This window comes from Nyctereutes procyonoides, unplaced genomic scaffold (genome assembly GCF_905146905.1).
Source record: "Nyctereutes procyonoides isolate TBG_1078 unplaced genomic scaffold, NYPRO_anot_genome, whole genome shotgun sequence".
In the NCBI taxonomy this organism is placed as follows: domain Eukaryota; kingdom Metazoa; phylum Chordata; class Mammalia; order Carnivora; family Canidae; genus Nyctereutes; species Nyctereutes procyonoides.
The window spans coordinates 10,785,020-10,929,198 of NW_026575049.1; the positions used below are offsets into that span (position 1 = coordinate 10,785,020).

The window sequence follows — 144,179 nt, forward strand, 5'->3', positions numbered from 1 at the left end:
TATTATATTACATTGAAATCATTTCATTTCTTAGACGTGTAGCCAGTGTTTTAGGACCTCAAATAACCATTGCTATTTCACAGGTACACATAAAATTCATTCTGACAAATACCATGGAATGACGATTGACATGTATAACATATATTCCAATACACTTCTAGCAGAGGTTGTATAGGAGAAAGTTACCATTCTTAGACTCTTTTGAAGCTAGGGTTCTGGGTTGATCAAGGATCCACCAATCAGGTACAATCATGTGAGAACTGTTTTTGGAATGGAGTTAAATGGGGTAAGAAATAGAGTGAAGTACCATTTTGGTGTGGATCTGGTTGGATCTGATTGAGGCTGCAGCAGTGCAACTCTGGACCCCGGACCTCAAGCACAACTGATTTAACAGATGGTTCTTCAGTCATGGCAGGAGAAGCTGAACAGTTCTGTGGGCGCTTTGGGGTTGTCTGTGGAAGCTCAGCCTATTTATTCAGCTCCCTGTCCCCCATGATTCTGTAAGCCATCTTAATCCTGCAATCATTCCATTCTGCCTCAAATAGCTAGAGTTGATTCTATGCTCAACAGCAACCAAGACTTCCATTTAAGACATTGCTCATCAGACATGATACTATCAGTGAAAATTACCTTCTTTGCCCATATCACAATTACAGTACATGTAGCTGGCACCGTTTAATGGTCTGATGATACAATAGTTTAATTTCCACCTAACCTTAGAAAATGCAATTATCAGGAGCTAAGCAGTCAAGATGGGATTGTTTCTTGGCTCAGGGTTTTTAAGTGTGATTGGCTTACTGGGAAATCTGCTACAAGGATCCTTCTCTGATTACAACCCCCAGGCACCCTGAAGTCACAACATACCTTGTACCTATGGGATGCTTTCATAGTTGTAGGTGTGCTTTCACATATATTGCCTCAGTGAAGGTTAACAACACTTGGAAAGCAGAAAGAAAAAAAAAAGGTCACATCTTCATTAACAATGAAAGAAGTAAAGCTTCAAGGAAGCCAAGAAATTTGCTTAAGGTATGGTAGGTAAAACATAGAGGCAGGATTAGGACCCAGGGCATCTGTCTGCTAGTCCAGTGCTCTTTCTTGAGTTCTTCTCTGAAGGCTGTAATCCTTAAGTCCCTGTGTATAGACCATTGCAGGGACCATAGCTGCCACCTGATATCCATTCTCTTTTCTTCTTTAGAAATAGAACCCCAAGGGCACCTCGGTGGCGCAGTCTGTTAAACATCGGACTCTTGGTTTTGGCTCAGGTCATGATTTCAGGGTCCTGAGATCAAGCCCTGTGTTGGGCTCCCTGCTCAGTATAGAGCCTGCTTGGGAGTCTGTCTCTCCCTCTCTGCCTCTGCTCCTCCCTCACTCTGTGCTATAAATAAATGAACAAATAAATAAGAAATAGAACCCCAGTTTAGTTGGAGGCAACAGTATACTTAATTATGAGATTACATTTCCCATGCTCCCTAGCTGGGGCCATGTGACTAAGTTATGGTCAATGAAATATAAGCAAAAGGGTCAAATGGCTTGCTTATTGAGAAGGTTGCTAAGAAGAAGCTAACTCAGCTGGGAGGACTCTTTTATCCTTCTGCATTTAAAAAACAAAACATTTGGGATCCCTGGGTGGCGCAGCGGTTTGGCGCCTGCCTTTGGCCCAGGGCGCGATCCTGGAGACCCGGGATCGAATCCCAACGTCGGGCTCCCGGTGCATGGAGCCTGCTTCTGCCTATGTCTCTGCCTCTCTCTCTCTCTCTCTCTCTCTCTCTCTCTCTCTCTGTGTGACTATCATAAATAAATAAAAATTAAAAAAAAAAAAACATTTAATTTTGTTAATGTCTCCAAGATCCTCTCCTTGGTCCTCTTCTAATGGTGTTCATTTCCTCTGAGCCATCTCGTCTCGTGCATATCCTTGCCTTTCATTCTGTACACAGTTGACTCCTGGTCTGGGACCTCCCACCAGGCAATTCTTCTGAGCTCTGAACCAGCATTTCTTTCTTTCAAAATTTGTTATTTATTTATTTATTTGAGAGAGAGAGCAGAGAGCAAGAACACAAGTAGGGGGAGAGGGGCAAAGGGAGAGGGAGATTTAGGCTTCTCGCTGAGCAAGAAGTCCGATGTGGGGCTCAATCCCAGAACCCTGAGATCATGACCTGAGCTGAAGGCAGACGCTTACCTGATTGAGCTACCCAGGCACCCCTGAGCCGGCATTTCTAAACATTGCCTTGGCACCTTCCCTTCAGTATCTTCAGGCACCTCAAATTCAGGTGTCCCAAGCTGAACATCTTTCTCCTCCAATACTTCCTGCTACCTAAGAACTCAATTAGCCATACTGAATCGTAAGACTAGGTGTCACTTGCTAAGGTTGAAGTAGAAAAAAAAAATGGACCTTGGGTCAATGACTTTACGGGGATATGCTACTCATGGACTTCTTACCTCTGGACTTTATTTTAGATGAGAGAAGATAAATATCTATCTTGTTTAAGCTACTGTGATTTGGGGTTTCCAATTATATGCAGCAGATCGTAATCCTAACTGATACACATAATTTTCCCAAATTATTTCTATTTTAAGGTTATGTTCTTTTAAATAAATGCTTTCACCAATGAGCAATCTGAGAATGGAGTGATTATCGCAAGATAATAGCTGTCCCAAGTTACAGAGTCAACATCTGGATATACTGTTAGATCTATGTTATATTTTGAAGAATAAAAGCTAGAGTCTTCTGAACGCATCTTTAAGAATGAAGGCTTAAGTCGAATCAGTGTGTTTTACATAGTATGCACCCCTCAATCTGGGTATAGGAGTACTTAGCAACATAGGTTAACTTGTGTAGAAATTGTGTGGATAGTTACTTAGCACAGTCCATAGAAATACCACAGTCTGCCTGGATTCATGTCTGATATACTGTGTAGAAGCACCCTTTGCTTGACCCCTGGGGCTGCTTACATCTCCAGCTACAGGCTGACTGGTCTTTATGTTCAAGATTTCTGACTCGGATCTCTTATATTGAGGATCAGTCATCCTTCTGAAAGCTAGAAAAGCAAATGAGGTTCTCTTCCTCTTTCATAAGATTCCCTAGACACCACATACAGAGTTTGGTTTAGAGGCTACCTTTGACCAGCATGCCCTCATTCCACACACCTTCATACCAACCTTACAGGGGTTCTTTAAAAAAAAAAAAATTATTTATTTGAGAGAAAGCACAAGTGGGAGGAGGGACTGAGGGAGAGGGAGAGAGAATCTCAAGCATACTCCATGCTGAGTGTGGAACCTGACACAGGGCTCAACCTCATGACCCTGAGATCATGACCTGAGCTGAAATCAAGAGTTGGAGCTTAACTGACTGTGCCACCCAGGAAACCCCTTTCAGGGATTCTTAACCTGTCATGCTAGGCACCCATTTGACAGACTGGTGGATCCCTTTCAGAAATATGTTTTTAAATGAAAGCATTTGAAATTAAACTGATAAGATTGCAAGCCAATTACATTGAAATACAGTTATCAATGTGGTTTTGGGATTAGGGGTATTGTTTTTAATTCTGATATAGTTAACATACAGTGTTATAATATAGTGTACAAAACAGTGAATCAACAATTCCATATATCACCCAGTGCTCACCATGACAAATGCACTCCTTACAATTAACCTATTTCTTGAATTTGGTGTCATAATATATGTGCTTCTTTAAAGCATTACATTTTAAGATATCACAGTGTCTAATCACCACAACCTTAAAGTTGAGAAACAATAAATGGTATTTTGTGATGTCAGTAGCAAATATAAAAAGGAAATATAATATAATGTAAATATAAAAGGAAAATAGCTGTGATTTCTATGAGAGACAGAATCACAGGTATCATCAATAGGTGATACTATTGGGTTTGTGGCCTACATTCATAAGGGAAGGAAATACTGCATTTCACTGGGGATTAGTGAAAATAAGTTTGTGGATTTTTTTCCCATCAGGTATATAGACCCCTCAATTGTAAGCACAGATGCCTTTGGAGTCTATGAATTCCAAGTTAAGAACCCTACTTTAAATCATAAAAGAATCCTTGTGATTTCTGCATTCCATTAGAGACCACATGAGAGGTCTGTTTTGTGATACGATTAATGCCTGACAGGATCAGCCCTGGATTTTAGCACCTTTCACAATTCAAGAACCTTGTGAAAGCCATAATGCATGGATATCTGATTCTAGTCACTGTCATCCAGAAAGGCCTGTGTTGTAAAATGCTAATTCCACTGCCAATGACAAATGACATCAGATTGCAGTTATAGGCCAATGCATGGATTACAGGAAAAATGAACTACCAGCTAGCCCCTTGAGGATCTCTTATTAGAGGATGGAGACCTAGGAAATTGGCCATGTGTTTATTATGTACAGATCATGTTTTGGCCAATCTGCAGATAAAAGACCTCAGTCTCAGGGGCCTTACTTGGGACAGCCTTCTGAACACTAAAATCAAATATGAAACTAAGAAAAATAATAAAAAATCAAATTCCCCTAAAAATTCACCATAAGCATTAAGCTCTAAGCTCTCCCCAAAATCCAATTTAGTGAAAGAAATTTCTACAATAAAGTGGTGCTTGACAAGAACAATTTAGAGAAATAGTTCTGGTGTCTTTGTCTACTATTAAAGAGACATACACAAGTAAAATATGATGACATGCTCATCACAAACAATATGTTTTGCAATTTTTTCAAAACCATAGGAGATTTTAAAAGACAGCCTCACTGTTCATAAAAACGGACTATAACCCAGCCTTGAAGTAATTTCTGAAAACTATATTCAAATCAGTTCAGTGGAATTAAGGAAAATCAAGAGAAATTATTTCTAATTTAAATGATACTTTTTGAGAGAGAGAGAGAGAGAGAGAGCACGCATATGTGTTGATGAGCTCTGTGGAGGGGCAGAGAGAGAGGGAGACAGAGAATCTTAAGAGGGCTCCATGCCTCACGTGGAAAGCATCTCAGGATTTAATCTCACGACCCTGAAATCATGACCTGACCTGAAATCAAGAGATGCTTAACCAACTGTCGCACCCAGGCGCCTCTCATTTAAAAGATACTTTTAAGTGGAGCAAAATTTGAGGGTAAAATTACCTTTTAACAAAATGATGCTTCTGTTGGGACAATTTTTTATCAGAAATTTCTTAATAGATGCAGAGAGCGTAGAAAATTTATAAATGCATCTTGGCAATTCTAAACACACAAATGCATCATATAGTACCCGATTTAGAGTCAGAGAAAGCTATTTTATACATTTGCTCTGCCATATATTTTAGAATTTGAGCTTGGGCAAGTTATTTAGCTTCTCTAATCTTCAATTTCCTCATCCATGGGAGAAATAACTGTACCTCTCTGGGCAGTAGTAAGAATTAAGTAAGTAAATAACTGTAAAACACCTAGAACAGCGCCTAGTATATGTTAAGCAGTATATATTTTACCGTCAAAAAAAATTCTTGTGAGGATTAAATGTGGTATTACCTACGTGGTTCTTGGTCTGATACATACTTAACACTCAACAGATGGTAGTTTGTATTGGAAATAGAAGTAAAAGGTTTAGTATTGGCATTTAATAATATTGGAATTAGTACCGGCATTCAATTAATAGAGTATTGCTATTAGTGTTACAACTGGTATTGGTTGGGATATCGATATTGGATCAGTATATAGTATGGTGTAATCCTGGAATTCATGCCAGGATGAGGAGCCCCTCCTCAAGATGCTGTTGCACTGAGGAGCCCCCTTTCTGCCTTGTCTCAAAAAATATTAGAACTGGGCCATCTTTCTATGAGCATATCCTAGAAATGGATTCCAAACCAACAATTCCGTAGCTATACGATGATGGCCAGAGACTCAGTGCCATTATCTTTGGGTTCAGGCAACAGCGCCATGCAAAAAGTGTTGCTAGACTAGCCAAGGTTGATAGGAAGAACCATCACCATCCAGGGGCAAATCTCTCTTCAAACTCCAGGGTCAGCTGAGCAAGAGCAACAATGCTGAGTGAGCATATTAGGGCTGACAGCAGAGAAAAAGGGCAATAAAACAAGAACAGTTAAAATGTCAGCCTGGGTGACAAGGTAGCCAGGACAGTAACAGTAGCTGTGGGAAAGCCACAGATGTCACCAGGCCCAAGGAATGCAGCTCAGAGAAGGCCCAGAGTGTAGAGTTGTACTGAATCACAGCCTCAGCCCTCCCCATGCCCCACTTAGATACACACACTAACTGCATGACCTGAATAAAGACCGCAGACCCATCAGTGAGCAGAAGCACCAATTAGACTCAAGGAGCAAGGTGCAAGGGAAATGTCACCAGGTGACAGCGCCAACCAAGCCGCACCCAGACCCAGACAGAGAATACCTCCTTACATTTTTAAGAAATACACTTACCCAGGGGCACCTGGGTGGCACAGTTGATTAAGCGTACAACTCTTGGTTTCAGCTCAAGTCATGACCTCAGGGTCATGGGATTGAGCGCCACATAGGGTTCTGTGCTCAGTGAAGAGTCTGCTTGAGATTCTCTCTCCCTCTCTCTCTGCCCCTCTCCTCCACTTTCACTATAAATAAATTAATTAATTAAAATCTTTTTAAAAAAAGAGAGAGAGATACTTACCCATTGCCCAAAGGTTGTCCTGAGCCTGTATCTGCAAAGATATTTGTACAGATCATCCCTGAGTAAGCAATTCCCTAACCTACCCCACCAGGCCCCAGGAAAAAGGTGCATCAGGGAATTGATCAGATTTAAATATCAGCTATTTGTTTGTTTGTTTGTTTGTTTTTTGAAGTAGAGCAGGAAGAGAGACAGCAGTGAGGGAAAAGGAGGTCCTGGTGCACATGAAGTTTGTCTCTAGAACCTCATTTTCTTCTTTCCATTTGCACCTCCCCAATGTCTTGGCATATTTTCTCTTTCATCCCTGCTACCTGGCTGATGAATGTTCCCCCTTCAAGGGCCCCTAGTAAAGGTTTCTTCTCCCCTAAAACTTCCACCACTCAAAATGTAACACATTTTTCCTCTCTTCCCTCCCCTTCCCTCAGTTGAAGTATTGGAGAAGCAATCTGATTAAACTCATCAATTCCAAGTGTAAATGAAAGGTATCCTACTTCAGGGACCCCTCTAGATGAATGTCTGATAGGAACTATGTGAACACTGTGGAGAAAATACCTTGTAGCTGAGAGTCTTTTCCTCAAGCACATCTTTTTTTTTTTTAAGATTGATTGATTTGAGAGAGAGAGAGAGAGAGAGAGAGAGAGAGAGCATGCACATGTGTGGGGAGGAGCTGAAGGAGAGAATCCCAAGCAGACTCCCCACCAAGCAGGGAGCTAGATGCTTGGCTCAGTTCCAAGACCCATGAGATCATGACCCATAAGAGCACAATCCCAGCCAAAACCAAGAGTTGGAGGCTCAGCTGACTGAGCCACCCAGGCACCCCCTCAAGCACATCTTTGAGCAAGTCTTGATAGAAAGTCTTGATAGAAAGTTACTGCTCCTCTTGGGAGTAGGAAGGAATTAGAAAACCTTGGGTTTGCTCCAATGACCTCAGGGAAATTTTGCAGTCAGACTTGGCTGGAGTGTGGAGTGCTCCATGACACAGGTGTTCATTGAGGCCCTCAAGCATATCAGTGCAATGACTACGAAGTGCTGGGAATCAGAACACAGTGGTAACAGAAAACAGGCCATAGTTTTGCTAAAAGCAAAGCTATTCCAACACTCTGCTCTGGGTGTTGACTCTGGCACAATTTACTCAGAATTGGATTCTGGGGTAGCAGAAATGTCCAGATCCAAGCAAGAGGCTGATAGAGAGAGAAAAGGAGAATAAGCTGATTCCTCCATCAGTAGGGAAGGAGGTGAGCCCTTGTCCCTCCTCCCAAGAGAAGAATTCAAGGGTACCTCTTGTCCCTCCTACTTTCAAAACTACTTCTCAGTCCCCTACCTTTCATCAGAAAAACACAGCTATGAAGGCCCTTGAGTAACAGAGTCAAGAGCCTTCAAAGAGACCCTCAGAGCAATTCCTTGCTCATCTTCATTTTATTTTTCCCTTTCTCCGCTTGGTTATACAAAATAATTACAATGACACATTAAAATGAACTACTTACCATTTATGCCTTGTTATCATGCAACACAACAATTATGACTGTCATTAAATATATGTCTAAGTTCATTATAGGTGTTATTTGATGGGAATCTTAAAGTCTGTTCACAGATACTCATCCTTCATACTTTATTGCTCAAGTGGTATGATCATTCACTCACAACTTTAAAAATATTAGGAGAACCATTAATTAAGAGGCCAGGTTTTAGTCCCAACTCTGATTATAATTAGCTGCGTGATTTGGGGCAATTCCCTTAGTCTCTTTGGGTCTCAATTTCCTCAAACATCAAGTGAAGTAATTGAGCTAGAAAGCTCTCTGATTTACCATCCATCTCTAAAAAGTCCACAATGTTGTGATTATACTAATATTGAACTTCCTTTAACATTATTAAAGAGACTTTTTAGAACCTTATACAACCTCAAATATTTTTCATAGAAAGTACTTATGATATCCTGCCATTCACTGAGCATCATATCTGTCCTAAGCACTATCCCAGGCATTTCCCCCACAGGGGCTCATTTCATCTTCATAACAAACCTGTAAGGTATATACTATCGCCCTGATTTTATAGGTAAGAAACCTGAGGCTCAGCCTCCCAGCTCTGTAGAGCTGAAATTCACATAACTGAGGTCTGTAAGATTCCACAGTTTGTGTTGCCCAAGGCATATCATGATGCCTCCCAAATAATTTTGCAAAATGTAAACTGGGTAAGAGATTAGTTTGAATTGGTCCCGAATTTGAAATACACCTTAGAATTTGTGTGTATGTATTTTTTCTCTTCCCTGCTCCCCCCCTTGTTACCTTCTCCTCCTTCTTCAGCTACATTTCCCTATAAATTGGTTTTTTTTTAATCATCTGTTTCTTTCTCATAAAATAAGAATTAAAAGTCAAAAATCGTACAGAAAATGTCCTATAATGATTTATAATCTATAAGCAGAGAAAGAAATCGGTGCAGTGAGGTGCATAGGCTTTGGAACTAACTAGACGAAGTTCAGATACTAGCTCTGCTGAGGAAAGGCCCTGTAACTTGAAGTTGATTACCAAACTTCCCTGGTTATGAGTTTACTCATCTGTTAAATAGATGCAGTAATACCTGCCTCCCCGAGTAATAGTAAGAACTGAAGTTGCTAATGTAAGTGAAGGTAGTTACAACAAGTAAGAATGAATTACTGATTAAGGACCAGGCACCATGCTAAATATTTTTTGTACTATCTAATTAATCCTCACAACTATATATGAACTGCATCCTGTCATATTCATTTTAGAGATGACAAAACCAAGAGAGCAAGATTAAAGAATTTGCCCGAGTTGTGCAAGTGGAGAATGACAAGGCCCCGATTTCAATCTAAGAAGTCTCTCTTCAGGACCTAGACTGAAGTAAGTCTAGTGAAGTAAGGTGCCTGGCAGAGAAGAGAAACTCAGTAAAGATATGTTTCTTTCACCCCTGTAAATGTTTAAAGAGATTTATAATAAGAAATTGGTCAACACATAGTTTGATGGAGTGAATTTAATTTCTAGCCTTAAAAGTCCTAGATTTTGTAGAGAATATTGTATCTGACTGTTGGAAAATATAGAGTGACCTACTTCAGGCAAAGCAGCTTTAAATAAGGTCTGTTTTAAATAGCACACCCTAGAGTATTCACCACAAAAATTGCCAACAATTTATCAAGTGAGCCACCTGTGTGTGTGTGTGGCGGTGGGGGGGGGGGGGATTGAGAGAGAATAAGAGAGGAAGAGCATCTCACCCATTAATTTATTCTTCTGAGATTTGGTAAACAGACGTCTGCTATTGCCTTTGTTTTTAATACTGAATAATTTCATCTGAACTTGACTTTTGAGCTTGAACACAATATGAATCAAGATTAGTCACACTTTAGAGAAAAATATTTAGTGATTTGAGACTCTTAGGAGATTTCTAATTTTTTACTTGATTTTTATCAAATAATACAAATCCCACAGAGAAAAAAAGAAAAAAGGAAGGAAGGAAATAAGGAAGGAAGATAACCTCAAGCCAAGGCAAAAGGATATAGCCACAAACATTCAAGTCAATGGGAGTATATTTCAAAAATAAATTAAAAAGATAAATAAAATATCCAACAAGTGCTTCAAAGATAACAATAAATGAAACACCCTACAGAGATAAGAACACATTTAGTATATACACAAAAATTCAGATATGTATTCTGCAGGTCTGATGATGAGAGAACCAATCTAGTCTTGAAAATTAGAAAAGAAGCAAGTGGTTTCATTGGAAATAAAATATATTACTGAGGAGGAAGTAATCATTGGGAAGAGAGTCTGTGGGAGTGGGGATGTGGACAACAGACAAGCAACGTGACATGATGTCATATGCCATTTCTGGTTAGAAATCATCACTTCTACTGCATTGGAAACTAAGTATTTACTATATGTTGGCTAACTGAATTTAAATTAAAAAAAAGAGAGAGAGAGAGAGAAATCACCAGTTCTGGGCTTTGTTTCAGCCCTGCTGGGTAAGTTCCTATGCGGTTTACAGTAAATTATATAAACTCTTTTAATGCATTAAAAATGATGCTACAACCACAATTAGGCTACATAGTACATCTGAAACTCTTAATTTAAAAATGCAGCTTGAATGAAGTATCAGTAACATGATTTCCCATTTCCCTTTGACTCTGTTTTCAATGCATTTAAGGTGAGTTGAGACTAAACATGCATATTTCAGATATGGTAGTTTGCTTCATGTTTAAGATGAATAAGAAGAGATGTAGATAGAACAGTTTTGCTAATGGGTCATCCTCCATGTTCTAGAAAAAAATGAATAAAAGTTCTAGCAAATGACACAACCCGCATCCTCAAGTTTGTTTCCTTGACTGACACTAGATATGAAAAAATTGAAATGCTAATTACAGTGAGATTCAACAGCAGGAAGGAGGAGAAAGCAACCAAACTGATCACAATTTTATTTTCATTTAAATCAGTTTGTTTTTTTTAAAATAAATTAATTTTTATTGGTGTTCAATTTACCAACATACAGAATAACACCCAGTGCTCATCCCGTCAAGTGTCCCCCTCCGTGCCCGTCACCCATTCACCCCCACCCTCCGCCCTCCTTCCCTTCCACCACCCCTAGTTCATTTCCCAGAGTTAGAAGTCTTTATGTTCTGTCTCCCTTTCTGATATCTCCCACACATTTCTTCTCCCTTCCCTTATATTCCCCTTCACTATTATTCATATTCCCCAAATGAATGAGAACATACACTGTCCTTCTCCAATTGACTTACTTCACTCAGCATAATACACTCCAGTTCCATCCACGTTGAAGCAAATGGTGGGTATTTGTCGTTTCTAATGGCTGAGTAAATCAGTTTGTTAATTGGGTTAGAATCTGCTTGCTGAAAGAAGGAGGAGGACCATAGATTTGCTTATTTTTAGCTTGATGCTACAAAATTCTCCAGTGCTTCTTCCAGTTTGGAGTCAAAAGACGAGTAAATGTATTTTAAAGTAACAAAAAGGGTCAAGTTTCTTTCCCAGTGGCAGCGGCCTTCTCAGGACCTGGGAGTTTGATGTAAAGACATTCGACCCATGTCCTGCTCCTCCTTCTGCACCATGACTCGCTTCCAAGCCTCTGGCCTTTATGGAAGTTTTATCTTCCCCAGTGTTAATATATTGCAGTTGAGCTCTTTATAATCTTAAAACATAAACCACAGCCTCATATATATTAATCTCGAACTATTTATGGCTCACTGTTTTTTTCTTCCATGAATAATGCATAAGAGAAGACAACATATGGAATCGGCCTTTTATTTCTCCACCAGCAAAAACAAAAGTAAAAATGGAAAACACCTATACCATTCTTTACTGATCACCTTCCCATCCAGAATAAGTCAGACAGCTGAGAAGTGGTCCGTGGTATATCCTCTGAGACTTCGATGCTTGCATTTCTCTTAAGACCCATCTCCTTGTTTGCCTTGTGTTGTTATTGTTCTAGTTGTCTTTATTCTCCTCTGTTAAGTCTTGAATTTCTTGAGACCACCGTCTCTGCTTATTCCATCCTTACGTACTCCCCAGGACCAACCTCAATACCTCACAGACAATATAAACTCAACATATTTTGCTATCATTTTTTCTTCTTACAGAAGGAATTACCCTACTATTTAGATGAGGAAATGGAGAAACAGCAAGACTTGCCCAAAGTCTCAGAGTTGGCCTTGCGGTCTTTATCATTCTATTAAATGGACCAATAAAATTATCCCCATCACTAAGTTATTGTATCAGAGAACTTGAAGTGGAGGTTCCCAGATTTGCCCGGCTATACTCTCGTGACTTCAAGCCATTCACTGTAAAAAAGCCACAAACCTCATAGCCTTTGAGGTCACTAAAAGCTTTATCTCCATTTTCACTGGAGTGATCACCACAGGTACGTTCCAGTCTGTTTATTCAGATTTGCCTCAAAACATGTTGTTGTCAGTCATCGCAGTGTGGATGGGGCTGGGCTGCTCCGACCAGTATTTGGTGGCTGGCTTCCCAAAAAGGGCCAGGTAATGCAGGAAGTAGCAGGTGACTCACTTCTAGCGGCCAGCATTCTGAGTCATTCTCCACCAAATTCTTCAGGATAGTGCGAAGCAAAAGACCAAGCTGGAGCATCCCAACCCCAGGGAATTGTGAAATAAGCCACTTTTGGTTTTTCTCTCATCTCCTACTCTTCCCTGTACTCCCTGACCCTATCTGCCTCTCTGGGTGCCAGGCCTGGTCACTACCCCTTCTTGTCTTCCCCTTATTCAGATTCTCTCTCCTGATTCTTCAGGACCGGGTGTGAATCTCAGACAAAGAGTTCTTACTCTTGGTCAAGGCAATCTCTCCCTTGCCAAGAAATATGTTTTCATTTTGCTGCAGCTTGTTGAAGTTAACGCCCTTGCTTTCATTCCCTAATCCAAGGATGGCGAGTGCGTTTCATCTCATGTGTTAAACGCAGCCTATTGGTGGTAGAGCCTGGGATGCCGAAGCCGTTCCCGGGATCAGTGGTGACGACAGCTCTAATAGAGAGAAGGTGGGCCTGGCATGTCTGCCATGTATTTGTCATCCCTGGCCTCACAGGAAGTGCTTTCAAAGGTAGGAACCTCCAGAGAGGCAGGAGGAAAGGAATTACCGCAGCTGACACATGTGACTGGTACAGTTAAGTAGATCAGACTCTAGGGCATTCTGCAAATTATCTGACTTAAGAAGCTTCAGAGTTTATTGTGTGCACTGTCAGTTTAAGCCAGAAACACCATCCAGCAAATACAATGTTCTTACGAGTTTTCAACTCATTTATATTATCGAAAGTATTATTCCATTTGTATATATTTTTTATTGTTTTGGTTTCTTTTAAGATTTTATCTATTTATTCATGAGAGAGGGAGAGACAAAGGCAGAGGGAGAAGCAGGCTCCATGCAGGGAGCCTGACACGGGACTCGATCCCAGGACCTCAGGATCAGACCCTGAACCAAAGGCGGATACTTAACCTCTGAACCACCCAGGCTCCCTATTGTTTTGTTCAAAAGTAAAGTGTGAAACTCTACCTCTCGGTTCTAGTTATAAATGGACTGATTATTTACTGTCTTTTTTTCTCTGTGGAGTCCCATGTGGACCCATTATTTTTTTTTAAGATTTTATTTATTTATTTATTCATGAGAGAGAGAGAGAAAGAAAGAGAGAGGCAGAGACACAGTCAGAGGGAGAAGCAGGCTCCATGCAGGGAGCCTGACACGGGACTCGATCCCGGGTCTCCAGGATCATGCCCTGGGCTAAAGGCGGAGCTAAATCACCAGGGCTGCCCAGGACCCATTATTTTTAATGTCCCTTTCTATAAACAATGTTATCTAATGTTATTGCCTTGCTCCACATACCACTGAGTTGAAAATACTCCAATAGTTGAGTTGATTTACCATGTATTCACAGACACAGGAAATATTTGAGACACAAATGAATCCTCACCTCTACCTTTCAGGTCTGATGTGCTTCTAAGAAAGTACAGCACTCATTACTTGCACTTGACTTCTATTTAATTTGCAGAGGGGCTTGGAGTCACCTCTGACGATGGCAGACATGCAGGTACCACCACCACTGAAGTTCCTATGGCCACCCCTAAGACTTATGCACTTACGTTGAAGAGGGGGCTACTTGAGGGGTGCCTGTCTGGTTCAACTGGTAGAGGATGTGACTCTTGATCCTAGGTTTGCGCCCCATGTTGGGTGTAGAGATTACTTTATAGTAAAATTAGTATTAAAAAAATTAGTATTAGGGATACCTGGGTGGCTCAGTGGTTGAGCAACTGCCTTCGGCCCAAGGCGTGATCCTGGAGTCCCAGGATCGAGTCCCACATCAGGCTCCCTGCATGGAGCCTGCTTCTCCCTCTGCCTGTGTCTCTGCCTCTCTCTCTCTGTGTCTCTCATGAATAAATAAATGATTTTTTTAAATTAGTATTAAAAAAAAGAGGAGGCTACTTCAAAGCTTGTTCCCCTGGAGCCTACCAAAGGGACCATTGCCCGTGGATCAAAGCCATTACTGGCAGCCAGGAGCTCCTTGCCTCCGCTATCACAGCTACCACATAGACCCCAGGTGATCTGAGATGCCCCTAGGGCAGCCTCTGGCAGAGCTATGGCCAGCCCAAGAAAACCTAGAAAGTGGAAAAATGTGTCTTCAGTGCTAGTCTTTCACTGTCATCCAAGAAAGACTCTAAGCTCTGACAGGGTAGAGACTATGACTTTCTTACTCCTTTACCCATCCCTAATATCTAGCAGTGTGTGCTGCCTAACTGGTACTCAAGAAATCATTGTTGAATGTGTAGATGATGTGTGGAAGGATAGATGGACGGACGGAGGGATGGATGGACAGATGCTGTTCCCTCTAGGTGCCTCAAGTTAACATGTTGATGTAAAACAAGCAAATGGCTGCAGATGGCTGCAGTCAAGGGAAACAGTTGATAGTTTGACACAGGAAATAACTATCAAGCAAATGAATTTTTTTTTAGTAACAGAAGCCTTTTTGAGGCAGCACTCAACCTGAAAGTTGTTTTCTTCCTGTCAAGGTTAGGGCAGTATGACACATAGAAGAGGAAAAAAAAAAGAAATTCCTGGGTCATAGCAGACAGCCGTAGAAGTCAGCACTGGAGAATTTTCCTTGGAGAATGGTTTCTCACGCGCCAGGCGAGTAGGAACGGGAATAGGTAGGGCTGTGTCCACACAGTGCCTAAAGGCTCACTGCAGAGTGCTTAAACCCCATTGTCTATCCATGATCTGTCAACCCTGATGATAGAAAGTCACCACTCTACAGTTGACCGGTGTGGAGCTAGGATGGGACTGGCCATACAACATTATGAACCAAAAAGAGCTCAGTAAATAGTGCTGGACTAAGAGATTTCTTCTTTCCTAATTATTTTTAGCTATAGTTTCATCTTGACTGAGTTTAGGACAGAAACAGCTTTATTAAGGTGTAATTTACATACCAGAAAATTCATTTGTTAACAAGGACACATTCCAATGATTTCAAGAAGTTCATACAGCTGTATGAACATTGCTACAATCTAGTTTTAGAACGTTTCTATCACCCTCAAAATTTCTGTCATTGCCGCTTGCAGTCAACGGCCAGTCCCACGCCTAGCCCACGTAATTACTATCTGCTCCTCTGTCTTTGTCAATTTGCCATTTTCAGAAATTTCATGTAAAAAGGATCATGCAAGATAGTCTTTTGTGCCTGTCTTCCTCCACTTTGCACGATGTTTTTGAGGTTTGCCTCAAATGTCATCCATATATCGATAATCAAGGGGTGGGGGTCTATTGCTGGTTAGTATTTCATCGTATGAGACCACATTTTGTTTAATGGGCATTGGATTTTTTCCATTTTTAGCTATGATAAATAATGGTTCTATGAACATTTTTATATGAGTCTTTCCGTGAACATATTTATTTCTCTTGGGTAGATACCTAGGAAAAGAGTTACTGGGTCATACACTACAGTTATGTTTTAATTTTTAAGATCTTGCCAAACATTTGGCCAAAGTGGATGTGCCATTTTACATCCTCACCAGCAGTGCACAGGCGCTCCAATTTCCCCAGAGCTCCCGTCCTTGATAAGTCAGTGTCTTAGATCAGTCATTCTAGTGGAGTTACAGTGGAACCCCATCGTGATTTTTCATTTTCACTTCCCAAACCAAGGATGTTGAGCATCTTCTCCTGTGTTTACTAAGCCATTCAGATAGCTTCTTGGTGAAATGTCTTTCAAACCTTCTGCCCATTTTTTAATTAGATAGTTTGTCTTTTTATTATTATTGAGTTGTAAGTGGGGTTTTTTTTCTGGACACAAGTCCTACATCAGATATATGATTTACAAATATTTTCTCTTAGTGTGTGACTTATCCATTCATTCTCTTAATGACATCTTTTGAAGAGCGAATTATTTAAATTTTGATGAAGTCTAATTTATCAATTTTTTTCTTTTATGGACTGTGCTTTTGGTGGTGCAGCCATACTTTTTGGGTTTTGTTTTACCTCTTAATGTTTTTCTATCCATATATTTTTTTAATTTGTTGCATCTGCGTTTACGCCTAAGTAAAACTAAATCAGTATTTCATAACAAAGTGTTCATCTGATGGTGCTCCTCTTTATTTCATTAAATTACATGTTAAAAAGAGCCCCCACTGGGTTTTTTTTTAAGTGACGTGGACCCGTTTGACAATCTCAATAAATATTATGATACCTCAAAAGCCAGATAATAATAGTAATTTATCAAGGGCTTACTGTGTGCCAGGCACTGTTGTAAGCCCTTTGCTGGTATTAACTCATTGATTCCCGATGGTCTCATGTGGCAAGTACTGTTATTATCACTGCTCTGGAGGGGAGCAAACAGATCCAGAGAGTACTTACTTAGATTGCCCAGAAAGTGGCAGAGCTGGGATTGGAGCTCAGGCAATCTAGCCCCAAAGTCTGAGCTCCCAACTGCTGTTCTCTAACAACTTCCCCTATAGAATGACTCCCCAAGGGGCACCTGGGGGGCTCAGCGGTTGAGCGGCTGCCTTTGGCTCAGGTCATGACCTCGGGGTCCTGGGATTGAGTCCCTCATCGGGCTCCCTGCATGGAGCCTGCTTCTCCCTCTGCCTGTGTCTCTGCCTCTCTCTCTGTGTGTCTCTCATGAATAAATTTAAAAATCCTAAAAAAAAATAAAATAAAATAAAATAAATAAAAAGAATGACTCCCCATGTAAAATCTCCGTGGGAGTATGTGGCGGGCCTGGTGTCACCGCCTACCCTTGTCCCTGCCACAGGGAGGGTTCCTGTTTCTGCGGCCTGAACTTCTCTCTGCACCAATCCTTCCCCTCCCCGTGCTCTGCCATTGCTGATTCAGCCTCTGCCAAGGATAACTTAAGCCAAGCATATCCCAGTGTCATTCTCACTTGAGGCTTAAGAAATACTGGAATTGAGAGCCATGTCGAGTCACTGGGGGACTACAGGCGGGGATCTCCACCCACTGCCCCGCAGTCCTAGGATTGCCTTGGCTCCTCCCTTGGTGAGGCCTGGCGTGGTGAGACCTGGCGTGGCCGTTCCCTGGTGCCCTGAGATAAGCTCACATTCCTCTGCGTGCCCTTTCTGCATGAGGTAGCTCGGGTTGTCCCTGTTACCTGTAACCAGCAAGCCGTCACTAGGACGGGCAGCCGTGTCTGCCCCACCACTCTGTGGGTCTCAAGAACCCTGCCCACGCCTGCTGGCCTCACCAATCCTCACTGGGCCCCAGGGACACTTACCAGATGTGGCTTCACTGAGGCTGTGGTCGTCTTTCCAGGCTTTCCAGGAGACAACTAACTAATGTGATAAGCCAGAGAGTGCTAATGAGAGGGAGAGAGAGAGAGAGAGAGAGAGAGTTGAAGGAAACCCAGTGCTCCCTCCTATTCCCAGGTAGCCTGTGGCTACTGTCACAGGGGATTTCTGCAGACAAGGGCCCTTTTGTTTTCCAAACCAGGTGGCTTTAATAGAAGCCACTTCAGGTCAGGAAAGAGGAGAAGGAATATTTCTGGGCAATAGGGGGCTTTATTGTGCCCCCTCCATCTGCTTTCCCTGGGCTGCAGCTTTGTCCTTCTTAGCAGAGGGCTAGCTGGCGAGCAAAGCGCCACCACTACATTCCACCAGTGGCAGCAGGAGTTCCAGAGCATGACTTCAGAGGCTGCAGCAACTCCAGAAGTGACACTAGCCCTGGGGACAGTAACAAGTGGCGAGGTGCTGTGGTTTGGGGCATGTGGTTTGACATAAAGAGTGTGGACATTGGAGTCAAAAAACTGTATTCAAATTATAGCTGATTGCACGCACGTGCACACACACACACACACACACACACACACAGGCAAGTTTCTGAGCCTGTTTCCTCATCTTTAAAATACAATTGATGACAGTGACAACATTGGAAGGTTGAGGATTGATTTATAAAAAGCCTGGCACATTGTCTGCCCCGTATTATTCAGGTTTACCCTTTACAAAAGCAGCAACACCACGGCTCTTCCTATTGTTTCTCTCTCACACACCCACACACCCACACAGACTCAGAATAATTCATGAAAGGATCATAATTCTGAGTGTAAAATGGAATGGAGACATTTCACAATTATCATTTTGTAATTAGGCGAGTCAGTAGATGCACCCGCGGTGCCAGCTTTCTAGAAAGACATGATCTAGGCCAGACAAAATTTTCCTGTAGTTGAGTTGCAACCTGGAGACTACCTCTTGGATTATGCCACAGATGTTACCAAACAATTTTAAAAACTAGCTCAAATTTCAGAATAGTCAAAATCAATATTATTTTCCTTGCTACTTATTTTCAAGCCATTGAGAGAAAGTGGCTGAAAACTGCACTCTCCAAACGTGAAGGGGCACTTTTATAATTATTCCAATACCATTGTTCTTTCCATCAGACTTCATATTGGAGCTTCATCCCTTCCATCAGTATCAGCCCCCGAATCACATAATTAAGACATCTAAATCTGGAGGAAATTGTTAACAACCCATCAGAGAATCTGCCAATTTAACCTTTAAAAGTGAGTCCAGATGTGAATAAATGATAATAAATTCCTGGTGGCTAACATTTCTTGAGTACTGGCTATGCACAAGGCGATGGGCAAAGGATTTTAGACAGATTGTTGCATTTAATCCTCACAAGTGTGTAAGGTATGTACTATTCTTATTCCAATTTTTAGGTGAAGAAACTGCAAACTTAGGGTGTGGAAATAGCATAGATTCTCACAGCTAATAAGGTAATGAGTCAGAATTGAAACCCAGGCTTTCTGACTCAGAGTCCATGTTCTTCACCCAGAAAGTTTTGTATTACGGTAAAATATACATAACCCCAAATTGGCCAATTTAACCACCTTTAAGTGTACAGTTTTGTGGCATTAAGTACATTTACATTGTTCTGCAGCCATTACCACCATCCGTTTCCAAAATGCTTTCATGGCCCCACACTGAAGCTCGGTACCCATTCAACACTAAGTCCCCAGCATACCCCAGCCCCTGGCAACCACACACTACTTTCTGCCTCTGTGAGTTTGACTACCCTAGGGACCTCATAAAAGTGGAATCACATAGTATTTCTCCTTTTGTGGCTGCCTTATTTCACTCAGTATATAGTACCTTCAAGATCTATTCCATGTTGTCGCAAGCATCGGAGTTTCCTTCCTTTCTAAGGTTAAGTAATATTCCATTGTACATATTACTACATTTTGCTTAGCCATTCTTCCATTGATGGACACTTGGTTTGCTTTCACCTTGGTTATTATGAGTAATGCTGCTATGAACACAGGTATAATGAATATCTGTTCTGGCCCCTGCTTTGAATTCTTTGGGGAATATACCCAATAACCAAGATATTTTAAATACTTTTCTTCTCTTTGCTATTGGCCGGTTATTCTTTGCCTTTTGGTTGTGTGTGTGTGTGTGTGTGTGTGTGGTGTATGTCTCCATGTATGAAGCAATTATAAACGTGTAATTATCTAGACAGATTTTTGTGCCATCTTAAGCAGGAGGAGGCCGGGCTGACTCACATCTTTGGTAAATGTAGGCACATTCAGGCAGGCTGGTGAAACAGACAGAATTTTTCAGGCCAAATATATTTTAAATATAATTTCCTTCCCTTGGCTACCATGATCTTTTGACATGCTTTCTTAGGCATTAAGGACATGACAAGCTCCTGAAGAATTTAGATACAGTTAGGAAAAGGATTCTAGTAAAAAAAAAAATTGTGGTTCTGAGGTCTACTGCAAAGCAGGAAGGAAATGTATAAGCACATTGGTGAAGTTCAAATCTATGTTTAAAAAGGCAAAGGATATAATTTAAAAAGAAAAAAGAAATGGACAGAATCAGCTAGAGCAGGGCACTGAGAGATATGTGCCCTTGGAAGGCTGCTCCTGCCACTGTTAAACACTTCTTTCAGACTAACCAATTTTTATTGGAATCCCACTAAATAATATTTTCTCCAATGTATTTGCCCTAAGCCAAAATAATCTATTCCCCCGATAACATACTCAGGTAGGACTCTGGTTTGTTCTTTTTTTCTTTTCTTTTTCATCTGGGTAAAGAAACTACTAGAATTTCCTTTGGTAGTGTTCCCCCCTTTAAACCATCCTTCATTACCTCATCACTATCTTTATTACCATAGCAGTGTGGCCGAGTGGGAAGACCAAGAGCCCCCCAGAAAGAGAGACCTGGCTCTGCCTCAGACTGACACTGTAGCCCCATATTTTTTTCTTAGTCTCCTTCAATCTGTTTCCTACCCTAAAACCCAACCCAACTTCAATCTGTTTCCTACCCTAAAAACAGAGATTTTAAAAACTCAAAGGATTTTTCAAAGGATCAAATGAGATAACTTCCTAGTATATAGTATAGCCTTAAAACTGAACTTTTTTTGCCTAGATTTGGCGATGAATAAATACTTTTCAATCCATCTTCTGTATTTTCTTCACATAACATAAACATGTGCAGGGGAGGCCCTTACTTTCTCAAGCTTGTATTTATAGATAAAGACGTGTAATGTAAAAGCAATAGGATTTTTGCCATAAAATGCTAATGAAGGCATTGACCGGAAGTGATGTCATTTGTACAGAAGCCGAGAGATAAGGAAAGGCACATTACAAGAGAAAATAATACAAATAGTCATTCACTCAACAAAAGGAAGAGAGACTATTAGAGATTAAGAGAGATTTAATAGGCATAATAATTAAATGTAATGTTTGGACTTGTTTGGATGATGAGTTTAACAAACCAGCAGTAAAAAGCCATCTTTGATACAATCAGGAATTTTTTTGGACTGAAATATTTTTTATTAACTCTGCAGGTTCTGGTTTCTCCTTTCTTTTTTTCATCAAGGTAAAATTGGTATGTGACATTATATTGATTTTAGGTGTACAACATAATAATTCAATATTCGTATGACCCACAATGGAAATATTTTTTATTTTAAAACTTTTTTTTAAAAGAGAGGTAGGGCAGGCTAGGCAGAGGGAGAGAATCTTAGGCAGGCTCCATGCCCAGCCCCGAGCCTGGGGCTCAATCTCACAACCCTGAGATCATGACCTGAGCTGAGATCACAACCTGAGTCAAAACCAAGAGTCGCATGTTAACAGACCCAGGCCCTCCCACAATGGAAATTTTAAATATGGACTGGGTATTATATTTTGTTAAGGAATCTTTTTAAATTTCACCAGGTATGGTAATATCGTTGTGGTTATATTTTTTTTAATGTTCTTATCTGTATACTGAGGTTTTTACAAGGTTTTCCTTAAAAGAGGGGACAGATGAAATAAAAAGTACCAAAAATTAGGCTAAATGTTGAAACTGAATGAGGGGCTCATTAAATTCTATGTATATTTGAAATTTTCTACTGTAATTTTTTTTTTTAACTTTTAAGACCGCTATTCAGAGAATGGATGGGAGGAGGGACAAAAGTGAAAGTACATAAACCAACCAGATGATGGAAACGGAGTGGTCATATTTTAGTGATTTTGGAAGTCAAGTCGATAGGACTTGGTAAAGAATTTGCTGTGCGGAGGAAGGTAAAAAGAAGCACTAGATTTCTATTTTAGGGAGCTGCCACCATCTATTGAGCTGAGGATTCCTGGAGGAAGAGCAGTGACGAGGGAGGTCAAGAAGGAAAGCTTTCCAGGAGGCAATTGGCTCTGTGCATCCAGAGTTCGGCAGAGAATTCTGAGCTGCAGACAGCAATCTGTGAGCTGCTGTCATTTAGGTGGCATATAAAGCCATGGGAAAGACGAGAGCTGCCTAGAAGAGAAGACACAACAAGACAAGGGTCCAGGATCAAGCTCTGGGGGACTCCAACCCTTAAAGGTCAGAAGGAAGAAGAGAGAGCTCCAAGAGAGTAAGAAAAAACAGCCAGAGAGAAAGAGGAATCCCACAAGATGCTGTGACAACTGAGGGAACAGCGTTATGAATGCTGGTTAGTAGTAGTTGAAAGAGTACAGGTATACCTTGTGCCTAACTTGATTGCGCTTCACAGATAACTCTGTTTTCTACAAACAAGGTTCCCCGCAATCCTGGGTCGAGCCAGTCCCCTGGCACCGTTTTTCCAACAGCATTTACCCCCATTGTGTTTCTGTATCAATCACATTTCGGGAATTCTCACAATATTTCATTCAAACTTTCTCGTTTAATAACATATTTGTCATTGGTGATCTCTGATCAGGGATTAGGACTTGCTGAAGGCTCAGATGACAGTTAACATGTTTAGCAATAAAATATTCTTATTAGTTTATTTGAGAGAGAACACGAATAGGGGCAGAGGGAGAGAGACAGACAGACAGACAGACTCCCTGCTGAGTGCAAAGCCAAACGTGCAGGGAGGTGGGGGGCTCTGGATCCCAGGATGCTGAGATCATGACCTGAGCCCAAGTCAGACGTTTAATCCACTGAGTCAGCCAGGCGCCCCAGCAATAAGATATTTTTAAATCAAGGTATATACATTGTTTTTTGGACATAGTGCTCTTGCACACTTCATAGACTATAGAGTATATGTAAACATAACTTTATATGCCCTGGGAAACCAAAAAATTTCAAAATTGACTTGCTTTGTTGTGATACCCACTTTATTGTGGTGGCCTGTTACCAAACTGGCAATATCTCCGGGGTATGCCTGTATTTTAGAACTGTGTTTTTAGTATCTATGGATTAAAATAGGCTTTTTAAGCTTCCTTAATAATCAAGTCATATTTTAAGATACTCATGCTGTAAACTTTATAGCATTGTTTCCACTGCATACGTATCTTCAAGTTGTAAGCTACTAACATAAACTTTAGGACATAACCAGTCCTTAATTGAGGACTGTCCTAAGCAAAGCAAAAGGAGGGCAGCCCAGGTGACTCAGGCCCAGGATGTGATCCTGGAGACCCAGGATCGAGTCCCACGTTGGGCTCCCTGCAGGGAGCCTGCTTCTCCCTCTGCCTGTGTCTCTGCCTTCTCTCTCTCTCTGTCTCTCATGAATAAATAAATAAAATCTTAAAAAAAAAAAAGGAAAAAGTTTAACACTTATTGAATTCTTACTATGTTTGCCCAAAGTTTTATTGCCAGAGGTTGTAGTAGGAACCAACATTTATTGGTAATCTTTTCGATGACGGCAGCTAACATTTATAGAGTGCTTGCTTTGTGGTGGGCACAATTTGTACTGTTGACTCTTTTAATCCTCACAGCAATCCTATAATGTAGGTTCTATTATTGTACTCATTTTACCAATGTGGAAACTGATTTGCCAGAAGTAAATTCTCCAAGATGAATGGAGCTTGTGTTTGAACACTTGCATTTGGGTCTGATTCCAGAGCCAATCCACCTCCTTGATGCTCTATATTACTTTCATTTTTATATCAGCTCTCTTATTTAAAAAATTTTTAAAGCCCTACATTATAGATATGCATTTTACATAGATTACATGCATTTTAAAGATTATTAAAAAGGAATTTGGAAAGGTTAAATAGCTGCTAGAGGTCACAAATCCACTCTGCTCAGCCTGCAGAGTCTAACCAAAATTAGCAAGACCCCCCTAAACTACATTTTATTTCTACTATGTGATGCCAGGCAGTATGGGAGGTACAAAAAAGTTGTAAGAGATAGTCTTGGTTCCCAAAAATCTCAGGATGGAGAGAAGACAAAAGCAATTTAAATAAGGTCATGTCTGATAAGTACCAAATGAGTGGTGCAAACAATAATTATTAGAGAAATTCAGAGAAGCAAGAAAGCACTGGGTCTTAATAATGACTAAGATTTAGATAAGTACAAAAGAGACAGGAGAGATTTTCTGGATGAAGGAACAGCAATAATAAAAGAATAATAGCACAGCGTGGTGCCAAAAGGAGGCAGACAAAGATAACAAATTTCAACTCCGCCCACGTATTTCCATATGGCCTTAGTCCCTTAGCCTTTATAAGCTTTAGCCTTCTCATCTGTGTAATGGGTCATTAAAACCTATCTCTTGGAATTTGGCCATTATAATTGACTTGATTGATTCATACACAGGATTCAAGGTTGACTTGACTAGAAGCCAAGTGCTTACAATGATTAAAGTTTGAGGGGATGTCTAACTTCTGAGCATCTTTGGCATGATTGCATTAGCTGTTTGATTTGGAGACAGCTTGGATTCTGAAAGTACTTATATGTGGCTTTTAAAGAGTTTCTTAATTTAAATTTCTTTTGAAAATTTCATGACAGAGGGTATTTCATGAAGCTGGTTCTTCCAGTGGTTTTCTCCTTTAACACTCATTTACGTGATGGCTCTGGGAATGTCATTTTTTTTTTGTATGGTTTTCCTCAGCCACAGCTTAAGAAAGCAGGAAATTTTAAGTACAATCTGTTCCTTACATCATAGACATTAGCAATGACAAAATTATAGAACTGTTAGATTTATTTAACGTGGCATAGGCAGGTTTGGTGGTCAAGCCTCCAACTGCTAAAATAGAATACAGACAGAATTTGAAATTTATTTTGAGACTAATAAGCAGTTATTACACAGAATGGAAAGCAGGCCAAGCTGCCTCATTTTTCCTTATATATGAATACTTGGTTTCCCCAAAACAGAAATCTAAGAGGCACACAAACTACCCTAAGAGAGTATGAATTCTGAGTTGTTTTCCTATTACAGCAATGGTCTAAAATGCTCTTACCTGGTCTCTCATGTGATAAAGAGCAGTATTTACAAACATAACTGCATTGAGTTTGGAACACAATCTTTGACCAAGAAAACAGAATGAACCTAACTGGGGAGGTAAGCCATGTTTTTTCCTCTTTCACATCAAAAAGCAGCCTCCTTAACCTTCTCCACCCCCAACCCCAGCTATGCAAGATATTGCAAAAGAATAGAACTATATTTATATACTAAACACATATATAGTGGTGTGTGTATATTATACATATATGTACATGTTGCATATACACCATACACATACATAATTTATATATGTATACATATACACACACTCACACATACATGAATACACACAAAAGAGGGCAAAAACAGTAAGAAAGTGCCTTGAAAAGATCAAATCTCAATACTGTTCCTTTGTGAATGAGATAATATAATAATATTTAAGATTAATGATTTTCAGTGCTCTTGATACCATACTTAATTGGAAGTTAAACAGAATGACTCTTGTTAATGTTAATAATCATTAACTATTAATTAGGAAAATTGTAAATATGAGGATTTTTGAAATCCAATTTTGGATTTGCAATAAGACCTTTACTTATGTAGACTTTTTAAAAAAGATTTTATTTACTTATTTTTTTATTTATTTAGAGAGAACTCACACAGGGGGAAGGGCAGAGGGAGAAGGAAAGACAGCATCTCAAGCAGACTCCACCCTGAGCATGGAGCCCCACACGGGGGCTTGATCCCACTACCCAGAGACCATGACCTGAGCTGAAATCAAGAGTTGGACACTTAACCAAGTGAGCCACCTAAGTGCGCCTTATGTGGACTTTTAAAATGAAACTAATGAGCTATAGATACTATCTGAAGTATAACTTTTAAGGAAGCAAATAACAAAAAAATCAGAAATACTGATCAATACAGCATTATATAGCTAAATACAGTTAAATAGGCAAGAGTTATAGGTAAGTACCCTATTAATATACTTCCCCCCATAAGGGAAAGAAGTAATTTTGGGCTTCATCTACTCCCAGGGTCTAAGACATGGCTATTTTCTATGTTTTCTCTTACAACAGTCATATAAGGCAGAGATTGTTATCCCCATGTTATAGATAAGAGAACCAAGGTTCAATATGGTTCAAGAATTTGCCCAACACCATGCCGCTAATAAGTGGTGAAGCTGAACTCTCTCCTGTTCTCCACTATTCCACAGTGCCTTAGGAATAGAAAATTCAACAAATCCATTTTGCTTTGAGAGACAAAGGACTTTATTACTCACAGCAAAAGGAGTAGTATCGTGCTTGCAGCAGCTCTGTATATCCCCTACGTGCCCTGGAGGCAATGACAGTAGACTTAACCTGGATGCCTATACTTGCAGAAGGTTGTGATACAGGAGGAGAACCCTAAGCTTGGGAGCTGTACCACTTTTATAGTGAGCAGAAGCAATTTTGCACTTTGGGCAGGTGTTATCTCATCCTTCAATATTGCTCAATACAGATACAGCCCCGAGGAACCTCTCAACAAATACATTTTGAATACCTGTTATGTGTAAACCACCACACCAAACACCAAACATGAGAAATATACATCTTACGGTTTTTTCTCTTCTGGTACACGCAGGACCAGCTACAGAATTGGAGGAACCCAGCACAAAATGAAAATGCAAGCCTGGGGATCCCTGGGTGGCTCAGCAGTTGAGCGCCTGCACCTTTGACCCAGGGTGTGATCCTGGAGACCTGGGATCACGTCCCACGTTGGGCTCCCTGCATGGAGCCTGCTTCTCCCTCTGCCTGTGTCTCTGCCTCTCTCTCTTTCTGTGTCTCCCATGAATAAATAAAATCTTTTTTAAAAAATGCAAGCATTTTGTTAAAAAAAACTATTAAAAATTTCAAGATGGTGACATTAGAGCCTTAAACTGATCATTGAGCCTTTAATCACAGAGCCCTGTCACATGCCCATGAAGCTGAACCTGAGCACAGCAGGGCAAACACGGCTAAATCCAGTCCAATGCCTGTTCTTGTACAGCCATGAGCTGAGAATGGTTTTCACATTTTTTAAATGGAAGAAGAAAAGGAAGAGGAAGAAGAGGAAAAAGAAGGATGAGAAAGAGGAGAAAAAGAAGGAGAAGGAGAAAAAAGGGAAGGAAGAAGGAGAGGAGGAGATTTGTGACATGTGAAAATTATACGAAATTAAAAATTTAGCGTCTATTAATAAAGCTTTATTCGAATAAAGCCACTCATTCATTAAGCATCCCTTGGCTGGTTTTGCACAACAAAGGTAGAGTTGAGTTGCTGCAGCATAGACCATGTGACCCACAAAGCCTTAAATATTTACCAATTGGCTCTTTACAGAAAAAGAGAATACAAGTGACAAAAGAAAAGAGCAATAGAGTGTTTACGCAAATGCAAAAGAGAGACCACATTAGATTGGAAAGATGGTCTTTCTGGGAGAAAGTAAATGGACCTTATTAGTGGGCAGGAGAGGGAAGGAAACTTCAGGCAGAGGAAATCACCTATTCACACCAGAGCCGTGGGAAAGCACTATATCTGGGCAGGATGAAAAGTCCACTCTGCCTGGAAGGCAGTTTTAAATGAGAAGGAAGAGTAAGATACTCTCCAAGGATTTAAACCTTATTTCAGTAGGGCCACGGAGTAACTTTGAAGAAGACAGAGGGACTTGCTCAGGATGCTTTATGGTAAATCATCTAGCACCAAGGTGTAGAATAGATCACAGCAGGACCAGACGGGAGGCCTCAAGGCAAGGTAGGGAGGGGTGGCTCAAGTCCAGGAGCTGAGAGGCAGCACCAACCCGAACAAGTGTGACCTTAGTGGACATGAATTACTGTATCACAAATGCACCGAATTGACCGATGGTTTGAAAAAAGGCCGAGCTGGAGTGTCAGGCTTGCAGACTGGCTAATTTAAAAGATGGTAATACAATTAAATGAAAAGAAGAAATTAGTTGGTGCCAAAAGTTCAGTCTGCATTCATGACCAGTTGAAGTTGCCAGTGGAATATCCTGGTGAAGATTTTGAGAAGCCAGGAACCTGGGTTCCAAACCCCAAACTGAGTCTGGTGTTAAAACAGGCAGATTCTGGTATTCTCTTCATAAAGATAATACTTTAATGCAAGTGTAATGATTTCTACTTTTTTTTTGAAGATTTTATTTATTTATTCATGAGAGAGAGAGAGAGAGAGAGAGAGAGGCAGAGACCCAAGCAGAGGGAGAAGCAGGCTCCCTGCAGGGAGCCTGATGCAGGACTCAATCCTGGAACCCCAGGATCACACCCTGGGCCGAAGGCAGGCACTAAATCGCTGAACCCCTCGGGCTGTCCGATTTCTACTTTTTTAGGGAGGTTTTTTTTTTTAATTTTTATTTATTTATGATAGTCACACACACACAGAGAAAGAGAGAGAGAGGCAGAGACATAGGCAGAGGGAGAGGAGAAGCAGGCTCCATGCACCGGGAGCCCGACGTGGGATTCGATCCCGGGTCTCCAGAATCGCGCCCTGGGCCAAAGGCAGGCGCTAAACCGCTGCACCACCCAGGGATCCCCAATTTCTACTTTTTTAGAAGAAAAACCTAAGTATTCTTAATTCAAGTAAGTCTTCCCTCAAACTCTAAATAATCTTAGCTCCAATCTTCTAAAACTGACTTCGAAAAAAGTAAAAACTCAATTGCCCAAAGGTCAAAGTGAGCTGGAGTTCTATGAACTCCAGAGTTTCAGGCTTTCAGACTTGGTCAAAGTTCCATGCGATAACTGAAAGAGCAGTAAAGTCTAATTTATTTAAAATTCATTCTTTTGGAATTGATAATAATCCCTACAGACTGGGCTGCCTGGGTGGCTCAGTGGGTTAAGCATCTGCCTTCAGCTCTGGTCACGATCCCAGGATTTTTGGATCAAGCCCCACAGGGGCTTCCCTGCTCAGCAGGGAGTCTCCTTCTGTGCCTCCCTGTCGCTCAGCTTGCGTGGGCACACTGTCTCTCTCAAATACAATTAAAAAAAAATCCCTACAGTTTGCTCTGAAATTTGCCTTTGAAATTTCCCTTAAAAAAAGGGTTTTCTAAGCAAACAGAAATTGCAGGAATATGTAACATTCAATCGTCCTAAATTGTGAGATACCTAGAGAAAACCGAGGATAATCCTAATTCATTCTCCTCTACTCTTTATAACGTGTTTAGTTTTCATTCACTGGTATTCTTTAAGGGAGTAAAATTCATCACACTTTTTAATTAATCTTCCAAGTTCATCAAAATTTATTTCTAGAGCGAAGTTAAGCGGAAGTAAACCAAAGTTAGTTTTCAAGTACTTCCCAGCCCCCACTTTTCTCTGCGTTCCGCTCTCGCTGGATCTCTTTTTCTCATCGAAACTTCTCGCTGCATAAAAGAGCTGATGATGTTTTTTGTACGAAGAGTAGTCGTATTTTAGTCTTTAATAATATTAGCTCCCTCGTGAAGTTCCCGCCCTTTTTGGAACAAGGCATTTTTGGAACAGAAAGTGCTTTCTCTTGCCCAATAGTCTCACCCTAAGGCCACCTAGGAGTAACTAAAGTGCCCGCGTCGGGCCTTTAAATACGCAATTTATTTTATGCAACTGCATAATAAATAGCTGATTTAGGTACAGAGCAACTGCATAATAAATGGTTGATTTAGGTACAGAGTGCCAAGTTGTCTGGGGTCATGGGTTCGGTGGCTGACTTTGCAAAGGGTTCACCACGGGTTAAGACACCAGTGTAGGAGAAACCCCTGGCAAGAGGGAAATCCGCCGTGCCCCGGCCTGCGGGCCTCCGTGCGCGGTCCAGGTGCGGGAACTGCACGCGCTCAGCGCCTCCGCGGCCCCTTCCCCGCACAAAGGAACCCGCGAGCACCCACTGTCGGGTGGCCTTGGTGACTGAGCTCGTTTGCATTAAAGACACCTTTTAAGTTTCGGAGGGCTCCGCGCTCCTGCAAGCCGCGGAGCTCGGGGCGGGCGGCGCGCGCACCTGCGCGGAGCCGGGGGCCCGGCCGAGGGCGGGAGAGGAACCCCGCCCGGGGCTCCGCGGGGGCGCCGCGTGTGTCCGGCCGGCGCGCGAAGCCCCGCCCCCCGGCGCCAGGCCCCGCCCCCGGCCCCGCCCCTTCCCCGCCCGCGGACGGAAGCGAGAGCGCGGCCGAACGCCTGACGTCACGGCGACACCGCCAAACCTCGCCCCGAGTCAGGCGTGTAAAGCAGCCGGAGCGGCGGCGGCGGCGGCAGCGGCAGGAGCGCCGCGGCGCCGGGAGCAGCGACCCGGAGGGAGCGCGAGGCGCGGGGAGCCGGTGACAGCGCGAGAGGTGGGTGGAGCGCGTGCGTGGCCGCGGAGGGGAGCGGCGGCGGCGGCGGGGCGGGGGCCGGGGGCCGGGCGCCGGCGGAGGGCGCGGGCGGGGGGCGGCGCGGGCCGGGCGGGGACCCCGCGCGGGGACCCCGGGGGGCGGCGGCGGGGCGGCGGCAGGTGTTGCGAGGGCCCGGGCCCGGCGGGGACGAGCCGCCGCCGCCGCCGCGGGGGAGCAGCGCGCTTTGCGGAAGGGGTCAAATGTCTGAAATATGGCGGAGGAAGTGAGAGCCCAGGACCCCCCCGCCCGCTCGCGCCCTCCTGCCCGCCGCCGCCGCCGCCGCCCCGGCCCCCGCGCGGGCCCCGGGGAGCGGCTGGAAGTTACAGCGGAAGCCCCGAAGTTGTGGGCAGGGGAGCCCCCGCGTCGCGCAGCCGGGACGCGGGGCGCCTGCGGGGGCTCCAGCCGGGCCGCGGGAAAGTTTGCCCGAGCCGGGGCCGGGGCGCCCCCTCCGCCGCGGGAAGTGGCCGCAGCCGGCAGCGCGGGGAGCCCCACCTAGTCCGGCTCCGCGGGCGCGCCGCGGGCTGTTAAAGGGGCCGCTCCGGGGCCCGCGGGGGCGCCCCTCTCCGCCCCGACGGCCCGGCGCGCAGCCCGGGGACTTGCTCGCCGTCGTCTCCGTGTCGCCATCGCACCGCTGACAGCAGCGGGACTCGTGTTCACGGCTACCCCCCAGCACCAGCACCAGCACCGCCAGCACCAGGCAGCCGCGCCTTTGGGATTTTTTTTTTTTAATTTTTCTTTTTTCTTCTTCTGAAAACAACTGACGGCTTTTTGGAGGAAAGCTCACTCTTGCAAGTTGAAGCACGAGATATGCTTCGTCCTCGCCTACCCCCCCCCCCACTCCAACCTCCGGTCCATCCTCCGCCCCCCCTCCTTTTTTTAGTTTAGCAAAACATTTTTTTTTTTTTTATTTTTGCCCCGCAGCTCTTGTTTGGAAGGAACAGAGGCAGTCCTATATTACAGTAACGGGAAATGACATTTTAAAGGAGCGGAAAGTTGACACTAAATGAACATCATGATTTTAAGTTTTTTTTTTTTTTTAAGGTTTTATTTATTTAATTATCAGAGACAGAGAGACAGAGGGCTCCATGCAGGGAGCCCGGTGCGGGACTCGATTCCAGGACCTGGGGTCACGACCTGGGCTGAAGGCGGGCGCTCAACCGCTGAGCCACTCAGGGATCCCCTGATTTTAATGTTTTGTTTTTATTTTAATGTTTTTAAGATTAATTCAGTCTACCTGGATTTTTGTTTGGATTGTGGGCCCTAACCTGTTATCGAGGGCTCGCTCACAACTTAAAGCTGCTAACTCGCAAGTGTATTTTTTGACTCTTCCTTTTTTCGTAATTCGAATACTGTTTAGGCTTGCTCAACGGAACCCCATCTTAGCAAGAAGTGACTCTTTAAAAAAAAAAAAAGAGAGAGACGTTCATTTAACTTCAAAGCCCCATCACTTCTAAAAGCTGACTCTGGAATCGTATTTGAGTCATGATGGAGTCATGGGACTTTTTAAGGGCCGGAAGGGACGATTTAGGTCATCCAGTCCCCACCCTCATTTTATGGAGGAGGAAACTGAGGCCTAGAAAAGATAAGATAAGTTAGTGGCCTTGCTGACTTTTAGGACACTGTGCAATAGAGAACTAGGAGGAAGAAATAAATATACAGTGTTTTTACAGTGAATTGCATTTTTACGGGATGATCGAACAGAAAATGTTAGTACCTTAGTCAAATAGTGTGGAAGAACCACTTAGGTCACTTCATTGCCAGGTTTTAGGAGAGGAAGTTGATACTCAAGGAGCTTAAATAACTTTAAGGACACAGAGCCCTGAGTGACAGTCTTCTTGGAGCCCATCCTGCTTTTTAAACTCTGCAAAACAAAAAGTTTTCATTTGGATTTGCTTGTTTGACATTCATAATAAGTTGTGAAGCTGCTTTATCTGAGGAAGCCACAAAGTAAATCTTTGATACATCTGTAGCCAGTTTAGTTTTGATATGCCAGGTATCAGAGTATAACTGAAGAGCCCGATAATAACTTGGCTGATTAAAAAATATGATAGCATGAAAACAATTGCTCTGTCTTTTGCATCCTCCCCATGAGCCCTCTTTCTTCACTCCGTGAAAGTCATCTCTTTTTCTGACCCCTGTCACTTCCAGTATTCTGTTACTGTTTTGTTATTGTTACTCATATGATTTTTGTTATCTATTCCACTAAATTGTAAAGCCAAGGACAGGATGTCTTCTTTGTATGCCCCAAAGCGCTGGCATGGTACACTGCACATAGATAATACCAGTTTATTAAATGTAAGCATAAGGAGGGTAAGGACCATTGCAGTCCCCATTGTATTCTTGGTTCCTAGAACCTTACCTGTGCACATAAGTGTCTAGCACTTAGATTTAAGGATTAACTGTAGCAAACATTTGAGAATATCTGAAGGAAAACTTTGTCTTCCTTCAGAAGAAAGAAGAATAGGAAAAAAGAATAATTTCCACACTGGCTTTGGAATCCTGTTAACTTTACAGAATTGATTTTCATTTTGTCTTTAGAACAATCCTTAACTATAGAATTCTGATACTGTCTCATGGCCATAATAAAGGGAAAGTGAGCTCCCATGGTAAGGAGCCGTCACATAAGGAGCATCTTTTGAGATGTAATAAACAATTGATCATAAAACTTGGATCATGTACATAAATATCATATTCATCTTCCAGTATAATTCAGGACTAGTAGGAGGCCTATCCAGAGGTTGATAACATGAACTAATTATACATGTTGTTTCAATATAAAAACTAAGATTTGGATGATAAATTGCTTATGTTCAGTTTTGACTTCTGGAGTGGGTACTTGAATATTAAGAGAGTGAAATTAATCAGTAAAACTAGATCTGGATACAAAGAAAATTTGGCTATTTTACACGGGTGTTTATTTTTTCCCCCCAAATGTGTGATTTTAAATAAAGTTTTATTATTGAATACCAAGAACTCACTGATATGCAGTGTCATTTTCCTACACTTGAAATAATGTGTCCTCTGTATGTATTGATGAAGAGGGTGGATATTGACCAGTACTGTCTAAATTTGACACACCAGGAATAGTTTAGTATTTATGAACTACAGAGTCAAAGTGCTCTATTTTGTTGTGGTAGTGATGTTACATGTTCAGTCTATAGAAAAACTTTGATAAGATTGATCTTAAACTTTGTAAGAGCACATAAGGTTGTGATTAAATAAATGCCTTATTTTTCCCCTCATGTCATTTTTGAAGACTCCATGGTCTTAAAGATTAGACTGAAGTTTTTACTGTTAGTCTTTCCAAGTTGAATTTCTTCTAGAAAAAGTTAAACAGACATTTTGGCTGACCCAATGATCCGTTGTAACATCAAATTTTTCAATAAACAGTACTTATGCTGAAAGCCTAATATTTTTCAGTGTTCTTAGATATTTTACAATACTATTGAAAGGTACTAATTACATTTGGGGACTTAAGTCTTTAATTTATTTGGAAATCTCATGAACATATTGGAAGCAGCTACAAAGAATAGAATAGATTTATCCATTTGCAGGAGAGAGTAGCCTGCGTGTGCGCGCTATTTATTTATTTATTTATTTATTTATTTATTTATTTATTTGTTTATATTAAATTCTGAAACCAATCCCTTTAGTCATAGAATTTCTACTTTATTTTTATTTTTTTTTTAATTTCTACTTTAAAGAAGAAAGGTTATGAGGAACTTTTGTACTACCTTTAAAAAATTAAGACCACTTTTAAAATGTGCCACAAACAAAAATGACACTGTTCCATACTTCCTCACACTGGTGTGTTTATTCCTAGTGTTGGTCAAATTAAGAATATACAGCAACTGATTATTCCATTTCACTAGAAACTTAGAATTTTTGCTCTGCATTAATAGAGGATCAAGAGTTTCATACTGTTTCCAGAGAGCCTTAAAATTTATAAAAGAAAAAAATGAACATTTAGGAAATGTACCATGTTTTAAATAATATTTAAATTATCAAAAGAAAAAAATATTTGCGACATGAACTGAAGAATTTCCATCTGGTTTTTATTATGCAGAATGATATTCTGTGAATATAACTGTGATTAAAATTGATTATACTTGAGTACTAGAAATATGTTCACTTTTAAATTAAGGATCCTAGGGGATCCCTGGGTGGCTCAGTGGTTCAGCACCTGCTTTTGGGCCAGGGCATGATCCTGGAGTCCTGGGATCAAGTCCCACGTCGGGCTCCCTGCATGGAGCCTGCTTCTCCCTCTGCCTGTGTCTCTGCCTCTCTCTCTCTCTCTGTGTCTTTCATGAATAAATAAATAAAATCTTAAAAAAATCAAAACTATAAATAAATAAATCAATTAAGAATCCTAGTCTCTTTAACCATAGAGAGTAATTATCTAATGTTCTATTTTGGATTTTACATTGAGCTGGTTTCTAAAGCTTATTCTTATACTATTTTGTATTTTGTAGTTAAGCTCCTTTATATACTTTATATATTTTAAACATATAACCAATGAGACGTTTAAATTTAAACCAGATTCTGATCTCATGGGATAATTTGCTAGGTAATCTTTTCCAGGGGTGAGGAATTGAATGTTTCTAACTCTTGTGAAAGTAGACTCAATAAAGATGTTAAAGGAAGAGAGTATTTATTTAAAGCAGTTGTAAATAATTTTGATTACATTAAATTATTGGCTTCTTGGAATCATCACTTTCACTACATTATACATTTTGCTGAGTTTTTCATTAGTTGCTTTGAATATTTATTTCAGTAGATATGTAGTTTTAATAAAATAGATTTTTTTTTCTCACATTCAAAATTTAGCATTTCATGAGACCCCTGAGTGGTTCACTGAGCATCTTTGGCTCAGGTCATGATCCTGGGGTCCTGGGATTGAGTTTCCCTCTGCCTGTGTCTCTCATGAATAAATAAATAAAATCTTAAGGAAAAAAAAAAAAAGCCTTAGCATTTTGTTAAATAACTTTATTTTGAAAATATACAGCGAACTGATAGCCCCAGTGGTGGATTACTTCTACTTGTTGCTTGCTTCTTCTTTGCTTTATAGAAAAGAAAAAGATGAAAGAAAATCTGTTTTGTCCATTTAATAGCAGTTTTTGGCAAAAGCTTCTGGAAAGGAAATGGAAAATGTTACGTAAAATCGTAAAATAAAATTCTAGTTATCTGTGTCTTTTAAAACTTATATTTCTAGAGTTTATACATTGGGATATATTTTTCCAAGTCACTTTATTCTAAAACAAATTGGGAGACTTTCTGAAAGTTCTCAGTTAATGGGACTGAGGCTATCAATAAAATAAAAACTGTAAATATAAACTAACAGGCTTTGGGTGTCAAAGTGGTATGCATATTGCATCCAACTCTTACCTTGTGTTTTAAGGATACACTGAGAATAGTACTATTACTATGTAATGCTACCAAATTTATAAGCTGCTACTTTTAAGATTGAGAAGTTATGATAAACTCCTTGATAACAAAACTCAGGAATTCCCTCAGTAATCTTGAATTCTGTACTGTACAGAAAATAAAGAAGATTAGGAATAAAAAAATATGTGGATCTGTTTTTTTTCTCTTGAAATTGTGCTTCTTGAGATACTGCATTGAATATCAGAGTGGCTGAGTTTTTAAATGTTAAAGTGTTTCGAACAAAAAAGTATAAAGAAAAAAATTAATGTCACTTATAATCCCACCAGTACAATGAATTTTTAGGCAAAATTTGTACCTCCTTTTTGAACCTTTCCTACCTCCTTGTTTCCTCAGTGAGAACGATGGCATATACTACTTAGAGTTGTTGAGAATTAAGTTGGGAAAGTATCTGTAAATGATGATAAAAGAGTATACTAATGTATTCTTTCTTGTTCTCTATCAAACTTTTATTTCTCTGTAGCATCACTTCTCCCAGTTGAAGTTATTCATTAAGGCATGAGTAAGGACTAGAAAGAATAATTGTGATTGTGAATAGCTTAACAAATTGTCTAGCTCAGGGTTTTTAAATATGCTCTAAGGAATCCTGGGGATTGCCTGGACATTTTCAGGAGTCTGCAAATACAAAACTATTTTTAAAATAATACTGAGATGTTTTTTGCCTTTTTTCACTGTGTTGACATTTGTACCAATGGTACAAAAGTAGTGGTGAGTAAAACTTCCGGCACCTTAGGGCAGATCAAGTCAGAGCACTACGCTGTATTCCTAGTCATTGTATTCTTTTTTTTGTCATGCACTAAAAAAAAACTTTAAATGCACTTGATGAAGAAGTTTTAAAAAAAGTTTTTTTAAATCAAATCTTGGCTCTTGTACATATTATTTCAACGTAGTATGACAAAATGGAAAATCTGCTTCAAACGCAATTTTATTGCCATATTGAGGGTATAATGGTTGTCTGTAGGAAAAGCATTTGTGTAATCATTGGAGTTGCAAGCTGAACCAGCCACTTTTTTTTACCTTTTTTACTTTTTTCATGAATACCTGAAAAACTATGGCTATTCAGACTCGGGTATTAGGCTGACATTTTCTTAAAAATAAACAAAATCAGCCTGTTCCTTTAAGGAAAAGATCAACACTATTTATGGTCAGTGATAAAGTTCTAGTTTTCAAGTGAAACTGAGAATATTGGAAAATTTGTATCAGCCCCTGTGCCCTTGACAGCTTCCCAATATTTAAAAAAAAATTTTTTTATAGTACTGGTGATGTTAATGAACACCGATTTTTATTTTTATTTAAGATTTTAAAAATTTATTTATTCATGAGAGACAGAGAGGCAGAGAAGACAGGCAGAGAGTGAAGCAGGCTCCCTGTAGGGAGCCAGATGTGGGACTCTATCTGGGTCTCCAGGTTCATGCCCTGGGCAGAAGGCAGATGCTTAACCTCTGAACCACCCAGGTGTCCCAGTGAAGCATAGTTTTTTTCTTTTTTTTAAAGGTATCTTTTTTTTTTAATTTTTATTTATTTATGATAGTCACAGAGAGAGAGAGAGAGAGAGAGAGAAAGAGGGGGGCAGAGACACAGAGGGAGAAGCAGGCTCCATGCACCGGGAGCCCGACGTGGGACTCGATCCGGGGTCTCCAGGATCGCGCCCTGGGCCAAAGGCAGGCGCCAAACCGCTGAGCCACCCAGGGATCTCCTGAAGCATAGTTTTTAAAAAATTATATATAATGTGTCAATTTTGAAGATCTGCATAACTTTATACAAGTATTTCTCTAGTGACCAATGCATAATGTTACAAAATCATGCATGCCTAAGAATTCCTTTCCTAAATTCTGGCTAGACCTATGGATTTTAATGTTAAAGCAGACCTAAAGTTTATTGGTAAGGTTTTCCCTTCCAGTATATTGCAACCAGTTGTCAAGTTTTGGTGTAGAATCAGAGGAGAATATCCGGGGCTCCTGGGTGGCTCAGTCAGTTAAGCATCTGCCTTCTGCTGGGGTCATGATCCCAGAGTCCTGGGATTGAGCCCCACATCAGGCTCCTTGTTCGCAGGGGAGCCTACTCACCCTGTCCCTCTCCCTCTGCTTGCTGCTTCCCCGCCTTGTGCTCTCTCTGTGTCAAATAAATAAAAAATCCACATTTATCTGAAAAGGCTACTAAAATATTCCTTGCTGTGTGCTTGTGATTCACTTTTTTTGTATACTCCTTTTTCCACGCTTTGCTCTCCGTGTTTAATGTCTTTGATGTCTTTAGCTTATATTTTTGTTGGAGGGGAAGATGAGAATAGGAACCATAGATACATGTGAAGCGGTGTTTCCATGTGCTTCATCTTGAAATCTCTTATTAATATATAGTCAGTTTTAAGTTGAAATTTTTTTTAGGGAGCACAAGCAGGAGAGGCAGAGGGAGAAGGAGAGAGAATCTCAAGGAGACCGTGCCAAGTGTGGAGCCCTACACGGAGCTCAGTTTTATGACCTCGAGATCACAACCTAAGCTGAAACCAGGAGTCCGATGCCTAACCAATTGCACCCCGCAGGCACCCCCTAGATTGACTTTATAGTCTTCACCTTGAGCATTCCTTTGAACTTTGGATCACAGTGTAATAAATTAGGTGATTGTTATTTTTTAAGCATATTTCTTGATTTTAGTACTTGTTTTGTACACCTGATAACTCATCTGTACATAGATTGTGTGCCCAAATTTTGACATAACCTTTAAATAATTTTTAATAGTTGGCTTTCATGATTTTAGGATATTTAGTAGCTTTCCTGTGGTAAAGCTATGGGCTTTTCCTATCTGAAGTTTATAATATCTCTTGGACCTGAGTATTTGCTGTGTTGTCTACCTTTAGTTGATATTTTTAAGACAAATTATAGTGTTCTTACCTTCTAGGAGAAAGTGGTTTCTTGTTCTTGCTTGTTTGAGAGCAATTGTAGCAATCCTTGTTAAACAACTATTTTTATAAACCTTCTGTCATAGGACAGTTCCAAATTTTAAAGGATTTTTAGGGCAACCCTCATTCATTTTCAAGTTTCAGATTATGTGAGAAGATAGGTAAGTTATAGTTTAGGTTGTACTTTGTTTCTTGGAAATTTAGTGCCAATTATTCCCCTAGAGATAATAAAATGGGTGTGTTCTGTGAAGAAAGAGTAGTGAGTCTCAGTTCTGTTTGAAGGAACAGTGTTGATGGAAGAGGCAGAGGCATGAAGTGGTTCAGAGGAGTAAGTGTAAAAGCTAACTTTGGAGTAGCTTTGAGGAGTAAGCATTATACAACTCCTGCCTGCATGAGCTAATCCCACAGTGAGGGAGGGAATTTTAATAGGAAGCTTTAATTCTCTCTAAACAATTACCTGGTCGGCTCTTCTGAAGTAGGGAACATACTGAGATCATTTTTTATGTTCAGGATGTCCAAATTTGTCACAAGGTTGCCAGTGGCTCTTGCTTATTCAGTTTTAGTTGCTAGCTGAAAAAATGTAATTTCCTCTATTTAAGATTTTTTTTTACACTTAAGCTTTTTCTTCCAAGGGTCCTGTCACCTTACTCAACAAAGACAGGATGTTCAAGCTTTTAAGGACAGAAGAACATAACATTTTTCTGTTGTTTACATGAAAGTGATGATGCTGATAATAGGCAGTGGAGAGGTGGGAAGGGCAGGATGTAGAGCAGAAGAGAGTAAGGATGATGATTAAGAGGTTCTCTTTCTGATGAGCAAAGCTGTTACTGACTTCACGTTAGAGTTCTGGTTAACAGGAATGATAAACACTTTGAAAAGCATTTGTGATGCTTTAGTGATTGATACATTTGTCTCCCAAGAAAGGGTCCTGGGTAGAAGATAAATGGTGTTATCTATGGAGATTATGGGGTTAAAGTAAAAGTTTCATCACTAAGCAATGTGATTTGAGAACACTTTTACTCCCCAACAGACCCTTATGCGCTTTTCTCTGAACCTTGAGGTACTTAAATTGGACACTTATTTTTCTCATAAATTTTAACTGATTCCTTTGAGCATGAAGGATAAATTTGAGAAATGTGCTAGTTTTCAGTAGTTGCTAGACCTTTGATTCCTCCCTATTAAAGAACCTGGTTTAGTGACAATAATTTTGAACTGAGTGAGTGTCCCAGGCTTCAGTTCTCTCTCTGGTACTGGCTGTAAAACCTTGAACAAGTTGATCTCTTTCTCTCGACCTCTTTACATAAAGCAACTTTGATTAAATGGCTGTTTGGGTCTAAGATCCTGTGTTTCTGTGATACTACTCTTGTTTGGGCTCCTACAGGAGCTTTCTAACATGTTCTTGTCCTCCTCTATTTCAGTCTCCACCTAGATGTTAAAAGTCATCTTTTAAAAATGTAAATCAAATCATATAATAAACTCCAGTCCAAACCCCCACCCCCACCCCAGTGGCTTAAAATAGAAACCAGATCCAGTTCTTGCTTACTTCACAGTTTTATTTCCTCTCCATTGTTCACTAAGCTGCACCCATATTGGACTTCTTTCTGTTCTTTACCTAGCAAGCCCTTTACTGGTCTTTTTTTTTTTTTAATTTTTATTTATTTATGATAGTCACAGAGAGAGAGAGAGAGAGAGAGAGAGGGGCAGAGACACAGGCAGAGGGAGAAGCAGGCTCCATGCACTGGGAGCCCGACGTGGGACTCGATCCCAGGTCTCCAGGATCGCGCCCTGGGCCAAAGGCAGGCGCTAAACCACTGTGCCACCCAGGGATCCCCCACTTTACTGGTCTTTACCTAGCAAGCCCTTTACCTTCTTTTGAGATTTGGTGTTTACAGCTACTCTCCATCATGGTCTTTCCCTGGCTGTCTGCAAGTCTGCCTCAGTATCCTTAGATCTCAGCTCAGATGTACATTTATAGGGAAGTTTCTCCTGATCACCTGATATAAAGGCTTTATTATCTTCATAGCTCTTTTCACAATAATTACATTTGTCCATTTATTCTCTCTTGCCCTCTAAACTATGTTTCAAGAGGGCAGAAATACAATGTACTTGCCACCAGTGTCAAATAGCCCAATAACTGGCACAGTGCTTACCATTTTTTTTTATTTTAATGGAAAGAATACATAAGTTCAGTGGTTTGTCTTTATCAATTAAAGTGTTATGTCTATTTCCTGCTATATTTTTTAGGGCATCTGTCTCTGGAGGACTCATTCATCTGCATGTTTTTGAGAACAATTCTCAGTTACTGTATGTTAGGATTAAGTTGAGTAATTATGCACAAAAGGTTTTTAGCAAAGACATGAAAGTTAATACGAAATTTAAATAGGAGTTCAAAATAATGATTGATACCCAAATGAATGATATAGGTGAGTGCTTTTAGAGTCAGAGGAGTAGTGAAAAGTCTTAGGCTCTAATAGTCCAAGAAGAAATTATAAATGGAGATCTGTACATGATATGAAGGGTTATGTACATTTTAGACTAATAGTGAATCAGAGTGGGCAACTATACAGAAATTAGAAAATGCAAAGTATGTTCAAAGGATTGTTTTGCTATAGTAGATGTTTATGAAATGGATTATAGGCCCATAATGCCTTACTTAGAATTCTTGGTCTCAGGTACTTTAGAATTCAGAACTTTGTGGAAAGATTTTGTTTTGAATTTTAGTAAGAATAATCACACACTTAATATTTATAAAGTGAAATATGAATAGTCACACTAAATGGGATGAATAAAAACTATAAATAGCCTCATGATAGTGCTTAAGTGAAGTTTTGCTATATAAAAAAAAGCGTGAGAAATGGATCTGAAATTGTTGGAAGTTTTGCTATATAAAAAAAAGCGTGAGAAATGGATCTGAAATTGTTGGAAAGGCTGTAGTCTTTATTACTTTTTGTCTTTGGGGAGGACATCATTCTGAAAATGTTACTTTGAAGCAATTAGCTTAGAAACAGTCTTTTCCACCAAATTCTCTTTGACACAGATTCAGAATGGAATGCACTGCTAAGGCTGACTAGTCTATAAGTGCCTGGGAAAACACCTAATTCCTTAGAGTCCAGTTAAATATTTGGAAATAGTGAAGATTCATCTTGTATATTGGGCCTGGACCATCATAGATGGTTTTTAGGGGGATCCCTGGGTGGCTCAGAGGTTGGGTGCTTGCCTTCAGCCCAGGGCATGATCCTGGAGTCCTGGGATCGAGTCCCACGTCAGGCTCCCTGCATGGAGCCTGCTTCTCCCTCTGCCTGTGTCTCTGCCTCTCTCTCTCCGTCTCTCTCATGAATAAATAAATAAAATATTTTTTAAAAATGGTTTTTAAAAATGTTTAATGATCAAGAGCTCTTACTTCAGCCACAGTTTCTTAATAGATTTATTAAGTCTTTTAAGATACTGTGTAGTTTATATCCCAGTTCATAAGGTTTCTAAGAATTCTATAATACATTTCATTTTTAAGTAAGAGTACAATACAAGATTGGAATAGGAATATTGTAGGGCTAACATAGTCTAAAAATCCTTGAAGAAATCACTTATTTTTGACATATAAGGAAGTAAATATCTGAAGATACTTCTTTGAAACCGAAAATTGATTACAGAAAGTGCCTGCCCACTTTTTGTGGTTTCTCCATATGCTCTCCTTATTCTAACAGCCTAATTAACACTCAAACTTTGGTTCTCATTGCTTTTATCATTCATTTGGTATATACTAATCTCCAAGAATGCAAACATGTATATGCTGTTTTGTTGGATACTGACTTCTATTTTATAGAAATCGCCAAGACACACAAGTTCTGAAGCAATTTTTTTTTCTTACTGACCTACTAATTATACAAGTGAAGTATTGTGTGAGAAAGCCAGATACCAGCATTATTTGGGGCTTCGAAGTGTGGTGTGCATTTTATTTTTCTGAATGGCCTTTTTTATGTTCAATAACTGAGAGCATCTTTGAACAAACCGAACATGATAAAGTGTAAAAGGAAGAATTAAATTAGTCAAAAAAATTTCATAAGACAATTAGTTGTATAAGCCAGTGTCCGCATTAAGCAGCTAGCAAAAACTGCTACTTAGATTGAGATACTGGAGAAAATTATGGGAAGTACCTCTGCTTCCACTGTTTTTTGTTGTTGTTGTTGTTGTTGTTGTTAGTTGGTTAATTTTTCTCCTCTCAACTTTTGGCAGGTTTACTAGGGAATTTTCCATTAGGAATGTCCTGGCCTTGAAATTTCATTTAGAATGTAATTTAGTCATGCAAATTATGAACCCACAGTCTAGATCATGGCATTCTTATGGTTTCAGATGCATTTGGGGGCAATCATATTAAGCTTTGTCATTTAATCCTAGTTAGGACGTTAACAGGAAAATGAAATAAAATATTTTTTTGCAGTCATTTATTCCTTCTCTCATGTAAGACACTAATTCTGTTTATTTCTGAACTCAGCCTTATGTTGAAACAGATTGTAAAATTATGTTTTAAAAAATGTTCCCCCATCCTTGTGGAGGGTGGCGTTTTGTAAAATCTGAATATTTATATTAAAAGAAATATTTGTGGTGTTCTTCCATTTATGAAAACAGGTGTGGTTTATTCCGAAGTCTTTACCCATAAATTCTAGTTGACGGGCTAGAGCTAGTACAAGTGCCTCACTTCTGATTTCTTTTACTTCTGTCCTCAAACAGTTCATAAACTGTACTTAGTGTAGTATTTGTTTGAAATAAATAAAAGCAGATATTTTCTCTAATCAGGATATCTCTGGTTGTTGCAGTTATCTCATTCTGCAACCTGTTCAGAAAAAAGTATTGAGACCTTTGATTTTACTGTTAGATTCTGGAATGACAAATCAGCAAACTGGGGAAAGATGATAATGGCTTCATCTAGGAACAGGAAAATAGATGGTTAGCTTTCTTACCCCCAGTAACGGTCATCTCTTTGAAGTGGTTGTATCTCTTTTTCTATGACTTATGGAAGTTAAGACGTTAAGAGCACAGGTTATTTAAATTACTGAAGAATCTGATTTCTAGAGACCTGAGGAACAACAGACACTGAATTTTCTTTACTAAATTGGGGGACAGTTATTTGGAGACAAAATGATAAAGATGATGGTCTCTGAACCCTGACCTTTCTTTACTAGGAATATAGGTTTTAAGATCCTTAGGAACAGGGGTGTGTTATCAGAGTTTTTCAGAGGTGCTTTTAAAACCTTAATGCGCGCGCGCACTCACACACACACACAAAATCCCTACTATGATAGATGTTACTGTGATATCACTTAGCTCTCTCAGGCTTCTGGGTCTTCAGATTTAAATTTAATCGGACTTTGAGACATTCCTTCCCACTATTCCCAGAGGTGACTTTGTTCACCTCTTTGGATATCCCATGCATGTCTCCTTCCTTCCTGTCATGCTAGGGTGTGGCCCATATGGGCCAGACTGCATCTAACAGAAACATAATATTGCCTCAAAGTGTCTTGTATATAGAGGTATGGATGTGTGTGCTCACTTTTATCTTCAGAGAGACTTACTGGTGTTTGAAAAGACACAGGTCTAAATGAGTCTTGGTTAATACGTTTGCTTTGTAGAAAAAAAATGCCAGGTATTAGCTTTCCCAGCCTCCCCTTGCAGGTCAGGCACAAATACTTGAGGTAGATCCAGCAAACAAAGGAATTTTCTAAAATAATCTGAAGAGAAACTTTGCAGAGCTCCAGTAGCATGAATCCTTTAATGTGGAACTGTTTACTTTATTAAGTACTTCCAGAATCAGAATGGGCAAATTTAATAGATTTAGCTTCTAATGTAAAAGTACTTTACCCAGCATGCCCTTCTTTTCAGTTTTATCTATAAAGCTTGATGGAGGGCAGCCCAGATGGCGCAGCGGTTTAGCGCTGCCTTCCGCCCAGGGCCTGATCCTGGAGACCCAGGATTGAGTCCCATGTCAGGCTCCTTGCATGGCGCCTGCTTCTCCCTCTGCCTGTGTCTCTGCTTCTCTCTCTCCTCTCTGTGTATTCTCAGAAATAAATAAATAAAATCTTTTTTTAAAAAAAAAAAAGCTTGATGGAGTTTTGAGGGTATGTTGGGGGCTTACCTTCTTGCCATAGGTTCAACTGATAACACTGTTTAATCATCCTCAGGAATACTTTTAAACGACAGAATCTTTTGGATAAGTGCATAATGAATGAATATGGAGTGAATGAATGAATAGTGTAAAAATGAGCAGCAACAACTGTGCCAGAACCCAAATCATTGTTTTTGGTAGACAGTCTTCAGCATTCAGGCAAACTATTCTCAGTGATTCTTTTTGGGTTGCCCCGGGAAGGGGGGGGGTTACCTATTTTGCAGCTAATCATCTTTGTAAAACTATCAGACAACAATGCTAGTTATTTAAGATCAAAGTATTCTATATCAGAAATTTTCTAATGTTTTTAGAGTTAAAACCCTATTACTCCTTCCCCTAAACCACAGTAGTCATTGATAAATGAGAGCTGTACTCTTTCCCTCTGGGACCAGAGTTGGTCTCAGAATCATTCTCAACACTACTCCAGGTAGCCATTTATATTTTGCATTGGTGTTTGAGCTAAAACCCATTTGCTACCAGTGAATAAATAGTCAAGATCTATCCTTATTTCTTCCAGGCTCTAGTCTATAGGATAGGTATCAACGGAGTTTTTCTATAAAGGGCCAAATTAAAAACTTTTAGCCTTTGAGGACCGGTCTCTGTCAGTGCTGCCAGAGCAACCATAAACGATACGCAGTTGCATGGCAGTGTTCCAACAAAACTTTAATTACAAAAAAATGGCAGTAAATGGGATTTGGCCTGAGGTCTGGAGTTTGCCAGCCCCTCCTCTAGGGCAAGAAACTGGTTTTGATTCATTCAGCAAATAATTGGCTTCTATTTTCCAACTGTGTTAAGTGCTGGTTATGCAGCAATTGACTTTACACTTAGATCCCTCACCATGAGATATTTGTCTTTTTTTTTTTTTTTTAAGAGAGAAAGAGCAAGGAGGGGGGTATGCCAAGGAAGAGGGAGAGAGAAGAGGAAAAAAAAATTTTTTTTTGAAGATTTTATTTATTCATGAGAGACACACAGAGAGGCGGAGACATAGGCTGAGGGAGAACCAGGCTCCCTGCGGGGAGCCCGATAGGGACTCGATCCCAGGACCCCAGGATCATGCCCTGAGCCAAAGGCAGATGCTCAGCCGCTGAGCCATCCAGGCATCCCTAGAAGAGAAAATCTTAAGCAGGCTCCATGCCCAGTGTGGAGGCTGATGTGGGGCTCAATCTCATAACCCTGAGATCATGATCTAATCCAAAATCAAGAGTTAGATGTTTAACTGACTGAGCCACCCAAGCCCCTGAGATATTTACGTTTTAACTGAGTATTTTTTATGCATGTGGACAGATCCAAAGCAGGTTTTTGAGTAATAGTATGGCCCACCCCATAAATCTGCCTCATTTCTCTATAAAAGTGAAATCTTAGGCAAATACCCTAAGTGATGCCATGTTGTGTGGTAGTGGTATTAACTAAAAGTAATCTTAGTATACTTTGGATATCACATGCTGTGATACCAAAGTTAACATTCTGTGACGAAAAATAGAGAGCTTTGATGTATGCATGTGGTATCTGCACTGTTTGTCCATAGGAGGTGCACAGTATTCATACAGTCTTGTAGAAAAAAAATACTGAAATTACTGATTGTCTTAACTATATTTTGTCAGTCTCTTGCCATTTCTTCCTCTATGCAGTATCGTTTCTGATTTTAGTTTTCATCATCTCATTATGGGTTTTTGTTGCAAACTTGCATTTTTTTAAAAGATTTATTTTTTTTAGTGGGGGGCACAGAAAGAAGGAGGAGAGAATCTTAAGCAGACCCCGCTGGGCATGGAGCTGATGCAGGACTGAATCCCACTACCTGAGATCACGTCCTAAACTGAAATCAAGAGTTGATTGCTTAGCTGAGCCACACGGGTGCCCCCCAAACTGATGTATTTTAAAAGTAGGCCATATATTAATCGTATTTTAGTAAATTGCTTAACATTTCTAGATGTACTGTTCTGGCTTCTGTTAGAACTATTTTTGTTCATTTAAAAAGTACCTTTAGTTTTCTCTGTATCCGTATGTTTCTCTTCAAAACTTCCAGTACTGTTGCTTATAAAATGAGACTAGGAAAATGAGACTAGGTTCTTGACCAGTACTCAGATCTGTGTTATGTTGACTGTAGACACTCTTGCTGTTTTTATTTTCCTATTTGTACCGAGATCACTCTTGCTGTTATTTTCCTGTTTGTACCGAGATCCGCTCATACTGTGCTTTCTATAGTCTAATCATATTTTTTTATTTTGCTGCCTTCTGTGCCTTTGCTTTCACTTTCCTTTTCTCTAGTGTATACTTTCCTATTGAAATGCTGTGCCTTTTGTTCATTGCCACCTTCTTCATATATATGTTTCTGACCTCTCTCCAAATTTTCATATTTTTTTGTGTTTCTCATCTTTTCCATATTATCTCATCTTTCCTACAAAATTGTAAGCTTCCTGAAAACAAGTGTATTTTGTTCATCTTTGTAACCTTCATAGTGACTTGAAGGCATATTCAAATACTAATTAGATGAAAAGTATTCCTAATTAAGCAAGGGACAGTGTTTCTTCATGAGAAATGTCCTTAGACTTGTATTCAAATGAGAAAACTCGTGTCAAGATATACTATAAATTGTAAATGCTATACAAATAATGTCTGTTACCCTTAAACAACTTGGCTCTTACATTTATTTAGTGTCCCACACAGTTTGGCTTTTAATTTCTGTATTTTCTTCCAGAGAAGAGTATGATTCTGTTGAGGAAAAAGACCAAAAGCTATGTAGTACCCCAAAGTGTTTGCAAGATGTTTTTTAAGCCTTTGCAGTTTAGTATCTTTAAAATTATGAAACAGAGGAAGCAAATTCCTATTAAGATGTATTCCTCCTAAGATGAGCAATCATCTTGAGTTGCTCAGTACTGAGGATTTCCTGAGACAGAAGACTTACAGTGCTAAAACCAGGACTATGGGTTACCCTGATTCCACTTTATGATGTAGCCATCTCCTTTGCATGTCACTGTGTTCACGCAGTTTTAAGTATAATAAATACCAGGAAACTGGGTGATTGGTTTGGTGGGAGGGAGGGTGTTGGAGGCATTTTGGCTTTTATTTATCAAGTTTCTGACTATTGTTTTGGACATTTTTAAATATTCAAATGAAAATACAAAAGTGCATTTGATTAATTGGTCTATTTAGGAATGTATTTGTGTATGACATATCATTGGTGACCTTATCAAAAGGTGATGCTACTCAACTTTCTAATTTAAAATTGCATAATCTGTCAGATGATTAATGCTTTATTTAAATGTACCTTATTAGGTAAAGTCAAGTCTGAGGTGGCCTGAAATTTTCCTCTTAGCTCCCTATACCATGGTTTTAAGCTTTACTCATAGATTTGCATTGCAGGTACCATGTTTCTAAAGAAATGTCTATCTAGGATAGTCTGTGTCTAGTCCTTTCTTGCTGAAATTAGCTTTTGTATGTGCTCATGTATATAAATCAGAGAAGTCCATGGTTGAAAACTCTAATGACAGGTATATAACCTAAAGTTGCTAAAATACCCCTTGCAAGTTTTTTAAAATATTTATTTATTTGAGAGGGAACACTTGCATACAAGCATTAGTGGAGGGGATAGGGGAGAGGCAGAAACAGACTGCCCGCTGAGGAGGGAGCCCAAATCAGGGCTTGATCCCAGGACCCCCAGATCACAACCTGAGCTGAAAGCACACACTTAACCAACTGAGCCACCCGGGAGCCCCCATCCTTGCAAGTTTCATCAGCAGTTAAGCCATAGTGGCTTCACTATTCTGGGATATACATTATGCCTATGGTATTGTTGGAAAAGAGCTATTAAAAATACTGCTACTCTATACCAAAAAGGACATTAATGACCTGGATCCTTCCCTCTTCCTCCTCTCCTAGTTTTGTTTTGTTTTGAGTTCCTCCCAATTTGTAATGATTAAATTTTAACTGTACCTCTTGGGGCTATGTGGAATAATAATAGCATCCTTAATTTGAATAGTCTTTGGCTAAAATGGGCTCTTCTGGAATGGTTTGCTTGGTGGTTATCCTCTTGTTATTTTTTTTTGTTTTAAGAATGTGAATAGAATCCTTTGATGTTATTTTAGCTTTTTGTGGTTCTTTTTGCCAGCTTATATGATGGGCTGCATTGTTGTAGAAAAATTACTTGTGCCTTTAAAGCAAATGTATCCAATGTTATATTCCTATTTAGAAATGTAAAGATAAATTTGGATTATGAAAAGGCTTTAGGGCAGCTCTGGTGGCTTGGCGGTTTAGCGCCGCCTTGGGCCCAGGGGGTGATCCTGGAGACCCAGGATCGAGTCCTACATCGGGCTCCCCATAAGGAGCCTGCTTCTCCCTCTGCCCCCCCTTTTTCTCTGTGTGTCTCTAATAAATAAATAAAATCTTTAAAATAAAAAAAAAGGCTTTAGAAGACAAGAAAATGGAAAAACTTAGGTTGAAGTTGAAAAAGAATTATGTTCTTTTCACAAAAGGAGGAGAAAATCTATACTTTGTTTATAGTAATTCTGGTTTGATTTTTAGCAGATAAATTTTCATTTAAATTAGATCTTGGGATGCCTGGGTGGCTCATCGGTTGAGCGCCTGCTTTCAGCTGGGGTTGAGATCCTGTAGTTCCAGGATCGAGTCCCACATCGGGCTCCCTGCATGGAGCCTGCTTCTCCCTCTGCCTATGTCTTTGCCCCCTCCCCCTCTCATAAATAAATAAATAAAATCTTTTTTTAAAAAAATGAAAGAATGTGAAGTAAACACTGGCAGTAGTGTCACCATAGCAGTAGTTATTTATTTCCTAAAGAAATGAGAAAATAAGATATGATAGTTACTGCCCTGTTTGCAATAGGCTTCAGATAAAGAGAAAAGGGAGCGAGTCTAAAGAAACTGTGTGGGCAAATGATTTTTATATGTTATGGTTTATTGTACGATACAAATGAGTCACCAAATTTTGCCCTGAGATACTCATTAAGCCTAGAAAAATTTTTGGTTTTGTATAGTATTAATTTTTTTCCATTCATATTTCTGTTTCTCATAAATTGACAAACCTCCATCAAAGCTCATTTGATAAAGCCTTAACAACTAAAACTATAAACCTTAAAATTGAGATTTGTAATCATCTAAATAAATTACATATTTCAAATTAATAAGCCAGGAATATTGAGTGGAACAAATTGCACATGGTACATTTATAATCTTGCTAAACAAATCAGTGTTCTGTTTTATGCCTGAAGCCTTTTGAATACAGAGATTCTTTCTAATCTCTTCAGGAATAAAGACGCTACTACCATGTCCATACTATTGTCAGCTTTTACTCTGCTGGCTTTGAGACCTATTGCCAAAGATAAAAAGTACTTACTGAACCGAGTCTGTTCCTCTTTAGCTCCCAGTCTGGCTTAATGGCCTCACTATCCAGGTTTGATCATTCTGCGTCCAATTTTTCTTTCCTTACCCATCTGGCCAGTCACCGTGTTCTCTTGATTTCATCTGTCACTGTCCTAACCTAGATCACCATCTCTAACCTGTGGTAACCTCTTACTGAATTCTCAGAATTCAGAAAACAAATATTCAATTGCTGTGATCTTTCTAACAGATACATTCATGTCATTTCCCAACTTGAAAACTTTTTGTGTCTCAGTTTTTGTAGAATACAGGTTAAACTCTTTAAGAGGTTCCCTTAGGTCTTCCGTCTGTTCCCCCTCTACCCCCATGTGTTCATAATCCTTTTCCCCAGAGTGCCCACATTTCTCAGTGAACTCCTCTATTTCTTTAAAATATCCATTGGTCTGGTTTAAATATCCACTTAGTGAAGCCTTGCTTGACATATCCTTATAGGGAGAGAATTCTCTTCTGTGTACACATAGCACTTTGTTCTGTAGACTCTGCTTGATTGTGAAGTAACAGCGCAAACACTACATTTTAATGTTCTAAACTAACAGATCTGGGATATTAAGGCCACTAAAATATAGTTATCTTGTTTTGTTTCAAATTTTTTTAAAAGGTTTTATTTTTTTAATCGAGAGAGAGAGACAGAGGCAGAGGGAGAAGCAGGCTCCATGCAGGGAGCCTGATGTGGGACTCCATCCCGGGTCTCCAGGATCACGCCCTGGCTTGTAGGCGGTGCTAAACCGCTGAGCCACCGGGCTGCCCTTGTTTCAAATTTCTAGTGTGCCCTACCTCTTTGTCTTCGTAGTTAAGACTAAAATCTTTCCAATCTGGTCATTGAAATTCAAGTGTATGACAAATTAATATTTTCCTTCATATTTGCCTCCTATATCCCACCACACCTTTTCCTTTTTGGGAAATAATGAGGGTCCTTACAAAGTAATAAAGTAGAGAGAATGCAATTGATTCCAGAGATGCCAAAGTAGAATGGATCAGGCGTGGTACTGGCATGGAGAAGAGAGAAATGTTGATGACAACCCTCCCAGGTATACAAGTTCTGTAGTATACTGTTCATTTGAGGTCCGTCCCGTAGGTGCTTCAAGTTTTGAGCACTATAAATAGATGGAGTTTAAAAATATCAAGTAACATTGCTTACTATGTGTTAGGCATTTTGTTAAACATTTTGCATGGGATAAGTTATTTTATTTGAATTTTAAAAACTTTACATAGATACTGTTACTTTCATTTTTGGATGAGAGAATGAGGCACAGAGAGGTTAAATAACATAACCGGGATCACTTAGCTAATGGTTAGAACTGGCATTCCAGAAAATCAGATTAAAGCCCGTGCTCTTAATTCTTATATTTTCCTATTTTATCATTTTTTCAATTTAAAATATAGTTAAATAAGGCGTGTATGTGTCAGATTCTAAGATATATAGCAAATAGTAAAGTTTATCTCCATACTTCTATCCATGTTTATCTAAATTATGTTTGGAAGACACAGCAGATCTTTGAGTCACTGTGTACATCTATAACACTTATTGCTAGATATGATGAGAAGAAAAAAAATGTGACAGGTTAATTCTTAGGGCATGTCCAAAGAACTCTTGTGAGCAGGAGAGAATTCTACATGAATCCCAATCTATTGGGAGAGATCTGATAGAACTAATAGGTCATTTTGAGCCAGCATGATTTCTTCTTGCTTATTTTCTAAACATGTTGGACTCTCCTTTTTTTTTTGTTACTTAGCTACTAGGCTCATCTCTTGATTTGGCTGAGAAATCTAAGAAACAGATTCTTCTGCATTTGTCATATTACTGGTAAATTGTGCTATAATTTTTCAGAGATACGATCAAGTCCTAAACTGAAAGGTAATAACTTCAGTAATGAAACTAGAAAACATGACCTTAAGTTGCATGTTCTAGTATATGTTGGAGTAAGCTTTATGTACTGGAAATATTAATCCATGAAAAGGGCAGAGGAAGAATTTTTTCCTACTTGAGGTATTATGAATACAGCCAAAGTAGAGAAAATGCTGTGAACAATTTGATGGCCTACAAATTCTACACCTGATTTAGAAATCTAGTTCACAAAGAAGACCTTTCTTAGAATATAAGATTGGAAGCATTTCCCATTTGTCCTCTATGAGAGACACAGACAACTCAGAAAGTAAATATTATTAGTAATGTTCATTTTAATAGCTTTTTATTTTGTAGTTCATTGTTTTATTTTTAAAAGAGAGTATCAGAGGTAGTGTTTGGACCCCCCAAAATAATGTTTAAATCTCCTCAGAATTCTATCATTGTGTCCAATAGATTAGTACCAGGTCCTCTGACATTTTAATTAATTTTATTTGGGAGGGCAATGAGAACATGGTAATCCTCTTCAGCTGCTAAAATACTACTTTGGGAGTTGGAGGCGGAAAGGAGAAATCAAATACCGTCTCTTCCAGAAAGTGTTCAGTGGGAGAAGTAATGTCACTTGACTCCAAGAACCAGTAGTTAAGTTTTTTTACTTAGTCCTTTATTTATAATTTAAGACCACAGAATTTCAAAAATGGATGGTTGGTGGTGGGTGTTGTAGCAAAATAACTTGAGGATAGAATCACTTAAATTACTATTGTTTTGTTGGAAAATTTCTAATTTGACTATAGCTTTTTGGAGACCCTCTGACATATTTTAATGGGAAGGAATTATGCTTTTTAAATATTACCTTCAAGGACTTGATTCTTAACCTTTTTTACATTTATTAATGAGATTGAATAAAAAAAAACAGATTATGAAGTTGAGAGCAGGTGTCTCTGGAACCCAAAAGTTGCTATTTTTAATATTTCTTTCCTGCTTCAGAGCAGTTTCTTTTCCACTGGAATTATATTCCTACAGGGCAGTATAAGAACTAATTTTTTTTTCAAGATTTGTATAGTTCATTTTCAATTGGGATTCTTGACATTTGTCAGTAATTGATATTTATTATTTATTTATTTATTTATATTTATTTATTTACTTATTTATTTATGATAGTCATGCAGAGAGAGAGAGAGAGAGGCAGAGACACAGGCAGAGGGAGAAGCAGGCTCCATGCACCGGGAGCCCGACGTGGGATTCGATCCTGGGTCTCCAGGATCGCGCCCTGGGCCAAAGGCAGGCGCCAAACCGCTGCGCCACCCAGGGATCCCAGTAATTGATATCAACTTAAGTGGCAATTTATATACAGAAGGTGGTACCTTGTTTGTGGTCTTTGACAGACCTAAATAGTTCTTTCCTTTGCTAGAATTGAATTATTAGTCTTTAGTCATTTCTTGATTTAACATTTCTAGACCAAATTGGGGACAAAATACAAAGGGGCTACTGTGCATCTGGTTGGTGATAGTAATAATAACATCTAAAACTTTTAAAGACAATATACATTCTTATTTATTCTGTCCACTAAGTCTGTGAAATTGATATTATCATTGTCTATATTTTACAACTAAGGCACAAGCCTAGAATAAGTGACTACCCTCTGGTAAATTACATAGGTAGTCCATTCTTGGATTCCCTTATCTCCAGAATCCATGTTCTACAACAAGAGAAGACCTTGTATCCATACGCTAATCTTAAATTAGTTCAAAAGAAGACCTTAATTGCACAAAACATGTTGAACTAGCATGCCAGAACTAAGAAGAAAATACGGAAAGCCCTTGCATCTTGCCTTGGTTGAGTGCCCAGCAGTATTGGTAGATTTTCCCAGTTGAGAGCAGCCTATGACTGTGTAGAGACTGTCCTGTATTGTCTTCAGTCCCTTTATTTTAGTTTTATCTATTTATTTGAAAGGTAAGCATTCTAAAATGTCAGTAATATCAAACTGCCATTATGAAATAGGGACAGAATATTTACATTATCATTAAATGTTAGAGGCAACGTAGAATTATACCTTTTTTTACAATAATAAAGATAAGGGAATATAATATTGAGATACTTTTAAAAGTTCTATCCCTATATAATTCTTCAAAACCCTAGTATATGTAATGATAACATTTTGGAATTGAAAGGGACCTTAGAGTACATTTAGTCCAGCAATAGATAACTAGTGACCCAGAGTCTAAATATCCATACCTTAAATAGATTTTATTGGTTTTCTCAATATTCACAATTTTTTTTTTAAGATTTTATTTATTTATTCATGAGAGACACAGAGAGAGACATAGGCAGAGGGAGAAGCAGGCTCCATGCAAGGAGCCTGATGTGGGACTCCATCCCGGGACTCCAGGATAACGCCCTGGGCTAAAGGCAGACACTTAACCACTGAGCCACCCAGGTGTCCCAATATTCACAATTTTTAGAATTTGAATGACTTTAGCTGTATAAGCATTCACTCCACTTGGGCACAATTCACACCATTCCCTAATATTAACAACCTTTCTGCTTCAGACATTTAGGTGCGTACCTGGCTAATATGAGGCAACTCTGTGTTCAGTGCTTCCCTCTTCCCTTATTTTCCAAATAAAGAAACTGGAAATTGAAAATAAAGTGGCTTATCTCATATTGTATAATGTTTTTAATAGAGCCAAGCTTTGTAATCTTAAGATAATATTCCTTTCTACAGTTCATTGTATCCTGCCCCCTAGAATACAAGATCTTATATGATCAAGTGCTGAAGTATTTGGTGTAGGTTTTCAGAGAGAAGAACTATTATTGTGGGCTGAGACAATTCAAGAATACTTCAGAAATCTTTCCTTAACACTACCCTCTTTAGAATTGCATTCTAAGTATTTGCTAGTCAGGAACATTCTATCCTGATCTGTGTAGTATTTTTGCTACATAATGGGAGCAGTGCAGGAGAGGGGATCATGAATATCTTCCTGTATAGAGCTGGCAAAGGAAATCACCGAGGGACATTTTGTATATATTGAATAATGGTACCTCATAAAACCAACTACATTTAGATTGCTCCAGAAATCCCATTTTTGCCCCTGTAAGCAGCAGCAGAAGGAACATTGTAGCCATGAACTCTCCACTGGATTCTAGACAGATCTCTAGGGCTTTCCCAAATCGAAATTTAACTTTAGCTATAAATTAATTGGCCTATTACCCTACCAGAGAAATTGATTTGAAAATAGTAAACAGAATAAAGCCAAATGATAGAAACTTTTGTTGAAAACACAAGATCAATCTATTGAAAGGGCTCTTTGGGTACTGAGCTATATATATAGTTGATTCCTGAACAGTGAAAGGATTAAGGGTGTTGACTCCTGCTCAGTCAAGTCTGAGCTTTACTCCCCTAAAACTTTACTAATAGCCTACTATTGGCTAGAAGCCTTATTGATAAGATAAACAGTTGCTTAACACATATTATATATGTCATATATGGTGTATACTGTATTATTAGAATTAAGTAGCTAGAGAAAATCTTAAGATCATAAGAGAAGAGAAAATACATTTATTTTTAAATCTGCCTATAAGTGGATCCATGCAGCTCAAACCTGTGTTATTCAAGGGTCACTTTTATAGTACTTTCAAATTAACAGAAGTTCTTTTTTTTTTTTTTTTAAGATTTATTTATTTATTCATAGAGACACAGAGAGAGAGAGAGGCAGAGACACAGGCAGGGGGAGAAGCAAGCTCCATGCAGGAAGCCTGACGTGGGACTCGATCCCCGGTCTCCAGGATCACGCCCTGGGCTGCAGGCGGCGCTAAACCGCTGCGCCACCGGGGCTGCCCTTAACAGAAGTTCTTTATAACATCCTGTATGAGATGATCCCTCCATTCCCACGCTATCGCCCTTACCTTTATTTTTTTCTACACAGTGCTTATATCACTTCTAATGTGTTTTATATTGATTTTATTTGTGTCTCCCCATACCCCCATTGCAAATTCTCAGGACAGTCTTTTGTTCATTGCTTCATTCCCATTGGGTAGAGCAGTACCTAACGTGTTGTAGGCACTCATTATATATTGATGTTGAATAGTAAATATAGAAATCTTTTTAAAAGATTTTATTTTATTCTTTTTAATTTTTTATTTATTTATGATAGGCACACAGTGAGAAAGAGAGAGAGGCAGAGACACAGGCAGAGGGAGAAGCAGGCTCCATGCACCGGGAGCCCGACGTGGGACTCGATCCCGGGTCTCCAGGATCGCGCCCTGGGCCAAAGGCAGACGCCAAACCGCTGCGCCACCCAGGGATCCCAAGATTTTATTTATTTATTCATGAGAGACACATAGAGAGGGGCAGAGACACAGACAGAGGGAGAAGCAGGCTCCCTGCAGGGAGCCCGATGTGGACTCGATCCCAGGACCCTGGAATCACGCCCTGAGCCGAAGGCAGATGCTCAACCACCGAGGCACTCAGGCGCATCCCATATTATAGTAATCTTGGTATGAGTTATCATTTCTTGGATTTTCTTTTTTATTTTTCGGGTACTAGCACAACTCTTGGACCAGAATAGGTCTTCAGTAAATGTTAACACCAAGTAAAAGCCAAGAGTTGTCTTCTGTTTGTTTAATTATGGTATAGTTAACAGTGTTAAATTAGTTTCAGGTGTCCATTATAGTAACTGAGCAGTTCCATATTATTAGTCAGTGCTCAAGATACGTGTACTCTTAATCTCCTTCACAAAGAATATGGAAACACTAATCGAAGGGACATACACACTCTTAGATATACTGCAGCATTGTATATATAATGTATGCATTATATATACAGTAGCTGAACCACAGAAGCAGCCCAAGTATCCCATCAATAGATAAGTGGATAAAGAATATGGGGTGTATGTGTGTGAGAGAGCTTTTTAAAAAATACATCTGTTTATCATTTTTTAATGCTTTTTTTTATTTCCCCAGTGATTTTTAGAATTACACTTCTGGTTTATAATTAGGATCAGTAATATTTGAAGTTGGGTCTGCCTTAGGTCTTATTATTGAAAAATATATGTAATACAGAATGGTAGATAATCAAGTCACTTGCTTTTTGGTATGTATTTTTATATAGTGAATACATTTTGAGTAAAGCTACTGAATTTTTATTTTGCTTACCCCTAAGTCTCTTCAGAATTTTCTTAGAATCATTATAGCATCCGTTTTTGTTTTGTATTTTTGTGAAAACTGCAATTTATTTCTGATTGATGAAATAATATCTTGATATATTTACTGAACTTAAGTGTAGACCATGATTGCATCTGTCCTCCGCTTTCATTTCAAGCAATTATGAGGCAGCCCATGAAACCTGACTTGGCAAAGAATCCTAGGAGGTTTTGTTTTTTGTCCTTCCATGTCTTTGCTATGCTTTTCTTTGAGACTAAAACAATTTCTGGGGATTCCTGTGTGTCTCAGTGGTTTGGCGCCTGCCTTTGGCGCAGGGTGCCATCCTGGAAACCTGGGATCGAGTCCCACTTCCGGCTCCTGGCATGGAGCCTGGTTCTCCCTCTGCCTGTCTCTCTCTCTCTCTCTCTCTCTCTCTCTCTCTCTGTCTATCATAAATAAATAAAAATTTAAATAAAAAAGCAAACAACTTCTTAAATTGGAAAAAAAAGTAAATGGAGGAAATTGTAGAAGGTAATAATAAAACAATCTTTTAAATTAGTGAATACAGTACCCAAGTGTTTTGCAAGAAATACATTAAAGTCTAAGAGCCATCAGTTGCTTCCATTGATTAGGAGTTGGTTGTAAGTCACAAAAATTTTAGGAGCTTTATATAAATAATTAAAAACAGGAATCTTTACGTGTAAATAAACAATACCCAAAATTAATCTCCAATTTTTTTTTAAAGATTTTATTCATGGGATCCCTGGGTGGTGCAGCGGTTTAGCGCCTGCCTTTGGCCCAGGGCGCGATCCTGGAGACCCGGGATCGAATCCCACGTCGGGCTCCCGGTGCATGGAGCCTGCTTTTCCCTCTGCCTATGTCTCTGCCTCTCTGTCTCTCTTTCTCTGTGTGACTATCATAAATAAATAAAAATTAAAAAAAATTAAAAAAAGATTTTATTCATGAGAGACACAGAGAGGCGGCAGGCTCCATGCAGGGAGCTTGACGTGGGACTCAATCCTGGGTCTCCAGGATCACGCACGCCCTGGGCCGAAGTCTGTGCTAAACCGTTGAGCTACCTGGGCTGCCCTAACCTCCAATTTTTAATGTAACTTTTACCCCTCTCCCCAAGTATTCCTTACTCAATTTGTTAGACCAATTTAATTGGTTTTCTTCATCTATAATCTTAAGAATGTTGGAGAAGTAATGTGAATTATGCTGCATATTTATAATTGTGTGCTTGTAGAAGTTACACTTTCTTGCTAATGAAGAAGTGTAAGTGAAAAGTGGCACACTTAGTCATTTGGTAACACCACTAAACTCATTTTGCATATAAACTGCATTCTTACCTGTTCAACTACCTGAAGAAAATCAGGATCTGAGAGTCCCTCATTAATTAATGATTCAATATAATAAGTGAGTTAATAGGTTAAAGCTTAGTTCAAAATGCAGATTAACATGTAGGCATATTATTTTAATTAGCAATTCTTAACTTTGCTTTTAACTTCCAGAGTGCACCTTATTTTTACAAATACCATTATTTTCAAGAAAAACCACAAAAAAGAACATAGGTAAACCAACCAAATCCCATTACCTGTATTAGAAATTCAAACTAGAGTGTTTCACAGTTAACCAATAGCACCATAATTTTTGGTAGTGTTTAACCAAGACATCCCCATTGGTGATAACATTTTCATTTAACATTTTCTCGTGGTGTTGCCCTTAACTTCTTGAAGGTTGTTAAAATTTCTTTCAGTGTAGTTTTTTTTTAGTTGATTACAAAACAGTTTTAATTGTATTTCCATTTCTTCAAGTGGCAATAACATGTGATAATCAGAACTCTTATTTTCTAATATCAAGTACCCTAATTTTACTTTGTATCTTTTTTTGTGTCTTAATCTGTTTTCCCCTCTAGTACAAGAAGATAAACCAGCAAGTTTTTTAGAATACAATCCTTTGGGCAGCCCTGGGTAGCTCAGCGGTTTAGCACCGCCTTCAGCCCAGAGTGTAATCCTGGAGACCCGGGATCGAGTCCCACATTGGGCTCCCTGCATGGAGCCTGCTTCTCCCTCTGCCTGTGTCTCTGCCTCTCTCTCTGTGTGTGCCTCTCATGGATAAATAAATAAAATATTTTTTTTAATTTTTATTTATTTATGATAGTCACAAAGAGAGACAGAGACACAGGCAGAGGGAGAAGCAGGCTCCATGCACCGGGAGCCCGACGTGGGATTCGATCCCGGGTCTCCAGGATCGCACCCTGGGCCAAAGGCAGGCGCCAAACCGCTGCGCCACCCAGGGATCCCATAAAATATTTTTTAAAAAATAGAATACAATCCTTTGATTATGGCACACCAGTTAAAGTACTTAGAATTTAAATCCTTTGCCACGCACTTTTCTTTCTGGATAGACTTTTTGGCATGCTAATTAATATAAAGATAAATATTATTTTGACAATAGAGAGGGAAATGTTTAAAGTTTCAATATTTACACTGTTAGAATATTGTTAGTATTTATGTTGATAATTCTTCTGTAAAACACTTAAAACAATATGTTTAATTCTGTAATTTTCAATAACTCTTAGCCCTTTTCAAGAACAAGCATACTAGTTATTAAGGTTTAAAAATAGGATTAAAACAATTTTAATTGGTTCTTCTTTTAAGCTTGCCTGTTTGTTTTCTTTAAACATGCACTATCACCAGCAATGTATTATTTATCTGAAAGATACTTCTCTTTGCCAGCATCAATATTATAATTATTACTCATTGTGAGTTGAATGACTGGCTAAACTTGTTTTTTTTTAAGTTTCTAAGGACCACTTTTAAAAATGCCAAAGATTATCAACATTCTTAAATGATAATATTATGGGGTAATTACAAGACAACTCCACAACTCCTCTTTCAGTTTTTAATTTTCATTTTGTATATTTTATAAATGTATTGGTTTTTTTAATAATAAAACTCTCAAAAAAACATCCACAGAAGTAGAAGAAAAATGATCCCTTACATTATCACATACCTATTTTAGACATTGAAGGGAATTAAGATTCATTTTATATTATAATCTCAAGATTTTTCTCACTGCTTCAAAAGTAGACAGGTTCTCCCTAGGATGTCAAAATTACAGTCTGCAAAACTTGAGGTAAAGTTCATTGACTTGTATAATTAAGAGTCAGAGATAATATCAGTATTACAGAATTTTTTGTATAGTAATCTGTTTTTTAAAGACTTGAAAGAGAATTATTTCCCAGCCTTTTCCCTGAACTACATCTTTAAATGATTCAAAATACTGACATGCACTTAGCTTTTTTGCTTTTGTATTGACTTGGAGAGTTGTAACATTCCAGCTGCAGAGATGTTAAAATGTATTTTTAAGTGCCTTTTAGATTTCTAGAATGTAGTTGTAAGCCTTAGAGTCTATAGCTAAAGAATTATAGTTCAGTTGATCTTAACATATTCCAAACGGGTTGTAGTGACAGGATGTCTAAATATGGTTGGAAAGTAGCTTTAACCTATATATTGTATCTACCTACCTAGAAGAAGCTTTCTCAGTCAGACAAAAGCTGAACTGTAGTCCCGGACTTGTATTTATTCTTGCATATTTTATTGAGCTAATAGGTAAAAGGGTAGAGCAATGATTCCTTTTTTTTTTTAAGATTTTTATTTATTTATTCATGAGAGACACACACACAGAGAGAGGCAGAGACGCCAGCAGAGGGAGAAGCAGCCTCCATGCAGGGAACCCAACATGGGACTCGATCCCGGGTCTCCAGGATCAGGCCCTGGGCTGAAGGCGCTAAACTGCTGAGCCACCCAGGCTGCCCTATAGCAATGATTCTTTTTTTCTTTTTAAAAATATTTTATTTATTTATTCATGAGAGACACGCAGAGAGAGAGGCAGAGACACAGGCAGAGGGAGAAGCAGGCTCCATGCAGGGAACTGGACGTGGGACTCTGTCCTGGTTCTCCAGGATCACACCCTGGGCTGAAGGCAGCGCTAAACTGCTGAGCCACCTGGGCTGCCCTAGAGCAATGATTCTTAATTGCAATAATTTGAGCAGTACTTCAGACCACTGCTGCTATTATTATTTAAAAAGCTGACTTCTATTGATTATTACTGTATACAAGGGACCAAAGACTCTTAGGGAAAATTACTACATTTCATTCCTTAATTTATTGAGCACATATGGAGTGTCCCAGGCAGTGTTTCAGATTCTGGGGCTACAGCAATGAATAAAACAGACAAAACTATTTTTTCTTTAGTTTACTTTCTTGTGTATCTGCCTCACAACTTTTTCATGTGAGTATTACTGTTTCCATTTTCCCTATAAAGAAAGTGAAGCTTTGAAAGGTTTTATGAGTTGCTCAAACTTATTACAAAGCTAGGATTTGAAACTGTAGAGGTGCTGTGAACCACTATGCTGTGCTCTCAAAATTGTCCCTCTGGGATTCTATGAAAGAGAACAGTTATTCTCAGTGTCTCATACGGTAGTTAGCACAGATCCCTTTGAAATTCTGATGTAACTCTCACCATCAAAATTGTGCATGTAATTTTAGAAATTCAGATTCTCAAGTGCTCTTTTCTTGGGCTTTAAGTTAAGAGCACTTGTACAAGAAGGGTCCTGCTCACAGCTCACAAATACCCAAATGCCAGTACCTTTTCCCTCCTCCCCAACAAAAAGCCAATGACAGACATTACTTATTGAGAAGGGTTGTCTTTTTTTTACAAAAACTAGATGCAACCACACAGCCTTTTAGAAACAGAAATAATGGCCATTCCCAGTCAGTCACTGGTATTCACAAAGAAATCCATTATATCAGTCTTAGAATCTGTAAACAATTATTCAAAGCTGGTGTAGTAGAGGGAACACCTGGGTGCCTCAGTAGTTGAGCATCTGCCTTTGGCTCAGGGCACCATCCTGGGTCCAGGGATCAAGTCCCACATCGGGCTCCCTGTGAGGAGCCTGCTTCTTTATTTCTCTGCCTCTTTCTCTGTGTTTGTTTCATGAATAAATCAATCAATCTTTTTTTTTAAAAAGAAGAAGCAGCTGTGTAGTAGAAAGCACCAATTTGGAAAAGTAGGTATTAGTTCAAATCTTGGTTATCATACTGTTTTGTTTTCTTTAAGGAAAAAATATCCCTAGCATTGGTTTTATCAAGATTTAAATATTTTACTTGTTTAGTACTTATGAGGAAATATTGGTAAGAATTAATGAAAGAGGGGATCCCTGGGTGGCTCAGCGGTTTAGGGCCTGCCTTTGGCCCAGGGCACAATCCTGGGGTCCCGGGATTGAGTCCCTCGTCAGGCTCCCGGTGTGGGGCCTGCTTCTCCCTCTGCCTGTGTCTCTGTGTCTCTCTCTAGGTCTATCATGAATAAATAAATAAAATCTTTTAAATAAAAAGAATTAATGATAACTTTGCTCAGTTGCATTTCCTTTTAGTGTTCTCGTTTTAGAAAGCTGCTTTTTGGCAAGTTAACGTGTTTTGTCGCTATTTTTTAGATTTGAAAGTCTTTTTTTTTTTTATTTGAAAGTCTATTAACAACTTTATCATATTTCTCTACTTCAAAACTTGAAATTTCAGCTTTAAATTTCCTGTAACCATAGGATTTATAATAAATTCTTGATTCAATTACTAAAATTAAAACATAGATAAGCATTATTTTTTTTTTTACAGATTTATTTATTTTCGAGATGTGGTGGGGAGAAACAGAGGGGAAGAGAGAGAATCCCAAGCAGACTCCCCACTGAGCTCAGAGCCTGATGCAGGGCTCAATCTCAGGACCCCCCAAGAGCATGACCGGAGCCAAAATCAAAAGTTAGACACTCAAATGACTAAGCCACCTACATGCCCCAGTAAGCATTACTTGTAATATTCACAAGCTGGAAATAATCCAAATGTTCATAACCTGTTGAATGGGTAAAGAAAATGTCATGTATCTGAGCCCAGTTAACAGAAAGAATGAATACGTCTTTCTTTACCACCACTATTGGGTCTACCACAGAATATATTTTACAGTTCCTGACATTAATTTTTATTTTGTTTCATATCAAGTAATTTTTATTTTGCTTAAAAATTTTAAATCTTAACCAATCTACCCCTAAGAAAGATTGAAGATGGTGTATTTCCTAAATAGGTTTTTGTTCTCTCAAGGCCAATTTTAAAATATGCTGGGCTGTTTGAATCTGGTCTTTTCCTTTCTGCTTTTAACCATTTTTCTTTATAAAGAGGAAATTAAGTAATTAGTGATTAAGTTGGAATTCAGAAAATTTCTGTCAGTCTCCCTGAGGTTTAAGAAAATCCTTAACCATAACTAAATCTAGACTCATGTTTAAATTCAGTTTCTGTATTTCTGCCTTTTACTCCCAGCAATTAAAGAGGCTAGTATAATTGTTCCTTTGCTGAGAAACCCTTAAGAAAAGTAGTTGATTTCAGAGGTAAGAGGAAGGAACAAAAGGAATAGAATTGTGTGGGTAGTATAAGTAGAGACAGAATGATTCAAGGAGAGTAGGCTTCCAAAGGTTGGAGCAGGGGGAAATAAAGACTATCTTAGTCATTTTGAGGCCCCAGAGTACCAATTAAAGAAGTTGACTATTGAATGTTATTTTGTCTCATAATTTTTTCAGTAGTTATATAGTTCCTCGTAAGGTATTAATTTTGATATTTCGAAAGTTGGCCATAAGTCCAGTTGTTAAGTGAAACTTAAAGTCACAGTTTTTGTCATTTGCCAGTGTAGGTACAAGAGGCAAGATTCTATTGGGAGTTTTCAAAAAACAAAACAAAACACAGAAGTTCTTCCTTAGAAGAGGTTGTGGCTTTGACAAAGCAAGCAAGCACTAGAGTCCAGATAAAAGAGTGTCAGGTTAATTAACTGGGAAGAAGCATCTTGGGAACTTTCTGGGTAGTTAGAAATGTTTTAAATCTTTTTTTTTTTTAAGATTTTATTTATTTATTCATGAGAGAGGCAGAGAGAGAAGCAGGCTCCATACAGGGAGCCTGATGTGGGACTCGATCCAGGGTCTCCAGGATCATGCCTTGAGCTGAAGGCAGATGCTTAACTGCTGAGCCACCGAGGTGTCCCTGTTTTAAATCTTAATGAGGACTGGGTTGCCTAGCTGACTCAGTTGGTAGAACATGCAATTCTTGATCTTGGGGTTGTGAGTTTGAGCCCCATGTTTGCTGTAGAGACTACTTAAACTCTTAAAAAAAAAGAAAACGTTAATGAGGGCTATGGTTGTGAAAGTATTAGCAATGTCAAAATTCATTTTACCGTAATCTTTAAGATCTCCTTGTTTTACTGGATATAAATTATTCCTAAATACAAATGACTTAAGAGTGATTAAAAAAAATTTTTTTTAAACAAATATGTCTTAGAAACATCCTCACATTCGTTGACCAAGCAGAGGTTAGTTAGGAAGAGGCCACATAACAACCCCAAAGTTACTGACCTTATAGTATGCTGTCATAAAGTTGATAAGTGACCCACAGTGAATGTGACCAGTCACTCATCTCTGCCTGAAGAGGTCACTGGTTTTACTTACCTTCAACTTCTGGTGCCCAGAACCAGCTTGAATTGGATTGGAGGCTTGTGGGGGCCTGTGCCTCCATCCATTCCAAATGGAGCACTCCCTTATTCAGTGAATGGAAACGAGACAGTCCAGGACAAAACAAAACACACAACAAAATTTTGCACAAGTAGATGAACAAAAGCAGAGTAAGCAGCTGAAGAATTAAACTAATGACAGAAATATTTACCAAATAGTATACCTCAAAGCCATATCCAAAAGGCTTAATTTTAAGCCTTATACCAAGAAATCACTGTCATTCAAGCAAGGCAGTTGGCATTTTGATGTGTGTTCATTGAAGTGAATTTTTTTTTTTTTAAGAGAGAAACAGTGACTAAGAAGTTATAAAAAATTTGCACAACCCAGGTACATAAAGGGTAAAAGAATGCAGGGAGATGAGTCTAATTTTATTTGTGTTGAAGTATTTGGTTTACTGTTACTAAAGTGCTTGGTTAGAGTACTTGGGCTATTTAGGAAATTCTTATTCACAAAGTTACCGTATTTCCTCAAGTTGGGATCAGAAACAAACTTGAAGACATCTTTCATTAGAATTCTTAAATTTTTGAAAAATAGTTCTCAGATCAGTATAGATCTATGCGTTTGGGTAATGTTTGCATGGAACTGGTAATAGAATTGTGACCTAAGTAATCCTGTTTGGTGTGTGTGTGTGTGTGTGTGTGTGTGTGTGTGTTTAGTAATCCTGTTTTTAAATGAGTTTTACATTAAAAGAAGTAAACCTGACTTCAGTTATTTTTGAGAGTGCAAGGATGGTGGGGGGTAGAGTGGAGAGAGGGACAGAAGAAGAGAATCTTAAGCAAACTCCACACCCAGCAAGAACCCAGTGCAGGGCTCAGTCTTAACAACCCTGAGATCCTGACCTGAGGCGAAATCAAGAGGTGAATGCTTAACCAACTGAGCCACTAGGGTCTCCAAGAGTGATTTATTTATTCATCCTACATTTGTATGCATACTACCATACGGAATATTCTCTCTTTTTTTTTAAGATTTTATTTATCTGTTCATGAGAGACATAGGCAAGAGGGAGAAACAGGCACCCTTCAGGGAGCCTGATGTGAGACTTGATCCCAGGACCCTGAGATCATGACGAGACCCAAAGGCAGACACTCAATCACTGAGACACCCAGGCACCCACCATGTGGAATATTCATAAAGCTAAAGTTAATTCAACTTTTAGTTCATATTCTCTTTCCTAAAATTACAATCTGGTAAGAACCATGCAGATCACAAAAACTAAGACAATATTCAAGAACTAGGGAAAAGTCTGTGGAAGTGATGGATTCAAAGAAATAAAACATAGAATAGTGGGGAAGTTGACTAATTTGGTTGGTTGGTTTTGGGGGTGCAATTTTCTTCCCATCCTGGAGAAGAAAAAACATGATAGGTCTACATATCTAAAGACAGAAATGGAGAAAGTTTTGAAAGGAAGCCATGGCAATAAATATAGTGTCCTAAAGAGAAATAAAGGACTGGCATAGAAAGGTAAAATAAAGGATGTCTTTTCTAAGATGGTGGGTTGGAAGGAAAAAATATATAAAGAGATTTTAACATAAATAAAGCCAAATGGAGTCCATTCTTGATTGACTGACTTTCATAAGTAAAGGGCTAAGATCATAAGATAATGGCTGTTGATTGATTAAATGTGTTTAAACCAGTTCTGGGGCAGCCTTGGTGGCTCAGCGCTTTAGTGCCACCTTCGGCCCAGGGCGTGATCCTGGAGGATCCCTACATGGAGCCTGCTTCTCCCTCTGCCTGTGTGTCTGCTTCTCTCTCTGTGTGTCTCATGAAAAAAATAAATAAAATCTTTAAAAATAAATAAATAAATCAGTTCTGGTAGTCACTTGTTATGTTACTATGACTATTGAACTGTCATTTCTTGAGTAAGAAGATTGAGAACCTGTACTGGTGGCCACTTTGGTCCCATGGCCACTGACCAATTATTTTTTTCTAGGACTATGGGAACTTAGTCATTCTATCCCTAGCCTGGAAACTTTTAGGATCTTCTTTTTCTATTTTTAGTATGCTGAAATTTTATGAGGATGATAAGCTTTGGTTATGGTTTCTGTTCGGCTTTGTTTTGATTTGCAATATTTCATAATACTATAGTTTTCCTTTTTTTTTTCTTTTTTTTAAATTTTTATTTATTTATGATAGTCACAGAGAGAGAGAGGCAGAGACACAGGCAGAGGGAGAAGCAGGCTCCATGCACTGGGAGCCCGATGTGGGATTCGATCCCGGGTCTCCAGGATTGCGCCCTGGGCCAAAGGCAGGCGCCAAACCGCTGCGCCACCCAGGGATCCCCCCCCCTTTTTTTTTTCTTTTTAAGATTTTATTTATTTGAGAGAGAGAGAGACCACAAGCAGGAGGAGTAGAACCAGGCTCCCCACTGAGCAGGGAGCCCGGACGACCATGGGTTCATGACCTGAGCCAAAGGCAGATGTTTAACTGATTGAGCCACCCAGGTACCCCCAAACCATAGTTTTTCAGTCTGAACATTCATATTCTTCAGTTCTACCTCTGATTCCTAACCGTTTTTACCTTCCCCACACTTCAGGAATAGATATTTGGTCTGCTTTCTCTACTAACTCACTTATCATTCATGTATCCCAGGGTTTGGCAAATTTTTTCTGTAAATGCCAGATAGTAAATATTTTAGGCTTTGTGGACCAGATGGCCTGTGTTGAAACTAAGTAACTCTGCCATTACAGCAAGATAGCAACCACAGATAATACACAAATGAATGGACATGGATGTATTTCAGTAAAACTTTATGTGCAAAATAGGTGATCCACTAGATTTGTTTGAAGACCTTTGCTTTAGCAAGTTGACCTTTACTGGAATATTACTCAATGAGGACAGGGATTTTTTGTTGTTCTTCGTTGGGTATGTCCCTGTAGTCAGTAGGCACTCAACTGCCTATGACTCGAGGTTACCGATGGTTCCAAAAAGGGAGTTAAATATGCATGTCACTATTACCTTCCTTGTAACTGGTAAAATACCCCTTGATGCTGTTTTTCAGCCCCTGCTGCCCCCTTCCTCCTTTTTTTTTTTTTTACTTTATAGAGCAAATATTTTATTCTGTTTGAATTTAGGATAAGGCTGAAAGTCATGTCTGCAGTTCTGTGGTTTTCTTTCTACCTCTGATGTGGTATAAAGAGTCCTAGCAATATCATCCTATAGTAAGTCTGGTTACAGAATGCATATATTAGTATGATAGAGTAATCATTTTTAAATTACTTGCTTGAATATCTAATTTATATAAGAAGCACATGAATACAAAGAAGTTATTACTTAAGAATTCTTTCTCTTTTTCCCACCCTTATAAGGTACTAGCTTTTGACAAGTTTGCACCATGCGTGAGTATAAGCTAGTCGTTCTTGGCTCAGGAGGCGTTGGAAAATCTGCTCTGGTAAGTCATTCTCACTGTACCTAAGCTAATTCACTCCAACACATGTTCTTTTTCTGTTGAGTTTTAGGTTTGATTATTTGTCTTCATTTATTTGTTAAGGTGAAATCTCAGTGACATTTAGAAGCAATATAATATTTTTCTTGTCATTTTAGCCAGCTTTTAGTTGTATCTGGGTAGATTGGTGTCTCTGGTCCATTGGATCCAGACCAACATGAGATATGCCACAATATAATTTGGGCTAAGCATAGAAAGGGAGAGCATATAAATGTGTGTGCATCTGTATTTCTGAGCCAGATAGCAAATTTTGGTCTTTCTCACTGTGACTTGGCTTATAATATATATTTTATGTTGGCAAATATTAAAGCTTAAAACTTTTTTCAGATACTACCTTTGTCCAGTTTTCACATTATTTTAACAGCCATGCTTTCTGTATCAAAAATAGCATAGCTGTTGGGCTCTCGGCTGACTCAGGAAGAACATGCATTTCTTGATCTTGGTGTTGTGAGTTCCAGTTCCATGTTGAGTGTAGAGATTACGTAAAAATAAAATCTTTAAAAATAGTACTAATAATGTGGGGAGAAAAGACAATGGTAGTGGCTGGGGAATGGGAGAAATTTAGGGAAAATAACTCAAGTAATTCAGTTTAACAAAGCCCCATTATAAGACAGATTGACCATCTCACTCAGCTTAGAATGACCACCTAGCACAGAACGCGATGTTTGGATCAAACTGAGAAATGTATACAGTAGGACTGCTTTTTCATTTGTAAATATATCCAATTGATGAGGTGTCTTAAGGATATATATAGTATATACTTATATATACTATATAAAACAATTAGCCTCTAATTAAAATTTAAATTTAAGATGTTAAGACTGAAATAGAAGACATTTAAATTTTTTTTTAAATACAAGGTCCCTGGGTGTCTCACTTAAGCCTAGATTATTAACTTCTGCCCAGGATAAGATCACTCCCTACTGGGCGTGAAGCCTACTTTAGATTCTCTCTCCCCTTCACCCTCTCCCCCTGCTCTCTCTCCCTTTAAAAATAAGGTAATAAAATTGTTAAATATGAGCTCTAACAGTAAAATTACCTAATAAGGCGCATAGTGATTATTGATGTTTTTAAGAAGCTTTATCAGGTAATTTTCTCAACAAATGCATACATTAAATGTAGTAGTGGTTATGTTTTCATCAGGGGTGTAATTACCTATGTGAAATCAGTAGTTTAAAGCATACAAAAATAAAATAAAATAAATAAAATAAAATAATAAAATATAAATATAAATATAAATAAAATATAAAAAAGTAAAGCATACAGATTCGGAGATGCCTGGGTGGCTCAGCAGTTGAGTGTCTCCCTTCAGCCCAGGGCGTGGTCCCGGAGTCCCAGGATAATACCCGTATCAGGCTCCCTTTGAGGAGCCTGCTTTTCCCTCTGCCTGTGTGTGTCTCTGCCTCTCTCTGTGTCTCTCTCATGAATAAATAAAATCTTTTTTAAAAAAAACAGATTTGCATTTGTTGCTATAAGGAGTATAAATTGTGCTTTGTTTGTTTTCCAGACTGTACAGTTTGTTCAAGGAATTTTTGTTGAAAAATATGATCCTACGATAGAAGATTCTTATAGAAAGGTATATGTTACTCAAGAAGGCTTTTTGGCTTTTTACTTTACTATAAATATAAGTTCTTGTTTTTAGCTTTGTAATTGCTGAATGTTGACAAATTTGGATAAAGAAGCAGAGTTTATTTATAAAATTAGTAGGAAAAGTTCACACTTATTTCCTGGCTTTGTGTCCTTACCAGTTAATGAGAATTTTAAAACACTTGCTCGTGTGTTCTCTCTCTCTCTCTCTCTCTCTCTCTCTCTCTCTCTCTCTGCGCCCACATTTTCTCTCTTCCTTTCAGAGAATTTTAAAGTTTATTCTGACCCTAAAATTGTAATTTGACACACAAACTTCAGAACTAGGCCATCCATTTCAAGTGATACTTCTATCCACCAACCCCCAACACCACCTAACTGAATACTCTGAGGCTCCCTTCTTTTTAGAGATAGAAATACAGAAGTCTCCCAAACCTTTCTACTTAATAATTGTTTGAGAAAGTGCTACTGCTCATAATAGAAAGATTTATTTCTATGTCCTCTAACACAACATGTGACAGTAAAACTTAATATGCAGACATTTTTTATATCTAAGTAACTTCTTTCCTGGGAAATGTTAGGTAGAAGGGGGTCACAGGTGTATATAACTTATTTGATACCTGTCTTCTGCTTCTTTGCTGTTGTTCCAATGTTGTTGTTACAATATGGTGAAAGGGATGTAGTTATCTAGAGAAATGAAGGTATATCTAAATAAAGTATGGCAGTGTTGAGATAGACAAAATGACTTAGGATCTTATTGGAACTGTTACTGAGCTTTTAAAATTTTTTGAACTATTTTGAAATCACTTCCTCCCCAGAATTAAATTCTGACTGATTCACATTGAGCTTAGGTCTTGTAGGTATCCTTGTGTTAAGAACGCATGGTTTTTGCACCTAATACAATTTAAGGGTCAGTAGACCTTGATTGTATAGCTGTTTTGTCTCCTGTTTTATTCAGATATTGCTTGAAATTAATTGTAAAGTTACAATAACCTCTATTTAAATATCATATTAGTTTTTATATATAGTAAGGTATTCTTTTATACATTACAAAATAAAGTTTTTTTTTATCCCCCCTACCCCCCCCCCCCAGCAAGTTGAAGTAGATGCACAACAGTGTATGCTTGAAATCTTGGATACTGCAGGAACGGTACGTAAAACAAGTACCAAAGTATATGCACAGCATGTGCAATATTGACCTTGTAAATGCTAGTACTCTATAGACAAATACTAGTTACGCTTATTTAAAGCTTACTGTTTGTATTCAATCTTAAAGTTGTTTTTCTCTTGAGTTCTGTTTTGTGTATGTGTGCTTTGTAATTGCAGTGGATCATTTATTAAAGAAATAAATAGAAATTAGAATGAAAATTTACCATCTCAGTAGTACTTTAAAAACAAGTTAAAATATATTATCATATTTTAATTAATGTGGAAAATAGTCAGATAAACGTTTATTCCTCAGTGGTGGCTGCATGGAGTAGTAACTTGAGCAGTATCTTTTCTTCAAAATATTTATAGACCAACTAGATTTGTTGGTATCTGAGGGTGAAAGGAAGATTTATTCTAGATATATGGTATTCATTCATCTAATGTTTGAATACCTGATACGTGCCATGGGCTGTGTTCTTACCTATAAAGGCTCACAGTCTAGTGAAGGAGAAAAAGTATGGGGAAAATGGCAAGATACAGATATAAGCATGCCAGTGGGTTCCTTAGAGCTAGAGTATTGTGAAATAGCTGCGAGTAATTTGGGGATTCAGTTTCAGTACCCTATATATTATATATTTAAAAACTGCCTTTTAAATAGCTTTTGGAGAAAAGGATATTTCTTTCCTACTCAAGTAAACTTATTGCAAATAAATTTGCTTTGATTGTATTAGTATTAAATAAAAACTTATTTCATGAAATACCAGTTTTTCAAATAGCATCTTGCTACAGACTATAATTTTAAGAAATGTTACATAACACTATTGTATTCTTCATTGAGCTCTAATTATAGACTTTAAAAATTATCAAATTAACTGTCAGAACTTTGTTTTTTAATGATCCTTTCTTTCTACTATAGGAACAATTTACCGCAATGAGGGATTTATACATGAAAAATGGACAAGGCTTTGCATTAGTTTACTCCATCACAGCACAGTCTACATTTAATGATTTACAAGATCTGAGAGAGCAGATTCTTCGAGTTAAAGACACTGATGATGTAAGCTGACTTCCTAATAAATATATTTTACTTGAAAACCTTATTGTAGTGATATCCAATTTAAGACTGAATTTAAATCTAATTTAAAGTTCATGTGTTTGGGATGGGCGTTGTTATTCAAAAGCCTTTTTCCGGAAAGGCAAAAATACGTCTTTAAAACTTACACATATTTTCAAATATATAATGTGGAAAGTGAGAAATAACCTTCCTCTCCCCTTAATCTTTGTGAAATAAATTCTGTGCCCTTCCTATTTTTAAACAATATGTTTGGTGGGGAGGAAGAAAAGATGTGGGTGGCAAATGTTACTAATAGATGTTCTGGCCATATTTCTCATAGACTCAAGAGCCTTCTAACAACCAGAACTACATATGAACACATCTCAAACAACTGACAGAAAAAGAACATAAAGATACTTTTTAAAGGAAGCCAACAAATACATTAAATTCTTACCTTAATTTGCATGCCCCTTCACAGTGTACCATGATAGAGTTTAATCCCTAGGAAACTTCAAAAGGATTACTTCAATTCCTCATCATATTATAGATAGCAGTGGTTCTCAAAATTCATCTTGCATCAGAATCACCTATAAATCTGGTTTAAACAGATAGCTAGGCTTCATGCCAAGTTTCTGATTCAGTAGGTCTATAATAGGGCTCAAGAATTTACATTTCTCAAAGGTTTCTAGATGGTGTTGATGCTGCTGGGGTCTGGGCATCACACTTTTGGTTTTGGTTTTGTTTTGTTTTGTTTTTTCATTTTTTTAAGATTTTATTTATTCATGGGAGACACTGATAAGCAGCGGGAGAAGCAGGCTCCCTGCAGGAAGCCTAATGCAGGACTCAGTGGGATCACGACCTGAGCCGAAGGCAGAAGCTCGACCACGGAGCAACCCAGGTGCCCCTGGGCACCACTTTTTAATATATATAAATTATTAAAACTTTACATATATATATAATTATAAGCAAATATTATGAGAGATCAGAAACATCTGTGTGAAATGTTGCCTTTTCCTAGACTTCTGAAATAGAAGAACTTTGCTTGTTTTAATTTCTTTCATTCACTTATTTATTTATTTATTTATTTTGTATGTTTTTTTATTGGAGTTCGATTTGCCAACATGTAGTGTAACACCCGGTGCTCATCTGGTCAAGTGCCCCCTTCAGTGCCCATCACCCAGTCACCCCGTCCCCCCTTGCACCTCCCCTTCCACTACTTCCTTGTTCATGAAACAGGAGAACTTTGGGGGATTCTTACATATTTACATCTCCGTGAACATTTCTTAATTAGTAAGTCTGTTTTCTGTTTCTGATAATTAGTTTTCTTTTATCAATTACATTAAATAAGTATGAATATGAAATTCTGTATCTGTTCATTAAAGCCAAAATTGTTGGTACTCTTAATTCGAATCTTTTTCCAAAAATTCTCTAGAAAGCCAGCTTCTAAATAATTAATAGGAATTTTACAGAGTGAATATTATTTATCTCTATAATGTCCTGTATTTTTAAGAATATTTTATTTAGGGCAGCCCCGGGGGCTCAGAGGTTTAGCGCCGCCTGCACCCCAAGGTGTGATCCTGGAGACCCTGGATCAGGCCCCACGTCAGGCTCCCTGCATGAAGCCTGCTTCTCCCTCTGCCTGTGTCTCTGCCTCTCTCCTCTCTGTGTATTCTCATGAATAAATAAATAAAATCTTTTTAAAAAAATAATAGTTTATTTAAATTCAATCTGCCAACATATAGTATAACACCTAGTGATCATCCCTTCTCTGTAATGTCCTTTTAAAATAGACGTAATGATTAAGGTGGTCTAAATTTTTAGTAAATTAAGATGATTTTATTTTCTAGCTTTTTAATATAGACTACATGAGAAACTATAAATTATACTTTAGGGGCTTTCCAAATTTCTCCTTTTTGTGTTACAAAATTGAGAATGATTATTTGATAAATGCATGTCAACAAACCAGAAAACTTTTTTTTTTTCAAACCAGAAAGCTTAAAGTTGATTCACATTCTTTAGAAAATATTTTAAAATTTTGAAATATATTGGGTTTTCATAGTAATATCCTTTTGTACTTTTTTTTAAAAGATTTTGTGTTTTGCTTACTATTTTTAGTTACAAGTCCATTGAAACAATTTTAAGGGTTCCCCCCTCCCTTTTATAGGTAGATCATAGCTTGTTTTCTAAAAATTTCACATGGAAGAATCTTAATAGGGTTAATGCTTTCATGTAAATCTTTCTAATTTAGTATTTTTCTGTGACATAAAAAGTAATCCTTAAGAGTTGACTTTTATAATTCTTTGGAGTTGAATTTATATAGTAATTTATTTACTTTTTTTTTTTTTCCCCTCACAACTTTTTTTGTATTTCTAGGTTCCAATGATTCTGGTTGGTAATAAGTGTGACTTGGAAGATGAAAGAGTTGTAGGAAAGGAACAAGGTCAAAATCTAGCAAGACAATGGAACAACTGTGCATTCTTAGAGTCTTCTGCAAAATCAAAAATAAATGTTAATGAGGTATAGTGAAATATACTTTAAAAAACTCTTTACTTGGAATTCAGCATTTAAAATTAATGAAAAATAATGCTGTGTATTAACACAACCTTAGGTTAATGCTTACTCCAGGTGCTTTTTTGATCTTACAGGCAAAAATCTTATGTTAAACATATGCATGTTCATAAGCAACATTGCTTACTTAGCCTCTAAATTTACTATGAGAAAAAGGAAGACTGGACAGAAAAGGATAGGGGTGGGAAAGACAGGATTAAGTATTCAGGTGTGTGTGTGTGTATAAAGGATGTTTTGTGTAAGATGGAGACACATACAAGAAGGCATGCACGGTTCTGCCTTGAAGGGGCTTATGTCATCTAGGGTAAAGATAACATAGGCTTGAGGAGTAAAAGATTGTTTTCTTTGAATCATGTTAAATATTGTAATGACCTACAATAAGAACTTTGCTGCTCCTTAACTCAGTATTTATTTTAAGGAGAACAGTTTTAGCCCTCCCAAAAAATAAAACAATATGGCAGTTATAAGAATAACTGGTTTTACTTATTCCTTAAACTAACAATATTTGTTGGAGTTCATATATATATATATATATATATACACACACACACACACACACACACACACACACACACACACATCCATGGAAGGTTCAGGTGTTCATTTTCTTTTTTCTTTCTTTTTTTTTTTTTTGTTTTATTTTGTTTTTTGGGTTTTTTTTTCTTCTGTAAATAAAAAAAAATTACTGTGTTTGCAGATCTTTTATGACCTAGTGCGGCAAATTAACAGAAAAACTCCAGTGCCTGGGAAGGCCCGCAAAAAGTCAACATGTCAGCTGCTTTAATATATTAAATGCATTGTAGCTCTGAGCCAGGTATGTTAATTTATCTTTTTCTCTATTTTTATATTCTTCTCCTCTAATTTCATTAAGGACACTATCAAGAAAATGTGTATAGAATATTTTGTTGTTCTAAAAAATTTTTTTAAGGTTATTTAAAAAAAGATTATTTTTAAGATATCCATGGATTAGTATGATATCCTAATAGTGAAAATAATTATTTCCTTTACATATCATCATCAAAAGTAGGGTCTTCCACATAAGTGACTATACATAATGACTATTCTAGAGAAGTTCATTCAGTATATACTTAAGCCCAATTGGGACCCTCGTTTGTGCTGACAGGGTAGTGGTGAACAAAACCAACCTTCTTTCCTTGCCTTAAGCTAATTCCAGTCTGGTGGAAGAGTTAGAAAAAAAAAACACAGAGGGATCCCTGGGTGGCGCAGCGGTTTGGCGCCTGCCTTTGGCCCAGGGCGCGATCCTGGAGACCCAGGATCGAGTCCCACGTCGGGCTCCCGGTGCATGGAGCCTGCTTCTCCCTCTGCCTATGTCTCTGCCTCTCTCTCTCTGTGTGACTATCATAAATAAATAAAAATTAAAAAAAAAAAAAACGCAGAAACAACTCAGATGAAACAGCAAAGGAACTGAACATATAATATTTCTATATAGTTTCTGAAAACAGTCATATTAAATGAGTTAATGCTTGTAAATCAGTTAGATCAGTGCCTGGTACTCCGTAAACCTTCAACTCTTAGCTACTGCTCTTTACCACCGAGAATGGTTTCTTGCTCCTTTATCATTAAAACTATATTCTGTGCCTTTAGCCTTGGGAACTTTTTAGTGTTTGTGGCTCTGCCACTTCTTATGTTAAATGGCTCTCTACTGTAGCACTCTGGTTCTGTATCTTAGGGTTTTTGTCCCTACTCTCCAATTAAGGCTTTCTGTTTAGAGATACAAGCTCTCATTCCTCACCACATGCCCATTCCTAGCAGCACACGTGTGTGAGCTCATACTCTCCCATCTGTCCTATCCAATTTGCTGTATTCAGTTTGCTGGGATTTAGAAAGTTTACCAAACTCATTCAGAATCTTCACTGAGGGCTTAAAGTTCAAGGCATTTATGAAAATTGTTTCAGCAGCCACATCTATATTAACAGCATTTTTGGAACTTGCAATAAGTCTGAGCTCCAGAAGAACAATAAAAAGAAATCTTTTTTTTTAACCCAGGAATGTATGCAGAAAATCATCCAAAGTAAATAAATACTTGGCAGACAGTGAGTTCCGATTTTACCTTTTTTAAAACATCACTCACAAATTTGAGTTTAATTACGTGATTTTAGTGTAATGACAGCTTTTTCTGACATCCATCTTAAAGTTGATAGAATTTGTTTAAATATGGAATTAGAACGTTTATAACTGTCACCTGTAAAGAACCATCATGAAATAAATTCTCTTTTGTCTACTTCTCTGAACCAGCTTTGTGTAGCCACTCTTCCTGGAAGAGTAAGGAAGAAAGGTCTTGATTTTCTGATACTAGAAACCCTAATGAGATGTGCGTTCTATATTTATGATGTAATTCTAGGATTGGAAACACTCATTTTGTTAATATTGCTATCTGTTTTTTAATCCTAATTCTAATAAAGTTGACCTGACCTAAAATTTTAACGTGGTGTTTTTGTTTTTCTGCTTTTAATCTTCGGAAGGTAACACAGAAATTTGCACTAAGGTACATTCCTTTTTTGTGTCTAAACTTCATTTGACTGGCTTGCGAGAGGGCAGCAGAACAGATGAAGTCATTCCAAAAAAGATGAAAATGTCTACCCGTGCTATACTTTGCTATGAGTCGTGTGGTACATAGTCCTACATTGTCATGAATGTAATGACAAGAGCCTGTATTATATTCATTTCTAACACTTTAACGCTGTTGCTTTAATGTGTTCCTTTGGATCTTTAGTGTGCTATTTTCAACCCATGTTTTCAACTTAATTTTTTCCTTTCGACAGGTCTGAAGAACTGTTGCCCAATTCAACAGTGCCAGCATTCCAACTTTGTTAAACCTACCAACATCTTAAATGGACTTTCTGTGGTGGTACCCTTTAAGAGGCGGATGAAAGCTACTACATCAGTTTGCACATTCTAATCACTTTCCAGTATCACAAGAGAGATTTTTACTTATATAATAGTCCTAGAGTATGCAGCTGGTAAAACCAGAGGCTACAATCCAGTATTACTGCTAAGAGACATTTTTCATCCACCAATGTTGTACATGTATGAAAATGGTGTACTGTATACTTTAACATGCCCCATACTTTGTATTGGAGAGTACAATAATGTAAATCCTAAAAGCACCACTATTTTAGCATAATAAAAGAAAGTCCAAAGAGCTCCTATATAGACTACTCCAGATAACTTCGCTTCTTTGATACTTGTAGCTTATTGTAATTTTTTTTAAGAAATTCAAGGTCATTATCATTGTATTGTACAAATAAGCGCTTTGATTAACACAGCTATATAGTTTTTTTAATTTTTAAAAAAACCTGTGGAGACAGTGATCTTGTCTTTAAAATATGATAGTCCTTTCAGTATAATGTCTTAGATTAAAGACATTGCCTTTAATATCTGTTGGGAAGGAAATGTCCAGACTTTTCAAATCTTTTATTATATGTTTCCTTTTTTGTTTACATAGGGAACAATGTTTATAGTTGTGTGTACAGTGGGGGTCTACAACAAGAAGTGTATATTTTCAAACAATTTTTTAATGATTTAACAATTTTTGTAAATCATTTTCAGGCTTCTGCAGCTGTAGATTCTCACTGTGAATCCCTTGCTTGCTCATGCATAAGTGTATTTGCAATACCAAATATACAGGTTTAGTATTTTTGCCTGTTAGTGATTGTTTCACATGTGTAACGTTTTGGTTGAGATGTTAAATGGTGGACGAGTACTGTGGATGTGAATGTGGGAAGTAATTTTAATCATGTGTAATTGGTCACAAGGCCTAAGTTGCAGTAACTATTGCTGTTTTATTTAACAATGCCTTGTTGCTTTGTATGCATTAACCGTTTGGGTGTAAAGATTGTGTGTCTATCCAACAGGGAGCCACAGTATTTAAATTGACCAACCTAATGTTACAACTACTTTGAGGTGGCCAAATGTAAACTAAAAGCCTTAATTAAAGTGGTGCAATTTTGTATAACTTAGCATCAGTAGTTCAATAAATTTGGATTGCCATGCAAGGGCTTGCATTATAATTACTTGCCACTTGAATGTGTTTTGTGTAACATTTAACAGTGCTAGCAAATAAATATGGGTTTAACTTCTTTTTAAATGTAATAGGTGCATTTTACCTAGTGTGGTTTCATAATTTAACATTTGGGCAAACCAGATTGATTAATTGATTACAGAAATGATGAGGGAAAGACGTCAGATTTTTTTCCCCCTAGTATTGTTTGAATATCCACACAACCAACTTTTGAATTTTTTCTTGGGAAGGAATTTTATAAATCAAGCAATATTATTTATGAATATATGCTTTCTGGGTAATGTTAGTAGCTCTTTGAGGTGTAGGAGAAAGAATTGAAAATGACAGATGTTATACTTTGACAGATGTTCTACTTCATAGATTTTTTTTTCTTCATAGATTTTTTTTAAAAATTTAGGATGAAGTTATATTATGGTTATAAAGATCTTTTTTTTTAAAGATTTTATTTATTTATTCATGATAGTCACACAGAGAGAGACAGAGAGGCAGAGACACAGGCAGAGGGAGAAGCAGGCTCCATGCACCGGGAGCCTGACGTGGGACTCGATCCCGGGTCTGCAGGATCGCACCCTGGGCTAAAGGCAGGCGCCAAACCACTGCGCCACCCAGGGATCCCGGTTATAAAGATCTTTGAATGAAGTGGACTCAAGAACTACTTTCTTTTTAGATAATTTGTCTTTTTCTTAGATGTGCTATAATTCAATTCTTTTTTGGAATTTTTAAACATATCTTAACTCAAATTATTTGCCAGTCGCTGGAGCATATCTGCAATCAATCAGTGATATCCTATAATGTAGGGCTTTCTGCTAATCTCTTAAGTATACAAGCTATTTGGATGTAATATTTTAAAGACTTTCATTTTAAGAAGAAAAAAGTATTATTCTTACAAACTTAACTCAGAGTTCCATGTATTTAAAGATTTTGTGTATCTAAAGAAAAAAATATTCTCGCAGAAGGCCCACTCAGTTAAGAGACATGTCTTGGCAGAACTGATCTTATTTATAGTCATTGGAAGAAAATTAAACCCCCAAAAAGTAGGATTATAGAGCACTGAAATCACTTCAATTTACTATACCCGGTTACACCCACTTGACCTTTGTAGGCACCACTATTAATTTAGTTACTTTTTTTAAAATTTTTTTTTTTTTTTGTTTTAGATTTTATTTATTTATTCATGAGAGAGACACGCAGAGAGAGAAGCAGACTCCATGCAGGGAGCCTGATGGGGGACTCGATCCTAGGATTCCAGGATCATGCCCGGGGCCAAAGGCTGGCGCTTAACTGCTAAGCTACCTAGGCATCCCAATTTAGTTACCTTTAGTAAATGCTTGTTGCCCGCCAGCTGTGCTCCAGGCTGAGTTCTAGGCTCTTTTCTTTTTTTAAGATTTGGGTTTTTTTAGGGTTGGGGGGGGGAGAGAGAGAGAGAGAGTCCTCAAGCAGACCCTGCATGGAGCGGGGAGCCTGACACAGGGCTAGATCCCACAACCCTGAGATCATGACCTGATCCGAAATCAAGAGTCAGACATTTAACCAACTGAGCCACCCAGGTGCCTTCTGAGTTCTAGGCTCTTAAAAACAAATATTCAGATAAGTTTAAATGTTCTAGGTCTGACTATGAAGCAACAATTGAGATCAACTTAGGACCTTGCCTTCTAGAATTTGTACTCTGTTATAGGGCTTCTCAGCCTCAGTACTATGGATGTTTTGTGCTGGACAATGACTTGTTGGGGAGCTGCCCTGTGCATTTTAGGATTTTTAGCAGTGTATCTGGTATCTACCCTCTAGATGCCAGTAATACCACCCCCATCCCCAAGTTGTGACAACCAAAATAGTCTTCAAACATTGCCAAGTGTTTTCCAGTTAGATGGGGGGGGGGGGGGGGCGGCTAGTCGTGACTGTCAAAATCACCTGACTGAACACCACCAGTCTGGTGGGAAGCAACACATTAATTACAGATGAGTGTTAGGGGAACAAAATGAACAGTTTAGTATAGTGAATAAGACTATGGGCTCCCCTGGAACCAGATTGCCTGGGTTTCAAATCCCAGTTCGGCTACTTGTAGCGTGTGACACTAGTTAGGTGCCTCTGTTCCTGTATCTGTAAAATGGGAATGATAACGCACCTACTTCATATAGAGTTAGAGTGAAGTAAGTGCCAGTGCTACCCTCTTGGTTGATCATTTTGTTGTTGTTTTTTGTATTTTGTTACTAGAAATAGGACCGTGGTTTGGCAAAAGGCATCGTCTCATACAAAATAGTAACTGCAGCTTAAGAATGCAAATCATGTAGTAGATGGACTTTTCTGGTGCTTACATAGGAAAATATTAAAATAATTCAGAAAAGTCCGTTATTTTTCATGTCCTCAATGATACTTGGAGAAACTTGAATTTTAGGAGAAAAGCCAGAGTGACATTTCTCCTAATTTTTTCTTAAAAAGTGTAAAAACTCTGCTTTGACTTTTATGTTGGGTATTAGGAGTAGAAAGTCTGAAACCTTCAATTACAAAAGTAAATTCTGCTTTGCTTTTTAAGTCCTCTCATCCTTAGATGAGAGGCAGCAAACTTAGAATTGAAACTTACCACGGTAACATTTTGCTTTTGGTTTACCTCAATCTAGGTCTTCATTGAATTTAATTGCCATTTATTATTCTGTCTCCTGCTTTTTGAATCTTGGAAATATATAAAGAAGTTATAGTATTCTATAATTAATACTCCTATGACTTTACTTTAGAAATCTTAGTCTTTTCAAGCTTCTCCTACACTTAGTGAGTCTTAACAAACTGTGATTTCCAGGACTCAAATTTTCGTTTTAATCCATTCCTTATTTTGTTACAGTGCATTAGTACATCTGATGCTTTTATGAATGCATAAGAGAAGTATAATGATTAATAAGAGTAGAAGTAGACCTAGTTTCCCATAACTGATGAGAGAAAATTTCTAAGTCTTTGTTGGGATATTGATGATGCTTGTCAAAACTGGCTAATAAGCCTATTAATGGAGCTGGTAAGTTTGTAGCCTTGACAGTTTATCTTTGAAAGGTAGAAGTAAGATACTGCTAAATATATCTGTTTTCTAAGTGTAGATAAAAAGTATTCCACCATTGTTGCACATACAAGATTTTATTTATTCATGAGAGACACAGAGAGAAAGGGAGGCAGAGGCACAGGCAGAGGCCTCCATGCAGGGAGTCTGATGTGGGACTCGACCCAGGACCCCGTGATCATGACCTTCAGAGGCAGACGCTCAACCACTGAGCCACACCCAAATGTGTGACCTGATTGCACACACACAACTTGCTTTCTTAAAACACTGTCCTTGGGCAGCCCGGGTTGCTCAGTGTGTTTAGCACTGCCTTCAGCTCAGGGTGTGATCCTGGAGACCCAGGATCTCTGCCTCTCTCTCTCCCTCTGTCTCTAATAAATAAATGAAATATTTTTTTAAAAAATTGTCCTTTGTAGCCTATAGATTACTGAGCTTAAGAATTAAAGATTTTATCCCAAATTAGAGGCATCTCCCTGACTTTTGTATCAAAGAATCAACAAGTGTCTTCAGTACTACACGCCTGCCATGTGCCTGGCGTTGTTGTTATCTGGGCTAGGGATATATAGCAGGAATGTTTTGCTTACATGGAGCTTACCTTCTACTGGGGGAAAAAAGACCAGCAAATGAACAAAGCTCAATTAGTAATAGTGTGTTAAACTTTCTCAGAGCTTTCCATTTGGAACAATGTAATGATTTTTAAGAAAACATTTTTTGTATGTACAAAGATCATCTATAGGCAGTAAATAATTTCTCTGATTTGTATGAAAGGCTATAGAAAGAATTTTTGTTCATTTGTATTATGAACCTAGTTTAACCTGATTTTCCTTGTACAATGACATAAGTAATTATCCAGATTGAGCATTTGGGTCAAAATCCAGGTTTTTTTCCTGAAAACTAAATATATCCTACAAGATTTTTATGTGAATAACATTTTCACTTAAGTCAAAAGGTTATGGCAGTTTTAAAATAGGCAGAGATCAAAGTCTATATTTTTGTCATTTGCCACTATTACCCTTTCAAATTTCTATTTATAGTGTGATTTTCTATATCCCCTGTGAACACTAAGTTCAGAAGAGGAAACTATTACTGTCAAACTTGAATATGCAATGTACCTTAGTTGGGGCACAGAGGAGTAGTAGAAAAGAGTAAATGCTAGAATAAGTCCAGATCCTACCCTGTTGGCAAGGTGTTTAATGAAATCAGTGGTGGGGAAGATCAGTCAAAAAGTATCAAAAAAGTAAAAATTAATAATTCCTATCTAACCACAGGTAGTTTGTGCTTATTCTGTATTAATAAGAATGACGAACAGTACAAATTGTATTTTGCTTTAAAACGTATGGACTATTTGATTTATATTTCTATTTTGCACAGGTCAGTTTTAGTTAGATTCTCTGAGCAGATTGACCAGTGATGGAGAACTGTATGGCTGGCAGGAAAAACATGGGTACATCTCCATCCTGGAAGTGGAGTACAATCAAATAGGTATAGTATCCAGTGGACAGCAGGGAGCTACTCTGCTGTTGTAAATGGGAGCAGTAGGACTAAAGCATAAAGCAACACCAGATTTGATGGCCGGGCGAAGGATGGCCCAGGGAGGAGTAATGGTAGAGCCAGAGCTAGCCAGCGTGTGGGCTGCTTGGGTCTGTAAACCTGGAATGACTGGGGTTGGAGCCATGGTGGGAAGGGGAGCCCAAGAAATTGTTTAAAGGAGTAACTGGAGAATTGGTTAATGGCTTAGATGTGGGGACTGAAGAAGGAAAGAGTGAAATACCTGATTATACGAACAAGACCAGAGGGACTGAGCACCGATGACCATGCAACAGAGAAGCCTGCAAGGAGTTGGTTTTTAGTGCATGAGGAAAAGAGCTTTTGGGTGAGATGAAGTTTATGTGAAGTGACATATCTTCCTGAGTATATTCTGAGAAGAGGCAGTTGAGTCTTGGAGTCACTGACTCGGGGCGGGGGAGGGGGGGGGGACTGAAATCATGAGTGAAAGAAATGATTTTCATAAGGATGAAGCATGGAGAAGGTGAAGTAGGAAAGCGTGGCCCCAGTGGCTGGTGTTCGGGAGGCTTGAGTGTAGAAGACCGCTGTTCCCAAGGGAGGCCGCGGATAGCCCTCCACAGCCTAAGGACGCAGCATCCCTGATGGCAAGGAGCAAGGTACCACGCCGCCCCACTTCCCTTAGGCTGTAGCCGGCGGGAATTCCGTTCTCTAGACACCTCATAATGTGTATCTGTCCCTTTGTATCCTCCTTGGTGGGGAATTGGCTACTAAGCCGACACAATAGTAGGATGATTTTGGAAATCCCATCCTCTAATTAATGCCCGGTCTATGAATGTCGGTGTAGTGATGAAAGTGTTTCAGAGCCAGTGTTGACAAGCTTTTGTTCACATCCATCTGAACCCAAACCGAGGCATCTTTCAAACACATGCCGTTGAAGTATTCTCCACACACCTTTCAATAATATAAATATTTTTGTTCCTCTCGATGTTCTTACAAGGCACTTTGGGGGATCCCTGGGTGGCGCAGCGGTTTGGCACCTGCCTTTGGCCCAGGGCGCGATCCTAGAGACGTGGGATCGAATCCCATGTCGGGCTCCCGCTGCATGGAGCCTGCTTCTCCCTCTGCCTGTGTCTCTGCCTCTCTCTCTCTCTGTGTGTGTGTGTGTGTGTGTGACTATCATAAATAAATACAAATTAAAAAAACAAAAAACAAGGCACTTTGGTGTTTTACCCACAAAAATGTGTTTTAGGGAGGTAAGTTCCTGTTAACTGAGCTCTCCTCTGTTTTTGATCTATTTCTATTGCTTTCTAGATACTCCTGTCCTAGGAACAGTATGTATTAGTTTATAGGGCTGCTGTAACAAATTACCATAAGTTCGGTGGCTTAAAAGAACAGACTTTGGGACGCCTGGGTGGCTCCGTAGTTGGGTGTCTGCCTTTGGCTCAGGTCGTGATCCTGGGGTACTGGGATCAAGTCCCATATCGGGCTCCCTGCAGGGAGCCTGCTTCTCCCACTGCCTGTGTCTCTGCCTCTCATGAATAAATAAATATTTTAAAAATTTTAAAAAAACGAACTTTTTCCCACTTCTGGAGGCCAAAAGGCCAAAATCAAAGTGTTAGCAAAGGGCAGCCCGAGTGGCTCAGTGGTTTAGGGCTGCCTTCGGCCCAGGGTGTGATCCTGGAGACCCAGGGTCAAGTCCTGCATTGGGCTCCCTGCGTGGAGCCTGCTTCTCTCTCTGCCTCTCTCTGTGTCTCTCATGAATAAATAAAATCTTAAAAAAAAAAAAAACGTCAGCAAGCCCTTGCTCCCTAACAGCTCAAGAAGAAAATCCATTCCTTGCTGCTGGTATTCCTTGGTGTAAGGCCACGATCATTCCAAACTCTAATTCCATCTTCGTATCTTCTCTGTGTGTGTCTCCTCTCTTTTAAGGACATTTGTGATGGCATTTGGGGCCCACTGGGGGTAATCCAGGGTAACTTTATCTCAAAATCCTTAATTACATCCGCAAAGACAATGTTTCAAATAAAGATAATATCACATGTAGGGCTTAGGATGCAGACGTTATCTGGGAGCCATTACCACCTTGCTGCTATACAGTGTTTTACTAACTACATGAACAAAGCCCGGCATGGGTCTATTCTAGGATAACCCAAAAGCATGAATTGAATCAGCAAACCTAGGGAACTCCCTTGAGAGATCCCACCCAGGAAAGCCCCAGGTTTAAGCCTGTAGATACTCTGGAGGGAAGCCTAGAGTTAGATGAGACTTCCATGAGTCTGGGCTAGTTTGACACTTCCAGAGCAACATGGTACCCACGGATTCCTGCTAACTATTATCCCACTGAATTACCTTCCACTTGGTTAGCATGCATCTTGTCTACACTACGTATTGTTTATTTTTCAGTGGTGACAAATTTCCCCCTTCCACTGACTTAGATTTAGGAGTGATCTAAATAACGAAGTTTAATTTCTTTTCATTTTCAGACTTGAGGGTTTTCCCTCCACCTCACCCCACTTTTAGTCAGACATACATGATTCATATTGGAAGAAAATGAATGCTTTTGAAACCAGTCATGATTTAGGAAATTTTTTAAGGCTTTATTTATTCATAAGAGACACAGGCAGAGACACAGGCAGAGGGAGAAGCAGGCTCCCTGCGGGGAACCCGATGCAGGAGTGGATCCCTGGACCCCGGGATCACGCCCTGAGCCTAAGGCAGACGCTCAACCCCTGAGCCACCAAGGCGCCCTGATTTAGGAGATTTTACTCAATTTCTGCACTGAATTGAATGTTTACTACGTTTTTTTTTTTTTCCAGAAATGGGAGTGATGAACAGGCACGAATTAAACGACAAAAATTTATTTGGTGGAACAGGGAGAAAAAGTACATTGACCATTTAAGCAAATTAGGGATTAATTTAATCCAATAGGTTTTTGGGTTTTTTTTTTTTAATTTGTTAGTACATCTGGCATTAGGGATGAGGTTTCTGTCTGTGTAATCACTTCTCAAAACTGAATTTGGACCTTCTCCAGAAAAGTTTTATCCATTTATTACTTGAAGTAATGGTATAAGGAGACAGTCACCATCTGTGTGGTTTACATGTCTAAGATACAAACTTAGAGTTCCCAGAAGTTGATTTAGTCATTCTCTCCTTGGAAGGATTCCGGAAAAAGCTCTCATTTCAATCATTCATTCCTTTTTCTCACTTCAGTAAAGTATCATACAAGATTTTACCTGGCAACTTAATAGAGTCTCTTTGACTAGACAAAAAGACAATATCAATTCCTGAAATATATTTTGAGCTCCTTGCAGAAGCTGGGCCAGCTGGTACAATTTAGCAAACACCTAACAGCCAGTTCTTAATTTTTCAGCAACAAAGAGATGTTGTTAGTGCTGCCATGACACTAATTTTGTTCTACGGATGCTGTCATAGAGGGTGGGACCAACGAAGGAAGTGGCATCCAGAACGCCCCTCAGCTTTCCACTCTGAACTAGCATAGGATGTTCTTAACAGTCCAGGCATTCTCCCCTTCTCAGAATATGGCTAATGCCAGAGGTGGAGTTAAGGGTTATATTGTCCAAGGCCCTCTGCCAAGGCTCATTCAGGGAGGGTAAAGAGGATAAGTCTCAAGATGTCACCGAAGATGTAAAATGCCAAACTATGTCAAACCTGGAAAGTGAGGATAATTTGCAAGGCCACCTCTCTTCCACCACTGTCAAAAGAGGACTGCATCTCCTCAACAGTTGCTCTCCCCAAAGCCCCCTAAAGGAGGAGGGTTTTTTTTATTTAGTTACTCAATAAAACTTCCTGAGAGACACAGTAAAATTGGTTGCAATTGGTTTAACTGCTTTATCTCACTTTGAAGAAAGTAAATTCTAGGAAGCAAAAGATTTTGTGGTAGATCTCCTTGACCTGCATAAAATAAACACTGAAACACCACATGAGCTAAACCAAAATATATTCTTTTTTTTAAGATTATTTATTTATTTATTCATTCATTAGAATGCACAGAGAGGGGAGAGAGAGAGAGAGAGAGAGAGAGAGAGAGACAGAGACACAGGCAGAGGGAGAAGCAGGCTCCATGCAGGGAGCCCGACATGGGACTCGATCCCAGGTCCCAGGATCACGCCCTGGGCTGAAGGCAGCACTAAACCGCTGAGCTGTCCGGGCTGCCCCCCAAAATATACTCAATATCTAGCCTTAAACCTAGTTTACCTGTAACTCCTGTTTTCCAAAGGAAAATAATCTGTGGAATTGTAATAACAATTATATATTAATTATTAATCTGTTCATACGAAATAACAATCTGTGGAACCATCCCATACAGAGGCTATTTCTCTCCTTTCCTTCCCTGCTGTTCTGTCAAGGTGAGAGAACCACAAATAAAATTTTAAGAAAGCTGTCACTCAAGTCCCCCAAAACCCATTAAAATGAGGAATGATGAAGGAATAGGAAAAACTAAAAAAAATAAAAAATAAAATAAACTAGCAGATGATCGTTTAATTCTTGTTTTTTGGCGTGATGTTTCCATGAAAGACCTTTTTTAGATTGAAGAACTCTAATAGTTGAGAAGTAATAATCATTCCTTGAATTCCTTACTGTATGCCACTCACTGCTCTAAGCACTTTACCTGTGTTTTATTTAATCCTCAAAACAATGCTGTACAATAGGGGTAATTAGTGTGCCCTAATACTGCAAACAGAGCATTAAATCAATAGAATTAAATGTTTGTTTTATTTTATTTTTATTTTTTAAAAGATTTCATTTATTTACTCATGAGAGACACAGAGAGAGACACAGGCAGAGATGCAGGCAGAGGGAGAAGCAGGCTCCATGCAGGGAGCCCAACGTGGGACTCGATTCCAGGACCCCAGGGTCACGCCCTGAGCCACCCAGGTTGCCCAAATACTTGTTTTATACACTGGAAAATGAGATTATTTTTGCTGAATATCACTCGCAGGGTCTGGTTGACTCAGTCAGTGGAGCATGTGACTCTTGGATCTCAGGATTTTAAGTGTGAACCCCATGTTGGGGGTAGAGATTACTTAAAACCTTGAAAAAAAAGTGAATACCTCAAAAGCTCAAAAAAAAAGTCTTATTAGAATCATTCAGGAGGGATCCCTGGGTGGCGCAGCGGTTTGGTGCCTGCCTTTGGCCCAGGGCGCGATCCTGGAGACCCGGGATCGAATCCCACATCGGGCTTCCGGTGCATGGAGCCTGCTTCTCCCTCTGCCTGTGTCTCTGCCTCTCTCTCTCTCTGTGACTATCATAAATAAATAAAAATTAAAAAAAAAAAAACATTGTTTAAAAAAAAAAAAAAGAATCATTCAGGAACTTGGGAAAATGGCTAGATACAAGATAAGTAGGCCAAAAATTAATAGCTTTAGTCTATATTCACAGTAATAAGCACTTGGAAGTCGATACGGGGCTAAACATTTAAGACAAAACCATAAATCCCTCAAGGGATAAAGCTAACAAGGCAGAGCTATTATAGAGTCCTAATAAAGGACATAAAGCAAGATCTGAACAAATACTATATTCTTGAACGGGAAGATATCATAAAATATCAATTCCCCCAAATTAATATTTTAATATAATTCCAACTTGAGTTTCAGCTGAAGTTTTGAAAATGAAATTTAACTAAATGATTTTAAAGTTCAACTGAAAGAAGTAATGACACTCATCAACATAGAACTGAGTCCAGAAGTAGATTCTAGTACATAACAAATTAATATATGAGAAAAATCTATTTAAGCAAGAATGTTTCTTAATAAATGATGCTGGAATAACCAGCTGTCCATCTGAAAAAAATAAAAGTCCAACCCCTATATAAAGCATTTTTCAGATGTTTTTAAATTTTTTTCAAGCTATGAAGTAAAACAAAATCTTAGAAAATCTAAGAGGCTAGAAGTGTAGTTCAGAGATAAAGAAGACCTTTTTAGCCAATTCAAGAAACTCAGGAGCTGGGGATTCCTGGGTGGCTCAGCAGTTTAGTGCCTGCCATTGGCCTAGGGCATGATCCTGGAGTCGCAGGATCGAGTCCCACGTCGGGCTCCCTGCATGGAGCCTGCTTCTCCCTCTGCCTCTCGCTCTCTGTGTCTCTCATGAATAAATAAATAAAATCTAAAAAAAAAAAAAGAAAGAAACTCAGAAGCTATTTTAAAATTAAAACATCTTTGGGGCATCTGGGTGGCTTAGCAGTTGAATACCTGCCTTCGGCTCAGGGCGTGATGCTGGGGTCCCGGGATCGAAACCCCACGTTGGGATCCCTGCATGTGCCTCTGCCTCTCTGTCTCTGTGTCTCTCATGCATAAGTTAAAAAAAAATAGCTTTAAAAAATTAAACTAAAACATTTAACTTATTTAAATTATAAAATGAAGAATATGTATTTCTATATATCTAAAGAATATATATAATTTGCTTGGCAAAATATATTATGAAGTAGATGTGGGAAAATATAACAATATATAGGATTAATATCTATATAATATAAATATAAAGAGTTCTTAGAAAGTGAGAAGAAATAATCCAAAGGAAAAGTGAATAAAATATTATCAGGCAATTGAGAGAAGAGTTAAACCCAAATAGCTCATAAACATAAAAACATGCTCCAACTGGAAGCGGAGAAGTGCAAAGCAAAGTACGAAAGAACCCAACACATGGGCAAAATTTCACAGAAATAACACTCTAGTTCCAGAAGGGACGTTAGAGAACAAGAAATGAACCCTATATATTCCTGATGGCAATGTGCATTGTAGGGCCTTTGGGTAAACCAAAATTTTATTCATTTTTATTTATTTTTTTAAGAATTCCTTTTTTTTCTCTTTAAAGATTTATCTATTTATTTATGATAGAGAGAGAGAGAGAGAAAGAGAGAGAGACAGGCAGAGGGAGAAGCAGGCTCCCTGCAAGGAGCCCGATGTGGGATTCAATCCTGGGACCCCAGGATCATGACCTGAGCCAAAGGCAGACACTCAATGGCTGAGCCCCCCAAGCAACCCTAAACCAAAAGTTTAATTTGCTACCTGCTAATATCTGTTAAAATTGGAAAGGGGCGTGTTTGAGCCCCTATCCTTTCCCTGATGGCTGCACCACAGAAATGAAAGGATATTTGCATAAAACTATCTGCTGCCCCACACTATTGAAGAAAAAAGGGAGGGCGAATGGCCGGCAATGAAGAATAGTTGAATAGAGCGTGGTTCATGCATAGCATAGAACATTGACGTGGTGTTTCCAAATGAGTATGATGTTGAATGGTTGACTTAGAGCGATTTTTATGAAGTGAGGAAAGTGACCAGGGAAGGTCCTGAAAGCTACGTGCCAGGTGGTTAACGTGGTTACACAGGAGGGAAGGGGCGAGGAAGTTAGGGAGATCTCAGTAGGTGGGAGAAGAGAAGCAAAAACACATCACTGGGAAAAAGAGACAGGAACACAAAGATATAGGGCATCCTCACCATCAGTAGCAGGTACAAGTTTCTGAAACATAAATTTTAAAAGCTATAGGAATGTCATTATTAGATATTAAATAGGAATGTAAATATGGGGGGATCCCTGGGTGGCGCAGCGGTTTGGCGCCTGCCTTTGGCCCAAGGCGCGATCCTGGAGACCCTGGATCGAATCCCACGTCGGGCTCCCGGTGCATGGAGCCTGCTTCTCCCTCTGCCTATGTCTCTGCCTCTCTCTCTTTCTCTCTCTCTGACTATCATAAATAAATAAAAATTAAAAAAAAAAAGGAATGTAAACATGGGGAAGGATATTGTGCAATAATAAGAATCACTGTATGAAGCAGTAGTAATACAAGTGACGTTTGAATTGTTAGCTCCTCATATTGTTTTTTTTTTAAACAAAGATTTATTTATTTATGATAGACATAGAGAGAGAGAGACAGAGGCAGAGACACAGGAGGAGGGAGAAGCAGGCTCCATGCAGGGAGCCCAACGTGGGACTCGATCCCGGGACTCCAGGATTGTGCCCTGGGCCAAAGGCAGGGGCTAAACCGCTGAGCCACCCAGGGATCCCCAGCTCCTCATATTGTTATGCTGTCATTAAGTAAAAATAAGTTTTAAAAAATGTTAAGTCATCGTCATAACTTCATACTTAAATCAGGAAAAAAAAATCATCACTCAAAAAGTCAAAGGAGGGGTCCCTGGGTGGCTCAGGGGGTTAAACATCTGCCTTCGGCTCAGGCTCAGGTCATGATCCGAGGTCCTGGAATCGAGGCCCCCATCAGCTCCCTGCTCAGTGGGGAGCCTGCTTCTCCCTCTGCCCTGCCCTTCCCCCCTTGCTTGTGCTTTCTGTGAAATAAATAAAATATATATATATATATTTAAAAAAAGTCAAAGGAGTTTAACTTTCTTTGATTATCTAAAATTCAACCTTTTTTCATGGCTAACGCGTTAGTTGATTTTGTGAAGGACAAAGAAGGGCTACTCCCCTAAGGTGGCAAGCAGGTTCCTAGGGATTAAACTCAATCATTTAAAAATTGCAAATAGGAAGCCAAGATGGATTTTTGTTTTTTTTGTTTTTTTTTCAAGATAGATTTTGAAGTACAGATTTACCTAGTGCCCTTTTGCACCACAGACTAGAGCTTCCAAACAAGTTTCAAGGTCAATGTTGAAGACCGCACAGCTTTTTCTTGCACGACGGTGCACTGCCAATACTTACTATTGGATCATTTCATGCTTTTAAATGCACTCCTATTTATCGAACCTGCATAGTTTACTCTTACATGTCAATATGTTTGCAGCTCAAAACACACTCCAAGTATTTTAAAAGTTAACTGCTGCTCTTGATTTAGGAACCAGCTATGCTATATGTTTTCAGTCATTAAGGCAACACCTTGAAAATCTTGTTAGAGAATAGATTCACAGCGGGATGCCTGGGTGGCTCGATTCCAGCTCCTGTCATGAACTCGGGGTTGTGAGCTTGAGCCCCGGCCCTGGAGGTGGAGCCTCCGGCCTCCTTTCCCTCTGCCCCTCTCCTCTCTCTCTCTCCCTCCCTAAGGAAAAAAAAAAAAAAAAAAGATTCATAGCATTATGGATGCATGATGCATTCTCTTAAGAATACATTTTGAGAGCTTCTCTAAATTAGAAGATATTTACTTACAAACCAAAATTATGGTACCTATTTAGTAAACTGCCTATTCAAATTTTTAGCTATTGGTTATATTTCTCAAAGTCTATCATTTAGTCAGATATTAATGTGAGCTTCTTCCTCTGCAGTCTCCCCACCCCCGGCCTTGCCCTCTTCCATTGCAACACATCCCCCCCCCCCCCCCCCCCCGCAGCATGGGAGGCGTTCTGGGACCTGCACGGGTCTGGACCACAACCTGCGGTAGCTCACCCGGACTGGAGGCTAAATGCCTTTATCCACGTCGTGAGCACTACCAAAGCCCAGCAAAGAGGAGAGGACACCGACCACTCTGATGTGAGGTCGCATTTCCTGCCTTCAACGCACCAAGCCAGGCAGGTGAGGGCCCAGTCCGAGCTAACACCGTATAAGAAAAACAATTCAGGGATCCCTGGGGGGCTCAGCGGTTTAGCGCCTGACTTTGGCCCAGGGCGTTATCCTGGAGAGCCGGGATCGAGTCCGACATCGGGCTCCCTGCATGGAGCCTGCTTCTCCCTCCTCCAGTGTCTCTGCTTCTCTCTCTTTCTCTGTGTCTCTCATGAATAAATAAATAAAATCTTAAAAAAAAAGAAAAACAATTCAATGTGACTTTCCTGACCCAGTCGAATTTATGGGGTAAGGTTCCTGCTGGCTACCTTCTTTTCCTAATAAAACTAAGCAGAATATAAATCGTGCTATTTAGAGGAAACAGAACAAAGCAGTACTCTCTCCGGGGCTCCAATACATCATCCTTCAGAAACGCAAATGTGTTTGATTTACAGGATTTCTATGCCAAGCAGAGAAGTGTGTGAAAACAGCCAAGAAAGATGCAGCAGCTGCCTTGTGGTTCAGTCGGAGAAGGTCCTGTATGGACGGGGATAACGATTTTAGCTTTTCAATTGCTCCCAAGATCGTTTCCACTATCGATGAAGCCTGAGACGTCTGTAAAGAGGAGTCACTGCAATTGATTTATTTGTCTGGCAAACTTTTTGTCAGCAAATTCACCACCACCTTGAAGATGCCACAGACTACTTGATGCTCCAGACACTAGACGCACCAGCCGCAGTGAAACCTGTATTGAGCTGCCCGTTAAGGCCGGGATTCTAAGAAGCAATAATGTATTTATGATTGTACGTTCCAGATCTCCCAGACTTCGATGTTTGTTTATTTTTTTAAAGTTTTTATTTATTTATTCATGAGAGATAGAGAGAGAGGCAGAGACACAGGCAGAGGGAGAAGCAGGCTCCACGCAGGGGGCCCGACGCCAGACTCTATCCTGGGTCTCCAGGATCACGCCCTGGGCCAAAGGCAGAGGCTCAACCGCAGAGCCACCCAGGGATCCCGACTTCGATGTTTAAATCACAATTCAGCAATAAGACAGCAACTCAAAATCACAAAGTTTTAGATCCCATCCTTCTGTTTCCTCTTCAGATTGCGCACTCTTTAAAAGAATGAAGAATGCAACAGAAAAAAAAATAATGAAAAATAAAGGAATGAAGAGAAGCCGTGACACATAAATTATTCAAGGGTTCTTCCTGTTTTTAAGCTTCACAAGATTAAGATGATAAAGGAACCCTTTTGAAGTGGGAGGGCACTGCGACACATCTACACATGATAGAGTGTCAGTGAGAATAAATTTAATCGGGTTTATACAAACGTAGATACTCTTACTAGAATATTTTTTGAGGAATTGAGTGAATAGTATGGATTGGAAATGACCCTCCCACTCATTCAAGAGAAGTGTGAGCACCTGCAGATCTGCTCCCGCCTTCTTGGGGTGAGCAAAAGCACCAGCACTTCCCTTGAGTATTTGCTCCCTGTGGTGCGTGGTAATAGGCCACATTTCTTGAGCGGTTATTATATGCCCGGACTGTGCTAAGGGACTTCCAGGTGCACGCGGATTTACTCCACGCAATACATTTGTCCAAACTGTCCCGCAGAAGCCGAGGCATGATTCGGCCAAGGCCCCACCAAGTGAGCAGAGGAGCCGGGACTCAGTCCGAGGAGCTGTGTTCTGTGCCGCCTCTCGAATTGCCATGGAAATACTATTTACTTGCCAGTACAGACTGTTCAGGATAATACTCATTTTCTCAGTTTTACAGAAGAGGAAGCTGAATTCTAGAGAGGCAAAAGAACTTCTTGAATGTGACCTGGCCAAGATCCTATCCATTACACTGCTTCGCTGGGAAGACCAGGGTCAGCCAGGTGCTGGCTTCAAGCTTTGACCCTCCTTGACCTTGGAGTCAAGCATTTTTCTTTGACCCAAATAGCATCACCCCTTCCCCTTGCAAGAAAAAAAAAAAAGCCGTTTCTGAAAAAACACAATGTGCTCAAAGCTTCCTGCTATTATCACCACAACCACATCCTTGTCTAGAATCCTATCAGTGTCTCGTTGAATCTTTCCATTAGCTTTTCTCCTATACATGAAGTCAGATATCACAGCCGAATCTTCAAGGGCACGCGGTTTACACGTCACACGCTTAAGTGTTTTTTTTCTCCCTGACTCATGAACTTCTTCTTCTTGAAATTTGACATTTTATTCTTCTTTTTGCTGCCTGATCTGAACCAACTTTGCATCTTGGAGCAGAGCTCTGTTTTGCTTCACATCATTGATGTTTTAACTATTTTGCAATATCACTGCTACGTACGCATCAAATATTTGTTAGAATTTCATTCTACCTACCAAAATCTGATACATTTTGAGCAAGGAGTTGAATTAAATAAAAATTATTTGGGGTTTATTTTGACACACACACATATATATGACTAATTGCCTTGCACAACAATGTGAATGTACTTAATGCCACCTAACTAGACTTAAAAATGGCTAAAATAGTAAATATTAAATACATTTTTTTACTCTTTAAAAATATTTTATTTATTTATTCATGAGAGACACAGAGAGAGAGGCAGAGAGACACAGGCAGAGGGAGAAGCAGGCTCCACTCGATCCCAGGACCCCAGGGTCATGCCCTGAGCCGAAGGCAGATGCTCAACCACTGAGTCACCCACCCAGGCATCCCAACATAATTTTTAAATAAATAAATAAAAGAGCTGGTTGATGTGAAGAGGAAAAAAAGATTAAAACATTGTTAACCGGGCAGCCCGGGTAGCCCAGCAGTTTAGCGCCGCCTTCAGCCCAGGGCCTGATCCCGGGGTCCTGGGATCGAGTCCCACGTTGGGCTCTCTGCATGGAGCCTGCTTCTCCCTCTGCCTGTGTCTCTGCCTCTCTCTCTCTTTCTCTGTGTCTCATGAATAAATAAATAAAATCTTTAAAAAAATGTTTTAAAAAATTGCTAACCAAGCACTAATATTAATATGCAATATGGAATAGTTTAACCTCATAATAAGTTTTGAGTAAGAGTATTTAAAGAAAATGATAGCTTTTCTTTGGTAACTACAGCAGTGATTTAAACTATTTATGTTATGTGTGTTATGATCAAATAACTGTTTGAATAGGTAAGTTTCTGTGATTTTTAAAAAAGATTTTATTCATTTATTCATGAGAGATTTATTTATTCATTTTAAGATTTATTTATGTATTCATTTATTTGTTTATTCAAGATTTATTTATTATTCATTATAGGCAGAAGGAGAAGCAGACTCCCTGTGGGGAGCCCAATACGGGACTCAATCCGAGGACCCGGGGATCACGCCCTGAGCTGAAGGCAGATGCTCAACCACTGAGCCATCCAGGTGCCCCTCATGATTTTTAATTTTTATTTATTTTTATTTTTTATTTTTTTTAATGATAATATTTATTCATTCACGAGAAGCACAGAGAGAGAGAGAGAGAGAGAGAGAGAGAGAGGCGGAGACACAGGCAGAGGGAGAAGCAGGCTCCATGCAGGGAGCCCGATGCAGGACTCAATTCTGGGTCTCCAGGATCACGCCCCGGGCTGCAGGCGGCGCCAAACCGCTGCGCCACCGGGGCTGCCCCCTCATGATTTTTTAAATGTGAAAGTGTTCCTTTTCCCTCCAATATACATCTTTCAGGTGTAAGCACAGTGCCCAGTACATAGTAGACATTTAATAAAACGTTATGAATGGATGAGTAAAGGCCTTTTCAGGATCAGATCCACTGAGCTGCTTTATATGGAGAACAAAGGAGACTTTACAGTCATATTTATATTTTCCAGTATAAAGTGGTAATTCTTTTGAGCTCTTCATCTAGACAGGGCAAAATGCTTCTACTCTTATTGCAGCATCACAGAAGGAAAAGGATTGGGACTGGTCCAGTTCAACCCATGTTACACATGCCTCTATCACTATGACTTGAGTTTGATGTTGCCAAATGAACTGATAATTATTATCAGGGTAGGGAGAAGATCATTTTTGCCATACATATTATAATGCCTAGTACTGTTCTAAGTCTTTACACATATTAACTCTTTGAATATTTATAACAATTTACGATCTAGTACTGTTATTACACCCAAAAGGAGAAACTGAGGCATGCACTCGCACTAAAGGTCATTTCACTAGTAAGTGGTGGAGCTGGGATGTGACCTTAGGTAATAGTCACATCTATTGGATTTATAGTAAGAAAACTACTAACCAGCTACTTACAATTTACCAAAAGAGAAATTTAGCTGAGAAGGGGGAGACTGAAAAGACGACAGCCAGAGAGAAGTGCCGGGTGAAAGAATGCTTTCTTTTGAGGGAGGAAAGAGGTCAGGGAGATTTTGAAACAGGGACAAACTGACCTCACGTGCCGTGTGATGTGACATGAGAAACACTCAACAACACCCATGTAGTTATTCCTGCGTCCTGTCCTTCCAAATGTGTTTTAAAATGCTTATTCTGAGAAAACAGTGTGGACAAATCCAAATTGAGGAATATTCTGCAAAAATTGGCCTGAGAGTCTGGAGGACTATTCTAGATGAAAGTAGAACCAAGAGCCAGGACCACTAAATGCATAATCCTCTACTGGATCCTGAATGGAAGGAGGGCTGTTACTTTTTTTTTTTAACTCACTTTTTTTTTAAGATTTTATTTATTTATTCATGAGAGACACACAGAGAGAGGCAGAGACACAGGCCAAGGGAGAAGCAGGCTCCCTGCAGGGGAGCCCGACGTGGGACTGGATCCCGGGACCGGGTGTCCCAGGAGGGCTGTTATAAAAGGCATTATTGAGACAATTGGGGAAATTGAGTATATTAATCATCGTATTCTGACAATGCTACATGTTCTGAGTGTTTATTGTATTAGGTCGAAGAATGTCTCCTCCTTGATTTAGGAGGTGTATTCTGAAGTATTTAGGGGTGAAGTGTCAAGATGTCTACAACTAACTTGGAAATGGTTCATTCAAAAGACGAAAAAAAGGGCAAGCAATTGTGGGGAAACTTGTGGGGAATTAGTAATGGGCGATTGCAGCTAAAGAATATATTGACACCTTGGGGCGTCTGGGTGGCTCAGTCAGTTAAGCATCCGACTCTTGGTTTCTGCTCAGGTCATGATCTCGGGGTCCTCCAGCCAGGAGTGGGGCTCTGTGCTCAGCCCAGAGTCTGCTTGAGCTTCTCTGCCTCTTCCTCTCCCTCTGCCCCTCCACCAGCTTGTGCTCTCTCTTTCTCTCTGTCAAACAAATAAATACAATCTTTAAAAAAAAACTGATGTGGGAAACAAAGAATTATTATTATTATTATTATTATTATTATTATTATTATCTTCCCTTACTGTCTACAGCCCATTGACAAGTCCTTGAAACAGGCAGAGGAACTTTCTAGGGACACAGCTACCTTGATGTCAGCACTTTGCTCAGGGCAAAAGGCAATGTTAGCCCAACCCCCAGGAGGCTGCAAGTCTAGTTTAACATATAAAAATTCCTTTGGAAACTCCTTTATCTCTACCCATCCCCTCACCCCGCCTCGAGATGCATGTTAGGAATCATCTCCAAGCACATGGTCCATGGATAGACATCTGAAGGGTCTCAAGACTAAGGGTTTACTAAAGAATAATAAAGGGTCTTTCCTAACAATAGCTATCCCTCTCAGGGGCCTACAAACCTTGTTTCCAAAATACCTAGGAGGCTTGTGCTACCCCCAACCCCTCCTAACTTGAAAAGATCTAATCAGTCACTCCTCACAACCCCAGTGCAGCTCTTTCTGCCCCTGGAGTCTGTCCTTGTGCTTTAATAAAACCACCTTTTTGCACCAAAAACATCTCAAGAATTCTTTCTTGGTTGTCAGCGTTGAACCCTAATATTCTTGCTACATCATATTGACACCTATTGTACTGTTTCTCAGCTTTAATGTAGATGTGAAAGTTTTTGAAATAGAAAGTTGGGGTGGGAATAAACAAGTCATGGTTTTCTTCCTCAGCTGTTGGGACTAAGGGGGAGGAAGGGGTGCTCCACACCAGACAGTTTGGGCCTCAGTGCTCTTGGGATAGCTGTTTCCTGGCCTTTGACTCCTGTGCCGCTGTTCCCAAGCCTTTCCTCCAGCGTCTTAACAGTTCTGGGAGTTCCCGATAGGCTTCTAGTAAATTCCTTTTTGCTTAAGTTAATGATAGTGGATTTCTATCATTGAAATCAGGAATTCTAAAAAAAGCTAGAAATCAGGAATTCTAAAAAAAGCAACATGCACCACACAAGTTTGTTCCAAATAGTTTTAAAGTAGGCAATCTAATGAATATGTTTTCAGATACTTTGAGGGTAGTAATGACCTTCATGCCTACTAATGAAATGTGTCAAAAGTGAAGCCCCTTGCACTCTTCAACGAGCATTTTCTCTTTGCACGTGAGCTGAACATTGGGCTGATCCTTTGCCCCACACTGCTCTTCCTTTTTCTTGTGTGCCTTAGGGTCAATGTCTTCAAATACATTATATAAATAAAACACATTGGAATTCAGTTGTCAGGGGACACAACCAACTGGCTCACACTGAATAAATTTGCTCCAGCACTACAAAATCATTAGGACCAGCTTTCACTTTCTCTAAGAGAACAAGTGCACGTTTGCACAGGAATTTTAGGAGACTGGAAGGACGTGAGAGCACAAGGGTGGGACCCTTCAGGTAGGTGATTGAAAGAGGAGACTTTCTTTTTAAATTTAAATGTTAGTAGCGAACATACAGTGCAATAATGGTTTCTGGCTTCGAATTCAGTGATTCCTCACTTACCTATGGCACCCAGAGCTCATCACAAGGGCCCTCTTGAATACCCATCACCCATCTAACCCACCCCCCACCTACCTCCTTCCTTCAACTCTTAGTTTGTTCTCTATGGGTAACAGTCTCTTAAGGTTTGTTTCCTAAAGAGGAAGCTTTTGAAGACTGCTGTGTGAGTGTACGTTTCCTATCTTGTTTATCTTTGTGATGATTCTCTGATAAACGTGTTACCTCCATTCTGCAGATGGAGGGCAATATGCGCAGCAGGAGGGTTCAAGCCCAGATGCAGCCCCAAATCACTTTGCCCCCCAAATGCTAAGTGGTCTTAGTGGGATCCAGTACGAAGAGGCCTTCCAGTCCATTACCTAGGATTGCAGCCCCTATAACCCGGCAGGGCGGGACTGCAGCCCCTATAACCGGGCAGGGCAGGACTGCAGCCCCTATAACCTGGTAGGGCGGGATTGCAGACCCTATAACAGGGCAGGGCGGGATTGCAGCCTCTATAACCGGGCAGGGCGGGATTGAAGCCCCTGTAACAGGGCAAGGCGGCACTGCAGCCCCTGTAACCGGGCAGGGCGGGATTGAAGCCCCTGTAACAGGGCAGGGCGGCATTGCAGCCCCTATAACAGGGCAGGGCGGGACTGCGGCCCCTATAACCGGGCAGGGCGGGATTGCAGACCCTGTAACCGGGCGTCGTCTCCCTTTAAGACAACCTGGGCCCCGCCCACAAGCACCAGTCAGTCAAAGTGGCCGCCCCGCCTCCCGGCTCCGCGCCCGAGGCCTCGCCCCCTTCCCGACCCACCCCCTTCGACGCCCCCGGGCGTCGCCCTCCGCTGGCGCCTGCGCAGACCGGACCTGCGGCAGCAGGCGGAAGTCGTCGCGCGTGCGCTCGCTGGGACGGCGCGTTCTCCCCTTCTCCCCGGGTAGTGGGATGTGCTTCCGGGTCGGAGGGTGTGCTTCCGGCGAGCGGGAAGGCTGAAAACGGGGTGATTCGGCCGGTGTCGAGCGTGCGAGGGTCTCGCGGGAGGAGGCTGTTGCCATGGACAGGTCAGTAGTGTGGTGCTGGCTGGGCGCGGACACGCGTGCCGCCTGTTCGTCGGCGGGACGAGGTCGGGAAACTCGGCTCGCGAGGGGGCCGCGGGGGGCCGGGCTGGGGACTGACGGCGGAGCCCCGCGCGCTCCCGCGGCCGTCGTGCTCCCCCTGCCCCGGGGTGGGCGCGAGGGCAGGTGGCCGGCCCGGGATTCGAGGTGCAGGTGGGCCGCCAGCCGCCAGCGACGGGACGGGGACCTCAGCCCACGCTTGCTGGTGACAAGTGCCAGCCCCAGACGGCTCGTGAGCGGAGGCCGTTCTGGACCTCGGGCATTGGGCCGGCCACCTGCGGCATGGGCGGGTCCGTCCGCGTCCCGGGCCGTGGGGTGGGGCGGGGTGATGTGCTCTGGCCGTTCTGGGCGAAGAGACCCTGAGGGTGCGGTGAGCTAATGGGCCTCGTCTGCGGGGGGTGGGGGAGCAGCACGAAGACGTCCCCGAAGAGGGGACATACCCGTTGGTCTGGGTGACAGTCGCCAACACCGAGGGTCATCCACGCTTTGAACATCTTGCCAGCCAGGTTAGTTTTCCTGCGCTCCGTTGAGAGCAGGCGCTGTGGCCTCTTTTTCATAGGTGACCCTGAGGCTAGCCGAGGTCGGAAACCCCGCCGCGGTCAGGAAGCAAATGAACAGAAGAAGCAAGTGTCCAGCCTGGATCTTTGTGTCTTCAGACTCGGGGGGAGAGGCGGGGGAGGAGTGGGGCTAGGATGGGGGAGGGGGTGGGGGTGACATAAATGTTCCCCAGAGCCGTCCAGGGGGCAAGCCTAGGCCTCTGTGGAGGACAGAGCGTGTCCAGGGTGCAGGGATGTCAAAAGGAATGCGTCGTGTAGCTGAATGGCCCCCAGGCAATAGGGGGATGTGTCGGGATGTTTATTACCCAATATAAGGCTGAACTAGTAAGTTGGGGCTAGGAGGTTAAAAAAAAAAAAAAAACAACCCAGGAAATTGGGATTTGGTTTGGGAAGCCGGAGAGATTCTGTAGGCTTCAGAGCTGTAGCTGAAGGTTCGTTTTTTTTTTTTTAAGATTTTATTTATTTATTAGAGGGGGTGGGGGTGGGGCAGAGACACAGGCAGAGGGAGAAGCAGGCTCCGTGCCGGGAGCCCGATGCGGGACTCGATCCCGGGTCTCCAGGATCACGCCCTGGGCTGCAGGCGGCGCTAAACCTCTGGGCCACCCGGGCTGCCCTATGGCTGAAGGTTGTAAGTGGAGGAAAAGCGTCTTCGATTCTCGTCTGGAAATCCAGGTCTTTTAATTCACACAGTGAACGTTCTAGACCATGGGCTGAGAAGGATGGGAGATGCGGGTCTCTGTGAGGCAATAGTACCGACACAGGAGAGGCCGTTAGCATGCTCCGGGGAGAAATAACTGGAAAGGATCGTTTCTCTCCTATTTACTGGAATTCTTTTGTGCTTAGCCTTCCATCTCACCCGTCCAGACAACAGATTTTTTTTTTTTTTTCGCAGTACCCATGGTTGGAAATATTTTGCGACCTACAGAAGATCCTCTTAAGAGGTGATTCCTGCAGTTTTCGGGAACTCCTCAATTCGACAGAGGGGGTCCGCCTTTCCTGAAGCAGTTATGCAAAACTGCTGTAATATAGGTTCTAAGTGTTAGAAATCATTCCATAGGCAAAAATAACAGCAAGTACTAGCAACTCAGATGTCTATGCAGGAAGATTTGAGAGGGTTTGAGGGATAAGCAAGATTTGGAAACAGCACTATTGACCAGAAGACCAAAGACTTGACTCTGAGGATGGTCTATACCTTCACTGACCCAGGGTCCTTTGCTCCAATCACGATAAAGTTCTTTGCAAATGCTATGTTCTCATTTCACCCACACGAACTTAATTATGCCATTTTAGGAGTGGCTTTGGAGAGATGTCATCCCCTGTGATCCGGGAGGCAGAGGTGACTCGGACCGCACGGAAACAGAGTGCTCAAAAAAGAGTTTTAAGTATCCTTTGCATTTTAAGCATCATTGTACAAATTGCAACATGCTTGGAATCAGGATTATGAAATTTTCTTTTTATGAAAGGTATTAAACACTTGCTATTATAATAAAATGCTGTGGAAATTAGTTTTTTAAGTCGCCAGATAAAGTTATTTGGTAACTATAATGCTGATATTCACAGATTAGGATTTGTGTTACTCTGAAAACAAGGATGTTCTGTTTTACTGCTATCATATTGTCATTGGCTTCTGCTGAGATTAGATATCCTCTTTTTTATTTGAAACGTAAGGACCCTTAGTTCCATGTGTCGTAATCTAAATGTGAGAAATTAAATGGTAGAGTTATTTACTCTTTGCATAGAAAAAATGGTAGCCATAAAAATCTTGTTCTTGAAAAATGTATTCAGATATTTTATATAGTGTAAATATGGTTAATTCTAATTTTAATGGTATCTTTTGTATGTGGAAAACTTTTCTTAACACTTTTATAGTTCGGCCATCTCAAGATGAAATTTTTGCTAATACTACACCAAGAAACCAGGTTATCCCTCGGACCCCCAGTTCATCTCGACCACCTTGTAAGATTTTTTTTGCTTTTAAAGCATTTAATAATAGTAATAGTAGCTGTAGGTTAAAACTTAAAATACACATAATAAATATAATCTTTGGTTACAATATCCATAATTAAGGACAAATTATAATGATTGCAGTTACTATTTGTTGAACTCTTACCATGTACAAGGCACTGTACTTTACGTAAATACACAATGACTATAATCTCTTATTTTATTATTATATTATCTCTAATTTTGCCAAAATTGAAAGTGAGACTAGGAGAAACTATTCAGTGAAGATAGGATAGCATGGCTGAGCAAATCGGGAAGTAATGGAACAAAATTCAAGCAATGATTTGTATACTTCAAAGCCTGTACACTAAATGGTCTCTTCATTATGCTTTATAAAATTGGAATATGAGGAATCCATGGACTCATTTATGTCTTTTTTTGTTGTTTGTTTTTGCTGGTTGGTTGTATTTTAATGAAAGAATCTCTATTTGTAGTAAAAATTTTTCCTGATGGGCTCAGTATTACCCAAAGTTCAAATTTAGAAAAATAAGTTAAATCTTCATATCATGGAAATGTTAATGTTTAAACTATTTACTTGGTTAAAATCTACATAATTGAAAACAAAGTTCCTGGGGCACCTACCTGGCTCAGTAGAGCATGTGACTCTTGATCTCGGGGTTGTACATTTGAGCCCCATGTTGGGTATAGAGATTACTTAAATACATACATTTTAAAAATTAAAAAAACTAAAGTTATTTATTGTTTGATTGTTTTCATGATCACTTTTCATGTGCTTCAGATTCTTTCTACTAACCTCTTGTTTGTAGTTACTCCACCCAGCCGAAGCTTTCTAAGGCATCCAGATGTTTCCTGCATTCTGGGAACAGGAGGGAGGTCTCCCCGGCTTACACAGTCTTCAGGATTCTTGGGAAATCTGTCTATGGTATGTAGGAAAACAGGGCTGAAAATGTCCCCCTTCTTATAAAAGGATGCTATTTAGCTTAAAAACCTATAGTGAGATTTGAAGTCACAGTCATCAGAAGATTAACTAGGTTATAGAGATTGAAATAATTTTTTGGTTAGGCTTTCAGAAAATTGAAACCGTTAAGCATCTCATGTCACAGATGGAAGCTGTGACACCAAAAACATTTAGATGCAAATAGAATGTGTTGATCTGATGGTCTGCTGATCCAAAGAAATAATTGTTTGGTTATAAAAGCTGAGCCCTGTTGTGGAGCATAGAAGAACAGGAAGCCAAGAGTAATGGATAAGGGGTAGCATAAGGAAGAAAGACGATGCATTAAAGGATAGAAAAGAGAAAATGTTGGGAAAAGTACATGAGACACTCCAGAAATCACTGTGGTACAGCTTTAAAATAGAAGAAACGTCATATAAACTGATACAGAATGACTTGACATAGGTGTTGAAGATATCCTCTAGAAAAAGAAAGGATTGTATCCAACTGCGATGGAAACAGAGTTCTGTTGGAGTAGTGGGGTATGATGGCTAATTTAGTGCTAAAAACAAGTTAAAAAGTCTTATATTTGGCTCTGCGCTTATTAAAAAGGCACAGAGACTTTTACACAAACTTGAAATTATCTAGATTATGTGTTTTCTGAAGAATGGTTTTGCATGTTAAACCTCTCCTTGTCTTAGGTTAAATTGATCTTTAAAATACTTAACTGTTTTATGGGTTTTTAGTGTTACACCTAGCCATTGAGCAGTTTTGCTCTGCTTATGAATCTGGCTTATTTGGGCATTGTTTACCCTATTCTGCTTGAAAATATAAGTGAATTTGACTACGTGTGGGTTTAAACAAAAGAAGATGACTTCTTATGTACTGTTTAGGATTGTAGTATTAATAATAAAATTCTTACTGTCTCAGAGCCCAGGACGGAGTAAATGTGTATTGATTATTATAAAATGTTTGGATTTAGATATACATTTTTATTGTTTGTATCTGGATTTTATTTTAATTAATTTTTTTTTTAAATGTATTTTTTTAAATTTTTATTTATTTATGATAGTCACAGAGAGAGAGATAGAGAGGCAGAGACATAGGAAGAGGAAGAAGCAGGCTCCATGCACCGGGAGCCCGACGTGGGACTCGATCCCGGGTCTCTAGGATCGCGCCCTGGGCCAAAGGCAGGCACCAAACCGCTGCGCCACCCAGGGATCCCTATTTTAATTAATTTTAAAAAAGATTTTATTCATTCATTCATGAGAGACACAGAGAGGCAGATACACAGGCAGAGGGAGAAGCAAGCTCCCTGTGGAGAGCCCGATTTGTGACTCCATCCTGGTACTCCAGGATTACGCCCTGAGCCAAAGGCAGACAACCGCTGAGCCACCCAGGCGTCGCTGTACCTGGATTTTAAATAAAGGCAGATTTTTTTTTATCAAATGTTAAAAATTTTAAACCTTCAGATAGCTTTCTGTGGCTTAAAAAGATGGAGTTTAAATAAAGGTGAATTTTAAAAACATGGGCATTTTTAGACATTTCAGACATGTCCAAAAATAGTAGAATAAGCCTCCATGTGCCCATCACCCAGTTATCAATATAATATACGACTGATCTTGTTTCATCCTCACCCACAAGCATTTTCCCTACGTTACTTAACAACTCCCAAGTTTCAGACCATTTTACCCATAAATACTTCCATATGTATCTCTGAGACATAAGGACACGTTTAACACAGTGATGTTAACACATCTAATACTGCATATACACACACAGTAATTCCTTTATTACTTCAGATATCCATTTTGTTATATTTTTTCATTGTGTATATTTCATTAAGTTCACATTTCCTCAGTTATATCAATTTTTAAGTTGGTTTGTTTAAATCAGGCTTCAAATAAGATAAGCACATTGCATAGGCTTGATATGTCTTGTCTTTTAATCTCTTGGTTCCTCTGTCATCACTTTTATTACCATTTATGTGTTGAAAAAACTGGGTCATTTGTCCCACACAATTTCCTAATACTGAAAAACTGATGTGAATGTAGAGCAATAGGACAGCCTTATTTTACTTGTTAATGTCAGCTTAAATATTACAAACTAAAATGTTTATTGTCTTTAAAAAAATATAGAGTAGTACAAAGAAGAAAACAGTCATAGAAGCTGTGATTTCCTTAACAAAATAGCCCCTGTGGCTATCCCTCAAATAGGAAAAATACATACATAGGTCTAAAAATATATAACAGGGCAGCCCCAAGTGGTGCAGCGGTTTAGCGCCGCCTGCATCCCAGGGCGTGATTCTGGAGGCGAGGATAGAGTACCGCATCAGGCTCCCTGCATGGGGCCTGCTTCTCCCTCTGCCTGTGTCTCTGCCTACCTCTCTCTCTCTCTCTCTCTGAATGAATAAATAAATAAATCTTAAAATAAATAAATAAGTAAATAAATAAATAAATAAATAAATAAATAAATAAATAAAAATATATAACAATATTAAAGTTTATTCATTCGGTAGCAGTAGTTCATTACTTCTCTGTATCTTCTTTTTCTTCTTCTTTTTTAAGGTAACTAATCTGGATGACAGTCATTGGGCCACTGCATTCACATCACAGCGAACAGGAACCCTCACAAACACAGAGTCCCACAGTGTAACAGAGGACATAACCCTCAGTGCTGTTATGTTACGTGAGGATGATCCTGGTGAAGCTGGTAAAATGGCTTTGACCTTTTTAATGAAGTAGCCTGTTCCTTTACTAAGATCAAGGAAACTATCTCTTACTTGTGAATGTCAGTATAAAATATTTTTTGTTAAATTGATTGGTTATGGTAATGCAGTAGGTCTGGAAGGTTGAGAACCTCACCTGAGTTCTCAGTTGGAGCATCTCAGTTCTTCAGTGTAAATACCTTATTAATAGACAAGTCTCATATCTTTACTGTTTTCACATTTGTTCTTTTGAAGAACAACGTCTTTACTTTAGGTTTAGTTTTTATCTGATATAGTTGACATGTTTTGACGTGGATTAGCACTAGCATGCCGTTTTGTTTTGGTTTGTTTTTCTTGTTCAAATAGTATTGTGACCTTCCTAGCTTTAGGTTGGTTATTACCATTCCCTGTTGGAAAAAAAAAAGTTTACTTTTCATGTGTCTGTGTTTACTCATTATTACATAGGTCCTTCACCTTACCATCATCATGAGCTAACATATAATAGTGAGAGTCCATGTGCTTACCTCTGCATGAATACTATCTTCAGTAAAGATCATTAAAGAGTTACAATAACTATTCCCATTTTGAGGGAGAGGAAACTGTTGCTCATAGTGGTTAATCTGCTTAAGCTCACCTGGGAGGAAGTGATGGCACCAGGATTTGAAACTAAGCAGTTTGATTTCACAGCCCTACTGTACTTTAGTAGAGTGTATGTATTTTCCCTGAGTAGAACATGTCATCTTAGTATCTCCTGTGACTTTGTCAGCTACTTTGTTATGTGTTTAAAACGCAATTCAGATATTTTATTTTATTATTTTTTTAATTTCAGATATTTTAAATTTTAAAATTTGACTCACATTTTTTTTGTAATTGTTGATTAGATTAATGCCTAGCACATATTTGGGCTCTTAAAAGACTTGTAGGTAACAAGAGAAAAAATAGGTACATTGAATTAATAAAAATCTAAAATTTCTATGCATCAAAAGTTACAATCAGAAGGCAGCCCACAAAATGGGAGAATATATTTGCAAATCTTGTATCTGGTAAGAGGTTAGTATCTGTTACATAGAAAGAACTATTGCTTAACAACAACAAAAAATTAACACAACTTAAAAATGGGCAAAGGACTTATACATTTCTCCAAAGAAGATAGAAAAATGATCAGTTAAGCATATGTTCCAGAAGCTCAACATTACTAATCGTTAGGGAAATGCAGATCAAAACTAAATGAGACACCACCTCACACTCATTAGGACGGATACTAACAAAACAAAACAAAACAAAAAAAAAAACAAAAATAACAAGTGTTAGCAAGGATGTGGAGAAATTGGAGACTGTACATTATTTATGGGAGTGTAAAATTGTGCAGTGCTATGGGAAACAGATGGCAATTCCTCAGAAAATTAATAGAATTACCCTGTGATCAGCAATTCTACTTTCGGGGTATATGCCCTCAAAAAACAAATCAGCATTACAAATCCTGTATACCTTTGTTTGTAGCCCTATTATTCATAATAGCCATAAAGTAGAAGCAACCCAAATGTCTGTTGATGGATGAATGGATAAGTAAATGTGTTACATACATAACCGTGGGATATTATTCAACCTTAAAAAGTAAGGAAATTCAGACACATACTACAACATGGATGAAACTTGAGGACATTTTGTTAAATGAAATAAGGCAGTGACAAAGAATAAATACTGTATGGTTCCACTAATACAAGGTACCTAAAGTAATTAGACTCCTGGAAAGTAGAATGATGGTTGCCAGGGACCAGGGGAAAGAGGAGTGGAGTTACTATTTAATAGGTACAGAGTTTTAGTTTTTTTTTCAGTTGAGATACAATTGACATATAATGTGTAAGTTTAAGGTTTATGCTATTGATGTATTTACATATTGTGGTGTGTTTATTAGTGTTAGCTAACACTTACATCACTCCATCATACCTTTACCTTTACATCACAGATTTACCTTTTTTTTTTTTGTGGTGAGAACATCTAAGATCTAATCTGTGAACAATATATATACATATGTGTTATGCATTAGATTTCCAGAACTTACTCATCCTCTAATTGCAAGTTTGTACCCTTTGACCAACATCTCCAATTTTCTCACCCCTTTGCCATGGTAACCACTGTTCTGCTACTCTCTGTTTCTATGACTTTGGATTTTTAGGATTTCATGTATAAAGTGATATACAGTATTCGTCTTTCTCTGTCAGATGTATCTCATTTAGCAGTAATGTTCTCAGAGTCTATCCTTGTTGTTGCAAGCGGCAGGATTTCCTTTCTCATGGCTGAATGATATTCCAGTATATGTATATGCCACTTCTTTACCCATCCATCTTGTGACGGATGCTTGGGTTGTTTCTGTCTTGGTGTTTATGTACAAATAATACTGCAGCGAACGTGGGAATGCAGATATCCTTTCAATTTCCTGTTTTCATTTCCTTTGGATATAAATGTAGAAGTGAGGTTATGATTTCGTATGGTAGTTCTTTTTAAAATTTTTTGAGGAACCTCTATACTGTTTTCTGTAGTAAGCTGAACCAGTTTACGTTCTTACCAATGTGTGCAAAAATTCCCATTTCTCTTCCTCACAGCACTTGTTATTTCTTATCTTAATGATGATAACTTTCCTGACCGGTATGAGGTGATCATTTCATTGTGGTTTTGATTTATATTTTTCTGATAATTAGTGACATGGAGCCTCTTTTCATGTATCTGTTGGCCGTTTGTATGTCTTCTTTGGAGAAATATCTATTTAGTTCTTCTGGCCAATTTTTAGTTAGACTGGTTTTTTTTTTGTTAATCAATTGTATGAGTTCTTTATATATTTTGGAATTAACCACTTATGAGATATATGGTTTGCAAATGTTTTCACCCATTCCGTAGGTTGTGTGTTTGCTTTTTCATTCTGTTAATTGTTTCTTTTGCAATCAATTGTTAATTGATTGCTTTGCAATCAAAGCTTTTTAGATTGGTGTAGTCTGACTTGTTGACTTTTACTATTGTTTCTCGTACTTTTGGTGTCATATCCAAAATATTGCCAAGACCAATGTCAAGGAGTTCTTTGCCTATATTTTTTTTCCAGAAGTTTTACAGTTTCAGGTCTTAGGTTTAAGTCTTTAATCCATTTCAAGTTAATTTTTATGAGTGGTATAAGGGTCCAATTTCATTTTTCTGTATGTGGTCATCCAGTTTTCCCAGCATCATTATTGAAAAGGGTATCCTTTCCTCACTGAGTATTCTTGGTTCCTCTGTCGAATATTAGATGACTGTACATATGGGAGTCTATTTCTGGACTCATTTTTTTCCATTGGTCTGTGTGTCTTTTTTTATGCTACTGTTACACTGTTTTGATTACTAGAGCTTTGTAGTATAGTTTGAGATCAAGAAGTATGATTCCTCCAGCTGTGTTCTTCTTAGGATTGCGTTGGCTACCTGAGTTGTAGTTTTGCAAGATGAAAAGAGTTCTGTGGATGGATGGTGGTGACGGTAGCACAGCAGTGTGAATGTACTTAATGCCACTGAACTGTACACTTAAAAATGGTTAAGATGGTAAATTTTGTTATATTTATCTTACCATGGTTACAATTTTTAAGAAAATGCAGTAATAAAAAAAAGGATGTATAGTTGTGTTTTTAAGTTTTCAAAGAAACAATTACATAAGAATATATGTTACTTTTTTGTTCCTTTTCTTTTTAAACGTGTTCTAGCATCCATGAGTATGTTTTCCGATTTCCTGCAGTCTTTCTTAAAGCACTCTTCATCTACAGTTTTTGACCTTGTAGAAGAATATGAAAACATTTGTAGTTGCCAGGTAAGTTAATTTCACTCCATGTTGGTCAGGCTTCAGTATTCTTAGTTTTTTGAACAATCTCAATCTACAAATTTCCTTTTTTTTTTTTTTTTTTTTTAAGATTCTACTTATTTATTCATGAGAGAGAGAAAGAGAGAGAGGCAGAGACACAGGCAGAGGGAGGAGAAGCAGGCTCTATGCAGGGAGCCCGATGTGGGACTCGATCCCGGGACTCTGGGACCATGCCCCGAGTGAAAGGCAGACGCTCAACCACCGAGCCACTCAGGCATCCCATCAATCTACAAATTTCCATACTGCATTTAAGGGAGATGTCTTAGGGTTGTAGTGGCAGGAGTGGTGTGGTTGGGGAGTTAACAAGAGTAGCTGTGCTTTTTGCATATTGAAAGTTCATATAATATTTCTTTGGGAACAAAAGGATGCTTTAAGAAAAGGAAAATCCAAAATATACAAAGAACTCTTAAAATCCAATAATTAGGAGATGAATAGTCCAATTTAAAAAATGGACGTGGGTAGCTTAGTTAAGCGTCTGATTCTTGATCTCAGCTCAGATCTTGATCTCAAGATTGTGAGTTTAAGCCCAGAGTTGGGCTCCATGATAGGTTTGGACCCTACATACAAAAAGAAAAGACAAAACATGTTAATAGGCACCACACCAGAGAAGGCACACAGATGGCAAGTAAGCATATGAAAAAATGTTCAGTATCATGTGTCATTATGGAATTGCAAATCAAAACAATGAGATGTCACTGTACCCCTATTAGAATGGCAAAAATCCCAAATACTAACAACGAATGATGACAAGGATGTAGAGCAGCAGTAACTCTCATTCATTGTTGGAGGGAATGCAAAATTGTACAGCCACTTTGGAAGGCAGTTTCTTGCACAATTGAGCATACTCTTATATGTTTCAACAACATTCATACTCTGGTATTTACCAAAATGAATTAAAAACTTCTGCCCACACAAAAACCAGCATATAGATGTTTATAGCAGCTTTATTCATAATCGCCTAAACTTAGAAACAACCAAGATGTCCTTTAGTAAGTGAATGGATACATCAACTGTGGTACATCTAGACAAAATGGAATATTGTTCAATGCTAAAACGAAATGAGCCATCAAGTCATGAAGAGATAAGGATGAACCCTAAATGCACATTTCTAAGCTACAGAAACCAGTTTGAAAAGGCTACATACTCTGAATCCAACTCTCTGACATTCTGGAAGAGGCAAGACTTGGAAAGAGTGAAAAGTTCAGTGGTTGCCTGGGGATGGGGAGAATAAGGATGAAAAGTGGAGCAGGGTGGATTTTGGGGGAGAGTGAAAGTGCTCTGTATGAGATTATAACGTGGATGCCTATCATTATCCATTTGTCAAAACCCATAGAATATACAACACCAAGAGTGAACACTTACATAAAGTATGGATTTAGGGGGATCCCTGGGTGGCGCAGCGGTTTGGCGCCTGCCTTTGGCCCTGGGCGCGATCCTGGAGACTAGGGATCAAATCCCACGTCGGGCTCTCTGCATGGAGCCTGCTTCTCCCTCTGTCTGTGTCTCTGCCTCTCTGTCTCTCTCTCTGTGACTATCATGAATAAATAAATAAAATTAAAAAAAAATTAAAAAAAAAAGTATGGATTTAGGGTGATAATGACAGGTCAGTGTTGGTTCATTGATGGCTGTAACAAATGTACTATTCTGGTGCTGGATATTCATAGTAAGGGGTAAAGTTGTAAGTGGAGACAGAAAGTCATGGGAACTTAGTACTTTCCATTCAGTTTTGCTGTGAACCTAAAATTGCTTGAGAAAATTATTTATTTATTTGAGAGAGAGCATGCACCTGTGAGCACGTGCATGCACATAAGCTGGGGAAGGAACAGATGGGGAGGGAGTAGGAAGAGGAAAGAATCTCAAGCAGACTCCAAATGCCCAGTGTGGAGCCTGACTTAGGGCTCGATCTCATTACCCTGAGATCATGACCTGAACCAAAACCAAGAGTCAGACCCTTAACCAACTGAGCCACTGAGGTACCTGTTAAAAAAAAAAAAAGTCTATTTTTTAAAAGGGGGGAACAAGGGGTGACTGACTGACTCAGTCATAAAAGCGTGCAACTCTTGGTCTTGGGATTGTGAGTTCTAGCCCCACATTGAGTGTAGAGATTACTAAAAAAATAAACTTAAAAAAGAAGAAGGACTTCAAATAACTAGTGCATTTAAGAATGATTAAAATAATAATAGCCAATACTTTTTGAGCATTTAATATTGTTTCAATAATCAGTCTCTGAATTGTTCCATTATAAAAGAAGTAGCTTCATTAAATAACAAAAGCAATAATAATCACTTAGTGAATTACTGGAGTTAGGGTTCCAAAATTGAATAATGAGAAGTCCAGATAACACTTTTATTAATAAACACTGCCCTTAAGATAAAAGTAACATTTCTTTGTGAACGCTTTTTAAAAGGAGGGAAAACCTGCTGTGATGATAGTGATTCTTTTTTTTTTTTTTTTAGTGATTCATTTTCTAAATAAGAGTGATCCTGTTTCCTAGTTCCCATAAGATAACCTTTGAGAAAAGTTTTTTCTTTTTTTAAAAGGTTTTATTTATTCATGAGATAGGCAGAGGGAGAAGCAAGCTCCATGCAGGGAGCCCGATGTGGGACTCGATCCTGGGACCCCAGGATCACACCCTGGGCTGAAGGCAGGCGCCAAACCGCTGAGCCACCCAGGGATCCCTGAGAAAAGTTTTTTTACCCTGGGTCCTTAAACCTTCTGATAAACAATTTTGTGTGTATTTCTGGGGAGAATATCCATACTTTTCATTAGATTTTCACACATGCCTCAACTAGAGAAAGGTTAAGAACTACTGTTTTAGAACAAGGAGAGACTGGTTAAGTTTTGGTTAGAAATGACAATGTTTTAGTACCAATCTTTAAAAATTTTTTTTAAGATAGACTACTTGTGCATGGGATTGGGGTAGGTGAGAGGCGATGGGGCAGAGGGAGAGAGAGAGAGAGAGAGAATCCTAAGTAAGCTCCATGTGCAGCATGGAGCCCAACTAGGAGCTAGATCCCAAGACCCCTGAGATTATGACCCAAGTCGAAATCATGAGTCAGACGCCCAACCGAGTCTACCTGGCACCACTTAGTACCAGTCTTAAAAGAGTTTTCTTGATTTGTATAAATTTTTCAGGCATAATTTAATGATACCTTATTTTAAATTTTCTTTGCTATGCTGTTCATGATATGGTTTTGTCAGGTATATGTTAGATTTAGCTTATCTTCTGGGTAGGTATACAAGAGGGAAAAAAATACGTACCCATGGTTATTGTTGAATCTGAAATCTAGAGTATGTTAAACTTTTACTTATGTACTCATAAACACACCTTACTTCAAATTAAGGCTATTTCTAGTGGGGATGTTATATTTCGTTCAATTAAAGAAAGGCAATAGATAGGAAAAATTTTTAATCATTAATAAAGTGTGTGTATTTATATATGTATATATTTACTTTTAGCATCATGCAGTTGAAGAATACACAGTTATGACTCAGAATTATAGAAAACCTCTGCATTTGTGTTTTTTATGTCAGGTGAACATACTGAGTAAAATAGTGAGCCGGGCAACACCTGGACTTCAGAAGTTCTCAAAAACAGCCAGTATGCTCTGGCTTCTTCAACAGGAGATGGTCACTTGGAGGCTGCTGGCTTCTTTGTATAGGTAAAGTTGTATATGACTCATAAGTGAAATACACACCAGGTTACCAATAGGCAAATTAATTTTTTTTTTTGGCAAATTAATTTAAAAGGTAAAGTAGATTGTGTTTGGAAATAAGCTCTGCTCTTTTTGCTATGTATCATTTGTAATGCCTTGTCATTAGACCATTGTTGGGGGTGAGTTAGAAGGGAAGAGGGAAATACTAGGTTATGAAGCTGGTAGCTCCCCAATATATGTCATAATGATTTAAGAAAAGTGCTGAAAATTACTGCAATACTTAGGAGAGGATAGATAAGAAAAAGAACTGAAAAACAGACTTTATGTCAAGCAGCAGTTGGAAAGAAGTTAACCACATTTTCCTTCTCTCAGATGCCTAGTAGTTTTGGCTCATTCTTTTGCTTTTTCATTGTGATGAGAAAATCTTGAAAGTGAATCAGATTATTTAATTTTGCAATGTGATAACATTATATTAAAAACTTAGGAGGGGTGTATACTAGTAGGTCGCCATGAAAGACATTTTGCAACTTGTATTTTTAGTAAATAGCAGTTTTATTCAGGTGTCACTATCAGATCCAGAAGGTATTTATTACTTGTACCCTTGTTTTTAAAGAATGATTAAGTTTAATTGGAAACTCATTTGTTTATACTGGATAGAATGCAAGTTTGTGTATGTATATAGTTTAAAACGTGATATGTAAATTAAAGATTTTTCATTTTGTGTTATTTTTCCTCAGAGACAGAGTACAGTCTGCGTTAGAAGAAGAAAATACATTTGCAGTTACTGTAAGCTCAAGATTAATTTTTTCCTCTATAAAGATTTAAAAATTAAAATGGTTTTTAGTAATAGAATTTGATTTTTGACTCTCCATCTTGAGTTTCTTCATTTAAAAAATTTTATGTGTAAATAAAAGATAACAATCATAAAATAATCAAATACTGATTTATATTATATAGAATAAAAGGTAAAAGTCCTTTTTTATCTCTTACTCTTCAGTCTGTTTGCTACTAGACACTTTTCTGTGCATCCTTACATGTATATACATAGCCATAGTTTTTTTAATGTATAGTATGGTTTCATTTATACATGATACTGAGTTTTTTTCCTTCAATATTTGTTTTCTTTTTCATGTCATTTCATGTAGATTTACCATATTTTTTTTCATAGTTTGCCAGAGTATAAATGAACTATAATTTTTTCAGGCATTCTGGTAAGCAACATTAGGTTGTTTCTAATATTTCTGCTATAGCAATCAGTAATGCCATGAACATTCTTTGTATGTATGTATGTATGTGTTTGTTTGTTTATTTATTTATTTATTAAGATTTTACTTATTTATTCATGAGAGACACAGAGAAGGGGCGGGGGAGAAACAGGCAGGGAAACAGGCAGAGGGAGAAGCAGGCTCCATGCAGGGAGCCCAATGTGGGACTCGATCCCGGGTTCACAGGATCACGCCCTGGGCTGAAGGTAGCGCTAAACTGCTGAGCCACCCGGGCTGCCCCATTCTTTGTATTTATATATTCCAGTATTTCCTGCACTTCTGGAAGTGAAATTGTTGAGTCAGAGTTTGATACTGTCACATGCCTTCCCAAAGGAATATACTGATGGGTGAAAATGTTTAATACCAATCATTTGATGTTGCCCATTGGAAGGAAGGTGTGTCACTTCAGCATGGATATCACTTATCATTAGCAAAGTGGAGTGTTCTTCATTCTTAAGCAATAATATTCCTTTTTTTTTTTTAATTTTTATTTATTTATTATAGTCACACAGAATGAGAGAGAGAGGCAGAGACACAGGCAGAGGGAGAAGCAGGCTCCATGCACCGGGAGCCTGATGAGGGATTTGATCCTGGGTCTCCAGGATCGCACCCTGGGCCAAAGGCAGGCGCTAAACCGCTGCGCCACCCAGGGATCCCCAGCAATAATATTCCTAATCAAATTCTATATTCATATCCTTTGCTTATTTTCCAATTATTATTTTCTCTTACCTAAGTTAAAGATATTCTGTTACTTGTCTTCCAGCTTTATTAAAGGGGTGTTTGTCAAGTAGACATTTCCATTTTTATGTGCTCACATCTTTCAAGTTTTTTTTTTTTTAAAGATTTTATTTATTTATTCATGAGAGACACACACAGAGAGAGAGAGAGAGAGAGAGAGAGAGAGGCAGAGACACAGGCAGAGGGAGAAGCAGGCTCCACCCAGGGAACCTGACATGGGACTCGATCCTGGGTCTCCAGGGTCAGGTCCTGGTCTGGAGGTGGCGCTAAACCGCTGAGCCACCCGGGTTGCCCAACATCTTTCAAGTTTTCCTTTGTCATTCATTATCTTGTGTCTTGTTAAGGAAGGCCTCTCCTATCTATAAATATTCTCCAATGTTTTCTTCTGAACCCAAATCTTATTTTCTACATAATAAGCTCTCGGGATTTATCTGGAGTAAGGTTTGTCTCTGAAGTAAGAAAGAGACTTAACTTTTTCCAAATGAATATCCGTTTAGTCCAACACCACTTATCAAACAAATATGTTTATCGTATTTACATATAGGTCTTTTTTCTTTTATTAATTGATTCATTTGAAAACCAGTATTAGACAACTTGAGTCTTTAAATTCCGAAGTTTTGCTATTTGGTAAAGTAAGTCTTCCTCCTCATTTAAAAATACATTTTTGCACATTTTTTTCCAGCTGAACATTACAATATTCATTTTTATTTTTAAGTCTTATTGGGATATTTATTGAAGTAGTATTGAATTTGTAAATTTGAGGAGATAATGACCTCTTTACATGTTGAATCTTTCTGTTTACGATCATAGTGTATCTCCATTTACTTGGATCTTTTATAGTTTATATAAATCTGTACTCTATTAAAAGTCTATATAAATCTTACTTTGGATCCTCTTTCGTATTACATTTTCTAATTAGTTATTACTGTCAAATAGAAGATTAATGATTTATTTGTAGAGCTCATAATTAGCCATTTTTCTCTGAACTCTTACTAGCTCCAGTTGGTTTTTTCTTTTTTTTTTTTTTTATTTATTTATGATAGTCACAGAGAGAGAGAGAGAGAGAGGGAGAGAGAGAGAGAGGCAGAGACACAGGCAGAGGGAGAAGCAGGCTCCGTGCACCGGGAGCCCGATGTGGGACTCGATCCCCGGTCTCCAGGATCGCGCTCTGGGCCAAAGGCAGGCGCCAAACCGCTGCGCCACCCAGGGATCCCTCCAGTTGGTTTTTTCATTTGAATTTATCGGGTTTTCTATGTTGGCAGTAATCGTCCATGCATAGTAAGTTTCCTTTAGTCCTTCTAATCTCTTATTTCTTTAACTTGCCTTATAACATTGACTAGGAGCACCTGTATAGCTTTGATGAATTGTATTAGTAATATCAGGCATTCTTCCTGACTTTTGATAAGAATGCTTTAGTTTTATTTTAGATTAGGGTTTGCTTTGGGATGGGTATTGAATGCAATCAGAGTGTTTTTGCTTCCATGAATATCTGCTTTAATTTATTAATGTAATGGTTTGCATTTTCCTAATGTTGAATTATCTTCAAGTAGGATAAACTGTCATGATATATTCCTAAATATACTGCTAAATTTTATTAGCTAATACTTTATTGAGAACTTTTGCAAATGTATTTTCTTTTTTTTTTTTTTAAGATTTATTTATTTATTTACGATAGACCTAGAGAGAGAGGGAGAGAGGCAGAGACACAGGAGGAGGGAGAAGCAGGCTCCATGCCGGGAGCCTGACGTGGGACTCGATCCCGGGACTCCAGGATCACGCCCTGGGCCAAAGGCAGGCGCCAAACTGCTGAGCCACCCAGGGATCCCCTGTATTTTCTTTTTATGTGACTTATCCTCATTCAATTTTGGTGTCTGAATTATGTTAGCTCTTTGGAACAAGATCATAAATCTCCCATTATTTATTTTTTACTCTGTTGGAAGAACATAGAAACTGCTTGTTCTTTAAGGATTTGGTAAAAATATGCCTTTAAAATTATAAGGACCAGGTAGTCTTTTGAGGTTTAATTGCTTTTTATTTTCTGATTACAAAAGTAATTCATGTTTAAAGCAACTATAAATCAAAAAAGGAGAAAATACACATTTTTATAGTAAATGATTTCAACTATATGTGTCTGTTAATCTTCTTTCACCGAAACTATGTTTACTATCTTTTCAATCTTTTAATTTATTCTACAAACACCGTACATTCCAATCAAGTGACATGTACATGGTGGGAGATTATCATATATTTGGTTATTTATTGAACTTACTAGTTTTATTTATTTTTTATTTTTTTTATTTATTTATTCATGAGAGACACAGAGACAGAGACAGAGACACAGGCAGAGGGAGAAGCAGGCTCCCTGCAAGGAGCCCGATGTGGGACTCGATCCTAGATCTCCAGGATCACACCCCAGGCTGCAGGCGGTGCTAAACCGCTGCGCCACCAGGGCTGCCCGAACTTACTAGTTTTAATAGTTGTCTTGATTTATTTTCCTATCTACAAATAGTGATGACTTTGGCTTTTTTTTTTTTTAAGATTTTTATTTATTTATTCATAAGAGACAGATAGAAAGGCAGAGACACAGGCCAATGAGAAGCAGACTCCATGCAGGGAGCCTGACGTGGGACTCGATCCCGGGTGTCCACGGTCACGTCCTGGGCTGAAGGCAGCACTAAACTACTGAGCTACCCAGGCTGCCCGTGGCTTTTTCCCCCATACTTATTACTATTTAGTTCTTTTTCTGGTTTTATATATTAGCTAGAACTTTGAAAGTAAAGTTGAATAATTACAAGAATTCTTTTCATCTCGATTTTTAAAAGATTTTTATTTTTATTTTTTAAATTTGTTTTAAAGTTTTTATTTACTAGAGAGAGTGTGTGTGAGTGAGGGTGAGGGGCAGAGGAAGAGGAAGAGGGTGAGGGACAAGCTGAGCAGGGACCCTCAGATCATGACCTGAGCCGAAGTCAGATGCCTAACCAACTGAGCCATCCAGGTGCCCTTGTCTTCTGGATTTTCAAGGAATGTCTCTCTACAATAACTTTTGCTATAGGTTTCAACTAGATAGTCTATTATATTAGTAAAATATTCTTCTATTTCTAATTTATGAAGATATTTTTATCAAGTGACATTTTGGCATCTATTAAGACGTTCACGTTGCTTTTTCCTTTAACCCACAAATAAGATGGATTAATTAATAGATTTGACCCATACTTCTACTAGTCACAGTATCTTACCTTTTGATATGCTGCTTAATATTACTTGCTAATATTTATATGAAGTTGCATTTTAAAGTCAGTCTTAAAATCCTTGGATTGTTAAGTTTTATTACCTATCAATTTCTGTGTAGGTTGATAAAGAATTTGACATTTTAATTAATTAATTTATTTGAGTTTAAAGTTTTTAAATGTTCACTTTCTGATATGTCACATGACTATATGATGCCCTTTATTAACATTTTTTTGTTTGTTTCATTTTATTCTGCATTTTATTTTTCCATACAACAACATCTCTGGGAAAATAAGCTTTTAAAATTCCAAGTGTAGCCAGATAATTATCAGGTAAAAGCAGCTGCAAATTGATCTAGTTTGAAATTTACTTATGAAAATTTTTCAAACATGAATATACAGATTTGTCATATGGTTAAATGTTTATGGGTAATTAAATATAATTATGTAAGTTTCACTTTTCCATTTGTATTAAAATATTCTTAGAGCATCTTTTTTTTTTCTTTCCTTTCTTCAAATAATTTTTTAATAGGCTCTTAATGCCAGTGAGAAAATGGTGGTGGAAGCATTATTTCAGAGAGATTCACTTGTCCGACAAAGTCAGGTACGACTAGAATTTTGAATTTTTTTTTTAAGATTTTATTTATTTATTCATGAGATTATTCATGAGAGACACAGAGAGGCAGAGACACAGGCCAAGGGAGAAGCAGGCTCCCTGTAGAGAGCCTGATGTGGGACTTGATCTCGGATCCCGGGATCACACCCTGGGCCAAAGGCAGACAACTGCTGAGCCACCCAGGCATCTTGAAATATTTTTTTATGAAACATGGAGAAAAGGTAGATGACATAACAAGAACTGAAACTTTTTAAACTTAAAACATTAAGATCTTTTTATGTAATAATTAAAAGGCATGAAGAACCTTGTTCTTCAATTTTCGAATAATAGCCCTATTATTTCTAGGAATAGCCTTTTAAGAACTGTATTATTCCTATAGAAAATTTCATTCTATGTCTTAAAGTAAAAAGTGGTTGGAAAAATTGTTGGTATTTTTTTAAGTAGAAACCTTTTTTGAATTAAGGATAGAAATACCACTTCAAATAAAACACTAACAGATATTATAGTTAACACTTTTTTTCTTTTTTTTTCTTTTTTTCCTAGCTGGTGGTGGATTGGCTAGAGAGCATTGCCAAAGATGAGATTGGAGATTTTTCTGATAATATTGAGTTTTATGCAAAATCCGTATATTGGTAAGTTAGTAAACATTTATTCTTTTTTTTTTTTTTTTTAAGATTTTATTTATTCATGAGAGACACACAGAAAGAGAGAGAGGCAGAGACACAGAGGGAGAAGCAGGCTCCATGCAGGGAGCCCGACATGGGACTCCATCCCAGGTCTCCAGGATCACATCCTGGGCTGAAGGCGGTGCTAAACTGCTGAACCACCCAGGCTGCCTTAAACATTTATTCTTGAAGTCACTCAACATTGGTTTTGTTTATTTATCTTTCAATAAATACTTAGTTCTTATTTAGTAAGCTTATTCAGTCTGTCAGCAAAACAGATAAAAACCCTGCATTTATGGTGTTATAATTGTTTAAGAGAGTTAGACCACAAATAAATATTTAGCCTCTTGGGTAATTAGAGCTTTGAAAAAAAGGATAGAGGATAGAAGATGACAGTGGGTCCAACTTTAAAATAGAAGAGGTAATCAGGGCAGGAAGTAAAGGAAGTAATAGGTAATGAATGAGAGCAGGCAAAGCATGCAAAAATCGGGGACAAGTGTTCTAGGCAGGAACAGAAACTGCAAAGATCCTGAAAATGTAAAGTATTTACACAAGGAGGCCAGTGTGAACACAGCGAAGTATGGTAGAAAATGAGTTTGAGGGATCCCTGGGTGGCGCAGCGGTTTGGCGCCTGCCTTTGACCCAGGGCGCGATCCTGGAGACCCCGGATCGAATCCCACGTCGGGCTCCCGGTGCATGGGGCCTGCTTCTCCCTCTGCCTGTGTCTCTGCCTCTCTCTCTCTGTGACTATCATAAATAAATTAAAAATATATATATATATATATATTAAAAAAAAAAAGAAAATGAGTTTGAAGAGAGTCAAATCCTATAGGACTTCTATAGGCAGGCCAGGGTAAGGCTGTGGGCTTTTATTCTAAATGTGATGGAAAACCTTAAGAATTAATGACATGGTCTTATTTGTGTTTTCAAACAATTACCTGGCTATATTTTCTTAGTAATTGTAATTCAGTCATCAAGAAGATACTTTAGCTGTGTTTCCAGCTACTTGTGATTGTTTAAAAAAAGACTTTGGCCACTACTTCCTGTAGTACTTTCAAACTAATGTAGGACCTTGAAACCAAAAAGCATCCTTAGGTTAAAGGGACAATTTATTTCAAGATTTGAAGAAAAAGTTCAGATAGTGCTTCAATCCAGTAACATGCCTGTACAAAGTCTGCAAGTTCATTATTAGATCTTTTCTCTGCTTAATTAGGAAATTGGAGCTATTCAGTGTTTGTTAAAAATGAACTCTTGAGTAATTGTAATTTTTCTGGGAAAAAAATTTCATTAAAATTTTAGAAATTTGGGCAGCACGGGTGGCTCAGCCGTTTAGTGCCCCCTTTGGCCTGGGGGGTGATCCTAGAGACCCGGGATTGAGTCCCATGTTGGGCTGCCTGCATGGAGCCTGCTTCTCCCTCTGCCTGTGTCTCTGCCTCTTTCTCTGTGTGTGTGTGTGTCTCATGAATAAATGAATAAAATCTTTAAAAAAATTCAGAAATTTAAATTAAAATGCCTAGTTAATTAAGGTTTGACCATTTTTTATGGTCAGTATCCTTTTCTTACTGATCAGTGGAACAGAATATAGAACCCAGAAACTGACACACACTTAGATGGTCAGTTGGTATTCAATAAAGGTGTTAAAGCAATCAGTGGCAGAATGAATGTCTTTTTAACAAACTATGCAGAAAAAACTAGACATCTATGCAAAAAAAGGGTCAACCTTGACACCTCCCTCACACCATACCCAGCATTTAATTCAGGATGAATCAAAAAAGCTAAAACCACAGACCTTTTAGAGGAGAACATGGGAGGACATCTTTGTGTTTGCGGATAGGCAAGAATTTCTTAGGTCGTAGGAAGCAGTAATCAGGGAAGATGGATTGGACTTCATCAAAATGAAAAACTTCATTAAGAAAATGAAAGAGGACAAGCCATCCACTGGAAGAAAGATGTAAGATTGTAGTTGATAGAGAACTACTGCTCAATAATAAAAAGATAACGTGGTAAGAAAAGGGCAAAGATTTGAACAGATACCTCACAAAAGCAGGTAGATGAATGACCAATAAAGACATTAAGCATGTCTAGCATTGTTAGTCATCTGAGCTAAAATACCTCTTTCTATTTAGCATTTTTGCATGTTTTTCTGAGTTTGTCCTCTGTTTTTCTTGCTTTGACTGATTTTACTTTCTTAATAGACCTATTAAAATAACCCCTGTAAAAAATTTTGTACTTTTTCTTGCAGGGAAAATACTCTGCATACCCTGAAACAGCGGCAGCTACCTTCTTACATAGGAAGTGTCCGTCCCCTTGTCACTGAATTAGTAAGTTTCTTTGAAATGAAAGTTGTCTTCGAGGTTCCATGATTGTTTTTTAAAAGCTGAGAATTTTTCTTCCTGTGGATTCTTGTTTTGGTTTCCCAAAGGTCTGCATATACTGTTTAAAACTACTTAGTTGGCTTTTGATTTTGATGGAATATGTTTAAACATATCTATGGCCCATGAATTATAAATAGTAAAAGATGGTAGAGAAAGAGATTTGCCAGCTTTAAAAACTAATATTGGTCTTACAGTAAGGTTTGACTCTTTAGCTGTAAGGTAATGACTTATGAAAGTTCTTGTATCTAAAAAGCAGAGAGAAAAAAAGCTTCAAATTAGCTTGAGGTTAGAAAGGTCATTCTAGAATTTGAGTAATAGGAATAGTAGATCTGAAAAGAGCAGGAGTCTAATTCTTGTAGAAATAAAGAAATAGAGCTTTGTGGCAGATGGAGACATGTGAACTAAATGTTTATTATGAAAAGTGGGAGAAATAAGTAACAATTGGGAAAATTGATAGAATTCCATTGGATAACAAAAGTGGTCTTGATGAAAATTGTTTGGAAACTACTAGAAGATCTTGAAATAAATTCTAGCTAAATTACCTTGCAGCAAGCAACTAAGAATCATTTAAACATCTGAAAAAAATCATTTAAAATCAGTTAGCATCATTAAAAATCATTTAACATCTGAAAGTGATGATTTCCTTCTTGCCAGAAAGAGAACATGTTCCAAAACTGAATGATTGTATCTGTCTGCAGAAAATTTGTGAAAGAGCTATTTTACCTATTACATACCTTATTTTCTGAATTGATACTCATATTAGCATATACTTAGTAACATTTCAAATAAGAGTCACATTAAAATTAAACTTCACTTAAAATTTACCATGAATATCATGTGTGCTATTTGTTGGGAAAAAAAGGACAATATGTTATCCCAAATGTTTAAAGGCACATTTTTTTCTGTCTATGAAAGAGTAGGTGGGAATAGCTGTTTTAGGTGGATTTTATTTATTAGAAATTTGTTCTTAAAATTTTTTTTTATTGGACACCTGTGTGTTTTCTATGGCCTTTGTTTTATAATGAGCTCTTTCCTCATATGTCTCAAAAAGTACCAGCTAAGCATTTTCAAGTCACAGAACATATTGTCGACTCTTCCTTTAGTTTTCCTCTGTACTCATTCTCCATCTAGGCCTGGTTCTGGTTAGAATGAACTTGGTTGTGTAGTTGCTACAACAGGGTATGTTATGTCAGCTTGAATGATGAGTGGCGTTTTTAGAATTACCTGGTGAGGCTGCCATAGTGCTGTTACTGCCTTGCCTGACCTAGGCATGTACTTCTGCAGGGCGACAGTGTTTTGAATGGGCAGCAGACAGTTGTGTGGGTATCTGGAACACTTGTGATACTTTCACTCCCTTTGTTAACTTAATTGTAACTAAATCTATTTCAGTATATAAACTCAGGAGATTTCTCATTTCTTGGTGATGTTTATTTTATTTTTAAAGACTTTATTTATTCATAGAGACAGAGAGAGAGAGGGAGGGAGAGAGCAGAGACACAGGCAGAGAGAGAAGCAGGCTCCATGCAAAGAGCCTGACATGGGACTCGATCCAGGGTCTCCAGGATCACACCCTGGGCTGCAGGCAGCGCTAAACCGCTGTGCCACCGGGGCTGCCCTCTTGGTGATGTTTAAAATGTATGTGAGTACAAAGAATTTGTCATTAATGATCTTTTTTTTTTTTTTTTTTGGTAGGACCCTGACGCTCCTATTAGACAGAAAATGCCCCTTGATGATCTGGATAGAGAAGATGAAGTCAGATTACTCAAGTATCTTTTCACTTTAATCCGTGCTGGAATGACAGAAGAGGTAAGTCATCTATCCCTGCTTCTTCAAAGTCAAGGACTCACTAAGTTGGAAGGGATCTTTGTGACCACCATCTGTCTCCTCGATGCAGTAATCTCTTCCACCCTATTTCTGGATCTGCTTCCTGTTTGAACATTTCCAGTGATAAATACATTGCCTCAGAAAGCAATGCATTCTTGTTTGTGCAACTCTAATAGAAAATTCTTTTTAAAAAGTCAGATTTCGGGCAGCCCAGGTGGCTTAGCGATTTAATGCCGCCTTCGGCGCAGGGTGTGATCCTGGAGACCCAGGATCGAGTCCCATGTAGGGTTTCCTGCGTGGAGTCTGCTTCTCCCTCTGCCTGTGTCTCTGCCTCTCTCTTTGTGTGTCTCTCATGAATGAATAAATAAAATCTTTTAAAAATAAAAAAATAAAAAATAAAAAGTCAGACTTTACCCTCTGTATTGTATGTACTGCATACCCTAGGCATATCCCCATTATTTTAAGTTCTGATTTTTAAGAGTTGAGAATGAGTCTGATCCTAATTGCTCTTCTAGGTGACAATATTTACCCTTGAATGGTCCTCAGACTTCTTTTAATCTCACTTTTTAAAGTCTATTTTGTGATAGGTGAGATCTTATATACAGAATGTTAAGTATTGGGACACCTGGGTGGTTCAGGGGTTGAGCGTCTGCTTGTGGCTCAGGGCATGATCCTGGAGTCCCAGGATCAAGTCCCAATCAGGCTCCCTGTGAGGAGCCTCCTACTCCCTCTGCCTATGTCTCTGCCTCTCTCTGTGTCTCTCATGAATAAATAAATAAAATCTTTTAAAAATACCCCAGAATTCTTTAAAGGAAAAAAAAAAGTTAAGTATCTAATTAAACAGCTTACCTGGAGGACTTTGCTGACTCTTGAGGTGAGGCAGTCTGATGCCTAGGAGCCTCAAGCTTAGAGTAATAGGTTGTACCTGTTTTGCAGTCTTCTTGGTGATGTTCTTTAGGTGTATATATGTTAGTTCAAACTGTTGTGATTTCTTATGGTAGTAAGTCTTGAATTATTAAGCATCATTCTTATTTATCAGTTAAGAAAAGAAGTGGTTATAACATACCCGTTTACTCAGAAAATATTTACGTTCCAGCCACTCTACCTGGTGATGTGGAGAATAACTAGGAATCACAGTGGCAATTAAGGATGTATTTTTAAAAAAACAAAACAGGCGCCTAGGTGGGTGGCTCAGCTGGTTAAGTGTCTGCTCTTGGCTTAGGTCCTGATATCAGGGGTCCCGGGATTGAGCCCTGCATTGGACTTCTGCTCAGTGGGGAGCCTGCTTCTCCTTCTGTCCCTCCCCTTGCTCATGCTCACTGTCTGTCTCTCAAATGAATAAATAAAATCTTAAACAAAACAAACCCAGAGAACAATGTCACATTACTGAAAGCTTGAAAAACAAAAACTCTCAAATCCCACTATCTCTACATAACCACAGATAGAGGTGGAATTTTGTTTGTTTTTACTTATAGCAGTCTTTTTTTTCCTGCCACTGTTATTCCCTTAGAGGTACCAAGGGCTTCAATAAAATCCATGTTTTCCATCATTTCTATTTACAGGCAAACAATAATACAGTCCTGAAACCTAGAGAGCTTGGGTGACTTCCAAGGTCATAGGATTAGTGAAATAATCAAGGCTGGAATGCAAGGCTCTGATCCTAATTCAGTGCCTATTCTGTTACAGTGTGGTCACTCTGGCTCTACCACTCACTGGCTGTGTGTCCATGAGTAAGCTAGTCACCTTTGTACCCCTATTTGGGAATAGATGATAATCTATTGATCGGTCACATAATGAACACCTCTCTCTCGGGGTTCATATGAGGATCAAGGGAGTTAATTCATTTGAAGTACCTAGCACAGTGTCTTGCTCATAGTAAATATTTAATAAATGAGAACTCTATTAACATTTTCATGTTACATATGGTAATAAAGTCTCAAAAAGATGAGAACAAGATTTTTTTTTCTTTTTCTTTTTTCATTTTACTTTTTGACCCTCTTCATCCATTTCTTTTAACCCCCACCTCTGGCAACCACCAATCTGTTCTCTGTATTCATGAGCTTGTTTTGTTGTTTACTTTTTTAATTCCACATATAATAAGAGAGGTTACATGATATTTCTTAGTCTGACTTATTTCACTTAGCATAATGTTCTCTAGATCCATCCATGTTGGTTCAAATGTTAAGATTTCATTCTTTGGCCAAATAATATTCCATTGTATATCTATATACCAAATTTTTTGTCCATTTATCTGTCAATGAACACTTAAGGTTGTTTCCATATCTTAGCTATTGTAAATAATGCTGCAGTGAACATGAGAGTGTGTATGTATTTTCAAGTTACTGTTTTTGTTTTCTTCAGATAAATACCCAGAAGTGGAATTACTGGATCATTTGTTTTTTCTAATTTTAATTTTTTGAGGAACTGCCTTATTATTTTCCACAGAGGCTTACCCAGTTTACATTTCTACCAGCAACGGGCAAGGGTTCCCTTTTTTCCCACACCCTTGCCAATGCTTGTTATTTATTATCTTTTGATAAGACTTTTCTTTTATACCTTTTTGAACATAATCATAATCAATCTTAGGTTTTTTTTTTTTTTTAACAACTTTACTGGGATATAATTCACCTACCATGTAATTCATCCTTTATATTTTATTTAACAAGTCAGTAGTTTTGGTACATTGCATTATTTTTTTTACACTGTGGTAAAATATATATAACACAATTTGTCATTTTAACCATTTTTTAGTGTACATTTCAGTGACATTAATCGCATTTACAATTTTATGAAACCATCACTACCATCTGTTTCCAAAGCCTTTGCATCAACCCAAACAGAAACTCTGTGACCATTATGTAGTAATTCCCCATTTCTTCCTCTCTCGGCCCTGGTAACTTCTTTTTTTTTTTTTTTTTTTTAAGATTTTATTTATTTATTTATGAGAGACACAGGCAGCAGGAGAAGCAGGCTCCATGCAGGAGACCTGATGTGGGACTCGATCCCAGGACTCTAGGACCAGGCCCTGGGCTGAAGGCGGTGCTAAACCGCTGAGCCACCCGGGCTGCCCTCAGCCCTGGTAACTTCTGATCCACTTTCTGTCTCTATGAATTTGCCTGTTGTAGCTATTTCATATGAGTGGAATCATGCAATATTTGTCTTTTGTATCTGATTTATTTTGCTTAGGAAAATGTTTTCAAGATTCTATGTATAGTTTTTACCCTTCCCTTTTTAAATAGCATATCAACAAATTTTTCCATGTTACTATATAGCTTTAAAAATTTTTAATGGTCACAAATCCAGAATGATGTTGGGGTCGGATATTCTTTAACTGATTATATTAATTGGGTTCTCTAGATTCAAATGATAGAAACCCAACTCAGGTTATTTACGAGGAAGGAATTGATTGGCTTATGAAACAGGAAGTATAGAAAGTTATTTCTGGTTTTACACAGGATCCGGAGACTCCAAAGATGTCATTAGGATACCGTCTCTTTCTCAGGCTCTTGGCTCTGTCCCTTGTGTCTGTGATGGCCACCAGCAGCCCCAGGCTTACATTCTCCTGCCAGCTAGCAATTCCCACGGAAGGAGTGTGTCTCCTTTTCAGTATCTCCAGCAAGAACCCTAGGAGGATTCTTGTGAGATCACATCCCTAATCTTAGAGTTCCGAGGTGGGATCATAGAATCTTACACAAACCATATGAATTAAATGGGGAGGAGATGGTTCCTAAGGAGGTGATGTATCTATCTCACTGGTATATCGCATTGGTTAGTCTAAGCTCATCTGATTGGTACAGTTAACATAAATACCAGTGGGCTGATGAGCACCTTGTCATTACAGAGACTTAACAGTGTTTTCATAATACTTTTACATGAATCAACCTCTTTAGCCACATTTGTTTCTAGCAGAATTAAACGTCCAGAGGCACTGCTGGGCACCATGGGAGCCAATTAGTAAGCCCAAAATCAAAGAGCACAGGGATTATTAGGGAAAGAAAGAAGGCCAGAGACCACAGAAAAACGTGGGTGTTGGTGGCAAAGTGAAATACCCTTACCAGTTATCTACATTGTCCTTTGAAGCATTGTACTTTATCTAATCCTGACATATATTGTTTATACTTTTCTATAAGGCACAAGTACTTTTCCAACTGCAGTGGTTATATGACTAACTGCTCTTTTTTGTTTCTAAAGGCACAACGACTCTGTAAACGCTGTGGTCAGGCATGGAGAGCTGCAACACTTGAAGGCTGGAAACTGTATCACGACCCTAATGTTAATGGAGGTATTTTAGTAGATTTTATTCTGACAAATGGGGATATATTTAGCTCTAAATGCCAGGATTATGAAGCACAGCTTTTGTTTTTATAAATTGTTGAAATTTGGAGTTCTCTATTTTAAACTAAATTTTATTTCTTTTACTGTTTTATAGGAACAGAATTAGAACCTGTAGAGGGGAATCCATATAGGATCATCTGGAAAATAAGTTGTTGGAGAATGGCAGAAGATGTAAGATACAATAAAAATTTACTGATACTGATTTTTACTTTAATTAATTGCAGGCCTGCTGAAGGTGCTCTGAAACATTCAGAGTGGTATAACACCAAAGCTTCTTTTTCAAAAAACCTTTTTTTTTTTTTAATTAAGTAGGCTTCACACCCTACTCCAGTACCCTTTAGGGGCTCGAACTCACAACCCTGAAATTAAGAGTCACATGCTCTACTGACTGGGTCAGGCAGGCACCACTGTTTTCAAAAAACTTATCATCAAATTGAAGAATGGGGGGCAAGCTTAACTAATAATCAGAATTATTCAGACACAAGTACTAAGAATTAAACACTGATAAAAGGCAAAAATATAGAAGAAGTACCAAATGCATTCAGAGAATAAGCATTTGACTTCCCAGGAGAGAGAATGGAATTGCACTTTAAAAAATTACTAGGATTTGAGTTTTGGGTATAAAATAAAAGAAGAGGAAAGAATTCTTGGTAGTATGTATAGTTGCAAAACTCAAGGGAAGGTAGTAAGTCTATCCGGTTGGAGGAGAAAGCTCACAAAAGGAAATAGAGTCAGTTCTATTGTGACATCACATAACCTGTACATTCCTAAAAAAAAAAATCACTACAGCGTGCAAAATTGTGCCAAAAACCCACAGGCCTTTGGGGGAAAATAGAGTTGAGAGCACAGTACTCGAAAACCATCAGTGATACATCAAATGTAAAAACTTAAACATTGTTAAGACAGGAAATACACAAATGCTACAATAAATGCAGTACTTTACATTGGAAAACAACTGAAGTTTACTTGTGGAATTGAGTGTCAGGCGTTTGCAGCTTGTGAGTGCCTATGAGGAATAGAAGGAAGTTAGCTGAAATCAAACTGAAAATTGTAACACTTGATATGGATGGAATTGGTGTATAATACACCTGATGAAGTGAGGTAACAGGTGGATGTTTCAGGTATGTTACTTCTGTGTATCATAACTGGCTCCATTCTGCTAGATGTAGTTTATGGCATTCACGTAGTATTTCTTGTAGTTGAAATTGTGCGTTATGAGGAATTTCCCTTATGTTGAAATTGTTCCTTGATTGATCTATTGCATTGGAACAAATTTGGATTTTCAAAACAAAGGTTGTAAAAGAACTCATGGAAAAGATGATTGAAAAAAACTAAGAACAGGTATTGGTGATCCTCAAGTGTTGCTCTAAAGAAGGAGTATATCATAGATAGTAGTGAACCATCAAAACCTCGAGGTCACACTACAACAGTGTTTTAGGAAGATGGGTGACATGAGGGTAAAAAATAGGCTTAAAAATTAAGTGGACTAAAGTCTGAAAAACTAGTTAGGAGTCTATTGGTACTAATCAGACACTAAGTATTAAGGGCCTGTCCTGGGATAATATTGATAGTGGAAAGGAAGGGAGCAAGAATGGTCAAGAGGGTGATTGGAAACAAAGGCAGAGGAGGACTCATTTATATAAAGAATGTCTCTGAAGTTTCTTTAGATGATAAGAAAACAGGAAAGCCCATCCATAGAACCTAATAATAAAAATAATGATTTGATGAATATAATTACTCCTGCTTAGGAATTCAATACAAACTGATGCAGGACAGGTCCCAGGTGCCTTGTTTTGATGTTCTTAGAGAAGTATCAAGTAGTGTTAGGTATTTAGGGACCTCTAGGGGGAAAACACCTACACCAGATCTATTTGGAATAAAATTTGACTGTGATAAGTAATCATAGCATCTGTTGGAGTTGGGTCTTTTGTCCTGTATTTGAAATTTAGACAGTTGATTTTTCCTGAAGATTCCAGCACTGACTATATCAGCAACCAAGGAGTCTTCCCTTCTTATTGCCCCATTAGATCTTTAATTAAAGTTTAGAAACTATCAAGTGAATAAATAAGTTTAGAAAACATTGTAAAGTTCCAGATGATGAAAAAAATTGACATACTAAGAAAAACTATTTCAAATTTATACTCATTGTATTTCAGGAACTTTTTAACAGATACGAGAGGGCAATTTATGCAGCTTTAAGTGGGAATCTCAAGCAGGTATGTAATCTATTTTAATTCCTTTTTTTGCCCCCCTATGGAACAAAATCAAGTAGAATAGTGATTTGAGCTGCTTAATTTCATCTATCCCATAATACCAAACAATCTTTTAATACATGGAATCAGACTTTAATTTCTAATTGTCAGTTTAGTTATTATACATATGTAAATATATTTACAACACACATTTATTGATGACTAATAGTGCCCATAGGTTTACACAGAGGTGTACCACTAAGGCACAATGACTGTTCAGATTGTCTTGCAGGCGTGTGTGCTTCTTGTAAACCCCACCTGCATTTTATAGGTATTTAAGGGCTGTTATAAGAATTAGTTGAAGCACCATCTTACATCAAAATGGAAAATTGATGCAATTGTGAACTGACTATGGAAAAAATCTTAACAGTTCAAACTTTGTAGGAGATACGGTGTGGGTGGGGGTAAAGAGTTACTTGGTATGGTATTTTACAATCCACTATATGTTAATATCATTAAGATGACTTTATAGTCCATATCAATGGAAATAACTGCCTTTCCCCCTTTTTTTTTTTTTTTTTTTTTTACCTCTGCTGTTGACTATGTGTATGTGTTTTTGATCTGAAATGGGATAAAGCTGCTTCCCGTCTGTGACACCTGGGAAGACACAGTATGGGCTTACTTTCGGGTGATGGTGGACAGTTTGGTAGAACAGGAGATCCGGACATCAGTAGTGAATCTGGATGAAACTGAAGAACTCCCTAGGGAATATTTGGAAGCAAAGTGAGTTTGTTCTGTCCTGGTGATTTGTAGTATGCTCTGTAAAGTTTTATTTTGTAGCCCTTGTTCATATTATTAATATTGTTTTATCCCTTTCCTGTTTTCTTTTTAAAGTTGGACCTTAGAAAAGGTATTTGAAGAACTTCAAGCTACTGATAAAAAGGTAAATATTAATAGGAATGTTTAGGAAACAATGAATGTTACGCTGTTGAGGCAGTGTAGTTGAAAGGCAAAAAAATGTATGAAACTTTGTTATATTTTCTCTTCTTTTTCTTACCTCTTAACCTAATGAAAGACATTCTTTAAAAGCAAGAGATTTAAATCCATATTTAAATGATACATCATTTCTGTCTCTTTGGTTTAGGATTGGTATTACCTAAAAATAAGGCTAGGCCTGTAAGCTAATTTAATCCTTTCTTTTTGAAGAAGAAAAATTTTAGTGGAAAATTAACAAGACTTTTCCTAGATATTAATCTAATATTTTATTAAGTAGTATTCTCCTTTTTTTTTTAAATTTTATAAATTAATTTTTATTGGTGTTCAATTTACCAACATACAGAATAACACCCAGTGCTCATCCCGTCAAGTGTCCCCCTCAGTGCCCGTCACCCATTCACCCCCACCCCCCGCCCTCCTCCCCCTCCACCACCCCTAGTTCATTTCCCAGAGTTAGGAGTCTTTATGTTCTGTCTCCCTTTCTGATATTTCTCACACATTTCTTCTCCCTTCCCTTATATTCCTTTTCACTATTATTCATATTCCCCAAGTAGTATTCTCCTAAATAATTTTAAGTAACTGAAGTATGTAACAAAATAATCCAAAGATATAAAGCCTCTATAATAACTTCCTCTTCACTGCTTTATGGTTATTCTCATTCCTCAGAGATGATAAAATATATAGCTATGTAATCTTCCATATCTTTCTCCAAAATCTTAAAAAATGTATAAATAATGTAGATATCCCAAGGTAGAATTTTGATTTCTGTTGTTGTTTTTTGTATCATACTGCATACATTACAGCCTGGGGGGTGGGGTTGTTTTGTTTTGTTTTGTTTTTATTTATTTATTTACTTTTTTGAGAGAGAAGGAGAAAGAGATTGCGTGAGAGAGGAGCAGAGAGAATCTTAGGCTCCATGCCCAGTGCAGAACCCTAGCATGGAGCCTGACACAGGGCTCAACCTCATGACCTTGAGATCATGACCTGAGCTGAAATCAAGAGTTAGATGCATAATTGACTGAGCTGCTCAGGCTCCCTACTTGTTTTTTTTTTTGTTTGTTTTGTTGTATTTTTTTTTTCATGTAATGATATTTTCTCCAAGTTAGTGGATATAGATTTAATGTAACCTGCCTTACTCTTTTTTCATTTTTTTTATTCATGAGAGAGACTGAGAGAGAGGCAGAGACATAGGCAGAGGGAGAAGCAAGCTCCCTGCGGAGAGCCCCATGTGGGACTTGATCCCAGGACTCCGGGATCACGACCTGAGCCAAAGGCAGATGCCCAACTACTGAACCACCCAGGCGCCCCTGTTCTTTTTTAATCATTCCTTTTTTGATGGTATTTAGGTGGTTTCTAGCATTACAGTGAACATTTTTATATACATATATGCTTATCTATTAGTCCTGTTTTAGGGTAAGTGTTCTAAAAGCAGGGTTGCTGAGTTAGAGGATAGATGTAAATTAAATTAATTACCTTGTTGTAGCATTTAATTCATACTCCCATAAGTAGTTTATTGATATGGCCATTTCCCTGCAGTCTCACCAGTCCCAAATGTCACTTTTTGCTAATCCATCAAATTAGGTGGGAAATAGGAACTTACTGTTCTACTCTTATTTCTCTATTTTATAAGGCTGAGCAAGTTTTTCTATGCTTATTGACTGTTTGTAAATTTCCTATTCAGATCTTTTACCTACTTTTCTGTTGAGTTTTATCTTTTCCTTACTAGTATATATGATCTTTCTGTATAGTAAAGAAATGAATGCTTCTTCTGTCAACTGTTTATTTTATCAGTCTTGTTATTTTGGAGATTCCAGCTAATTAAAAGTAAAACAACAAAGTAAAGGAATAGATAAGGATGTTAGAAAAGGGGGAATATTTACATATGGTAAAAGTATAAATTTAGAAACTCAAGATTCAATCAGTTACTAGGATTAATAAAAGAATAATAAGACCTTTTAAGTACCTAAATTCAAGACATTTATCCGAAAAAAAATCATAGCCTGTCGGTACTTTCTATAACTAATTAGAAAAGGACTTAGTGCTCCCCCCAAAAAAGTCCCATTTAAATTATTGACCTAAAAAAAAAATTATTGACCTAAACTATAGGAATAGGAATAGGAATAAAATTGGTAAGGAGTTTGAGGACCTTCATATAGAAAATACAGAATCTTATTGGAAGACATGAGTAAATGTACCATGTTCCTGGATGAGAGGATATGATGTAAATATTAGCCATTCCAAAATTAACATAGATACCTAATAACTCCGATTATTTCTGAACAGAAGACTTTACAAGTAGAAGGATAAGTGAGAATGGCAAGAAAATTTGGAAAAGAATAATACACAGTATTTGCCTACTCAGTAATGAAACAATGTAATTAGATGCAAAACTATATGCAGTTAGCACAGGAATGAATAGATTAGTGAAACAGAGAAGTCCTTATTAGATCCAAGTATGTATTAAAACTTAATAGGTGATCGAAAACGATCTTTCATTTCAAAGGAAGAGGGACAGTTTATTTACATACATGGTATGCGCACGATTGACTTTCTATATGGAGGAAAACAGCTAAATCTCTACCTCACGCCACATATTAAAATCAGTTTCAGATGGAGCAAAAATTTGAATTTAAAAAATAATGAATGCTAAAAGAAAATTCAGATAACAAAATAAAAATTAAAATATATTTAACAAAAAAGAAACTATATGCTTCCAAACAATCCAGCAGGTCACTTTCAGTTGTTTTTTTTTTTTTTAATTTAATTTTATTTGTTTATTCATGAGAAACAGAGAGAGAGCGAGAGAGGCAGAGACACAGAGGGGGAAGCAGGCTCCACGCAGGGAGCCGGACATGGGACTCAATCCTGGGTCTCCAGGATCAGGCCCTGGGCCAAAGGTGGGGCTAAATCTCTGAGCCACCCGGGCTGTCCCTTCTTTTAGTTTTTTCTGCACTGTGTCTAATCACTATTTTGGTGGTTTGTGTTATGTTTGGTGCTGTGTACAGAAGAGAATGTGCAAGGAATGCTTTGAAGAAGTGCTGTTCATGTTCGAAGGAATCTTACAGTTTGTTTTGCTTCGGTTACATGTGCCCTTTCTGGCTCACCATGAAGTGCCAAGAAAAATAGCTAAAAAAAAATTTTTTTTAAAGATTTTATTTATTTATTCATGAGAGACAGAGAGAGAGAGAGGGGCAGACATACAGGCAAAGGGAGATGTAGGCTCCATGCAGGGAGCCTGACATGGGACTCGATCCCAGAATCCCAGGATCATACCCTGGGCCGAAGGCAGGCGCTAAACCACTGAGCCAGGGATCCCCAGTAAAATATTTTTTAAAAGAAGTTTAATAATATTCACAGAGATTAAATTGCTTTATCACAGTTCTCTACTTTCAAAGATTGTTGTTCACCTTGAGTTTATTTCAAAGGTATTGTCTTTCTCAAGTTTGTTTTGATCTTCTAAGACCAATCATATCTTCATGTAGTTTCAAAAGTTGATGATTTAATTTACTAATGAATACATACTATAGAATGATCATTGAAAGATTTATAGAAAATATAACAATTTTTTTCAGAGAGTTTTGGAAGAGAATCAAGAACATTATCATATAGTTCAAAAATTCCTTATCCTGGGAGACATTGATGGTAAGATACTATACTTTTATTTTACTTTCTATGAGTTCTTTGTTTTCTTGTGTCAATTTTGTAAAAAGTTATCAAAACAGTGCATGACTCACCACATCTTTGTACCAGCCTATTTGAATGCAACTATTAATTGTTAGATAATAGAGTTTGAATTTAATCCAGGGTCTGTTTTATATAGTGGTTATTAACAATGAGGTAGTGATTTCAGAGTACTCTAGGAATACAGTGAATATCCTTGGTAATGTTTATTTCTTTTCTTTTGATTTTTATCCCTATTGTTGAATTTTTGCTTTGATGGCTTGTAGGTTTGATGAATGAATTTAACAAATGGCTTTCCAAAAGCAGAAACAGTCTACCTGGACACCTCCTCCGCTTCATGACTCACCTCATTTTGTTTTTTCATACTCTGGGACTGCAGATCAAAGTAAATAAAAAAGAACAATTTACTCTCCTTTGCAAGGCTAATGCTATATGCTTCTCATTAGGAAAACATGCTACTTTGTTGTTTTCTAGAAATGGTGGTAAGGGTACAGAAGTCTTTTAAAAAAAGATTTTGCTTATTTGAGAGAGAGAGAGAACGAGTTGGGGGGAGGGGCAGACGGAGAAATAGACTGGCTGCTGAGCAGAGAACCCTATGCAGGGCTTGATCTCAGGACCCTGGGATCATGACCTGAACAGAAGGCAGATGCTTAACCAGCTGAGCCACCCAGGTGCCCCAGTACAGAAGTCTTGTATATAGTCTCCTATGGTCACTCAGTGATGACTCACGGTGGGTGGTCCTTTAGGGCTCTAGTCTGTGGATGCAGAATACCAGTAGTTATGTGGTTTTTTTTTTTTTTTTTTAAGTAATTCTTTTTAAAGATTTTATTTGAGAGAGAGAGAACACACATGCACAAGCAGGGAGAGGGACAGAGGGACATGCAAACTCCCTGATGAGCAGGGAGGCTGAGGTGGGCCTGGATCTCAGGATCCCGAGGTCATGACCTGAGCTGAAGTCAGGTGCTCAACCAGACTGAGCCACCCAGGTGCCCCTACATGGTTTTTAATAAATTCATAACTTTATCCTCAATCAGCTAAGCTAACTGAACCAGACTAATTTTTCTGTCTGAGGTTTTTATTTTTTATTTTTTTCATTTTTATTTTTATTATTTTTTAAAAATTTATTTATTTATTTATTTATTTATTTATTTATTTATTTATTTATTTATTTATTTATTTATTCATGAGAGACAGACAGAGAGAGAGAGAGAGAGGCAGAGACACACAGGCAGAGGGAGAAGCAGGCTCCATGCAGGGAGCCCGATGTGGGACTCAATCCCAGGTCTCCAGGATCAGGCCCTGGGCCGAAGGCAGGTACTAAACCACTGAGCCACCCAGGCTGCCCCTGTCTGAGGTTTTTAAACCTTTGTTTTCTTTTTTCTTTTTGTTTCTTTTTCCTAAATGATAACATTTTAGAGTACATGTAGAAGGCAGAACGATACAGTAGTTGAAAGCTTGGACTTTGGAGTAAGAATCCTGGGTTCACATCCTTACTCAACAGCTTCTAATATGTAATTCTGGGTAAATAAAACTTCTATAGTTTCCTTGTTTAGAAACTCTTTAGTTTCTTCCTCTATAAATTGTGAACAATGATACAATGATAGTAACCACCCACAAAGAGTTATAGAAAGTTAAATTGAGCAGTACATAAACTTTGTAAGCCCTTAGCCAAGCATATTGTTATTGCTTCATAGTAAATATTAAATTCATTAAATCATTTAATAGCAGAATTTTTATAGATACATTGCAGTACACATAAGCAATTGTGTTCATAATTGGATTATTATTATTTTTCTTGAAGGAAGAAGTTTCCATTGAAGTTTTAAAGACATACATACAGGTAAACTTTAAGAATCCACAATTTGTTTTTGTTTGTTTTTTACCATTTTGGTGGAAACAGAAATCATAATGGTAATGTTTTAATGTTCAGTGGCAGGAAAGTTATCAGAATCTGTAAGAGATCTTTTAATTATTATAAGTGTGTTTTATTTGGAATTTAAAATCATTCTGTTCAGTAGCACAAATCCACATCTCTATGAATCTCTTGTAAATATGTTCAGAATTTTGAAGTAAATTTTTAAAACACTGCTGATTCCAGAACCTGTTTTTTATTGACATATTTTAATCTTTTTCTGTTTTCTAGCTTTTAATAAATGAGAAGCACACAAATCTCATAGCATTTTATACCTGTCATTTGCCTCAAGACCTAGCTGTTGCCCAGTATGCATTATTTTTGGAAGGTGTTACAGAATTTGAGCAGCGCCACCAGTGCCTCGAGCTGGCTAAAGAAGCAGGTAAAAAATGGTTGAAAGTTTTTGTTGGACTTCACAGGCAAGTTATCATTTTGGCATTAGTAACATTAATCTTTCTAGTTTTAATTCCTTTTTCTCTTGATAGAAAAAAATGAAATTTTGATGAAATTCTGTTTTAGGAATAAAGTAAACTGTAACTCATGTATAAAATATTCTCATTGTGGGGATCCCTGGGTGGCGCAGCGGTTTGGCGCCTGCCTTTCACCCGGGGCGCGATCCTGGAGATTCGGGATCGGGTCCCGCGTCAGGCTCCCGGTGCATGGAGCCTGCTTCTCCCTCTGCCCGTGTCTCTGCCACTCTCTCTCTCTCTCTGTGTGTGACTATCATAAATAAATAAAAATTTAAAAAAAATATTCTCATTGTGGCATTTTCTTTTTTTCTTTCTTTTTTTTTGGCATTTTCTTTTATAATGTCTTCCATACTTCACGATATATTTTTAAAGAATTATTATCCAAGTTTACCAAATCATTGTGACTATTTAAAGAATATTAGTGTGAACAATTAAGTTTTATTTTTGTCTCTTAAAAAATTTTTTTAGATTTGGATATCGCAGCTATAACCAAGACTGTAGTTGAGAATATCCGAAAGAAAGATAATGGTGAATTCAGTCATCATGATGTGGCCCCAGCCCTGGATACCAGCACTACTGAGGTAACATGAGGGACAGGGGAGATGTGTGCGTGACTCCCAATAATCTGTTTTGTGGCTCCTTGGTAAACTTCCACCATAACATACTCTGGCTCCATTTTTTTTTATTTTTTTTATTTTTTTTAAGAATTGTTGTCAGCCAACACTTTGTTTTTGTTTTTGTTTTTTTTCAAAACCTTTTAAATTCTAAAAATTGGCAGCAGATTTAAGAACTTAATGTAAAAGGATTTAAATTACTTACAGTAGTATTGTGTTAAAGGAAGCTTCTTTAACAGAAAAAAGTGAGTGTTGGATTTTTGCTCATTGGATTATTCTAGATACTTGATCAATCACTGACTCTTAAGTAGTTTACTTATCCTGTTTTCAGAAAGAACATTTTACTTATTTATTTTTTAGATTTATTTATTTGTGAGCAAAAGTGCAAGCACAAGCGGAGGGGAGGGGCAGGAGGAGAGGGAGAAGCAGACCCTTCACTGAGCAGGAAGCCCAATGCAGGGCTCGATCCCAGGACCCTGAGATCATGACCCGAGCCGAAAGCAGACACTCAACCACTGAGCCACCCAGACGCCCTGAGAGAAAAACATTTTAGAATAGCACTTAAGGAATCACCTGGTTAAGTTGGTGGGGCATAGAATATTTAATTTCAAATTCACACTCCAGTAGGTTTTTTCTGTAATTTAATAGAGAATTATTAAGTGTGAAAAGAACCTAAGGAACGATAGATTCTTTCATAATTTTTTTATTCTTTCAAAATTTTGTATAACTTGAGAGAAAGTAATTTTTACTAGCAGTGCAGATGTAAGTTAATTCTACTAATTTGCAGAGTATATTAGAAAAAAGAAAATGGAAAAAAAAAAGAAAAAAGAAAATTGATATTTCTTTTTTCCAATTAAATGAACAGGAGGACCGTTTAAAAATTGATGTAATTGACTGGTTGGTATTTGACCCAGCACAGAGGGCGGAAGCACTAAAACAAGGCAATGCAATAATGAGAAAATTCTTGGGTATGCTTTATTTTAATATTCTTTTTACAAGTTTTTGTTCAAATCTATATATTCTTAAATGTTCTTTTGTTTCGTTTGTTTTTCTAATCCTTCCAATGGGGAGGGGAGGGCAGATGACAAAACAGCCATTCTTCTATATCCAACCTAGTATTATGAAACAAAACATTTAACAATGAAAATTCATTGTTTTAATCAGTTTTTCATATAGTCTCAAGGCTTTGGAAAATATAATTGCCTTAAGATATAAAAGTTGGTAAAAGCAACTGCATTAAATGAATCCTTTTGTGACTATCACACTGAAACAGGGAAAAGGCCTGGCCATTAAGTAGAAAGATCACTCAGACCTTTAACCGAAGTACTTTGGGACTTTTTGGAAGTTTACAGGTGACTGTAAAAGTTGCAAACCAATTAATTTGACTCCTTTAGAAACTATCGTATAGCAATTCACATACATTGAAAAACTGTGTATCTTTTTCACAGCGTCAAAAAAGCATGAAGCTGCGAAAGAAGTGTTTGTGAAAATTCCTCAGGATTCTATAGCAGAAATCTATAATCAGTGGGAGGAACAAGGAATGGAAAGTCCACTTCCTGCTGAAGATGATAATGCGATCAGAGAACATTTGTGCATTAGAGCTTACTTGGTGAGATTATAAAGAAAATCAGAAATGCGTCTATCTTCATGATGATTTTCTGATTCACTCTCAGACTTTGAACTGTTTTTCCAGAAGTAGTGACTGACTTACTATCTTATCTCCCTTGTGACTGTGGTACTGACTGATCCACAGAAGCATTGAAACCACAGTCTGGCCTTCATCAGCATAAGCTTCTAATTCATGCTAACCGACCTAGAATTTCTCACATGGTAGAGTGTGTGTGATATCTAAAACTTAGTTTTCTTAAGATTCTTTGAATGCTTGTGTCAACTTTTAATACTTCTTTTGGAGGGGGCAATAACAGAAAGACAAGATACTCTATAAATTTGTTATACCTAAAATCACAACATACTCATTTAAAATTCATTCAACAGATAATGAAGTAATTACATCAGGCGAGGTTTTAAGCTGCATCTGTGGATAGCAGTCTGTCCTTGCCCTCTAGAAGCTAACGGGCTAGTCCGGAAGACAGACAAGTAAACGTGTGTACATCATAGTGGTAACCGTCAAGATATGTATGACCAGAGGTGCCAGAAAACACAGTATATGTGTACCTTTCTGGTGTTTACCACTTGACAAAATATTTATTCACAATGATTTTTTAATGTGCAAAAAAGAGATACTGAACAGTTCTGTTTCTTAATGCTGCAAAATTATTTCTAAGAACTAATTTTAAAAACCGTATTGAACATATGGGAAACTTGAGGGTGTTTTGTATTTTCTATTTTATTTTACATTTTAGGAAGCCAATGAAACCTTCAATGAGTGGTTTAAGCATATGAATTCAGCTCCACAGAAACCTACTTTGATACCTCAAGCAACCTTTACCGAGAAAGTGGCTCATGAACATAAAGAAAAGAAATATGAGGTAAGTTGAATATAGATAAGACCTATATATTGTATTTGAAAAATACAGGTCATATATTTATCTTTCAGATTTTTATTTTTATTTTTTTTAATTTTTTTGTCTTATTTATTTATGATAGGCACACAGTGAGAGAGAGAGAGGCAGAGACACAGGCAGAGGGAGAAGCAGGCTCCATACACCGGGAGCCCGATGTGGGATTCGATCCCAGGTCTCCAGGATCGCGCCCTGGGCCAAAGGCAGGCGCCAAACCGCTGCGCCACCCAGGGATCCCTCTTTCAGATTTTTAAAAAAATGTTTTATTCCAGTATGTTGACATACACTGTTATATTAGTTGCAGGTGTACAACGTAGTGATTCCACATTTCACACAACACCCAGTACTCATCATAAGTGCATTCCTTTTTTTTTATTTTTTTATTTATTAAAGACTTTATTTATTTATTCATGAGAGGCACACAGAGAGAGAGAGAGAGAGAGAGAGAGAGAAGCAGAGGCACAGGCAGAGGGAGAAGCAGGCTCCATGCAGGGAGCCCGATGTGGGACTTGATCCCGGGACTCCAGGATCACGCCCTGAGCCAAAGGCAGATGCTTAACTGCTGAGCCACCCAGGGATCCCCCCCACCTCTTTTTTAAATATTTTATTTATTCATGAGAGACACAGAGAGAGAGAGAGAGAGATTGGCAGAGACACAGGGAGAGGGAGAAGCAGGCTCCACGCAGGAAGCCTGACATGGGACTCGATCCTGGGTCTCCAGGATCACACCCCTGGCTGAAGGTGGCGCTAAACTGCTGGGTTACCCGGGCTGCCCAAGGATTTTTTTTTTTTTTTTAAGATTTATTTATTTTATTTGAGAGAGTGAGCAAGAGAATGAGTGTGAGCAGGAGGTGGGTGGAAGGAGAGAATCTCAAGCAGATTCCCCTCAGTGCAGAGCCCATTGCTTTGCAGGGCTGCATCCTAACGACCCATGAGAACATGACCTGAGCCGAAACCAAGAGTTGGATGCCTGCCTGACTGAGCCACCCAGATGCTCCTCTCTTCTAGGATTTTTATGGTTTCAGATCTTACATTTAGGACTTTAGTCCATTTTATTTTTTAAGATTTTATTTATTTATTCATGAGAGACAGAGAGAGAGACAGAGACACAGGCAGAGGGAGAAGCAGGCTCTGTGCAGGAAGCCTGATGTGGGACTCGATCCCGGGAATCTGGGATCATGCCCCCAGCCAAAGGCAGGCACTCAACCGCTGAGCCACTTGGGTGTCCCTCTTTAATCCACTTTGAATGTTTGGTGTAAGAAAGTGGTCCAGTTACATTCTTTTGCATGTGGTTGTCCTGTTTTCCCAACACTGTTTTGTTAAAGAAACTGTCTTTTTCCCATTGGATGTTCTTTCCAGCTTTGTTGAAGATTAATTGACCATATAACTGTGGGTTAATCGGGTCATATATTTAAAGATATAATTACTTTAGCAGTTATAGTCTTACTATAACAGGTGATCTTTCTGTTAATGTTTTTTGAAAAAAAGCCATCTATTTACTTTTCTGCAGGTTATTAACCAAACATGAAAAATACCTTCAGGTTACATTAATGTTCATTTACGAAGTTAACATTTAAGTGTTTCATTTAACTGCAGTCTGTTGATACTTATTTTTGTATTTGACTAAAATCAACTCCATTTTTTTTTGTTTTATTTGTTTAAATAATTTCTACATCCCTGTGGGGCTTGAACTCACAACCCTGAGATCAAGAGTTGCATGCTCCTCCAACAAGTCAGCTCTTTAGAATGATGTTCCATGTAAATATTCCTTCTGTACTTTTACACATACATTATTTATTGGTTTTAGTCTGTTAATATGTCTGCCTTTTTTGTTTTACAGATGGATTATGTTATTTGGAAAGGGCATTTGGATGCCCTAACTGCCGATGTGAAGGAGAAAATGTACAATGTCTTGTTGTTTGTTGATGGAGGCTGGATGGTGGATGTTAGAGAGGTAAGCTCTGTACATTGTGTACAGCTAAAAAAAATCTTTTTTCAAAGGTTCTTTCTGTGAATAGGGCATCTATGGATGGATATATATATACACACATATATACACACACGTGTGTGTGTAGATATGTATGTATATATAAAACCTTTGTACTTTAAACATCTCATAATTTAAAGTTACTTTTTTTCTTTTTTTTTTTTTAATTTTTATTTATTTATGATAGTCACAGAGAGAGAGGCAGAGACATAGGCAGAGGGAGAAGCAGTCTCCATGTACCGGGATCCCGATGTGGGATTCGATCCCGGGTCTCCAGGATCGCGCCCTGGGCCAAAGGCAGGCGCCAAACC

The 144,179-nt window shown here is 38.6% G+C and overlaps 2 protein-coding genes across 4 annotated transcripts in view; both read left to right on the forward strand.

The window, feature by feature from the left end:
- The first annotated feature begins 30,403 nt into the window (after positions 1-30,403).
- Positions 30,404-78,885, forward strand: RAP1B (RAP1B, member of RAS oncogene family). 2 transcript variants are annotated; one of them, XM_055328072.1, is made up of 8 exons: positions 30,404-30,553; positions 68,363-68,445; positions 70,007-70,075; positions 71,177-71,233; positions 72,149-72,289; positions 74,660-74,803; positions 75,552-75,668; positions 77,638-78,885. In XM_055328072.1, the coding sequence occupies exons 2-7, from the start codon at positions 68,389-68,391 to the stop codon at positions 75,636-75,638; spliced, it is 555 nt and encodes a 184-aa protein (XP_055184047.1). In that variant the 5' UTR covers positions 30,404-30,553; positions 68,363-68,388; the 3' UTR covers positions 75,639-75,668; positions 77,638-78,885. The 2 variants fall into 2 exon arrangements, with proteins under 2 accessions (XP_055184047.1, XP_055184048.1); XM_055328073.1 differs by lacking the exon at positions 30,404-30,553 and adding an exon at positions 56,523-56,812.
- A 21,715-nt stretch (positions 78,886-100,600) lies between these two features.
- Positions 100,601-144,179, forward strand: part of NUP107 (nucleoporin 107) — a 49,289-nt gene continuing 5,710 nt past the window's right edge. Inside the window, exons 1-26 of one of the 2 annotated variants that reach the window (XM_055329312.1) lie at positions 100,601-100,702; positions 102,604-102,695; positions 103,183-103,269; positions 104,085-104,200; positions 106,780-106,924; positions 110,639-110,742; positions 114,328-114,455; positions 115,187-115,235; positions 120,212-120,283; positions 120,839-120,927; positions 123,203-123,281; positions 125,028-125,141; positions 129,351-129,441; positions 129,589-129,665; positions 131,651-131,710; positions 132,324-132,469; positions 132,581-132,629; positions 136,255-136,324; positions 136,630-136,748; positions 138,165-138,203; positions 138,507-138,657; positions 139,214-139,326; positions 140,225-140,327; positions 140,808-140,968; positions 141,723-141,848; positions 143,722-143,835. In XM_055329312.1, coding sequence (XP_055185287.1) covers positions 100,695-100,702; positions 102,604-102,695; positions 103,183-103,269; positions 104,085-104,200; positions 106,780-106,924; positions 110,639-110,742; positions 114,328-114,455; positions 115,187-115,235; positions 120,212-120,283; positions 120,839-120,927; positions 123,203-123,281; positions 125,028-125,141; positions 129,351-129,441; positions 129,589-129,665; positions 131,651-131,710; positions 132,324-132,469; positions 132,581-132,629; positions 136,255-136,324; positions 136,630-136,748; positions 138,165-138,203; positions 138,507-138,657; positions 139,214-139,326; positions 140,225-140,327; positions 140,808-140,968; positions 141,723-141,848; positions 143,722-143,835 — 2,502 coding nt within the window. In that variant the 5' untranslated portion in view covers positions 100,601-100,694. Of the gene's footprint in view, positions 100,703-102,603; positions 102,696-103,182; positions 103,270-104,056; positions 104,201-106,779; positions 106,925-110,638; positions 110,743-114,327; positions 114,456-115,186; positions 115,236-120,211; positions 120,284-120,838; positions 120,928-123,202; positions 123,282-125,027; positions 125,142-129,350; positions 129,442-129,588; positions 129,666-131,650; positions 131,711-132,323; positions 132,470-132,580; positions 132,630-136,254; positions 136,325-136,629; positions 136,749-138,164; positions 138,204-138,506; positions 138,658-139,213; positions 139,327-140,224; positions 140,328-140,807; positions 140,969-141,722; positions 141,849-143,721; positions 143,836-144,179 lie in introns of those variants that run through there. The other variant, XM_055329313.1, reaches the window with a different exon arrangement.

Coding starts and splice junctions, on each gene's coding strand:
- RAP1B (XM_055328072.1), top strand. CDS start 68,389: ATGCGTGAGTATAAGCTAGTCGTTCTTGGCTCAGGAGGCGTTGGAAAA. Junction 71,234..72,148: donor TCTTGGATACTGCAGGAACG/GTACGTAAAACA, acceptor TTTCTACTATAG/GAACAATTTACCGCAATGAG. Junction 72,290..74,659: donor GAGTTAAAGACACTGATGAT/GTAAGCTGACTT, acceptor TTGTATTTCTAG/GTTCCAATGATTCTGGTTGG.